This window comes from Giraffa tippelskirchi, chromosome 2 (genome assembly GCF_054371585.1).
Source record: "Giraffa tippelskirchi isolate mGirTip1 chromosome 2, T2T-mGirTip1v1.2.pri, whole genome shotgun sequence".
NCBI lineage: Eukaryota > Metazoa > Chordata > Mammalia > Artiodactyla > Giraffidae > Giraffa > Giraffa tippelskirchi.
Window position 1 is genome coordinate 45,896,910 of NC_137276.1, and position 144,179 is coordinate 46,041,088.

Sequence of the window (144,179 nt, forward strand, 5' to 3'; positions counted from 1 at the left end):
TTATTTTTCAAGTTGTATACAAAAAAAGTACAAATGGCTTTGAATAGGCCATGGTTTGCCTAATTCATAAAAAAAAAAAATGTACAAAATGCCTTTGGTGTTCATTCCATTGCACAGGGGAAGTATCTTGTACTTAGCAGATTTGAAACACTTGTTTCTTTCAAGTTTACTTTTGCTTTTATTTCCTTTGGTTTAGGAGACATATCCAAAAAAATACTGCTATGATTTACATCAGAGAGTGTTCTGCCTATGTTTTCCTCTAGGAGTTTTATGGTCTGGTATGACATTTATATTAATATCTTTAATACATTTGAGTTTATTTTTGTATATGATTTAGAGAACATTTTAACTTCATTCTTTTACATGAAGCTGTCCAGTTTTCCTAGTACCACTTATGGAAGAGACTTTTTGCCATTGTATATTCTTGCCTCCTTTGTTATAGATTAATTGACCTTAAATGCACAGTTTTGCACAGCAAAGGAAGCCATTAGCAAAACAAAAAGACACTTACTGAATGGGAGAAAGTATCTGCAGATGATATGACTAATGACATATATACACAGCTCATATAACTCAACATCAAAACAAAAAACCCCAATAAAAAATGGGCAGGAGAACTGAATAAACATTTTTCCAAAGAGGAAATGCAAATTGCCAAGAATCAAATTAAAATATGCTCAACATCACTAACCATCAGGGAAATGCAAATAAAAATCACAATGAAATATCACCACAGACCTGTCAGAATGGTTATCATCAAAAAGAACACAATAACAAATGTTGGTGGGGATGTGGTGAAAAGAGAATCCTTGTACACTGTTGAAATGTAAATTGGTGATGCCACTGTGGAAAACACTATGGAAATTTTTCAAAAAACTAAAAGTAGAATTATCATATTAGCCAGCAATTTCACTCCTAGGTATACACTCCAAAAAACAACACACTAATTCTAGAAGATGTATGCACCCCAATGTTCACAGTAGCATTATTTACAATTGCAAGATAGGGAAGTGACTTAGGTGTCCACCAACAGGTGACTGGATGAAGAGATGTGGTATGTGTATGCTATGGATCACTATCAATTATAGAAAAGAATGAAATTTTGTCATTTGCAGCAACATGGATGGGCCTGGAGGCAATATGCTAAGTGAAATAAGCCAGACAGGTACAAACAAATACTATCTGCCCTATTTTATTTGCAAGTTTGAGTGTATGTTGACAAATTGTCTGATGAATTCAGTCCAAGCCACTGGGATATAAGGTTTAATAGTTAAAAGGAAAACAAGCTAAGAAACAACTTTTGTATAATTATCATGCAATATGCACTGTAATTTATAGTCATAATATAAATAATATATGTACTTTTTACATATATATAAATAATATATGTACATAATATAAATAATATGTACTTTTTGTACAAAGTGGTGTACAAAATTAGACAAGTTAATAGTACTTACATAAAATATGGTGAGCACCAAGTAGAATGTATGCTCAGAGTGTAGAAGAAACACAGAGGAGCAAATATCAGCTTTTTTCTCTGAGATATGCCAAAGATTGTTGTGATAAATGCATTGCTTTTAAGGTCAGTCAAAGTATTTCAAATATAGTTCATACATTTAAGATAAAAATTATAAAGTTGTAACAGTTTTACTGTCTATGAAACAACTTCTAACTGCTGGTAAATATCTATCCCATTAAATTGTTAATAAAAATAACTAATGGAAATAAGAAAGTACCAATTAAGAACAGATAAAATCAAAACATTTAAAGTTCTTCTTGCATTTGCACATCTAACAGGTATTGCTATGGCAACTCAGTTATCCTGAGATATTCAAAAATTAAATGAAAAAAGCATAATGATGAAAATCAACATTTTCACTATTATGCTTTTAACATAAGGACGACGTTTGAAACTTACCACGCTATCAAATTTTTAAAAAGATAATATTAGATGATGTTTATAGGTAAACATTCTTCAAGCTCAGTTGGTAAAGAATCTGCCTGCAATGCAGGAGCCCCAGGTTCGATCCCTGGGTTGGGAAGATCCTCTCGAGAAGGAAACGGCAGTCCACTCTAGTATTCTTGCCTGGAAAATCCCATGGACAGAAGAACCTCGTGGGCTAACAGTCCAAGGGGTCACAAGAGTTGGACACAAATTAGGAACTAAACCACCATCAATGAATTCAGGGGAAAAAGTTAGGAAAATCCACCATCCCCAAACCTCATCATCTTAAACAGTTCTTATCCTCATGTGTGCATATCTGATGGTAGTGGGGGAAGGTATGGAGAGAGAGAAAGGAGTTAGGGAAAGTAATTATAAAGAAAATATTAAAATGCAAAAAATAAGATGTGACTTCTGAAAATTAGAAAGCAGGTCAAAGGAAATGATTATAGCCTTCTAAAAAAAAGAAAAAAACAACTTGTCATTGAAGCATGAGATCTTTAAGTGTACTTTTATCCAAAATAATAACACTAAATTATGATACTGCATGCAGTCCAAGGGACTCTCAAGGGTCTCCTTGAGAGACTCTCAATATCAATAACCTCAGATATGCAGATATGCCATATTCCCTTATGGCAGAAAGTGAAGAAGAACTAAAGAGCCTCCTAATGAAAGTGAAAGAGGAAAGATTTGGCTTAAAGCTCAACATTCAGAAAACTAAGATCATGGCATCTGGTCCCATCACTTCACGGCAAATAGATGGGGAAACAGTGGCAGGCTTTATTTTTTTGGGCTTGAAAATCACTGCAGATGGTGACTACAGCCATGAAATTAAAAGACGCTTGCTCCTTGCAAGAAAAGCTATGACCAACCTAAACAGCATATTAAAAAGCAGAGATACTACTTTGCCAATACAAGTCCGTCTAGTCAAGTCTATGGTTTTTCCAGTAGTTCTGTATGGATGTGACAGTTGGACTATAAAGAAGGCTGAGCGCCGAAGAATTGATGCTTTTGAACTGTGGTGTTGGAGAAGACTTTTGAGAGTCCCTTGGACTGTAAGGAGATCCAGCCAGTCCATCCCAAAGGAGATCAGTCCTTCACTGGAAGGACTGATTTCGATGCTGAAACTCCAATACTTTGGCCACCTGATGTGAAGAGCTGACTCGTTAGAAAAGATCTTGATGCTGTGAAAGATTGAAGGTGGGAGAAGGGGATGACAGAGGATGAGATGGTTGGATGGCATCACCGATTCAATGGACATGAGTTTGGGTAAACTCCGGGAGTTGGTGATGGACAGGGAGGCCTGACGTGCTGCAGTCAATGGGGTCACAAAGAGTCGGACACGACTGAGCGACTGAACTGAACTGAACTGAATGATACTGCAAGTGCTTCTTAAAAGTAAATTTTGAGAACCATTTATGATGGTGATTAACTCACCTTGTCATGGACTCTTCAGGCTAGAGTGAAGAAACTGACAAGTAAGTAGGAGATAATATATTGCAAGTAATGTGAGAAGTAAAAAGAAGGAGCACAGATATTGGTATAATGCACATAATTAATAGACTCACAGTAGAGAATATGCAGCAAGTGAGTAAACAGAAGAAATTTCCCAAAGAAGCTACGAGAATATAACATTTTATTCTCAGCAGTAACACTTAGCACTTTCTCTGCTTTATAGGCTGTAGCTGAGCATTTGTCTGATGTTTATAGCAGGGACCAGTACAGGGATAATTCATTAATAATTTTAAAATTCATGTTAAGAGGGTTTGTAAACTTCGTACATCATTCTAAATGTGAGGCAAAATGACTCATACTGTTTAGTTTTCCTAAGAACACAGGGATACTTTATGATACCATATATTTTTAGCTCTAGTTCAGCAATCATTTCTTCAAATCAGACACATCTTAGAATGTAAGCACAGAATGAGAGAAAGAAATTGAAGGAATAGTGAGAGGCCGTAGGCAGTAATATATTTTTTCAGCTTTGATGTGGGAAATAGAGCCATTAATGAAACTAGTATCCCTCCCTTTGACCAAAATTCCATTTTCAGCCTATCTATATCTATATCCATATATATATAATATATAAAATTATTATTAAATTGAGATGAAGATCCTTCAAGAAGCGGCTTGCAGGCAAGCAAATGTTTGACTATCATTACCAAAGGTTAAGGGAAATATTACTGAAATATCTGCATAAAGAAACCATAATCGGATCCAGGTTTAAGCTCTCTGATATAAGTACCTTAGTGTTTCAGAGGCTTCATATAGTCAAGTTTTCTTTTTTTAACCTCAGTGACCCAACAGTTGTCCTTACTCAGTTTGTTTTCTTCCAAGTGACGAGGACCCAAACTCCCTCCATTTTATCTCTGTCTTCCTCCCAATTCTCATTGTCCTCTCCATTCAGTCAGGAGATGGAGGAAAAGAATGGGAGGTATGGTGGTATGTAGGATGGTTTCGTGAGCCAGGGTTAGAAATAGTATGCATCATTTCTGTTCACATCTTCTTGGCTATATTCCAATGACATGGCCTCACCTAACTCCAAAGGAGGCTAGAAAATACAGCTTAGCTGTGAGAGTTGGATGAGCAACCAGTAATTTGGGCAATTTATCTCTTCATAGATAAAGATTTTTATTTCCTGAGTTTACTTTCTATGAGAACAAAGGAAAATTATATACTTATCAATTCTATTTGTCAGATATGTGTGTGTGTGTGTCTGTGTACATATGAGTTTCAGTAATTATTCTGTCAAAACCCACTAAAGCAGAAGTTTGCCCACACTCTCTTATTACTCTCCTTTTAGCATGTCTGTTTCAGGTTATACCTCTTCTTTGACTTCAGGCTTCTGACAGAATCTAGTGTTCCCATCATTACATAAAAATATTCAACTCTTCCTTCCGTGTACAGGTAGTCTATATTCTTTTCTGGATCTCTAATCCTTTTCAAAGTGGATATGTTTGTTGCTTCACAATTTTAAGCACTAAAAGCCATAAGAGAATGTAAGCTTAAGTCTTAATGAAAAACTGCATAGTGTTTCTCACAAAATAGTTCCTAAATTCACTGCGTCATAATCTGAGGTACTTGTTAAACATGCAAAATTTAAACCAGAAATTGAGAATTAGAATCTTCCAGAGAGATGACTGAAGCCAACATTAAAAAAAAAAACAAAAAACAAAACCTACACATTATTCTACTGCACATAAATTTTAAGAACTATAGGCTTAGTAGTACTGTTTTCCCACATACTTGGATTCTTATATTAACTTTAGAAAAGTAATTTGTGTGTGTGTCTGTGGCAACTATGACACGTGGAAAGAAATGTTGAGCATGAAAGTGAAAGTGTTAGTTGCTTAGTCATGTCTGACTCTTTGCGATGCCACGGACTGTAGCCCACCAGGCTCCTCTCTGTCCATAGAATTTTTCAGGCAAGAATCCTGGAGTGAGTTGCCATTTCTTCTACAGAGGATCTTCCTGACCCAGGGATTGAACACAGGTCTCCTGCATTGCAGGCAGATTCTTTACCACTTGACCCATGAGGAAAGCCAATTTTGAGCATAAGGGCTGAGAATTTGAATAACATAGCTACTGCTGGTATTTTGTCTTTGGGCAAAGCACCTGATACTCAAGTTGTTTGGTCTATAAGTGGTATCATAATAATGAATCAGTTAATGCCTGATAGCACAGAGGTGCTCAATACCCACGTTTAGTTTAGTTCAGTCGCTCAGTCGTGTCAGACTCTTTGCGACCCTGTGAATCACAGCACGCCAGACTCCCCTGTCCATCACCAACTCCCGGAGTCTACCCAAACCCATGCCCATCGAGTTGGTGATACCATGCAGCCATCTCATCCTCTGTTGTCCCCTTCTCCTCCTGCCCCCAATCCTTCCCAGCATCAGGGTATTTTCCAATGTCAACTCTTCGCATGAGGTGGCCAAAGTATTGGAGTTTCATCTTCAACATCAGTCCTTCCAATACCCAGGACCGATATTCTTTAGGATGGACTGGTTGGATCTTCTTGCAGTCCAAGGGACTCTCAAGAGTCTTCCCCAACACTACAGTTCAAAAGCATCAATTCTTCAGCGCTCAGCTTTCTTTATAGTCCAACTCTCACATCCATACATGGCTACTGGAAAAACCATAGACTCGACTAGACGGCCCTTTGTTGGCAAAGTAATGTCTCTGCTTTTAAATATGCTATCTAGGTTGGTCATAACGTTCCTTAATTGACTGCTAATCTGTCAAAATTGTAAGCTGACAAAAATCTGCTTTTTTCACTGAAAAGGCAATCAGGTAGGCGACAAAATCAATACTAAGGTGAACAGATAAAAATTTAATGTTTCAACAGCTATTTGCTTTTGTTTCTAACATTTAAACTTCTTAGACATTACTTACTGTAACTTGTCCAGCTGTCTCTGCAGTCTAACCACAATTCTGTCCCAGCCATAAATCCACATACATTTTCCCTTATGCCACATTACCACTTCTCTGGTCCTAGACAAATTATATATATATATATATATATATATATATATGTTTTACCCTCAGCTTATTTACCTAGAATATAGTTCACTCTAAAATTTCTTGGCAAAATATACCTCTCACAAGTCTGTTTCACATTCCACTATTTCGAAGACATCCCCTGGATCTATTTCACCTCATGGAGTTAGCTCCCCACTTCACGTATTTCTGTAGTGTACTGATGAGTGAGTGAAAGTGGCTCAGTAGTGTCTGACTATTTGCAACCCCGTGGACTATGGCCCGCCAGGCTCTGTCCATGGAATTCTTCAGATCAGAATACTGGAGTGGGTCACTGTTCCCTTCTCAACCCAGGGTCAAACCCAGGTCTCCCATGTTGCAGGCGGATTCTTTACCGTCTGAGCCCCCAGGGAAGCCCAGTATATTTATGGTATGTTGATTTTCACATATTTTAATAGGCAGAGCAAAAATATTTATCTTATATGCCAGATGTCTAACAATTAGTAGTAACTGAATGGGGTAATATGGGAGTGAAGTGGGGAAGAAATGATCCATCACCTTTATGGACATTACACAAGAGCCAGAATTGACTGATGTCTGTTATATCAGTGGGTGCTGAGAATGACCATTAGTACTAAATGTTTATATAGAATAATTTACACCTATAGGTATCAAAGCCAATTAGAATCTGGCACACCATATTATGGCAGCAAATTTTCATTTAAACTCAAGTTATAAAACTTTTGCCAGATATTCAAAGATGTTTGTGATGAAAGGATACTTGAATTGTTTGTGTTATGATTACACCATAAGTACTGAACTCACTTCTCTGAGGTCTTCAGTCTTTTAATCCAGGTAATTCAAGTGGATTTTTGAAAGATCATTTCATGAAGGGAAAAGTAATGTTCAAACAGACTCTGGTTGCCTTCACAAGCCTATTCTCATATTAGACATATTTAGGATACCATAAGTTATATAAGTAAGCTGTATTCCTAGTAACCTGCATTCTCTTTGCATTCCTAGGTATGGGCTGTTCAGCAAAAACCATCTACAAAGAAGCAAGCAACCACTGCTCGACAAAGTATGAGCAACACAAAGAGTTTGGTGTTTCTTATTCAACAGCACAAGAATAACATCAGAGATAGTCATGCAAAAGGAACAAGGTATATTAATATAAAATGTCTCAAGGCACAGATGTAAAGAACAGACTTTTGGACTCTGTGGGAGAAGGCGAGGGTGGGATTGGAGAGATGGCATTGAAACGTGTGTATTACCATATGTGAAATAGATTGCCAGTCCAGGTTCGATGCATGAGACAGGGCACTCAGGGCTGGTGCACTGGGACGACCCTGAGGGATGGGATGGGGAAGGAGGTGGGAGGGGGGTTCAGGATGGTGGACACATGTACATCCATGGCTGATTCATGTCAATGTATGGCAAAAACCACTACAATACTGTGAAGTAATTAGCCTCGAATTAAAATAAACTAATTTTTTTAAAAAAAGGTCTCAAGGGATTAGAGAAATTGCAATCAAGGGACTGAGAGCTAAAGTATAAAACTTTATGGAAATCTCTGGAGGATTTGTTACAACGATGGAAATTATTTATTTAGATTTCTGCCAAACACACACACCTCTACGAAAACAATGATACCTAGATTTTAGATGTCCTATTTTTCTATATTTTAGATTATGCATAATTCCCATAATTACAAATATGGGAAACATTAGATAAACTTCAATCGAAATTGAGCAAAACAAGTATACTGTTCATCACAAAACTTTTTTTGTCAAAGTAAGACACATCCTGGAAGCAAGCATCTTGTGAATTCTAAGACAGCACTAAGTGAAAACTGCTCCTAATACAAAATTCAAAACTGAACTAGGCTGTCATTTAGCTTCTTTACAAATAAACAGGATACTCAGGTAAAAAATAGCGAACTGTTGATAGTAATCAGTACTACAACAAAATGAGATGGGTTTCCTGTAGCTTCCAGGTGTCTTCATGATTGAAATAAATGACTCTTTACAAAACAACACACAGTCAATTATATTTATAAGGAGAAAATGATGCCTAACTTCACATTTTAGAATATATGTAATGTACATATATTTAAAAAAAAACTACTTTAAGCTCAACATACGTCGCTAGGAAAAACAAAACACAACATCAAACAGCTCTATAATCTAAGTTCCCAAAGTGAAATTAAATACTATAACATGTCTAATAGAAAATATTATTTTATTGAAAAGCCTTTTGATAAACACAGTTTCTTTAAATTATACCCTACTTGTTGGGAACTAAGTTTCTAGAGATATAGAGATGGTAACACACAGGCAAAAATCATTTCATCCATGACTGGGAGTGATGTCAATATCAGCTGTGCAGGCTGAGGCTGGAGGGACCTATTTCTCTCCAGTGGCACCTAGATTTCTAAGGAAGGACCTCTGTGACTGGGAAGTGGGGGAGAAAAGGAAAGGGAGATGACAAGAATATCCAAGTGTCACGTTTCTTGCTGTCTGCTTCTGGATTTCAAAGGAGAACTGCCCATGAACCTCTGGACATTCCCCACTTCCCCCACTCGCCCTGTGGAATCCCCAAAACCCCAGATACTAAGTCCACACAGATACTAAGTCCACACCTCATCTCTGCTGTGGACTCCTTGTGCCCACTCCCTGGTGCACCCTTACGATCCAGTGTCTTTAAACCACAAACACATTATAGTGCCACCTTCTGGGATAAAAAAGGTTTCTAATGGCCAGCTTGTTGAACCATAAGATTCAAAGACAACAGAAAGTCTTAATTTACGAAGATGTCTGCTACTTCAAATGTGAAAGGAAAAATGCATACCCTTAAACACTATGAAACAGCAAAGATGGTAAAACCAACAGAAAATGGTAATTCTCCACCAACTAAATTCAAAGGCACAAACTACTGCAATCTAATAAAGAATTCTAAATAGCTGTCATGAAGAAATTCAATGAGCTACAAGAGAACCTAAAAAGCAATTCTCTGAATTTAGAGTAAAAATAATGAATGTAAGCAATTCTCTACCAAAGACATTGAAATTCTCAAGCTTCACCAAGTTGGGGAAAGAACTGGACATACAAATCCAGGAAAATAACAGAGTCACCTTATTATTTCAGTGCAAAAAGACCTTCTCCTAGACACATAATGAAACTGTCAAAAATCAATGACAAAGAAAGAATCTTAAAGGCAGGCAGGGTAAAAATAAAAGTGACCAAGACAACCACTAAGAAACTCCCAGTAGGCTATCAGCACATACTGATATGATGTTCTTCAAGCTGGAATGAAAAGAAGTTAATCAGTGACAGGAAAACATATGAAAGTATGTAACACACTGGTATCAGTGGGGGAAAATAACAGAATAAGAAAACTGTAACTTCGTATTAGAACAGTGTTTTAACCAGTTAACTACATTATAAGTTTAAAAATAAAGTCTGACACTGTTTCCTCATCTATTTCCCAAGAAGTGATGGGACCAGATGCCATGATCTTAGTTTTCTGAACGTTGAGCTTTAAGCCAACTTTTTCACTCTCCTCTTTCACTTTCATCAAGAGCCTCTTTAGTTCTTCTTCACTTTCTGCTATAAGGGTGGTGTCATCCGCATATCTGAGGTTATTGATATTTCTCCTGGCAATCTTGATTCCAGCTTGTTTCTTCCAGCCCAGCGTTTCTCATGATGTGCTCTGCATATAAGTTAAATAAGCAGGGTGACAATATACAGCCTTGACGTACTCCTTTCCCTATTTGGAACCAGTCTGTTGTTCCATGTCAAGTTCTAACTGTTGCTTCCTGACCTGCATACAGGTTTCTCAAGAAGCAGGTCAGGTGGTCTGGTATTCCCATCCCTTTAAGAATTTTCCACAGTTTATTGTGATCCACACAGTCAAAGGCTTTGGCATAGTCAATAAAGCAGAAGATGTTTTTCTGGAACTTTCCTGCTTTTTCGATGATCCAGCAGATGTTGGCAATTTGTTCCCTGGTTCCCCTGCCTTTTCTAAAACCAGCTTGAACATCTGGAAGTGCCCAGTTCATGTATTGCTGAAGCCTGGATTGGAGAATTTTAAGCATTACTTTACTAGTGAGATGAGTACAATTGTGCGGTAGTTTGCGCATTCTTTGGCATTGCCTTTCTTTGGGATTGGAATGAAAACTGACCTTTTCCAGTCCTGTGGCCACTGCTGAGTTTTCCATATTTGCTGACATATTGAGTGCAGCACTTTCACAGCACCATCTTTTAGGATTTGAAATAGCTCAACTGGAATTCCATCACCTCCACTAACTTTGGTCGTAGTGATGCTTCCTAAGGCCCACTTGACTTCACACTCCAGGATGTCTGGCTTTAGGTGAGTGATCACACCATTGTGATTATCTGGGTTGTGAAGATATTTTTTGTACAGCTTTTCTGTGTAGTCTTGTCACCTCTTAATATCTTCTGCTTCTGTTAGGTCCATACCATTTCTGTCCTTTATTGAGCCCATCTTTGCATGAAATGTTCCCTTGGTATCTGTAATTTTCTTCAAGAGCTCTCTAGTCTTTCCCATTCTATTGTTTTCCTCTATTTCTTTGCACTGATCATTGAGGAAGGCTTTCTTATCTCCCCTTGCTATTCTTTGTAACTCTGCATTCAAATGGGTATATCTTTCCTCTTCTCCTTTGCTTTTCGCTTCTCTTCTTTTCAGAGCTATTTGTAAGGCCTCCTCAGACAGCCATTTTGCTTTTTTGCATTTCTTTTTCTTGGGGGGATGGTCTTGCTCCCTGTCTTCTGCACAATGTCACAGTGTCAATTCAAGCATAAAAAGAGGTAAACTGAGAGAATTCCCTTGCTGTTCGGTGGTTAGCACCTAGTGCTTTCACGGAAGTGGCAGAGGTTCAATCCCTGGTCAGGAAACTAAGATCCTGAAAGCCACTCAATAAAAGCCAAAAAAAAGAAAGAAGATGCAAACTGGAACATTAAAAACAGAAACACAAAATATAGTTAATAATACATTACATATTTTAAAGTTGCTAAGAAAACAGGTCTTACTTAAAAGTCCTTATAGCAAAAGAGAAGAAAAATTTTTGTTAACTATGTTTGGTGACAGAGGTTAACTAGGTTTATTGTAGTGATCAATTTGCAATCTTTATGCTGTACACCTGAGACTATATGTTAGTTATACCTCAACCAAACCCAAAACTTAAAGGTGAGGAGTAAAAGGGTGGAACCTTTATAGGGAAGTGAAGATAGGTTGCTTTTAATATAAATTGGACTGTCTAAAGACAGCACAAACAAAGGAAAGGCACTGTTTATGTAATCAGAGGAATTAATACTGTTAAAATATCCATCTATAAATTCAACGCAATACTACCATCAAAATTCCAAAATGAAATCATATGGTCAAATTAAGAGAAATGTTTTCTCAAATTTTATTACGTATGTAAATTGTTATATAAAATCAAAGTCAAAAAGAAAGAAATTCTAATGGTGTACCTCACTGGGATAGAAGAAAACAATTCTAAAATTTGTATAGAACAATAAAGACTCTAAAGAACCAAAATAATCCTGAGGAAGAAGAAAAAAGCTAGAGCTACCACCTTTCTTGATTTCAAACTATCAGCCACTGGTATAAAACAGACACACAGAGACCAATGGAACAGAATAAAAAGCCCAGAATTAAGTACCAACATAAAAGGTTAATTAATATTTGACAAGAGATACAAAACATCTAGTGGGGAAAAGATAATCTCTTCAACAAAAACAAATGGTGCTGGGAAAACTGGATAAACACATGCAGAACAATATAACTGGACCCCTACATTACAATACTCACAAAAAATAATTCAAAAACTAGAAGAAAATATATGGAAGATGCTTCATACTCAGCTCAGCAATCATTTTTTGGCTATGGCACCACAAGAATCTGCCTGTGAAGCAGGAGACCATGTTTGATCCCTGGGTGAGGAAGATCCCCTGGAGAAGGAAATGGCAACCCACTCCAGTATTCTTGCCTGGAGAATCCCATGGACAAAGGAGACTGGTGGGCTACAGTTCATGTGGTCGCAGCGAGTCGGACATGACTGAAGCAACTTAGCAGACATTTTTACCTGAAGAGGATGGAAGCATTTATACTGCTTTCTAAATGTATATTCTGCTCTAAATTCATAAATGTACTCACCAACGGTGTTACTTTCTGAGAGTTCTATTGCAATAGATTAAAGTACATGAGAAATTTTTATCCAAGAAAGAAAATTTCAACAGGTTTCCTTGGCTTCCAGGTGAAGGTATTGACTTCCTATAGCCAGCAGGGTAAAGGTAAAAGGTTCAGTTAACTCACTACTCCCACTTCCTCCCTTATACTCTACGTTCCAAGCACTGGCTTGGCCATATGTATTCTTGAAATTGACAGTTTCTCACTTTCTGTACTTTACTTATGATGTTCTTTCTGCTTAGTTAGGGCTTCCCTGGTGGCTCAGGTGATAAAGTCTGCCTGCAGTGCAGGAGACCTGGGTTCAGTCCTTGGGTCAGGAAGATCCCCTGGAGAAGGGAATGGCTACCCACTCCAGTATTCTTGCCTGGAAAATCCCATGGACAGAGAAGCCTGGCAGGCTACAGTCCATTGTGTCGTAAAAAGTCAGACACAACTGAGTGATTTCACTTTCTGCTTAGTGTGCATGATTATCCTTGGTGCTGTCAAAATATTTCAATTCTTAGTCCTTAACAATGACAAACATAGTTTTTTTTGTCAGAATTAGATTTTTTCCTTCCTGTCTTTAAATTTAAACTCAGATTCTTTATCATCTTTGTTTTTTTAAATTCTCAGAACTTACATTCAGCACATAGCTGACATTCAATGACAAAATCTACCTCTGGATAGTTTATTTGAAATTGAACTCAAAGGCAGCGCTTTGGAAAATCTTCCCTGAAGATGATCGAATGAACATTTACTAAGTACTTTTAAAATGCGAAGGTATTGATATATGTTTATTTGTGGATACAAAGAATATAAGTTCCTGTAGAGAGAAATTACAGAGAACAAATGGTTAATGACAGGACCTAAAAACAGGTCAAATATCCATCATCCAGTCACTCACTTCCTCCAGCTAATCTACATTACCCTGTTAGCTTTATAGGTGTATGTAAGTACACCCACACCCACACCCACACACACACCAATGTTATATATCTCATGACTAAAATCCTTAACCAAATTTACCATTTCTTTCCTTTCCCCCATCTTTCTCATGTTGAAAATGACACACTGGAACAGTGAGGCAGTTCAGTCCTCATTAAGAGTAGTGTTCAACCAAGAAACCAGTATATCTTGTCCGAGACTGTATTATCACTGTATAACCAAATGAAACAACCACAGATAATGCTGAACTTCAATAAATAAATTATTTTGAACTCCTTTTTTATTTCTAGCATATCTTGCCAGGTTAATCCAAGTCTTACATACATGGAGACTGTGGATAGGCCCATGCCCCTAAAGAGAAGTATTTTCCCTGAAATACTTGTGTAAAGCATAACTTCTTGTCTACTAAGTTTTATAAACAGGATGAAAATTTAATATATCTATTGTTAAAACTGGTATTTTTACTAATAAGATTGCTGTTTATGATTGGTTATTAAGATTAGACCCAAAGTTTCTACAATATAACTTCATAACATGGAGATTCTACAAGATATTTTAAACAAACTTTCATTCTTTCATAAAATAAACCCTATTTTGAGTATTCCAACTCCTGTGTGTTTTTCCTGACTTTTTACAATACATTAAAAATTTGTGCGTTAGATCATATATATATAGTGTATCGTTTATGTTTATTTGTGATAATCTTTTATTTCTAAAAGTTCTGTAATCTTCTGAAAGTACATTTCTCTATTTTCTTCTTTTTCCTATCTCAGAACACAATTTTAGGTACAAAGTAATCAACTCATTGAAATAATTATCATGTAGGTATAATCACTATAAAATGCATGATGAAATGAATTATGCATATCTTGCATAGGTGTGTTTGCTAAAGTTCACTTGACTACTTAAATTTTAGATATTCATTTGAATATGGCATCTGAAATCTAATTTTTGTACACTAGAGAGCTCCATAAAGATTAACAAGTGTTTTTATAACTATGTCAACAGTTACTCAAATTCAATTCAACAACATAAATAGAAGAATTTACACCCTCGTCCCCACAAAAAGACAATTTAAAAAGGCCTCAAGGTATTGATTCCTGAGACTCTAGCTTTCAGACAATGGCAACCCCCTCCAGTACTCTTGCCTGGAGAATCCCATGGACGGAGGAGCCTGGTAGGCTGCAGTCCATGGGTCGTTAAGAGTCGGACACGACTGAGAGACTTCACTTTCACTTTTCACTTTCATGCATTGGAGAAGGAAATGGCAACCCACTCCAGTGTTCTTGCCTGGAGAATCCCAAGGACGGGGGAGCCTGATGGGCTGCCATCTACGGGGTCACACAGAGTCAGACACGACTGAAGTAACTTAGCAGCAGCAGCAGCCTAGTTTATTCGGGCTTTCAAAAGCAAAGTGTATCAAAACTCACTAAATTTCTCAGTCTTTCTGAAAAGTACCAAAAAGTTCATTTAAATACTGTGTTAGCAATAATAATGAAACTAGTTGACTTAATTTCACATTGTTCATATTTCAAAACTTACACATATTTGGCCCAAAGAGACATAAAAATTGTAATACAAGAAGTTGTATAATTTTATAAGACAGGATGGGGCTTATTAAAGACAGAAAGATTCTAAAATGGGAAGATAGTTTTCCTTTCATAACAGGGTAGAATATTTGAAGCGAATTTAGTTTTATGAATTTAAAATTATAAAGATAGAATGATACGGATTAGCTTTGTTGAAATTATCCAGATGTTTATAAGAGAAATAAACAAACCCACTATCATTTGGAAATCTGAACATACCTCTCTCAGAAGATGATATTTGGAAAATAAAAAATTAAATAATAGAAGATACAAACTGAAAAACCTAAGAAGCGTAATCTAATAAACATATAGAAAACATCACACACGACAGTTCTAAAACAGACATTCTTTTAAAAAATCAACATGGAACATTAAAGAAATCACATTCAAGGTTACAACTGCTTCCTTCACTAATTTTCAAAGTTTTTATTATAGTTTGACATTTTCTGACCAAATTAGAATAAACCTAGAAAGATTATCCTCTCACATACAGTAAAAAATTTGAAAATTATTTTTCTAAGAAACTCATGAATCAAAGAAATAATTTTAATAGAAAATTCTATGAATTGAATTATTGTGAAAATACTAATAGGAAGCCAGAAGAAAATGATAACTTTAAATGTTTATTTGAAAAAACAAATAAAGATCCAAATACACAAGTTTATTACCTGATAAAAAGTTTACCAAAAAAAAAAAATCAAAACATATTCTTCACCTAAAAACAGAAGCCAGAAAATGACCAAGATACTACTAAAAATCAATGAATCATAACAAAACACACGGCAGAGAATCACAAAAGCCAGTCTTTCAGTATTCGAATATTTGAAGATGAATGACAATCCGAAAGGATGGGTCAAGGAAAAAGAACAGTAGAACACAAAAAATATATCAAAATATAACATTAGTACATCCTAGAATAGGCTGCAGATTTAGAAAATCAGGGATGTAATCACTTCTTCAAACACAGCAGTCATCCCACTGTTCATACATTCAGTGACAGACACACAGAGGAATGGAGAATGAAAGCAACAAACAAAAATATAGAAACACAAACCTACCAGCACAAATAGAAATACTAACTCACATATCACAGGCCAATATAGAGAGAAGGGCGGGCGTCTCCATACTTTTCACTATTGCTCTTTATTTTATTACTGTTTCAGTTTGCTACCCTGTTGTAACACACCCTGAAATCATCCTATTGACCTTGTCATCACTTGTTCATTCTCATTATGCTTCAAGTGGCCAGTGATTGGTCAGTTAAGTCCACTTCTGCAGCTCCAGTTAGTTCATAGCAAATCAGGGCCTGGCACAAATCAGAGACTCAGTAAACATTAGGATTGGTAATTAAAGTTAGCTTCCCACATCTAATCACCTGCATAAAGCATTCTCCTTCTCCCTGAATTAAGCTCAGCATATTTGTAGCATATCCATTTGGGTAAGCAACCTCTGATGCTCCAGGCCAGGGCCCCTTCCCCATCTATATTCTCTCCATTCACACCTGTCCAAGCATCTATCATGTTGTTGGCCTTTGAGTGTGGCTCTTCCCACCAACATGTGAAGATAAGCCGACAAACAGGCAGCTGAGAGAGCTCCAGGGTTTTTAATAAACAGAATCCAGAGCCTGCCCTGACCGGGTACGTAGTTAAAAATCAAACTGCACTCAAGGAATTTAAGTCCATCCTGCAATGAGCGTGAGGTGAGAGGGCTGGAGAAGAGGAAGAACCAGACTAGTCTAGGGTAGGCTGGGCATGGGGATAAAGTACTAAACTTCAACCATAAAATAAACTCCTTGTTCCTTCCCACATCCCATCCCATGAATAGTGGAGCTTGGAAACAGAGATAGATAGACCAGAGACCCTCCCTCCTGCCATACTGCAGTCCAGGGAAACCACGGCCTGAGTTGGAGTCTGACCTGCTCTAGGATTCTTCTGTATGTTGTTGTCTGCGAGGAAGTCATGGTAAGCCTGCACCTCCAACAGGCTGTGGGTTGTCAGCCTTGGGAAAACAAGGTATGGGCAGTGAGTACGGTCTATCTTTCAGTTTTTTTCTCTGTCTCCCTGCCCAACTAGTCCATCTCTCACTCACGTTGGAGGACACACCCACCTTTCTTCCCATGGTGTTCTGAGTGTGAGTGTTCTGTTCCTGGGGCTGCGTCACCTGCTGGGGCTTATCCTTAGGAAGATCCAGCTCCTGTGGTATCTCTGCCTCTGCCTCACTGAATAGCTGCTTACTCTGCAGGGTGTATAGCAGCTGGAGGAAGGTTTGGTGCCTAGGAGGAGGATGTGGGTATGAAGACAGGGAACTTCTGCTGGACAACCCTAGATCTGCAGCCCATGCTCCCAGCCTCACCTCTGCAGCTTGTCCTGTTCCTGCCCTGCCTGCTGCTTCAGGGTTCCAAGTTCCTGATATAGTCGTTGAAGTTCCTGTTGAGTTCCTGTCTGACGCTCCCTCACTTCTGAAGAAACCTCTGCCAGATTCTGCAAACGCTTCTCCTACCAGGAGTGAGAATGCAGATATGGTTCCTCAGATCCTGAGGTCTTGGAGCCATTTTCCCAACCCTCCAGCTTAGACCTAGTTGGGGTTTCAGATACACAGATGAATAGAGGGACTCCACTCATTTTAGGCAGGACCAGGAGCTTAGAAAAAAGGATCAGAGTGAGTTGTTCCAAGGTGAGGCATTCTGGAGGGAAGGGGCGCAAAGAATGCTAAGACTTACTTAGTCTGCTATGTGCCAGACACTATTTTAAACACTTGCTGTACCAATTACTCAATCGTCCTAACAACTCTATAGGGTAGATGCTATTATTTTCATTTCACAGATGAAGACACAGAAGCAGAGAAAGTAAGGTGACAGTTCAAGATCATGCAGTGGTCAGTGGTGATGCTAGGATCAAAGTCCATGTGGGTACCCATAATATAAGGCCACTCAGGAGGAAATGGGATGAAAATTTTCTAGGCAGAGGACTTGGCCCATGCAATAGCATGGTGGTGGGAAGAGATATTTTCCTAGGGAAATGGACCTACCTGTTGCAGCTGCCACTGCTTCTGGGCTATTCTGAGTTTTTCCATGGCCATTTGCTTCTGCAGGTAAGCGAAGGAAGGGAATGAGGAGAGGAGGAGTACATTTTTATTGTTGCATTTCATTTATTTTATTTTATTTTTTTATAGCAGGTCCTTGTTGGTTATCTATTTTAAATATAGCAATGTGTGCATGTCAAATTCCCAATCTATCCCAAGCTCCCTTCCTCTCTGGTAACCTTAAGTTCTTTCTCTAAGTCTGTGAGTCTATTTCTGTTTTACAGTAAGTTCATCTGTATCTTTTTTTAGATTCCACATATAAATGTTATCATATATTTGCCTTCGTCTGACTTACTTAAGTATGATAATCTCCATCTATGTTACTGCAAATGGCATTATATTAATAGCTGAATAATATTGATGAAAGGATAAAGAAGATGTGGTACATATATATAATGGAAGATTACCTCAGTCATATGGTTGAAATTTAAAAGATAACCAGTGGGTCCAACCTAGCATATTCACCCTTTTCCTCCTTCTCTCTGCTTGCCCTTCCCTCCCCTCGTCATTGTTTCACCTTGGCCTGGAGCTGTTTAAGGGCCTCCTGGAGCTGTGCCTGCTTTGTTTGGGCCTCCTCCACCTTGGGCAGTGCCTGGGTCAGGGAATTTGTGATGACTTCCACATGCTCTTGGTAGGTGGCCTTCAGCTCTTTCCATTGCTCTTTGGCTTCAATTGCCTTCTGCCCTGCGGAGAGCCACCAAAAGTGAGTATATAAGTGAGGTAGGCCCACTTGCCTGCAGCACTGGGGCTTCAGTCATCACATCAGCCAAACAGCTGCCCTGACTGATGTCCCCCTTTCTTCTTCACTCAGGGAAGCCCCTATCCAAACCCTGAGTCTACTCACGGCTTGTGTCTTCAGAAGCCAAGGGATTCTGGTCCTGGGAAGTGCCTTCCTGAACCAAGAAATTCTGCAAGAAGTCTACTACTTGAAGCTGGCTGCAGAGGAGCTTGTCTTTCTTCCGAGAGTCCTGTTCAGAAGGAGGGTATCAGCAGGGAACATTCTTACCTCCTTGTACTACAGGCCAACAAGGTTACCTTCCAGTCTGCTCACCACTAATGCTGCCCAGTATCTCAGCAAGAGGATCCAGGAGCAGCCCCTGGCTGGTGAAAGGCTAGCTCCCATTTTGCACATACCATCACAAACTCAGCCAGTATCTGGTCAGGCACTTCAGCCTCCTCCTGAAGACCTACAGGTTCCAGGATGTCTGCTACCTTGGCCAGGGCCCTGAAGGGGCAAGAAAACAGGAAAAAACTGCTGACTCCTGGGGTGCTAGTTCTAGTGAATTTGTGTGCACATTGCACATATGTGATTATGTGTATTAATGCTGAGTCTTGTCCTGACTAGCAGCTACACACAGGCTTGAAGGGCCACCTGAGACCAGGAATGGTGTGTGCATGGAAGACACATGGAAGTAATAAGTGAAATAATAAGTGAGGAAAAATAAGCAAAGCAAGGGGAATAATAAGCCTGGGGAAAGAGCTGTGATTTTAAATACAGTCTGTTTCACCGAATAGAAACCTTTTGAGGGGACTTTCCTAGTGGTTCAGTGGTCACAGATTCCATCCCTGGTCCAGTAAGATTCCGCATGCCACGGAGCAATTAAGCCTGGGCACCACAGCTCCTGAAGCCCTTGCTCTAGAGCCAGTGCTCTGCAAGGAGAGGCCACTGCAATGAGAAGCCCGGCACCGCAGCTAGACAGTAGACCCACTCATTGAAGCTAGAGAAAGTCAGCGCAAAGCAAGAAAGAAGACATTTGAGTTTCTGAAATCAAAGAAATATACAGGGGAAGGGACAGCGCCCCGCGCAGAAACAGCCTTGTAGCAAGGTCTCAGAATACTGGAGGAGGAGCTAAGGACAGGAGCCTGGATCCCTGGGTCTAGGCTCTCTTGAGTTCTTCCTTGTTAGGGGCTGGAGGAGTCCACTAGAAAGCGGTAACCGGGATAAAGTAACTCACAGGAACAGTGTATGTTGGGACAAGGGTGGCAGAAATTAAACGGCCTTCCCAGGGTATCCTCCTGGGGTGGAAAGTTTCCTGTTAGGATGGTCGACCTGCGAAGAGACGTGGAGGCTTGACAGGGATGTAACCGTCCCCTTTAAGTACACATCTCTGGGGAGTGTGCGTTCTGGTGGGGAACAGTCTCTCATAGGCCTTACTCCTGGAGAGAACCAACCTAAGACAGGGAGTCTGTGGTCACGATCACTTCACGGCAGAGCCGAACCCCAACAGCTATAATGGGTTGAGGGGCATTACTGATTTTACTTGTGGGTGCGCAAGGACCGTCCCAGCCCGCCCCCAGCGGGAGACACTTACTCTCTGGCTGCAGCCTCCACTTCAGACTCCACAGCCCCCATCTTGCCCCCGGCTCCGCTCCAGCTCTACTCTGGGACTACTTTGGATCCACCTCGCTGCGCGCCGGGACAGGCGATTGGATGTCCGGTCAGTGGGCGGGATTCAAGGACCCTTAAGCGCTTTCATTGGCAGGCCCAGATGGACGCATTGGCGCGCCCGGTAGTTTGGCGCAGGCGCAGTTGTTGCTGAGCGGAGCCGGCGCGCAGTTCTACGCCTGCGCAGTAACCGGTAGGCTGAGCCGAGGTGGGGGAGGTGTGGCTTGAGTTCGTTCCGCGGCGCGCGGCCCAGTTCTCAGACTAAGCGGCAGAGGCAAACTTTTCTCTATTTGGATTCTAGGGATACGTTTCAACATTTCCTTTATTTAAAAAGAAAAGAAAAAAAGAATTCTACTGCTGTTGAAGGAGAGCGCTGGGTCAGTTTCCAAGACAGTTGGCGTCAGGAACGAGTAACAGTGACCCTGAAGACTGAGGAAACAAATGCTATCAGTTCAGAAAGCTTACGGTATTTACAAGGTTTTCCAGACTGCAGTGCAGGGAGAGAAAACCTAAGCAGAGCCCAGCGAATTGCCTGCGTTGACAGGAAGGAGCTGCAAGTTTGAGGGAGACCAGGGCAGGTAATGTTCTTTTCAGAGTATAACAGAAAGGCGAGAGTTGTTCAGAGAACTTGGGGTTCTGTAGAATTTTCTCCAGGATTCTACTGAATTTTGAGCATCTTTTGTCTGAGGAAACTACCCAGGAGGGGATTTAAGGATTCACTTAGGCGCAGAAATAGTAATTCGTTTCACCGATCTGGCTGGAAAACTTCCTAATCCATGCTGCTGCTGCTGCTAAGTCTCTTCAGTCGTGGCCGACTCTGTGCGACCCCATAGACGGCAGCCCACCAGGCTCTGCCGTCCCTGGGATTCTCCAGGCAAGAATGCTGGAGTTGGTTGCCATTTCCTTCTCCAGTGCATGAAAGGGAAAAGTGAAAGTGAAGTCGCTCAGTCGTGTCCGACTCTCAGCGACCCCATGGACTGCAGCCTACCAGGCTCCTCCGTCCATGGGGTTTTCCAGGCAAGAGTACTGGAGTGGGGTGCCATTGCCTTCTCCGCCTAATCCATGGGGCATTGGTTATTAGAGTACACAGACAGGTTTTGCCTTAATAGTAGAGCATTCGCCCTAGACACCTCACCCCTCTAGTGCATATGTTCACAGTTGTTTCTCGTTCTTTGGGATCCTATGGACTGTAGCCGGCCAAGCTCCTCTGTATACGGGATTTCCCAGGTAAGAATACTGGAATGGGTTGCTGTTTCCTCTAGGGGATCTTACCTACACAGGGATCGAACTGGCGTATCTGGCTCCTGCGTTGACAGGCTGATTCTTTACTACTGAGCCGCTGGGGAAGTCTTCACTTGTCTAGTGCCACCTAACAAATCTTAAAAGCATGTCCCAAGTGGATCAAATGGTTAACAAATCATATAAGTATATAACAGACCAAAGTTCAATAATATTTATAGAAATACAAAAATGTCTAGCAACCAGTAAGGTATAGTTCACAATGCCTGGCATCAAAAACTACCAAGCTTGCAAAAAATCAGGAAAAGAAAACCCATATTTAGGAGAAAAATCAATCACTGATCAGAATAGAACTAGCCCTTAGAGGAGGATCCCATGGACGGAGGAGCCTGATAGGCTACAGTCCACGGGATCGCAAAGAGTCGGACACGACTGAGCGACTCTCTCTCTTCTCTTCAAAAAGATAGCAAGAGGGAAGGATGTGAAAAAAGTGGACTGCTCATGTTGCTAGTAGGATGTAAAATGATGCATCTGCTTTTGGAAAACAGTTTATTAGTTCCTCAAAATGTTAAACATACCAATTGCTAGTTTAAAAAGAGCACGTATTTGGGCTTGCCAGGTGGCTCTAGAGGTGAAGAACCCGCTTGCCAATGCAGGACACCTAAGAAATGGGCGTTTGATCCCTGGGTCAGGAAGATTCCCTGCAGAAGGGAATGGCAACCTACTCCAGTATTCTTGCTTGGAGAATCCCATGGAAAAAGGAGCCTGGCGGACTACAGTCCATAGGGTCTCAAAGAGTTGGATACGACTGAAGCGACTTAGCATGCATGCATTCACCTGAAACAAACTAGAAAGTACCTGAAAGCCAAGCTCCAAGCTGAAAAAAAAGGGCACATATTGTATGATTTTGTTTATGTGAAATGTCTAGATTAACCATATATAAAGAAACATAAGTGGTTATCTAGGGGCTGGCAGGGGAATAGGGATGAATGTGGGGTTTCTTTTAGTGAGTAAGTAAAAATGTTCTAAAGTTAGATTATAGAGAAGTTTGCATAATTTTATATATTAAAAAATACACTTTAAATGGAGTTCTTAAAAAGTTAGTCAAAAACACGAAACATATAGTAAGACTTAAACATGCAGAAGTGAAAACTGCGATGTGACAGATGAAATTAAATGGAATTAATAAACACTGAGCTGTGGTATAATTTCTAACAACCTTATGCTTTGGTAAGGACACAAAGAAGAATCTGAGGTCTTAGCCATGACAAAAACAAGTTTATTGAAGAAAGAACAGAAAGAACACTTCAAGGGAGAGGTGGAGCAAGCAAAGAGAGGCACTGGTGCAGGAATGATGTGGTACAGGGTTTTTCAAGACAAGAGTTTTTGCATATTCATCTAGGCAGCCCTGGACTGACAGTTTTGATTGACAGGTACAAGCTATGTAACAGCAGGCTCTATTGAGCATGTTTTCCCCATAATCCAGTCTGTTATAAGCAGATTATATATGTAATATGCATATAATGTATGTATGTATAGAATATTTATGAACCCCTAACAGGCTCCCACTTGCTAAAGGTCACTTGAGGACACAGCTGTGCATCCAGACCCATGTGCCAGAACCAATGTCTGCCTAGGGCCAATGCACTAGAGTTGGAAAAGTCTCTGTGGTTATTTTGTAGTAATAGTGTATCTGTGAGCTCTCCTGGGCTGCAATGGGGTGTGTCTGGGATGGGGTTTAGAGAGACCTACTTGAATCTTTTTTGGCTTGGCTGCCCCAGTTGCTCATGCCTAACTGCCTACCTAACACTTTGATCCAAATTCCCATGAAAATACTGCCTTTTGAATAAAATCCTTTTCAAATATATGAAATGACCTCACTTCATATCTATATTTAAATATTTTAGTGTAAACTGAAGACAAAATCATTAAAAGATCAAACAATAAATAGCAAATCAAAATGACATACTGCAAATTGAATTTAAGTGCAAGTTGACTTTGGACTCTACATAGTGCAGATATGCCAGGTCTGGGGCACTCCCTGGGTTTCCTGTGTTTAGGACTCTATGCTTGTACTGCTGAGAGCCCAGATTCAACCTCTGATCTGAAACTAAAATCCTGTAAATAGCATGATGTGGCCCCAAACAAACAAAAAAACCCCCTGAATTTGCAGCTCTGTTTAACCCTCCACTCGGCTCTGATTTCTAGAAGGTGTTAAACTGTTGGTCACTCAGGTGTATCCGACTCTTTGCGACCCCATGGACTGTATGTAGCCTGCCAGGTTCCTCTGTCCATGGGATTTTCCAGGCAAGAATACTGGAATGGGTTGCCATTTCCTTCTCCAGGGGATCTTCCTGACCCAGGGATCAAACCCAGCTCTCCTACATTGCAGGCTGAGTCTTTATCATCTGAGCTGCCAGGGAAGTATAGAGATCTGACCTAATGAAAATTAATATAGATCAATAAAAACATATGATTCTAAGTTTTCTTCTCTTTCTGTGTTGTCTAATAAACTAGCCACAGCCATGTGCACCTATTTACATTTAACTTACAGTTCAGTAAGATTAAAAGTTTATTTTCTAAGTCACATTAGCCACATTTCAGTTTTCGATAGCAATGTATGCCTAATGGCTGCCATAGTGGGTAATGGAAATTATAGAACAATTCCATCAATAGATACATATATCCTGTAAATTATGTACCAAAAGTTTTCATTTACATTAATTGCAACAATTTACATTAATTTCAATTTTGTAATTGATGTACAAAAAGTTTATATTTACATTAATTTTACCAAACAGGATAAAAAAAATTCCATGACTTAAAAAAGTCACATTTTCAGTAAAGAATTTGCAAGTGTATAAACTGTTTATGAATTTAAAGAGTTATTTGCAGCTTATCAAACTCTAATGCCCTCCATAAATTATATATAAAAATTTTATGTTGCTCAACCCATCTCCCCAATTGCAGAAAGTAATAGCACAACCAGCAAGGATGTAAAGCAAATTCCCTTAAGCGTATAAGTGATATAGGCATTATATTTTCATTATTAAGATAGAAACATCTATTTGGTCACTGAACAAGTGGAAAAAAAAATTAAAGCATATGTCCCTAGTAATAAAAAATTTCCTCATTTGCCGTGAAGTTTTTTTGTGTATGTGTAGTGCATATGAAATGGTTCTGAAAATAGCACTGACATTAAACTCAAATGTGAGCTATGAGTCTAAATTCATCTTTCTCTACATGGAAATTCAGTTGTTACTGCACTACTTGTCAAAAAATTAGTCTTTCCTCATTTAATTGTCTTGGCACAAAAAATCAGTTTGCTAAAAATGTATTTGTGTTTCATGGACTCTCAATTCTATTTCACTGATCCATATTCTTACAGCAGCACCGCATTGTTTTGATTATTGCACCCTTTTATAATACCTTTAGAAGTTGAGAAGTGTATGTCTTCCAAATATTTCTTCTTTTACAAATATGACTTGACTATTCTGTTGGTCTGTTTGTTTAGTTTTTTTTTTGGCCACATGTGCGTCTTGTGGGATCTTGGTTCCTCTTGACTATTCTGGATCTTTTTCATTTCCATATGCGTTTTAGGAATAGCTGATCAAAATCTAACAAAAGGCCTGCTGGGATTTCCTAAGATTTACATTGTATTAGGTTGGAAGTTATAGATGGTTGTTTCAATTTCTCTGTTTTTTTTTTTTTTCTTAATTTATTTTTATTTTTACAACTATGTGTTATTACAAAGGTTGGCTGCCAATAATTTTTGGAGAATACTTGATATAATTATTGCATAAGAGCATGAACCAACAATGTCTCCAGGAATTCTCTGGACTGGTGAGACTGAACTAGGTAAACACTTCTCTCTCTAGATAATTAAACACAAACACAGAAGTGGAGTAGTTAGACTTTTTGAAAGAATTTAACATTCAAATTAAAGTATTTAACACCATAACTTCACCTTGTTTAAAAGAAAACAGGCAAGAAGTTTAAATACTTCGTTACTAAGACACAATAATATTTTCTTGACAAGGCTAGATAATTTGCTCCTTCACAGTTCAGTATTTTTTCATTCATAAATGTATAAATGTATAAGAAAACTACTCTTTCTTAACACTGCAGGAGCTAGTCATCTTTGTGTTTTAAAAAAAGCAATCAAAACTTCTAAACTGATGTGTAAATTTTGAAATTTGGAAAAGAAACATGGATTAAGTCCTTCTTAAACCTGGCATCTGTGGGAATTTTGTTTTGAATGGGTGAAATTCACATTTATTAACCCAAGGCACTAAGCTGGACTTAAAACAAAACAAAACAAAACACCTCATTTAATTGCCACACAGAAACTCTGAGCTTTTATTACTCTAGATTAATAGAAAAGAAACTTAATTGAAGTAATTTTACCATGGCCAAACAACTACTGTAGTAAGTTGCAGACCTAAATCTGAAATATATCTGACACTAAAGTTAGCTAGTGAACTAACTGGAGTTAGACCTGAGAGATTTTCAGCGATAAAATGCAGCCTTTGTTGAAGGTTTGTTTTCCTTATGTCATCAGCATCTTATTCTCTACCTGTGTCCTATGTCACTTCACTTGTGTCTGACTCTGCAAACCTGTGAACTGTAGCCGCCCCTCCCAACTCCCGCTTCTCTGTTCATGGAATTCTCCTGGCAAGAATAGCAGAGTCGATTGCCATGCTTTCCTTCAAGGGATCTTCCTGACCCAGGGGTTAAATCCATGTCTGTTAAATCTCCTGCATTGGCAGGTGAGTTCTTTACCACTAGTGCCACCTGGGAAGTATGTTTATTCTCTACCTGATTCTCAGTGAATGTTTTTAAAATTGATTCTAAATTGCTTTGTTACTTTGTTTTTGTCCTGTTCTACTTACATGTGGTAGTAGTGCTTTATCCTCCAAACTGTATGCTCTGCTTATGATTTCTGAAACTTTAAAAACCTTATTAAAAATTTCAATTGAGAGAGGGCATATTTTAGTACAAATAATTTTTCAGATTTGTCAGTTTGGTTTAGTTTTCTCCCTTAGTTCTTGCCTTATTGCAATAAAAATTTAGAAAGACAGACTAAGAACTTTGAAACACAAGTTACAGCTCAGTTCAGCTCAAGCAGACAGATCCTTTATTAGACACACACTCCCAAGGTTTGGGAGGAGGCTAACCCCAAAAGAACTGTCTTTTTTCTCTTGGCTTCCCCCTTTTTATACTTCCAGTCTCCTTTGGTTATGCCCTGTGCAAAATAGGGCTTGTACCCACCACCAGTCAGTGACAGGGAATGCAAAAGCCGCATTGACAATTGCAAGTTATATAAGAGCAGGCTGTGTTGTTATGTATTCCCATAATTCAGTCTTTTATAATCAAGTGTAGAATATGTGGGGACCCTTAATGGGCTCTTAGATGCCTAAGGTTACTTGGAGAATCCCCTGTGGTTACTTTGTATTCATTGTGTGCCTAGGTTGCACCTGCAGAAGTTGGAAAAGTCCTTGAGATTATTTTTGTAGCTTATCTGTGAGCTCTCCTGGGTGTGTCTGGGATGGGTTTTAGAGATCAGCTTGCTTATCTTTCAGCCAAGCCATCCTTCCTTCAGTTCAGTGGCTCAGTTCTGTCTGACTCTTTGCGACCCCATGAACCGCATCAATTCAGTTGTCCCCTGAAGATGCTGAATTGATGCTTTTGAACTGTGGTGTTGGAGAAGATGCTCATTGAAGTAAATGCTCATTTTCCAATAAACTATCTCCTCCAATTGCATAAGTGTTTAACATAATTTACAATTTTTATCTTTTACTATTTCCTATTGTTCGTACTCCTTTTCCTATTTGGAACCAGTCTATTGGTTCCATGTCCAGTTCTAACTGTTGCTTCCTGACTGCATACAGGTTTCTTGTCTTGGTTTGCTAGTTCCAGATGGATAGATTCTTTCTTACACCCTGTTCAGTTACCTATTTCAACCTCATTCTTCTAACAATTTTCAGCAACCATGCAATTTGGATATGGATCATCAGAAGTAAATTGCAACACCCTCGTGGGAAAGGATATCTCCCTAGGAGTAAATGCCCATGAAAGCCTATTGAATCTTTTCTAATCACTGTCTAACCTTCCAGCTTTTTACTCTTTGTTTTCTGACAGTAATGAACCAAAACAACATGATGAAAGCCTGAAAGCTAAAGGGATTATTTTTAATTCTCGAACTCATTTTTATGTATCTGTTGCACTTATAATCATATTTTGATAATTCCCATTGCTTTCCTCTAATTTTGAAGGGAGATAATTTCATCTTATCAATATAAATCTTTCCCTTTCAGTTCAAGAAGTGTTATATGTTTCTCTTCATAGATTAAGCTAAGTGCTAAATATATTTTGTTTTTTTATCACTCCACAGCCAAGGAGATTCATCCAGGGATAGCTAGTATTTCATAGGTGCACACAGTGGAAGTGAAAATGTTAGTGGCTCAGTCATGCCTGACTCTTTGCGATCTTGAGAATTGTAGTCCCTGCCAGGCTCCTCTGTCCATGGAATTCTCCTGAAGTGGGTAGCCATTCCCTTCTCCAGGGGATCTTCCCAACCCAGGAATTCAATTCAGATCCTCCTGTATTGCAAGCAGATTCTTTAAGGTCTGAGCCACCAAGGAAGCCAAAGTGGGTGGCTTGGAAAAGCAAGAGGAACAAAGACAAAATCTAGCGATTCCACTCCCTGCCCCCCTGCCATTTCTTCCTTATACATCTATTCTACAATATTGCTAAAGAAATTATTCATCCCTTTGAAATTTTTTATTCTGTTTAAATATTATTATGAGGCCCACTTGACTTCACACTCCAGAATGTCTGGCTAGAGGTGAGTGATCACACCCATCATGGTTACCTGGGTCATAAAGATCTTTTTTGTATAGTTCTTCTGTGTTTTCTTGCCACCTCTTAATATCATCTGCTTCTGTTATTTCCATACAGTTTCTGTCTTTTATTGAGCCCATCTTTGCATGAAGTGTTCCCTTGGTATCTCTTCTTTTGCTTCTCTTCTTTTCTCAGCTATTTGAAGACCTCCTCAGATGATCATTTTGCCTTTTTGTATTTCTTTTTCTTGGGGATGGTTTAGATCACAGCCTCCTGTACAATGTTGCAAGCCTCTGTCCATAGTTCTTCAGGTATTCTGTCTATGAGATCTAATCCCTTGAATTTATTTGTCACTTCCACTGTATAATTTCAAGGGATTTGATTTAGATCATACCTGAATGGTCAAATGGTTTTTGCTACTTTGGCTGCAAAGAATATAATGAATCTAATTTCGGTATTGACCATCTTGTGATGTCCATGTGTAGAGTTGTCACTTGTGTTGTTGGAAGAGAGTGTTTGCTATGATCAGTGTGTTCTCTTGGCAACACTCTGTTAGCCTTTGCCCTGCTTCATTTTGTACCCCAAGGCCAAACTTGCCTGTTACTTCAGGTATCTCTTGACTACTTTTGCATTCCAGTCCCCTATGATGAAAAGGATGTCTGTTTTTGGTGTTAGTTCTAGCAAGTCTTGTAGGTCTTCATAGAACCATTCAACCTCTTTGGCATTAGTGGTTGCGGCATAGACTTGGATTATGGTGATGTTGAATGGTTTGCCTTGGAAGTAAACCAAGATCATTCTATTGTTTTTGAGATTGTACCCAGGTACTGCAATTTTGGACTCTTTTGTTGACTATGAGTGGAAAAGTCATAAATCCTTAGGTAAATTTATATTTCCACTAAATGAAATGCATTAAAAAATAACACGCAACTGAATCCTGGTAAGCATGTCCCTTTATATCACATAGATACACTAGGTTCAAAACCAGTAATTTACACAGTTACTTTAGTTTCCAAGCAAGTAAAAATTTTTAAAAATTGTATGGCTGTAATATAGGCTTTCATTATTTTGGTGTCACAATGTACAATGCCATTTTAAAAGTAATGATTTACTAGTATTTTTGTCAGTTATTTTGACAGTCTTAAATATCCAAATATAAATATTTTAATTAACATGTACAAAGATATTGATTGCCTGTATTAACATTTTACATCAAATGAAGTTACATCAAAAGACACAGAAACAAACAGAAACAATAATGACAAAATTAAACCCCAACATACATATAATTACTTTATATGTTAAAATAGCTAAATACATAAATTAAAAGAGATTAACAGAATAGCTCCAACTCATGTCTCAACCATACTCTGTATACAAATCATTAATAGAATTATGATGATTAATCTTATAAGATACATTGGGATATATAATTAAAATAATACAACAGTTTGAAAAAATTTTATGAGTGAAAAATTTTTATGAGTGAAGTATAGAACTTTTGCTTCTCTTTAGGTCCCTTTACCTTCTCCGTCTTAATAATATACTTTGTCTATATACATTTATCACATCAGATAATTATTGGGCTTCCCTGGTGGCTCAGATGGTAAAGAATCCATCTGCAACGCAGGAAATCTCTGATCTCTGGAGTATGAAGATCCCCTGGAGAAGGGAATGGTAACCCACTCCAGTATTCTTACCTGGAGAATTCCATGGACAGAGGAGCCTGGCGGGCTACAGCCCACAGGATCACAAAGAGTTGGACACAACTGAGCGACTAACACTTTCACAGTTATAACTTGTACTATAATCAAACTATTTGCTAAAAGAAGTTCATGTGATGAAGAATAGTTTATCATATTTACTATTGTCTATTGTTTTTCTTTCTAAAGATCACTGTCTTTTGTTATCACCTTCTTTTTTACAAGGTTTAGAGAGCTTTCTTTGGTAATTATTTAAGTGTAGATTTGCTGGCACAAATTATTTTAGCATTCTTTTGACTGAGAATATGTTTATGTCTTCTTTATTCCTGATGGATAGTTTCACCAATGGATATAGAATTTCTGGTTCCTTTTAGAATTGACAGCTCTTTTCTTTCAGCACCTTAAAAAAAAAAAAAAAAGCACACAGTTGTGCTTCCTTCTGGCCTGCATGGTTTCAGATAGGAAATCCACTACAACATGAATTGTTATTCTTTTATAGGTAATGTATTCTTTTCCTCTGGCTATTTTTAAAACATTTTTCTTTTTATTTTATACTTAAAATTTTAATTTTGTTATGTCTTGGTGTGGATTTCTTTGGGGTTATTTGAGGTTTTTGCATGTTTAAATATATAGATTTGTGTCTTTTGCCAAACTTGGCAAGTTTTCAGCCATCGTTTCTTCAAATACTTTCCCAGTACCACACTCTTTCTCTTCTGTATTGTGATAAAATGAATTTTTGCTCTTTTTAAATTTTTCTACAGAAACTTCTGTTGATCTGTCTTTATCTTCAGTTGATTTTATCACTTCCATTTACACTCTTGTGTACAACTGAGTTTTTTTTTTTTAATTTCAGTTAAATTTCAGTTAAATTTTTTTAATTGTAGTTTTCAATTCTATAATTCTATAATTTCTCTTCAGTTATTTTATATGATTTATATTTCTGTGCTGAGATTTTCTGTTTTCATATGTTTTGAGACAATTTGTGATTTATTTCTAAAGGATTTTTAAGGCAGTTGCTTTTAAAATGCTTGTCAGATAATTTCAATATTAGATTAATCTCCATATTGGTTATCTTTTCTCATTAAATTCTGATTTTCCAAATTCTTGGTATAATGAAAGTTTTTTTATTGTATGCTGAACATTTATTTTATTAATGAATTCTTGTTCCTATCCAAGTATTCTATTTTAGCAGGCAGTTGTTCTATTTAAGTTATAGGGTATATAAGCGATAGTCTACTTCTCTCAGTTTTAATTCCCTTGAATGTTTAGTTTGTGAGCCCTTGCAGTGATATTTTGTCTTGTTTGATTTCTGGTGCTGGTAGGACTCCTGTGTAAGCCCTATTGGTGCCATCTGTGGGGTACTGAGCAATATTCTGTGTGAAGAATAAAACCCACTGGCCCTAGTTCCCTTATACCACTGGGTGGAAGCCAGGGATTCACAGAGCTTTACTATTGCAGTAGAAATGAGCTGGTGGGACCACTCTCTGGGCCTTGCTTCTGGACAGGGGAATAAGAAAGTTAGGAGTTTGTTTCTTCGCTGCTGGGAGATCACATCAGTCACCCGGCATAAAGTATGGAACAGAGGCTGGGATGGCTCAGACTTTGCTGTTGCCACTGCTGTTGGTAAGTTGGGTAATCAACAGAGGCTCTATTTGTGGAAAACTGCTTGAGGTTCCCTACTAGGTCTCTGTTGGGTTTCTGGTGAGAAAGAATAGATTTTTCTTTCTTTCTTCCTCCCTTTTTTCTTTTTCTTTCTTTCTCTTTTTCCTTCATGCCTGATCATTTCTTGTGGCAGGTCTCTCCATTGACAGTCCAAGGTGTATGGGAGAGAAAGAAAAAAAAAACAGGTAACTCACCATGTTGTTATTTCTCAACTCCCGTACCTGCTAGCTGGTACACATTCTTCTTTCCAGCTTTCAGATTTATCTTACTGTTGTCTATAAAGTACTTTCCAGGGTATATAATTATTCTTAGAAGAAACAGGGAAAAGTGAGTCTATACTTTCTCATATTCCTGAAGTCTTAGCTAATATTTTTAGCTGTGATTATAACTTACAGTTTTATATGCTTAGCAATTAGCATTGATCTTGAAAAACACTAGTTGCTTGGCAAAAAAAAAAAAAATGTGATTAAGTGAATTAGCAAGTGAGTGCTAAGCTGCTGGTTGTGTCTGACTCTCTGTGACCCTATGGACTGTAGCCCACCAGGCTTCTCAGTCCATGGGATTCTCCAGGCAAGAATACTGGAGTAGGTTGCAATGCCCTTCTCCAGGGGATCTTCCCAACCCAGGGATTAAACCAGAATCTCTTGTGTCACCTGCATTGGCAGGCAGGTTCTTTATCTCTAATGCCATCTGGGAAGCCCAAGTGAGTGGTTGCCTAAATAAAATGAAGGAAGGAAGGAGGGAGGGACGGATAAAGGAGAAAGAAAAGAAAGAAAAAAATAATGAAGAATGCTGTTGTCGATGGACTACTTTAATAACAGCATTGTATATTAGAAAAAACACTAGCCTCAACTGTGTAAGTAGAAAATGTAGCATTATTGACTATCAATTTAAATTCTATAAAATTATGTTTTCTTATTTATAAAATTAAAGGCTTTGCTTAAAATTTGTCATCCCTTTCAGTTATGTATGCTGTGACTCTCAAAAATTTTTTTTTCTGAAAGTCATAATTGATGCTATACCTAAAAGTTGTCTGCTATAGAGCTTATAGTTGTGACCCCTGAGGCAGCACACAAACCCTTTGATACAGCTGTGCAATAGTGGGGAACAGCAGCAAGTCGACTGAATTGGTGTAAAACAATAGGTGATTCTGTATATTTTCCCAATCAATGGCATTTGTAGGGCATTAGTCAAAGGAGTTGAGCTGCCAAAAATGAAGGGCTCAATAGTGCTTTCACCTGTGAGCAGCTGGTCACATACTTGTGGTTTTCCAAATATGTTCACATATTGAGAGAAAACCATCCACTGGCTATTATCTTTGAATATGAAGGACAAACATATCATGGATAATGCCCATCCAACTGTTAATACAGTCTGTGCCTTTGTTGGAACTTCTGTTCCCAATCTAATGGATATTTAATTTAACTGATAACTGTGCCTTGTTGATATACAATTAGCACCTAAACTTTTAATGCAAGAAGTAACTAGGAATGTGCTGAGGGTGCATATGTTTACTCTCTTGGCCCTAACTCACTAATGGTCTTATACAAATTTTGGAAGTGAGAATAAAACTGTCAACCAAGGAGAAATATATAAATGCATCATTAAAATATTATTCTCACATCATAAACAAATTTATACACACATATGCAGGCATTTAGCTCTAATTATATATCAATAAATTAGCCTTAATGAGTAAATGTTTCATAATATATATGGAATTATGATTGTTCTTTTCAGATGCAAGTACAGAGACTGCTCATAATGACTATTACAGTAGCCTTTTACAATCACTTCTCTGAAATGTAAGTAGAACTTCCTAAAATGCAAATCCAAGCATGTATTGACATTATTAAGTCTTTTGGTGCATACTGAATGAATATTTAATACATTCAACACACTGTATATAATGTGGAGAGTATTGTTCAAAGTGTGAATAAAACAAATATGAAAAGTACAGTCTATTGGATGAACACTTGGGAGACCATACTCTTTAAATATTTTACTAGTCCCTATATGATACGGTCCCTGATTATAACTTCTTATTGTTTTTTCTCTTTATTCTCTCCTTATCACTTCACCATTCCCCCCACCCTTTACCTCCCCACTGCAAATTAAAACATGCTTTCTATTGCTCTTAACCTTTCTTCCATGCTCTTCCTTTTGACTGAAATAAATACTAGGTCATCTTCTAAACTTGCATGTTTGTGTAGAAAGTGTCACTAGTTTCTCATCCTTAGCTTTGATACCAGTTCTTCTGGAAGGCCTTTCTTGATGATCCTGTCATCCTTAGACATTAACTAAGTGCCTCTCTTCTCCCTTATCACCCTAGACTGTCCTATAATAGCTCTTATCACATTGTTTTGGACAGTAATGCATAGTCTTGTTTAACTGTTCAAAGCCTGGATAGATTCTGATAAGCTTTTTTTACATCCCTTTTTTATTGTGGTAAAAAGTGTATAATATGAAATCTAACTTTAGATATCTTATATGAAACCAATGAAGTAATCAATCTCTTAGAAGCAAAAAGCAGAATGTTGTTTGCTGGTAGGTGGGAAGAGGGGGAAACTGGGAGATGATCAATGGTATAAAGATTTATTTTAGAAAGATAAATAAGTTCTAGAGATGTGCTTTACAACAATGGTGAATATAGTTAACAATACTGTGCTACTTTCTTTAAGGTCAGTTTCTGGAGATGTTTTTTTATTCCTCTGATTGGGTCATATTTCCCTGTTTCTTCATTTGCCTTATAACGCTGTGTTGGAATCCACACACTTGAACAAAAAAAGACACCTCTTCCAATCTTATCTACTGGCTTCATACAGGGAAAGACTTTCACCAATCAATCTAGCTATAGATTTTTGGGTCTCTCCAGCTTTTTCTAAGGATGTACCTTCTCTGGGCTTGTGTATGTCATTTTTCAGTTTGAAAGGTTTATTGTTTTTTTCTGGCTCTGCCTGAAGCCACCAGGCTCTCTGTATCCCCCAGGTGTCAAGGTGTAACTATTCTGTCAGCACTTTACATCAAATGAAACAGAAACCAGTCTCAGACTGCACCTACCTGCAAAAGCGGGAACATTGGACCCATGCTCTACTCTTTTCTTTCTCTCACTAGGGAGAAGACACAAACTGGGTGCTTACTCCTGATCATGGTGAACTGAGGCTATTTCTGTCTGCAGTTTTACAACTCTCTAGGACTGCCACAGTCTGCTGGATTCTCTTTTAATCTCTGCAGCCTCTGGCACCCAAAGTATGCCAGTTACCTGTCAGTGCCTTGAGTCAGGTTAAATAGAAAGCAGTCCCTCTGAAATCTGGAACTTTAAATGCACATTCTACCATTCTCTTTCCTTCCCAAAGGAAAAGCCACAGCTGGGCTTTTCTTTCCAATTACAAACTGTGCTAGCTTTGGGTAGCATGGCTGGAATTAAATAGCTTTTCTTATCTGTTTCATTGTGACTCTTCTTGGATTTGAACTTGCCTTAGTGCTACATCTTCCTAACTGATTTCTGAATTTCTCATAGAAGTTTTTGGGGCTGTATGTTGTTAAGTTGATGCTTCTGTGGTGCACCAGGTTCTGAGGCTTCCTGTACCATCATTTTGCTGATGGATATTGAGCATCTTGAGTGACATTGTTTTCTCAATATCCAGCAAACTGCCTGGCACATGATTGGTGCTTAATAAATATCTGTAGAATAGGAATGAAGTAGTTCCAGTTCAGGGCTAGAATATCAAACTTGTTTCTAAATAATATGAAAATATTTGGTTTTCTAACGGCATTGATATCTTGGCAGGTTTGTACATTTCTCCTCAAGACAATGGGTATGAAAGTAAAAATGTTAGTTGCTTAGTCATGTCTGACTCTTTGTGACCCCATGGGCTGTAGCTTGCCAGGCTTCCCTGTCCATAGAATTCTCCAGGCCAGAATACTGGAGTGGATAGCCATTTACTTCTCCAGGGGATCTTTGCGACCCAGGGGTTGAACCCAGGTCCCCTGAATTGCAGGCAGATTCTTTACCATCTGAGCCACCATGTGATAGACTTAGTACAAATTCAGCATGTAAACAGCAAGACCTAGAGCAGTGCTTTCCAATAGAAATTTATGCAGTCATGAAAATGTTTATTTCTGCTATCCAAAAGATTGCCATAAGCCAGATGTGGCTTTTTAGCATATGAACTGTGGCTACTGTGAGGGCTAGAACTTAAAATCTTATTTACACCTAATTTTAAATAACCATGTGTAGCTAATGGTTACCATATTGGACAGTGAAGCTCTGGAGGACTTAACAGCTGGCCTGGGTCTCTAAAAATGCATTTTGAAAATATTTATACTACAACATTTCCTGTTTTTTCCTTATAAAAAAGAGATGCAATGTCATTGTCTTCATCTTGAACATAAGTTTCTATCTACTACCAGAACCAGTCATCTTTTAATTACTTTTTGTTTCCTTCCTTCTTTCATTTTCTTGGCTAAATCAATCATTAGAATAACAGACAAAATTTTGATATTTCTGTTGCTATTATTCCATGGTATTTAATTTTATATCAAAGCAAAAATATATATGCATATATACTTGGGTCAAATAATACTACAAAACTTAACATTTTCCTAGTAAGTATTTTGCCCCACCCTTGACTTAAATTCCTTTGAAAAAAGTACTTTGAACTCTTCAGCTATTTTTTCTGATATTTCCTTTCATATATATATAACAATCATGGAGCTAGTGGTTTTCAGAGAAGAGCTTTATGAGGGCAGTAGTGTTATCTGACTCTGTTATTCCATGGACTGTAGCCCACCAGACTCCTCTGTCCGTGGAATTCTGCAGGCAAGAATACTGGAGTGGGTTGCCATTTCCTTCTCCGGGAAATCTTCCCAATCCAAGGATTGAACCTGGACCTCCTGCATTGCAGGCAGATTTTTTACCATCTGAGCCACCGAGGAAGCCCTTCAGATATATAAAATATGCTTAAAATTAAGTTTTCTCTTTTCTGTGTCATCCTATATCCATTTACAGCAGATGAGGATGCAACTCTCTTCTATGATTTGATCTGAAAACAAACAAATACACACACAGGACATATCCCTTTCCCATTTCTCTAATGCAATTTCTTCATAATTCTGGTTAAATAAAATTTTGGCATTTATATAAATATGTCTCTGTAAATTATATTTACTACTGAGGCAGAATTTTGAAGAGTAAATGCCCTGATGCTCCCTTTCATGTGAACACTACTGTTTTTCTTTATGTTTCTCACATATTTCATTCTAGAGGAGAAAAGAGTAATATCTGATGGTGAATTTGGAGGGAAGAACAGAGAAGATTTGGCCCTGCCCCTCCCTCTCACTTCACAATAAGAATGAACTTGCTCATGGAATGACCTCCATGCCATTTGGTTTATGATTCCAAGGCCCTATCCCTACAAAATAGGGGAGATGTCCTGGTGGCTCAGCTGGTAAAGAATCCACCTGCAATGCGGGAGACATGAGTTCGATCCCTGGGTTGGGAAGATCCCTTGGAGAAGGAAATAGCTACCCACTCCAGTATTCTGGCCTGGAGAATTCCATGGACTGTATAGTCCATGGGGTTGCAAAGATTCGGACACGACTGAGCGACTTTCATAGTTTTAGGGGATAAAAAATTCACATTTGGGAAAGAAAGCATATAGAATTGAGGAGTCCTTTTGTCCAGGGTCTGTGGCTTGGGTTTTGAATTTTAGTAAGTGGGGAGGGCACTATTAATGCTTGTGGAGAAATATGTCACACCATGTGTATTTGATTTTTAATGGTTGAATCTGGGCAAGATAATTTAAACTGTAAAGCTTAGATTTAACTTATGATGGCTTTAGTGACAAATAAGTAGCTAATCTTATAGAAACTGACCTTTACATTTTGGGTCTTCATCAGTTAAATAGGGGTTGAGGGCTTTAGCAAAGTGTTAGGGTCTGGGCAAACTGTAACAGGTAGAGTTAGGCCTTAGGGAGGCAGAGGTACTACTTTTGACAAAGGACTTAATTTCTCTAAGCATTAAGTTTTTTTATGTAAATTACTTAAAATAATTCTCCTTCATAGAATTCATAGACTTGTTAGGAAGATTAAATAAGATAATAAATAAGAATAAATTAGTAGAGAGCCTCGCATAAAGTGAGTTCTTAATTTTTTTCATATTTATGTATTTATTACTTTATGGCTACACTTAATCTTCACTACTGTGCCCAGTCTTTCTCTAGCTGTGGTACACAGGCTTCTCATTGCAGTGGCTTCTCTTGTTGCAGAGCATGGGATCTAGGATGGGTACATGGGTCCACTTGTAACATATGTGATGTTCTTTGACCTGGGATCAATCTCACATCCCCTTCATTAGCAGGTGGATTCTTAACCACTGGACCACCAGGGAAGTCCCTTAATCCTTAATTTTAGATACCAATGTTATTATCTGTATATCAATTATACAATAAGAACAGTCCAGATTGCTTCACATTATACTCTGTATATACCTAGGATGCCATGGCAATTCTGAACAAAAATATAGCCATTAAAACAGGTGGGAGGATGGACAATAACAGTAACATGGCATATGGATAGTCTAAGATTACTGGCTCCAAATGCAAATTGTAATCACTGCTACTGATTCATGGGATCCATTATTATACTTTATAATGGTTTTTTTAAATCTATTCTGTTATGGACTCCATTGTATCTCCCCCAGATTTTATATGTTAAGACCTAACCTGTCAATGTGATTATTTGGAGATATAGCAATTAAGGTTAAATGAGATCATAAAGTTAGGCCCTGATCCGATAGGACTGTTGTCCTTACCCTTTTCTCTGAGTGTCACGTATAGAGAAAAGGACATGTGAGGATACAGCAGGAAGGTGGCTTTCTGCAAGTCCAGAAAAGAGGCCTCACAAAAGAATGGTCTTGCTGGTACCTTAATCTTAGATTTCCAGGTTCCAGAACTATGAGAATAAATTTCTTTTATTTAAGCCACCCAAGTCTTTGGTACTTTATTATGGCAGCCCAAATGGAACAACACATTACTTTATCAATTTTAAATGGAATGTGTTTCCATAGCTTTTAACCATCTACAGTTATCTAACCATGGCTCTGAAAGCCACATTTCTTTAACTATTTAGTAATTGATGAGGTCAGTTTTATTCTTCCTACAGCCTTTTAAGTATCATGCTTTATTTGTTCTTTGGGAATGAAATTGCATTTTCTATTATAGATAATTGGGATGCTTTTATCTTACTGCCTTGTCCAGAGAAATAGATCATGGAAGGACATTAAAAGTGAACAGTGAGATAGACAAAGAATAGTTTGTGTTTTAAGACTGTGGATTTAACTTGAATTTAAAACTTTCCTCTACTTAATCACTACTTTTTTTTAGTAAATGCATACACATTCAGCTCCTCAATAATGAAGAAGGAAGGACAATTGGATGTATGTTTTTACATGTAAGGGATTTATTTAAAAAGAAAAAGCAAATATCAGAACATATTTTAATTTAAATTTTAAGAAATATGTAATGATACATTTAATACATATGAAACTTCACTATGTTTCTCATGAAAATAAATGTGGCTGTGCAAAAATGAATGCAATTATCCCTAAATTAATGAAGAAATAGGACAAAGAGTGTTTGTGTGCATTTCTCTCACTTGAACAATTTTCAACCTGAACTTCAGTATGTAATTCTTTACTTTCCACTAATGAAGTTATATCCCTGCCATACCTGTCTTGTATCTCTTTTTTTTGAGAATGGGTTACATTCTAACCTGTCATAATTGTAGGTTCTGAGGTTAATGGAAACACATGAAAATATAAGCAGAGTAAAGAAAAAAAACAAAACAGGTAATATGTGTTAGAATTCAAATAACAGGAGAAGAAAGTCTTTTGCTTCAGGACAAATAACACTTTGCAGTAAGGAATGAAAAGCAGGAGTGTAATACCTCTACTGATATTTTTTATAACCTTTATGATTTTTAAAATTATATACACCTTTTCCTTAACAAGAAGGAGAACTGGATGCTTAGGTAAGAGACTGGTATCTCAGCTTAGATCCACCTTAACCCAGCTTCATGATTTTGAATGAACTGTACCTCCACAGACTGAAACCCCTTAAAGTATCAAAGGAAGGAAACGGGCTCTATGACCTTTAAAGAACTTCAGACTCTTAACAACCAATAATGTTATTACTCTTCATTTATCTTCTGATAGTGTTTCCTCTTTAAAATTTCACAGTGGTACCTAGTGAGTGCAATGAGAACACATCCTGAAACTTTAGTGGAGTTGCTATAGAACTTGAATAGGACAATACAGAATTGTCTGCTGAAAAGTATGTCTACCAGAAAAACAATGTCAAGTAAAATTTATAGTGCTTCTTATTTTCGCCTTTGTGCTAAAGAAATTTTATTTGTGCTCAAAATAAATTAGTCCCATTATATCAATGAAAAACTCAGGGAAATCTAATGATTTGTCCAACTAACACTATAATTACAAGTCATCTGTAAAAAATAAAGCCATCAACACAAAAGAAAATGGATAATGAGTTAACTATGCTGAAGGTACCATAAATAAACTTAGAACATTTTCAAAAATACGAACACTGTGTATGTTATTTTGTCGTTTATCTTTTTCTCTCCATTCCATTGTCTCCTACTCGTCCTGAGACAAAGAACAGAGACAAAGAGCAAAAAAGCTTTTTAGTCCTTATTTCATCTTCATCTTTTTTTTTTTTCTGGTTTTCACCCTACAAGCAATTTATGCCAGTGGTAACCTCCCTCACAGATATGTAATAAAGATTAAGGAAGTGTATTTATTTTCCCACTTGTTGGGTTGCTAGACTTGTCTCTGGAGATGCTATAAGCTTTGTCAAATAGAAATAATGTTGTATGGAAAAGGAAGGATCTTGTTCATTAGGAAATTTCTTACTCATTAATAACTCACCATTATTCTCTTTTAGAAAGAATAGAACATGCACTTCAAAAATGATGATTAATACAACTTTCCTAAGTGTCTTTTTAGTACATGATTGTCCCCCAAAATTCCCAAATAGGATTAACACATCAGAATAAAAAAAAAAGTGGAAAATAAAGCTCACTGAATAAGCAATAACATGGAAAAAAAACAAGCAAGTATTCTAGATCTATTCTAGATCTCAAGTGATGATTTATTAACTGTATTTCCATATCTGAGTCATTTAATATCTTTGGGTCTTACCTCTAAAATGAGAATCGTAATTGTTTATTAGACTAAAGGTAAAGGGTTATACTAGATATTCTTTTGAGGCCTCTCACAGTTCTGAGAGCCAGGATTCTCATACTAAAGATGATTCAGTGTATCAGGATGAATTGCCAATCTCTGTTTTTTCGCAGATTTGTATCACATTGAACTGCACTTACTTTCAACAGGATATTGAGAATTATCTCTTTGATTGCTAATTCAGTTATTCAACAAATATTTATTCAGGGCCTAAATTCTGCAGTTGCTGTTTCTTATCAGGCTGCTCGCTCTTTATTTCTTGAAGTCATCCATCCTTCATGGTCCATATTATAAGATTTATACTTTAACTTTTAAAGTAGATTCATACATTATAGTTTTGAGTTCTTGACCAGATTTGAATAGCTCTATAACAGTATTGAATTTACTTCTTTGAATTCTCTCAATGGTATGGCAGAAACAACTCGATTCTTCTAGGTATCTTATCTCTACTTTTAACTTAACAAATACTAGAGACACCGCCACCACAATAAAAGGATATATTTCATAGCGTCTCTTGCAGTGGTTGGCTGTTGAGGTGTAAATAGAAATTTTTAAGAGTTCCATAAAGTTTCCTTAAAAGGGAAGAGGAACCATCCCTTTTACCTATTGCTTAGAATGTTGATGTGATGGCTAAAGCTCTAATAGCCATCTTTGATTATGTGGAGACTTTTCCAGGGAACAAGAGAAAATAAGCCTGCTAACCTGACAAACTGAAAGTGTCAGTCGTGTCAGGCTCTTTGCAACTCCATAGACTGGAGCCTGCCCGGCTCCTCTGTCTATGGAATTCTCCTGTCAAAATACTGGAGTGGGTTGCCATTTCCTTCTCCAGAGGAACTTACCAACCCAGGGATCAAACTCATATCTCTTGCATTGCTGACAGATTCTTTACTGTTTGAGCCACCAGACAATACTCACTCTAAACTATCAAATTCTTAGTTCCTTTTCTTTTATAAAAGAATGAATGTCTATTTTGGCTAAAACACTACTTTTCAAATCTTGGCTACTCACAACCAAACATAATCCTAACCAGTAGGACCTTGTAAAGTGTCAGGTTCATAATAAAAATGTTAATAAATCCATATTGAGTAGTTGGCCCCTATTTTGTGGGTTATAAATGTATCCAAGTAGTGTGTCTATGTGCATATGTGTATATATAGCCTATCATATCCTGACATATATGGGAAGTAATTTCTATAGGAATAAATGTCAGAGATAGCATTTTACAAGTTTTATTTAATTGCAAATTTAAATTAACATAAACATAGTCATTTGAAAATGTTACAGAAATATGAAGAAAAAATATTAAAAAATAATATAAAAATTGCCTTAATATGATGATAAAAGTGTTAGTTCCAATACAGTACTATACTAATGCTACTGATAATAATGTAAGAGTGAAGGAGAGATGATGCCCCAGTCCATCCCATTTACTTTCCCATGTTTACAAAGAGCTGATTAGTATTTTTTTTGTTGTTAGTGTGTCTCCATGCTACAAAATTATGGAGGCAAGGAAGTACAAAATCTGCAGGGTGGGCTGAGAAGCTCCAGATTCAGGAGAGTCGATGGTGCATTTCTAGTCTGAAGGCCAGCAGGTGAAGACCCAGGTTAGTCAAGTTCAGGATCAATTCACAAACAATCTAGTAGGCCAGTCTTTTTGTTCTATTCAGTCATTCTGCTGATTACATGGAGAAGGCAATGGCACCCCACTCCAGTACTCTTGCCTGGAAAATCCCATGGACAGAGGAGCCTGGTAGGCTGCAGTCCATGGGGTCGCTAAGAGTCGGACACGACTGAGCAACTTCACTTTCACTTTTCCCTTTCATGCACTGGAGAAGGAAATGGCAACCCACTCCAGTATTCTTGCCTGGAGAATCCCAGGGACGGCGGAGCCTGGTGGGCTGCCGTCTATGGGGTCGCACAGAGTCGGACACGACTGAAGCAACTTAGCAGCAGCAGCAGCTGATTAGATAAGGCCCACCCAAATTATGGAGGGTCATCTGATTACTCAAATATCACTGATTTAAATGATTCTCATCCCAAAACATTTTCCAACTTAACACATAATTAACCATCACCAGTCCTTTGTTCAAATAATTGCAAGAAATATTTTAGTGTCAAAATATGGGTTATGCTAAAACTGATTCTTGAAAGATGAGTAAATATTTGTTACATAGACAAGGCATCTCACGAGAATACCTAGACTAAGAGGCAATAATTTCTAGGCAGAGGGAAAAGCACAGATCCTTCCAACTTCTAGATTTGTGTTACAAACTGCTTATTCATGACTATAACACTTTCCTATTTAACATTTTTCTATTCTAGGAATGTTCAACATAATCATTGTAAGGCTAGACTCTGGAATTAGCCAAATTCATTTTCAGTCACTAGATTTGAGGGTCTGTATGCAAAGCTGTTTATATGCAATAAATAAGAGATACTTGTCCCATCTATTATTGCCTTAAGTCATTTCCCCTAGGTTTGCCACACTGGAGTTTCAAATCTCAAACTCAGTCTCAGTAATATATCAAGTACTGCTGTGCTTATAATTCCGACAAGTTACATTTAGCTTCAGTTGAGGCTTATGGAGGCTTATGAAGATGAGGCTTATTGGAAACACATAGACATTTTAGTAAATTTCCTTTAGATATAAATTCCTTTGAAATATAACACTTGTGGAAATATTGTTTGAGTGCCATGAGAAGGAAGCAGCGTTTTTTGAGCAGCTGCTCTCTTCATTTTTCCATTTCTCCCACTTTCATACAAAATGCCTTAAATATCTTTCCTGTGACAGGGGTGGAAGAAACTGTTATATAGAAAAAGAAATCTCAAAGAACTTATACAGGTTTCCAGTGAGTTTTATGAAAAATCTAATTGGTGTCATTGATGCCAAATATCAGGAAACCTCACAGAAGTTTGTTGCCATAATTAAAAGAACTTACTGAGTGCCACATTTTGCAAGATGGAGTTGAGCCACCTTATGTGGAAAATGTGATTGATGTGGCCTCTGTCCCTTCAGTGTAGGCAGTTTGGTCCAGCAAATCCATGTGCAAGTGGAAGTTTCCTGGAGCTTAGATTTCCTGACCATGTATGCAAAAGTATTAGACATGGCCATTTTCACCTTTCTCCTTTTCAGTGTTTCCCACACTATAGTCTCATGCAAAATTTCATAGTAAACTTAACTAAAAGGCTACAGTCCAAGAAAATGAGACCTACGATAGAGAGGGGGTTGACTCCCCAACCGACGTTGTGCCCCATAAACACACACACGCAGTGCCACTAATAGTGCTGGGTTAGACTAGAAAACAGGAGATGAGAGTTTTTTTTTTTTTTTTTTTCAGCAACAGAATCATCAATAGTTTAGTGGATAGGAGGATCTTACACATCTGAAACAAGGTACTGGAGCAATACCCCACCAAATGTGGCAGACAGTTAGGTCGGACATGGTTAGGAAGTGAGAGGCTTTGAAACATGATGTTCTTCCTGCCTAGAGCACTCTTCTTCTTCACTGGATTGGCTCTTCTTTATCTCTTGTCTCGAAAGAAGACCTTTACAAAAGCTTTCATAAGCTATTCATATAGCATGAATGCGTGCTAAGTTGCTTCAGTCGTGTCTGACACCCTGCGACCCCATGGACTGTAGCCCACCAGGCTCTTCTGTCTATCGGTATTCTTCAGGCAAGAATACTGGAGTGGGTTGCATTTTCTTCGCTAATTCATATAGCACTTATTTTTTTATTTGAAAAGAATTTATGTTTGCAAGTAATAATTTTTATTTATTTATCTGTTTACATTTGTCCTCTCCATGTCTCCCTGTATAAAATCCTATGAAAGTAGAAAACATTTTTTGCTCGCTACCTTATATATAATATCTAGTATACTTCCTGGGATATGAAAAATACTAAATAAATTTGCACAAATTAAATAAATGAATGCATAAATGAATTAAATGAAACAATGTGAACTATAGTTTTGTGAGTATTGGACTAATTACTTAACATTTGAGTTTTAGTTTCCTCATCTATAAAAAAGAAGGAAAAGTGACTTTATTTTTTTATTTAATGGACTTTGTGATGATCAGCTGGGGAAATAAATGAGAAAGTATCTTTAAACTTCTAAACTCTATGGAAATATTTGGTTGCATCTAGTAGGTTATTAAATCTAAACTCTAAGCAGTGCAGTTTTAATAACTAAACATCACTTTCCTTCTAATTTTTGATCTGTGATTTTCTCTAATTTAGTTAACAGAATTTCACACTCTCAGTTCAGTTCAGTTCAGTTGTTTACACATGTCCAACTCTTAGAGACTCCCTGGACCACAGCACGCCAGGCTTCCCTGTCTATCGCCAGCTCCCGGTGCTTACTCAAATTCATGTCCATTGAGTCAGTGATGCCATCCAACCATCTCATCCTTTGTTGTCCCCTTCTCCTCCTGCCCTCAATCATTCCCAGCATCAGGGTCTTTTCCAATGAGTCAGTTCTTAGCATCAGGTGGGCAAGGTATTGGAGTTTCAGCTTCAGCATCAGTCCTTCTTGTAAATATTCAGGACTGATTTCCTTTAGGATGGACTGGTTGGAATTCCTCACTGTCCAAGGGACTCTCAAGCATCTTCTCCAACACCACAGTTCAAAAGCATCAATTTTTCGGTGCTCAGCTTTCTTTATACTCCAATTCTCACATCCGTACTGGAAAAACCAAAGACGGACCTTTGATGGCAAAGTAATGTCTCTGTTTTTTAATATGCTGTCTAGGTTGGTCATAACTTTTCTTCCAAGGAGAAAGCATCTTTTAATTTCATGGCTGCAGTCACCATCTGCAGTGATTTTTGAGCCCCCAAAATAAAGTCGGTCACTGTTTCCATTGTTTCCCCATCTGTTTGCCTTGAAGTGATGGGATCAGATGCCATGATCTTAGTTTTCTGAATGTTGAGTTTTAAGCCAACTTTTTCACTCTCCTCTTTCACTTTCATCAAGAGGCTCTTTAGTTCTTTGCTTTCTGCTATAAGTGTGATGTCATCTGCATATCTGAGGTTATTGATATTTCTCCCGGCAATCTTGATTTAAGCTTGTGCTTCATCGAGTCCAGCATTTCTCCTGATATATTCTGCATAGAAGTTAAATAAGCAGGGTGACAATATACAGCCTTGATGTACTTCTTTCCCTATTTGGGACCAGTCTATTGTTCCATGTCCAGTTCTAACTGTTGCTTCCTGACCTGCATACAGGTTTCTCAAGAGGCAGATCAGATGGTCTGGTATTCCCATCTCTTTAAGAATTTTCCACAGTTTGTTGTGATCCACACAGTCAAAGGCCTTGGCATAGTCAATAAAGCAGAAGTAGATGTTTTTCTGTAACTCTTTTGCTTTTTCAATGATCCATCAGATGTTGGCAATTTGATCTCTGGTTCCTCTGCCTTTTTGAAATCCAGCTTGAACATCTGGAAGTTCATGGTTCATGTATTGCTGAAGCCTGGCTTGGAGAATTTTGAGCATTACTTTACTAGCATGTGAGGTGAGTGCAATTGTGCGGTAGTTTGAGCATTCTTTGACACTGCCTTTCTTTGGGATTGGAATGAAAACTGACCTTTTCCAGTCCTGTGCCCACTTTTGAATTTTCCAAATTTGCTGACATATTGAGTGCAGCACTTTCACAGCGTCATCTTTTAGGATTTGAAATAGCTCAACTGGAATTCCATCACTTCCACTAGCTTTGCTCGTAGTGATTCTTCCTAGGGCCCACTTAACTTCGCATTCCAGGATGTCTGGCTCTAGGTGAGTGATCACCCATTGTGGTTATCTGGGTTGTGAAGATCTTTTTTGAGTAGTTCTTCTGTGTATTCTTGCCACCTCTTCTTAATATCTTCTATTTCTGTTAGGTCCATACCATTTTTGTCCTTTATTGAGCCCATCTTTGCATGAAACTTTCCCTTGGTATCTCTAATTTTCTTGAAGAGATCTGTAGTCTTTCTCATTCTATTATTGTCCTCTGTTTCTTTGTATTGATCACAGAGGAAGTGTGGTCACTCTCTACTCATATTTTCACTCTCTACTCATATTTTTCTCCTCTAATTTTCCTGTCATTTCATAATAATACAAGGAATGGCTAAGGGTTCAGTTACTTTCTTAGAGGAAATTGTGCTTTGTAGAAGTTGCAACCTGCTCAAAATTTTCTGTTTTTAATAAATGACAGGGAGAAACTCTTCCCACATGCCATGACTCTAAGTCCTTCTGATAAATCATAGTGGAAGACACAGCAAACAGGAATCACATTCCTTGAAAATGCTTTACATTGTCTCCTGTATTTCTGAGGAAGAAAGTTAGAATAAACAGGTCCACTTTTTTTGGCAAGAATATTTCTTAGGTGGCAGACGTGTCTAACAAGAGGTATATGGTGTCTGATTGTCTTTATGTGGCATTGACAGTCATTGATGAACTTTTCTAGGAGTCTAGAAGTTGGATAATAATGATGTTCAATTACTATCATTTCTTAATTAAAAAGTAATTAGCATAAATTTATAAAAATAAGTTTTCTATCAACTATTTATTTGCAATGAGGAACAGTTTTTATACTAAGGAAAGGTAAACTCTTGATTCTTTTCCTTTATTACTCAGTTTTAAACAAAATAAGTTAGTTAACTATCATTCTAATAGTGACCAATGAACTTTTCATTTCATTTTGGTTTGTTTCTTTAATTTGTTGGTTTTGGCTATGTTTTGATATCATTATGTACACCTAGATTTAAATACATTAGATAAATTTCAGTTATTGCAGTTATCATGCTAATTATGTCTAATTGTCTCAGCTGTATCCAAGGGCAGGCTCTTCAAATTGGTCTCTGAAACTTTTCTGATATGACCCTTCTGCTGAGAAATGGTTTTCAAGTTTCCATTTTCAAATAGTTCTCATCAAATAATAGTGTTCTCACAGAACGCTAAAGGTATTTTTCTTTGTAAGTTACCATCTGCTAAAAATAAATTAGTTAAAATTATGTTTCTTATTGTTTGCTCACAAAATAAGCTATATTTTAAAATATAAATGAATAAGCAAATAAGTAACCACTGGCTCCAATGAATTTGGCAAAACTTTTACTTATTCCTTCTAGGTATAAAATCCTATCATCTGAAGGTCAAAAAGCCCATTTGGAAAGTACAATACCAAGTACAAGGGTGGACAGTTGAAAATTAAAACCATATGCAATGCCGAGTAGGGTATTTTAGATGTTAAATATAATACAGTACATTTCAAATTGGATGACCAATGTCAATCTAGAACACTGTTTAATCTGCAATTTATATTGAGATGAAGCAGAGAGAATTTTTCTGCCTCAGCTTCTTGGCTTTTAACACAGTATTTCACAGATGTCTGACCTTTGGATTTTAATGTGATATGTGGCTTCCCCTGAACAAAAGCCTAAAAGTTGATTGTCAGAAATTGTTTTTCAACGAAGAATGATCCCAAATTGCATACAAAAATGACACCATATATTTTCTAAATGCCTATACATAACAATTATAGTTGTTCCCACGTATATTTTAAGAATAGTAGGTAAGTATATTAAGGAAGTAATTAATTTTTTTGAAGTCTAGTCACTTGAGAAAATGTTTAATTCTTGGGAAGTACATTCATTATCACAGTTGTCACTTTGCTTGAAGTTTTATTGTATATATTATCACATGAGCTCAGGGCTGTTTTCTTGTCATTGTTATTTCTATTCAGCATCATTTAATCTGCACATTAAAATGTTACTAGTTGTTGTTTTCACAGTTTTATCTGTACCCCCTAACTCTCTACTAGAGGTTACATGCTGAGATTCAGTATTTTTCTTAGCATTTTCCTATTGATGACAATAGGAAGATAGACAAAAGCCAATTTGTAATATTCAAGATTTTTTTTAATTAATTAATTGATATCCTCATATACAAGTGAAAGATTTTGTTTTTTAAAACTTTGCATAATTTTCTACTGTTGGTGATGATATATTACTTTTTGAGTAATATTTATTATCTGTTCTTTCTTCTGCATAGTTACTGATGGTATTGAAAAGTTACATCTTCAAACTAGTTCCAGCCCTGTATAATCATCATTTGACACAAGTAGAAGTTATACCCTGCCATTTGGGAGGCTTGTGCTTATTTTATGGGGAGTTTCTTCTAACCACATTGTTGGTTACTCTTTTAATCCCTTTCTTACTTACTCAGATGCATTCTGCCTTGAAAGTAATAAATTTTTCTTTTCCCATAGAGGCTCTTTGTTTTTCTTTATACTCAGTAGCAATTATAAAATTCAAAAGCCAACCATCAACCAAGAGTGAGCAGATGATACAATTTTTCATTCTCCCTGCAGCCAAATGCTCCCTATTGAAACCGCCTAGAAGCCCATTACCTGCCTCAGTTCTGCAAGTCACTTGACTTAGCTACCATTTCCCAGCTTCTTTCCTTGACCTTGGACTGACTGCCTCCTGTGTGCATGCCTTCTGTCTTCTGTCTCTCACTGGCTTCAGGGCTCTTTCCTTGTATCTGACATCTTAATGCTACACATCCCTGCTTCTGCATACTACCTGAATAGCTTTGATCCACAAGATGCTCTAACACTTCTGCCTGCATAAAATCCACTCCTTGTTTATGCTGATCTTTATGCTGCTCCACTCTAGCTTTACTCTTAATAACTTTCAATCCCTTCAGAACTCAAATGGTGTGTAGTCACCAGCCATTCTGTTTCCTCATCACAGATCTTTTTGATTAGCTTTTGTCCATAATTTACTTAATTTAATTGAAAAATCCATTTTTATTTTCAATATCATTGTCTTCTGTATCCTCAGTCAAATTCAAGTCTCCATATTTTCATGTAGTCATTTCTTAGCCTTAATTTTCTATATTAAATTTTCATTATTTTTCTCTCACTGACTGATCATACACTTTTTCTCATCAGCATTCTTCCATTCTATAACACTTCAATTCTATACTTCAATTTGGTCCATGTGATAATTAGATTCTTAGTGTAGTTTGTATTCCAATTATTTTATCTCTGTTCCTTAATGTTATCTATGTGTCATGTTATTTCTCTCTGATCTTACTCTGTGTGTGTGTGTAGATCCTTAGTATAGTTTCTCTTCTCCAGTATAACTTATGCTTTCATTCTTCTCTAAGATTTTTCAAATTTTATATTTAATTTTAGTTTTTAATGTGAAATCCTAACTATGACCTATTGTTTTATAATCTATACTTTTAATGCAGGCTGAAATTATTATATTATATATTATGTGTAATTCATATAGATAATATAGTATATACCTTCAAAACATGATATAAGCACTTCTAAATTCAACAGACTTTATAAAACCAAGTCATAAGCTGGGAATGAAGATACAAATAACATTTATGCTACCATCAAGGAACTCATGGTCTATTGGGATTATACAAAATTAAATAGGGTATTTCTCTATATTTTGATGTGACTTAAGGTAGAGACATACTTATAATGCTGTGGGAACCCAGAAGAGAGGCATTAATTCAGTGTGGGGAAAAGTACCTGGTTGATTACCTAGTTTCTTAAGGACAAAGATTGTGACTACCTTATTCATTTTTCTTTACCCTGTCCCACCATTTCTCTGTACACACTGAATATAACTAAGAAATATTCAGTGAATGAAGGAATAAACCAAATGACATGTAAGTGGATTTCTAGAGTGTGCTCGTGTTTAGAATATACCCAATACTAACAAACTGGATATAAAAGGCACTGAACATTAGGGGGAATGGCAGGAATTTTGACCTAGCAGGGTTTTTAGATGCAGCAGTTCATCATAATGAGTTCAAAATCATAGATGATCAGGATCCACTAAATGACTTTAAATAGGAAGTGCCATGGTCAGATATATGTTCTAGGAAAAAATTTTAACCTGTAATATGAAAAATGGATTTGGTTAAAAATTGCCGAGAAAGGTGTAAGGAAGATCCTTAGTTATGGTGATCAGATAGATTGGACTCAATAGTAGCAAGTATCACCCTGATTCTGAGTGACACAATGAATTAATGGGGGGAGGGAAAGGAGTATTTAGATTTGTAGTTACTCTAAATAATGTTTTTCTGAATCAAAAGAGATTTGGCATAGTCTCTGGGGACTATGCCAGATGGAAATTATATTTCCTCATCCATGTACAAAGTACTCAGACTCTTCGTATTTCCTTTCCATAACACACCTGTACAAGAAACAGTAGTTTGTGTTAAATCTATATCTCCCTGAGGTTTTTTTCTTTTTTTCAACTTGGGTAAAAGCTGATATTTCTTCCTTTTTTTCAGAGGGAACCATGTCCAAATCCTCTCTCATTGTCTATTGTGTCTCTTCCCCCTTTCTATACGTCTATTTGATCTCATTTCTATAAAGAGTTTCTATGCAGATTTCTATGAAGAGTTTTTATTATATTCATATCTCTGCTAATGAACAAACTGATAATTCAAAATGAGACATATTTTTGGAAGTAATTACTCCCATTAAATTCATATTTCATATAATTCTTTTATGTATATTTATTTACAGCTACAAATTAAATGTATGTGTTTAACTGGCCTCTAGTTTTTCCAAATCTTTCATTGCTTAATTTGGAGAGGGGTTAGAATATTGTAATATTCACTTACAAGGGACTCTCAAGAGTATCCTCCAACACTACAGTTCAAATGCATCAGTTCTTTGGTGCTCAGCTTTCTTTATGGTCCAACTCTCATGTCATACATGGCCACTGGAAAAACCATAGCTTGACTAGATGGACCTTTGTTGGCAAAGTAATTCTCTGCTTTTTAATATGCTGCCTAGGTTGGTCATAATTTTTCTTCCAAAGAGCAAGCGTCTTTTAATTTCATGGCTGCAGTTACCATCTGCAGTGATTTTGGAGCCCAAACAAATAAAAGTCTGTCACTGTTTCCATTGTTTCCCCATCTACTTGCCATGAAGTGATGGGACTGGATGCCACAATCTTCATTTTTTGAGTGTTGAGTTTTAAGCCAGATTTTTCACTTTCCTCTATCACTTTCATCAAGAGCCTGTTTAGTTCTTTTTATTCTTCTTAAAACTTTTAAAATTTCCTTCTTAAAACTACAGCAAACATAGTGGAGTACTCATCAAAAGGAAATACACAAATAAGTATATTTGTTATTAACAAATTATTATTTTAACAATTATATTCAAGCAGACTAAAGGAAGTCACCATTAACATGTCAAGTAATTTCATTTACTGAATAATACATTTGTAGAGGAAAGAGAAATCAATTTTATCATTTGGAGTACGTTTGGATGAGAGATCAGTGTAAATTTTTGAATGAGTTATTTCTCTCTTTGGCGAAGCTGAGACTAAATTTTTATATTATTGACTTTTAAGGGCAAAAAGACATTCTTGAGAATTGCTTCTAGGAGAATGGTGACCAAATTTCAGATATGTAGAAATAGAAATATTTACTTTTATCTTCTTATAGAAATTCCAGTAATGTTCTGTTTCTTCTTCTGCTGCTGCTAAGTCACTTCAGTCGTGTCCGACCCTGTCCAACCCCATAGGTGGCTCCCCACCAGGCTCCTCTGTTCCTGGGATTCTCCAGGCAAGAACACTGGACTGGGTTGCCATTTCCTTCTCCAGTTCTATTTCTAGCCCTTTGCAAGTGAAAGAATAAGCAAGCAAGCATTTCTCAGTGTCTTTTCTTTTCCAGTAAGTGAAAACAAACAAGCTTAGTCTGATAGAAATTACATCTGTTTTCTAATCAAAGATGGAGAGAAAGTTGAAAGTGCTTGTGAATGGTTATTATGATTCTATTATACGCTTACCTGAGGGGAAAAACACAGATAATAAGGAGAGAAGCTACTGAGTTACAAATAGATTTCAGATTGAGATGCCATTTAAAATGACATGCCGTAAGCATTAGGACAGAAAAATAAATACACAAAGAGGAAGCAATTGCTTCTGTATAGGGTACCCTTATGTTTGATTTACCGTGGGCTGTTTTTATTTACCTGTGTTGTCTGGATGTCAGATGTCCTGACTCTGGCTCAGCATGTATTCCTCACCCTTTCACTTTTAAAGAATCCCAGTTTAGGCAAGCACTTATATTGTCACTCTAATTATATATAGGGGCTTGATTTAAAAAAATGACTTAATAACTAACTTTACACCAGTAGCTATAATTTTTTTTTAGCCCTAAAATTTGATACTCTGGCTTTAAGTACGCCCAAATATAGAAACTAAAATTGGCCTTTTTTGAATATTGCTCCCAAATCAGGGATACTTTGAAAATAACAAATTGGACAGCAACGTGTGTTATTTAATTTCAAAAGATAGAATGAAGGATAACTAAATTGCACTTTAGAGATTGCTTCCTTGGTCAACTCAAAATAGAAAATAATATGGATTTTTCCTCTTTTGGACACAGATGCTGTTTGCTAAAATGACAGTTCATAGACTCATTAGTCAACCCCATTCTCTCCTAAAATTTTCTCTAGTCATATTACTGCTTTAAAAAAAAAAATGTCCCAGGCTCCCAACCAGCAGAAATAGCTTTTACTTCATGGTTCACACTTTCAGATTTCTATATGTTGACTCCAGTTACAACCTTTGTAAACAGTACCCAAAAGGAACTTTGAGCTAGTCAAAGTTTCCTGTCCTTCCTTGAATGTCTGATTTTACTTTTGCAGTGTACCATGAATGACATCCTCCTCCTAGATTATCAAAACATTTTTAAAAGCCTAATATTTTCTGCTTCTTTTTTTCTTGATCTTCTGGAATTTTAAGTTTTTATTCCAGAAAGTGATAACTACATAAACTTCAACCTTGATATATTCAAATATTTCTAAACTTTTGTTTCTTTCTAAATTCCAATATCTACAAGCTTGTCTTCTGCTTCAACTCCCAGTAAGTCCAAATCTACATTAATAACTTGTTTTGCACTCCTCCTGCTATATTATTGATAATTGATCTGGGACTTGGTAAATGGTTTTTATATTTTCTAATTGGATTGATTCATCTGCTGCCCAATTCATCTGAAAATATATAGGCAACCTTAAAAATATTTATGCTAGCGAGAGTTCCATAAATAATTTAGCAATTATATTTTCAACAGCATGTTAATTTTTATGGACTTAGTAAGTATAGCTAATGGCTTTTCTTTGGTAGGGGAGGGTATCTAGCTTTAATAGGGACGTTTATAGTTATATGAATGAATCAAAATAGAATTTAAACATTATAAAATCCATGAAGAACCATCTGCTTACCCTTAATAACCCACATATTTAATGAGATTTTTTAATATTCATGTGTGCAGGTATTTGCATGTGTCTGGGTGCAGAAATAAGAGAAAGCTAACACTGACTAAGCAGAAGCAAATATTTGGAAAGAAATAATGAGAAAAAATGTAAATCCATACTATTATTTCCTTTCAGACACCTGTGAAAATCTTCCCATCACAACTATGTGGTTCTCTGTTCTCTCTTTCAAATGGCAAACAATATTATTTTTAGTTTGAGTCTTTGTTTGTGAGTATGATCATTATGTTGTCTAGTGGAGGCAAGAGAGTAGTAAAATCTAAGATGAGGAAAGGTGTATATATGTATATCTTCTTAAGTTTGAACATAGAAGGTCAGTCTTTTCTCTGGGGAAGATACTTCTAGTGCACATATGTTTACAAATCATCACAAAAGAAAAGTTAAAACAGCCATTCTAGAAATTATCATTATGGCAGTTCTACTTTCTGTTTTTCAGTCTTTGCCTTGTCAAATCTATATAGATTCTATGTTGTTAGAAGATAAAATTTTGGAAAATGACAGAACTAGAAAAGAATACTGTATAATGACAGTTGAGTTGCAACAATATATAAACAAACTCATATGCTTTGAGATTCAGTGAAACAAAGGAAAATATATTAAGATAAACTAAAATTAAATGATTTTATAGCAGAGATGAATACTTGGGAAATCAAAGTTGCTATTAACTTAAAATTGCAAATTTTATTAAATTATCAGTTGAATATCCTCTTGGGTGAAAGACTTAGTTTTTTTTTTTTAATTTTTAACCCTACATCAAAACCACATCTACACAGGAAAACTACATAGTAACCTTTTTCTTTTTGCAGATGTGCCAGTCTCCTTCCTACCTTAGTGTTTTTGGACATACTTTTATTTTTTTGAAACATTATAAACCATTACAAGACTGCCTTCTCTTCATCATTTAGTTCAAAGGTACCTCTTCAAAAATAGGCCTTTCCTAATTACTCTGTCATAATATCCATTCCCTGACTATCCTAGCTGAAATAATGAATACTACTTATTACTATCTTATTGCTCTGATTCAATACTTTTTTTGTACTTGCTAAAATTTTCAAAAAATGTATTTTTTTGCTTATTTTCTGTCTACATCCAATAAAATGTGACCACTATGAGAGTAAATACTTTGCTTTTTTTTTCCTCATCAGAGAGCAGATGGTATTAACAAAGCTGTGCTCAAGAATTAGCTTTGAAAAAGTTTTGGCTAAGATATTCAGTAGACTCAAAAGGTTTATCAGTTGTGCCAGCTTACACACACATAAAAATAAAATAAATTAAAAAAAATAATGGACTCCATGAAAGAATAATGGACTCCATGGCTTTGAAAATTCTGAATCTCTTGCATTGCAGTTAGATTTTTTTCCATCTGAGCCACCAAGGAGGCCCTTAAATGAAGTGATCGTTTTATTCACTCAGTCGTGTCTGACTCTTTTTGACACCATAGACTGTAGTTCTCCTGGCTCCTCTGTTCATGGAATTCTCCAGACAAGAATACTGGAGTGGGTAGCTATGCCCTTCTCCAGAGGATCTTCCCAACCCAGGGATTAAAATTGGGTCTCCTACATTACAGGAAGTTTCTTTACCATCTGAGCCACTGGGAAAGCCCCTCTGTCTCTATAGATGGCAAATTATGCTAAAATTCAGAAATGGCTTTTGACTATGATCAAGTCCAAGGCACTGCCAGGAAATTATGGCCCAAAGGTGAAGCCAAAGATGTAACCGTAAAATTATTTGATTAGATTTCAGAAAGTTCAAAGGTGATGCTTTGAAGTGCTATTCAGGTAAATAAAAGTTCCTCTAAAATATATAGTTATTTTATACTTGATCCAGCCAACCAAACAATACAGCCTGTGCTGGATACTGTGCCTTCTCAACAGATGCACAAGGTAAAGTAGAGCTTATTTTGAAGCAGTTAAAGGGTTATGTTTGTTTAATAGAGTGAATCCCAATAAGGAAAGGGAAAGGGAAGTCGCTCAGTCGTGTCTGACTCTTTGCGACCCCGTGGACTCTAAGCCTACCAGGCTCCTCCGTCCATGGGATTCTCCAGGCAAGAATACTGGAGTGGTTTGCCATTTCCTTCTCCAGGGGATCTTCCCGACCCAGGGATTGAACCCAGGTCTCCCGCAATGGAGGCAGACGCTTTAACCTCTGAGCCACCAGGGAAGTCGAATCCCAATAAGAGACACAATAACTCATAAAGTTTTAAAGAAAATTACATATGTACAAATACTGACAGTTTGGACTGGAAGAGACAGAGACATTTCAAAATGGATCTCCAAATTCTTTAAACAGGGAGTAAGCTTAGTAGACTACTCAGACTCAAACATGTGACAATCTTTATAAAGAAAGAGGGATGACTCAAAGAACAAAAAATTTTCCAGAGAGTGGAACCAAGAACTGTGGAGTGTCATCTCTGAGAACATATATAATTAAATCCTAATTAGGGAAATTCCTAATTCAAGGAAATATTTCCCTGACTTGATTTCAGAACTCTCATGAGCTAATGACTTCTACTAGCCTCTCATTGTCCCTTATTGAATAGGAGTGCCTATGAAGATTATTCTATGCTATTTTATCATTTATTATGGGTATGGGAGAGGCAGATAACTCATTTCTTTACTTTCACCAGTTTTCAGATTGAGGAAACTATATTCAAGTAGCTGCACTTAAGGAATGCAGCTCAAAGCATATATGCAGCTACCCCTAATTTAAATGACAAGATTCTGAACTTAAAGCTGATGCTATAATGGGATGAGTTTTTAGGAATTTGTGATACAATTAGTGAACAATTGTTGTCTAGAGAGCAGACAGAGGTAGCTGGCTCCTAAAATGGCTCCCAGGGATCATTATTCATGTACTTGTATAATCCCCTTCTACCATGTATCAAGTCAATCTGTGTGATCAATAACACATGCCAGAAATGATGGTATGCTGCTTTTAAGATGAGATTATAGGGAACTCAAGGGTTAGTCTTTGGGGATGCATGGTGTTTTGGATTTGAAAATTAGTTCTGACTGGGTTTTTAAAAATAGTTTCTTATTCTCTCCATACCTCTTTTTAAATATTCTATTAAAAAAATACTTTGAACTACTATAGAAGTTGATTATCTATCTATCTACCTAGTCTATCCACTCATATCCCCACACACTCAAACACATACAGAACACACACCTTCAGTTGTAAATGGGCACTTATAATTTCATATATTAATAACAAAGTTTACAAATATGTAGATTAGATTATTTAAAAGTTAAATAATTCAATTTGGACCATTTAACCTCTATTTTCTTTTGAAAAGATCCAAAATTCTATATTAATATCCATATTAATTTATGCTCACACACAATTTTTAGTAATCCTTGGCTTGTATAGATTTGTTGTATTGTCCTTTTGGTTTTATGATTTCAAACTACTTAAGTATTAAGTTATTTAGTTGTGGTCCCCTTCAGAATTTCCATATAAATACACTGGACTCAATGAGTATATGATAATGAATTCTTACCACCTTCCAACTGACACAGGTGCATTTAAATTTTTTATATCTGCTAACGATAGATTTTCTCAGTGAAGCTTTATATAAAATAAAGATCTAAAATTTATTTGACATTTTTATGTCAGATCCTAACTCTACATTGGATTTAGGAGAGAAGACCACCATAATCTCTTAGTGAGAGATGATCACTTTTTGATTCTTAGAATTCCTGGGAGGAGATTAGTCTTTGATGTTAGTCTTTGCTAACATGCAGACCATATTATGTCAGTTTTCTTTACAGTTTCTTTAGGTTTGCACATTCAACAAATATTTAATGAATTAAATAAAATCTGTATTTTCACAGAAAAGCAACTTTCTAATTCTTAATTCTTCCAAAACAGTAGAAAAGTTAGCTAACATAACAAAGTAAGAAAATGCAAGAATCGATTTCTTATTATTCAGCATATGACTTATTCTGATACAACACCCTTTGTCATAATTCTTGCCCTTACAATGTTCAGTCCTTGTGATTGTTACATCAGGACTTGTAGCTCAGGAAATTGAGGGACTGGAGGAGAAAATTACTTAGGTAAGACAATGCCAGAAGGATATAAAAATTTTTCTTAAAACCTTTTTTTTACACCTTTTCCATTCCACAAAAATGTTGGCAGGGCTGCCCTTTAATTTAATGGGTATGTCTGTCAGAGTATCCTTTGAAGGCCTTGTTAATCCAATTAAGACTGTTTTTTCTTGTTTTAAACTTGCTCTCTCTTTGATAATAATGGAAGGAGAGAGAAAGACATGCAACATGATTTATCATATGCATAAATGCTTGGGATAGTCATAAGCCTTTTTCCCTAAATAACATCCTGATTAGAAATAACTGCTCTATAGAACTTTTCTAAATTTACAAACTTGCTGCTTTCTCTCTTTGGAATAATAATCTATTTAGGGAGAACAACATCAAAGGAAAATCATCACAGTGATCAGTGGAAACCTATTCTTGTTTAAGAATTTATATTCCCAGGGAAGGATAACTCTTTAGCCTAAGTGTGAGTGCTAGTCACTCAGTCATGTCCAACTCTTTGAAACCCCATGGACTTCAGCCTAACCACAGTTAAAGTTATTGTAGTCATCCAGATAAGATGTACATTAGGATTGTAGAGAATTTCTCAATGTCTTTTTTGCTCTTAGTGCTTTTGAAGTGTCAACGACAAATTGGCACTTACCAAGAGCATTGCCAAGGACTGAACAACAAAGTCATTTGCCATCAGCCTCTACAGAGATTGAACCCCATACTGCTATAGCTGTTGACCTTCAACAACCCCTGAGGGAGTTTAGGGTGGAGTGAGGTACTCTGTGCTCTAGGGAATCTCGTGGGACAGGTCTTTAGATAGTTGGATGTTTTTAGGAACAGATTTTATGATCTCAATCCTTGCATCTCCTCATATCTAGAGAAGCACTAAATCCCTTCAAGGTGACATCAGATCCTCATGACTAACAAAAACCTTTTGTGAAATGAGTGCTTTATGGCATTGAACTCCCCCTTCACCAAAACCTTATATTTTGACTTTCCCCCCACTGCCACTATGGAGCAGTCTCTCAGAGCTATCTGAGATGCTGCCTCCCGGGCGGCATTCCTCATTTTGCCCCAAATAAAACTTAACTCACAACTCTCAAGTTGTACATCTTTTTTCAGTCAACAGTTATGATGACCACAAAGGGACCCAGCATAGACTTCCTTCCTTCAACTGGACTCCATGAGGAACTGGAGCTTTGGTACCAGCAGTGGCCCCTTGCACCCATCTGCCTCCTTGGGGAGTGCAGACAAATTTGGGTAAGTCTCTCCTGGCTTTTGAATCTCTCATATTGCTTGAGATTCTGAGTTTTATTTGGTGGTGGAGCAGGTTACCTGACCCCTCCCAGTAGGAAGGATACTGGTGGTGGTGGGGGGTGGGGGTGGGTCAGGTTAAACATCCTGGGCATACCCACTCATGATCTAGATAATGAGTGGGGCTCGGTTGAAAGATACGGAGAAATTCCCACCCTGTCAAAAGATATAGGGTGAGGGGCTGGCTGAAAGATGCCAGGAGAATTGCCCACCAGTGGAAAGGTACTGGGTAGGAGAGCTCAACTGGGAAAAAATAAAGGAAAACCCGGGGCTTGGCTGAAAGATGCTGAGGTCTCTCTGTTGTAGGGGACTGAATGGTCTTGGCTGAGTGGTTAAGTAAGAGGCTGATCTGACAGTTTTCCTCAATTTGACTGCCATTATAGAATTTGTCAGGATAAAAGAGGAAAATAAATGAGAACTTTGCTCTGAAGAAAAGGGACAAAACTCCTCTCGGCTGGTTTAGATCTTCTCAGGTGACTGAGAAATTTATGAGAGTGGTGGAGGTCTAGTTCCTTATACCGTGCAGTGGTCCCATAGGGAAACGCACTCATTAATTAAAATACTTGCTTGTTTGGGGGTCACACGTAAGAACTGGCCATTCAGCGACCTGAGCAGCCACGATGGTCTTAGATTGCCAGAGGCAGAACCCAAGACACATAAGAGGAGCTGAAATGACTCTGGGGTGACTCCTGGAAGAGTTAAGCTCACAAGCAGCACGTGGGCCCACTACACAAGTTCATTAGTGATTTTTATCCCTGACAAATTCAGCTTAAAATGGGAAACAGAATCTCTCAAAAACAGAAACAAAGGGGTATCAGAATGCCAGCCTCTGACTAACACTCTGGCCCAATTCGTGTACAATAAGTATGGAGCTCATACTTGCAAGTACCTAGTTAATTGGAGAAATTATACTAAAAGAGATCTCAACCTAAAATGGCCAAATTAGGGTTCTTTTGATATTCTAAAATTGATATTTTTGCACACACAATTAGAAAAGGCCAGCCGTGCTTTGACTGGTATCTAGAAGCTTCTAAAACAGGAAATGATAGAGTAACTTCTTCACAGAAAGTCAACAAGAAATTGCTTGAAACTATATCAAAACTAAAAAAAGGCTGCTAGCACTGACTTTGCCAGGTTGCAGGTCTAGCCGAACTGGGAAGTCACATTTGGCATTTATGCCATGTAGTTTTTGATTTCTGGGCATCACTTTACCATCTTTGGGGGGCTCTTGTCACTTGGCTTTTGATTTCTGAGTGTCTTTTGTTTCATTTGGAGTGTGACTCCTGGCTGGTGAAGTACTAGTTCAGTTTGGTTTTGTTGGATTGGTTTGAGTGCACAGACATCTGGTAAAAACTGCTGGAGCTGATATGGGAATTGCTCACTGTAAGGTTACACACTTCACCTTGAGGGGAGTGGATTTTTTTTTTTTTTTTTTTGGACTGGTGAATCTATAGCTATGATCCAATGACAAGAAAAATGGCCTAAAAATATTATATCTTTATTGACATAGGATAGGAAAATGGACTGAAGTTCCCTTTCGTCCAGGACTTCCTCCTGTAATCAACAGTCTGGAACTGATCAAACTAAGACCCCTACTTCCCCAGAGGGAAAAATCTCTGCTGAGACCAATCTGCCCTTGTTATCAGGGCCAAGTTGAGCACTATCTGGTCTAAATTTTGGCTATAAAACTATGGTCACAAAAAAAATATGATTTTTGACAATGTGGTCACAATATTCTTTAGACTCCAGAGGAAGCTTGAAGAAAATAACTGTTTTGGAATCCTTGCCCTGAGGAAATAACTCCTCTTATACCTTTAGACCAGAGCTTTCCTTGTAGCTAAGTCAGTAAAGAATCTGCCTACAGTATAGGTGACCCGGGTTCGATCCCTGGGTTGGAAGGATCCCCTGGAGAAGGAAATGGCAACCCACTCCAGTATCTTTGCCTGGAAAATCTCATGAACACAGGAGCCTGGTAGGCTGCAGTCCATGGGATTGCAAAGAGTCGGGCACAATTGAGTGACTAACACTTATTACTTCTCTGGATCACTTATCTAGACCATCTCTAATTCCTGAAACCAAAAGGGGGAAAAAAGAGGAACAAAGCCTTTTAAAACCTTATTCCAACCATTTTTTATTCATAACCAAGTTTGGAAAGCAAAGCTATAGAATCTCTTCTATTTGGATATATGTATGTCTCAGTGTGTGTCTTTGTTTATTTTTGATAATATTGCTGATTGCTGAGATCAGTTTGTAAATGAGCTGTAATCTAATTGGCCTTAAAAAAAAAAAAAGTAAGCCCTTACAAATCAAATAATTCTAAATACAAGAGAAAGTGAAGTCGCTCAGTCGTGTCCGACTCTTTGCAACCCCATGGACTGCAGCCTACCAGGCTTGTCTGTCCATGGGATTTTCCAGGCAAGAGTACTGGAGTGGGTTGCCATTTCCTTCTCCAGGGGACCGGGACCTTCCCGACACAGGTATCGAACCCTGGTCTTCTGCATTGTAGGCAGACGCTTTTACCGTCTGAGCCACCAGGGAAGTCCCAAATACAAGAGAAATTAATGTAAATAAATTTCACGTTCATGTGAACTGGGAAATACTCAGTATTGAATACCTGATATTAATGTTTGTTTGTTGATCTAAATAATGTAGACATGTCTAAGATTAATTAACATTAAACAGAATATTTTCATTCTACCTAGGTTTAATATTAGTTAAATATTACTGTATCTGTTACAAGTTTGTCAGCAAGGAAATTACCTTGAGTGAAGAAACTTCTAAAAATATTAATGAAATATGAGTCTTTAGATAGACTCTATTAAAAATAATTATGCTCTTTAGCAATATGTGTCTAAAATAATCACTCCAGATTGGGGTAACTTGAACTTCTAAGGGTTCTGCTAAACTAAGTGTTGGAAGTCTATTGAATACCTATGTCATTTCCAAATAAAATAAGATTTTGAAATATTTACTACTAAACACTAATTTCCTCTTACAGAGAAACTAAAGAGATCTGGGATTAAAAATAAATGATGTTTGGTGCTATCCTAAAATGTTCTCTCTAAGAAAAAAAGGTTTTAGAAATTATCACTGGTATTTATGCTGACCAGTCTATAAAATGCTAATATAACATTCATTTATTGGTTGCTTAAAGGAAGTAGGAAGTGTATTTTCAGTAAAGAAGGTATGAGGAATGGAATTGCATTTTGCGAAGGGAAAAGAAAGTAAGCCTGAATTACAAGTGGCTTTTTAGTATGGAAAACACAGTAATGGGTACAGAAAGTGATAAGGTTTGTGAAAAGTGAACCATGAAGAAAGAGTTTTGTATTTGATTAGGACTAAGTTTAAAATAAAGTTAATTAAGTTTTTATTTTAAGTAAAGTAAGCTGGTGCAAAAACTTGAATTTATCTTTTCTCTCTAAGAGGACACCTTTTCTTCAGATATTTAACTGCCTTTGATAATAGATTTAAGTTTCTTTTAAATGAGATGTTCTGAAATCATTTATTGTTACTTTGGCTAACTGAATAGCTATTGTTTCACAATGACCTGTAATCCTATCTGACTGAGTATTCTAAACCTTTTTGATATTTGTTGACAAAGCTTCCTAAATCATTCTAATGAAGATTTCTAGCTAACTTTGGGATGCTTCAGAGGAAGCATCCCAAAGAGAGATATTACACTAATTAGGTTCATTTTGTTTACAGAATTACATGGGGAGTATTGTCACATGAGTAATAAGTCTCGGGTTATATTGTATGGTAAATGTTACTAATATAGATATCCTCGAAACTGTATGGAGTTCCTAAAATTGATATGTTTGGGTAAAATGTTATCAGGCATAATTCTAGTTTGAGATATTCTATCTCAAAATATTGTCATAGCCCTAACTAAGTTTTGCAAAAATGCTTCCTCTTCAAGAAGATTTATAAAAAGGACTTTTGGAAATACCAGTTTCTGAACTGAGTAAGGATTCTAATGGAAAACCTGAAAACTTCACAAAGGTTAAAAAAAGACTGAATGAACTGGTGAATATGCTTATAACTTTTATCGTTTCTATCCAAAAAAATTACTGATCTGAATCTGTGTTTTCCAGGTGTAAGAAAAAAAAAACAAAAAACCTTCCCCTCAAACTAATTATGACAGTAATTTGGTAAAATTATAGTTTATAAATACATTGAGATATTTATTTTTTATCTCTATCTGAACCCTCCAGAGATGGGAAGCTCTTAGTTTCCAACAACTTTATCAGATAAGTTAGAAGGTTATCTCAATAACAGATACCGAAAATTCAAGGAATTTTGGAGACCTTGAGAAGAGATTAGTTTTCTGAATGTAGAGTTTCAACCCAACTTTTTCACCCTCCTCTTTCACTTTCATCAAGAGGCTCTTTAGTTCTTCACTTTCTGCCATAACGGTGGTGTCATCTGTATGTCTGAGGTTATTGATATTTCCCCCTGGCAATCTTGATTCCAGCTTGTGCTTCATCCAGCCCAACGTTTCTCATGATATATTCTGCATATAAGTTAAATAAGCAGGGTGACAATATACAGCCTTGACGTACTGCTTTTCCTATTTGCAACCAGTCTGTTGTTCCATGTCCAGTTCTAACTGTTGCTTCCTGACCTTCATATAGATTTCTCAAGAGGCAGGTCAGGTGGTCTGGTATTCCCATCTCTTTCAGAATTTTCCAGTTTATTGTGATCCACACAGTCAAAGGCTTTGGCATAGTCAATAAAGCAGAAATAGATGTTTTTCTGGAACACTCTTGCTTTTTCGATGATCCAGCGGATATTGGCAATTTGATCTCTGGTTCCTCTGCCTTTTCTAAAACCAGCTTGAACATCTGGAAGTTCACGGTTCACGTGTTGCTGAAGCCTGGCTTGGAGAATTTTGAGCATTACTTTACTAGCGTGTGAGATGAGTGCAATTGTGCGGTAGTTTGAGCCTTCTTTGGCATGGCCTTTCTTTGGGATTGGAATGAAAACTGACCTTTTCCAGTCCTGTGGACACTGCTGAGTTTTCCAAATTTGCTGGCATATCGAGTGCAGCACTTTCACAGCATCATCTTTCAGGATTTGAAATAGCTCAACTGGAATTCCATCACCTCCACTAACTTTGTTCGTAATGATGCTTCCTAAGGCCCACTTGACTTTACATTCCAGGGTGTCTGTCTTTAAGTGAGTGATCACACCATCGTGATTATCTGGGTCATAAAGATCTTTTTTTGTACAGTTCTTCTGTGTATTCTTTCCACGTCTTCTTAAGATCTTCTGCTTCTGTTAGGTCCATACCATTTCTGTCCTTTATCGAGCCCATCTTTGTATGAAATGTTCCCTTGGTATCTCTAATTTTCTGGAAGAGATCTCTAGTCTTGCCCATTCTATTGTTTTCCTCTATTTCTTTGCATTGGTCACTGAGGAAGGCTTTCTCATCTGTCCTTGCTCTTCTTTGAAACTCTGCATTCAAATGGGTATATCTATCCTTTTCTCCTTTGCTTTTCGCTTCCCATCTTTTCACAGCTATTTGAGGGGCCTCCTCAGACAGCCATTTTTCTTTTTTGCCTTTCTTTTTCTTGCGGATGGTCTTGATTCCTGTCTCTTGTACAATGTCATGAACCTCCATCCATAGTTCATCAGGCATTCTGTCTATCAGATCTAGCCCTTTAAATCTATTTCTCACTTCCACTGTATAGTCATAAGGGATTTGATTTAGATCATACCTGAATTGTCTAGTGATTTTACATACTTTCTTCAATTTAAGTCTGAATTTGGCAATAAGGAGTTCATGATCTGAGCCACAGTCTGCTCCCAGTCTTGTTTTTGCTGACTACGTAGAGCTTCTCCCTCTTTGGCTGCAAAGAATATAATCAGTCTGATTTCGGTGTCGACCATCTGGCGATGTCCATGTGTAGAGTCTTCTCTTGTGTTGTTGGAAGAGGGTGTTTGCTATGACCAGTGTGTTCTCTTGGCAGAACTCTATTAGCCTTTGTCCTGCTTCATTCTGTACTCCAAGGCCAAATTTGCCTGTTACTCCAGATATTTCTTGACTTCCTACTTTTGCATTCCAGTCCCCTATAATGAAAAGGACATCTTTTTTTGGCGTTAGTTCTAGAAGGTCTTGCAGGTCTTCATAGAACTGTTCAACTTCAGCTTCTTCGGCAATACTGATTGGGGCTTAGATTTGAATTACCGTGATATTGAGTGATTTGCTTTGGAAACGAACAGAGATCATTCTGTCATTTTTGAGATTGCATCCAAGTACTGAATTTCGGACTCTTTTGTTGACTATGATGGCTCATCCATTTCTTCTAAGGGATTCCTACCCACAGTAGTAGATATAATGGTCATCTGAGTTAAATTCACCCATTCCAGTCCATCTTAGTTCACTGATTCCTAAAATGTCGATGTTCACTCTTGTTTTCTCCTGTTTGACCACTTCTAATTTACCTTGATTCATGGACCTAACATTCCAGGTTCCTATGCAATATTGTTCTTTACAGCATCGAATCTTGGTTCTATCACCAGTCCCATTCACAACTGGTTGTTGTTTTTGCTTTGGCTACATCCCTTTATTCTTTCTGGAGCTATTTCTCCACTGATCTCCAGTAGCATAATGGGCACCTACTGACCCGGGTAGTTCATCTTTCAGTGTCCTATCTTTTTGCCTTTTCACACTGTTCATGGGGTTCTCAAGGCAAGAATACTGAAGTGGTGTGCCATTCCCTTCTCTAGTGGACCACATTCTGTCAGACCTCTCCACCATGACCCTTCTGTCTTTGGTGGCCCCATACGGCATGGCTTAGTTTCATTGAGTTAGAGAAGGCTGTGGTCCATGTGATCATATTGGCTAGTTGTCCATGACTGTAGTTTCAGCCTGTCTGCTTCCTGATCCCCTCTCTCAGTGCCTACCATCTTACCTGGATTTCTCTTACCTCGGAGGCGGGGTAGCTCCTCTCCGCCACCGCCCCTGACCTCCGGCCTGGGGTAGCTCTTCTCAGCCACGCTCGTGTGCCGTTGCAGCCACAGACTCACTTATAATTATGATCACACTAATAGTCATGTCCACTTACTTTATAGGTATATTTATTAATGTGAAATTTAGTGCATTTGAGGCTTCCCAGGTGGCACTAGTGGTAAAGAACCCACTTGCCAATGCAGGAAACATAAGAGATGAGGGTTCCATACCTGGATTGAGAAGATGCCCTGGAGTAGGGCATGGCAAACCACTCTCGTATTCTTGCCTGGAGAATCCCTAGGACAAAGGAAGCTGACAGGATCCTGACAGGCTACAGTCATACAGTCCAAAAGAGTTGGACTGAACTGACTTAACATGCTTGTACGTAGTGCATTTTATCCCAAACCAAAAAGGTTTATAACCTCGGTATGTTATAGAAGAAAAATCACTGACTTTGTAACCAGGGAGATCTTGTTTGCATTCTGACTCCACTACTTACTAATTTTGTGATATAGGCAATTTATATCCTTTCTGAGTCTGTTTTTCATCTATAATATGGGGTAATAATTTCTACTTTGCAGGGTTGTTATGAGGGTTAAATATAAATTACTTTCTGGTTCATAATGTTGGTACATAGTATTCAATGAATGACAGTTAAAATTATGAATATGATTTTAACAAAAAGCCGTAGGAATAAATAATATAATACAGATTCTCAGAATCCATCAAAACAGACTGTAAAAATGACTTAAACATCCACTATGGCAATGACTAACACTTGAAAACCTTTATTTTTCCATTGAGAACAATAGCCGAACAGTGTCTGTGCTTCTGTGTTCCTCTTGCCAGGAAGGATAATATTTGTGATACACTGACTAACTCTATTGAAAATTTTTATTCTTAAGACACAAAATATATCCTCACACAGCACATAAGGTCTTTGTGCTCATGTCAGCACTGGAGACAAATTTTCAGGAAAGAAGTAGAGACTGCTCATTTTTACAAAACCAAAAGACTTAAGTAAAAATGAAAAAAAAAAAAGTACATGGCAATTTTTCTTTAATCTCTGAACTGAAAAAAATATACCTATCAAGAAACATCTAGCCCATGAATTACAAATTTTCAAAAACAGTGTGTTTTTACATAATGACAGATTCATGCAGTTTTTCTGATGTTCTCCTGTGTTTACTTTGTGGGGCTTAGTGCCATCCTTAGAGATATAGACAAGAAAACTATTTCCTCTTCTGAACTAATAAGAAGAAAACAAATGGACCATTTCTCACAAACACCTTGGAGGATTTCCCTCAATGGGCTTTCTGATCAACCAAAGTGTGTGTGCATGCTTAGTCACTCAGTTGTGTCTGACGCTTTGTGATGCCATGGACTGTAGCCTGCCAGGCTCCTCTGTCCATGGAATTTTCCAGGGAAGAATATAGTGGAGTGGGTTGCCATTTCCTACTCCAGGGGATCTTCCTGATCCAGGGATTGTATTCATGTCTCCTGTGTCTCTTGCATTGGGAGGAGCCACTAGGAAACCCTCTGATCAACAAATCTTGTTGTTATCTTTGACTTAATACTATTCCTAGTGGTATTCAAAAACTCCTAGAAACTCAGCTTTAGAGTAAATTCAACACATTTTTTTATTTTTAGGAAAACAAAACAAAACAAAACAAGCTGCAGCACCATCAATTGTTGCCACTTATGGTATTTAATATACTTCTGTTAGGATGATGATTGTACCAAATGCTGAATTGTTTTGTTTCTGGATGTAAATAATTACTTTACTTAATGTAATATTTTTCCTTCTCTCAGACTGACTTTAAAAGCAAAGTTTTATCATTTTCATTGTATTTGAACTTATTACAGAGTGTTTTAGGTTTTGTGTTCTATTTTCACTCAGTTTTTACATGAGTCTTATCAATAACATCTGTATAAGTGATTTTTTAAAATTAATTATGTTTGTGTCCATGACAAAGCTGAGCAATAGCATGAGTGCTATTTGTACTGTCACAGCAAAGACAGACAAAAACAATAAAGTTATTTATACACAGTTATTAAGGCTATGTTTTACAGTTATTAAGGTTATTTTATACATATATGTCAATATAGTTGTCATTTCCCTCAGTTTAGTTCAATTCAGTTCAGTTGCTCAGTCGTGTCCAAATCTTTGCAACCCCATGGACTGCAACACTCCAGGCTTCCCTGTCCATCACACATAGTATTCATTAAAAGTGCCTTATTTATATTTACTGTGTGTACCAAATAAGCAGATTATCCATCAGATGAGCCAAATTTGAGATGACAAGCTGAAATTAAAAATTGAAAAAAATCTGAAATAAAATGTTAAGTAATGAGGGGAAAAAGGCTAGTTTAAAATTACATTATAAAAAAGGGGAATATCACTATTTTGGTTATTTTAAAAAATTAATAGCTCCAAAATTTTAACTAGTAGGTTAAAATTTAATTAGGAATAATTTTATCTATGCATAGCCCAAGGCCAAGTTTCTTCTCAATTTCTAGAAGGTTTTTGCAGTATGGTACATATTAATATTTACTTTAATCTGAACCTCTAAAAGCTCAACTGCAGATATGGCTATGTTATCATTATCATGTTTGTAAATCTCCTGATTATAACCTGCCAGGTGGTCTATCTTCATGGGTTTTCTCTGGGAAGAAACTTACTTTTTGCAGAACCAACCTTTTTCATTTTCAGATAGTTCTAAGTATTTGAACATTCTTGCTAATTCAAGTCAAAATATACCTTACTATAAAAATTCATAATCTCTGGCTTTACATTTTAAGTTATATAAGATTGAAACAAATCATTTATCTACCAGTCTATCATTTGGTGATAGACTCCACCAAATTTGATACAATTTATTTGCCAAAATTATCCTACTTAACCATTCTGCCCACTACTCTGTAGGAGAAAAAAAAAAAAAAACACCTCAAGCTTTTTTAGCTACACTTGGAAATATTATTTTGAACCTCTTTATCATTCTGTTATCTTGTATTTGGATACCTTCTGGTATCTTCCTGTTAAAATATGCATGAAAGCTATGCTTCTAGTGTGATTTCACTAGAGAAAAGTGGGGCTCTTACTACCTATCCAGACACTAAATTTATAAGAGAAAATCACCATTTTCCTTGCAACCAAATCACTCTGCTAACTTGGTTTCAGCTCAGTTCAGTCATTCATCAGTCATTCAGTCCTGTCCAACTCTTTGCAAAACTATGGACTGCAGCATGGCAGGCTTCCCTGTCCATCATCAACTTCTGGAGCTTGCTCAAACTCATGTCCATTGAGTCAGTGATGCCATCCAACTATCTCATCCTCTGTTGTCCCCTTCTCCTCCCACCTTCAATCTTTCCCAGCATCAGGGTCTTTTCCACTGACTCAGTTCTTCCCATCATGTGGCCAAAGTATTGGAGTTTCAGCTTCAGCATCAGTCCTTCCAACGAATATTCAGGACTGATTTCCTTTAGAATGGACTGGTTGGATCTCCCTGCAGTCCAAGGGACTCTCAAGAGTCTTCTCCAACACCATAGTTTAAAAGCATCAATTCTTTGATGCTCAGCTTTCTTTATAGTCCAATTCTCACATCAGATCTAATCCCTTATGATTATACCGTGGAAGCAAAAAATAGATTCAAGGGATTAGATCTGATAGAAAAAGGTCCTGAAGAACTATGGATGGAGGTTCATGACATCATACAGGAGACAGTGATCAAGACCATACCCAAGAAAAAGAAATGCAAAAAGGCAAAATTGTTGTCTGAGGAGGCCTTAGAAATAGCTGAGCAAAGAAGAGAAGTGAAAGGCAAAGGAGAAATGGCAAGATATACCCATTTGAATGCAGAGTTCTGAGGAATAGCAAGGAGAGATCATAAAGCCTTCCTCAGTGATCAATGCAAAGAAATAGAGGAAAACAATAGAATGGGCAAGACTAGAGATCTCTTCCAGAAAATTAGAGATACCAAGGGAACATTTCATGCAAAGATGGGCTCAATAAAGTACAGAAATGGTATGGACCTAACAGAAGCAGAAGATATTAAGAAGAGGTGGCAGGAATACACAGAAGAACTACTCAAAAACAGTCTTCACAACTCAGGTAATCACGATGGTCTGATCACTCACCTAGAGCCAGACATCCTGGAAAGGGAAGTCAAGTGGGCGTTAGGAAGCATCACTATGAACAAAGCTAGTGGAGGTGATAGAATTCCAGTTGAGCTATTTCAAATCTTAAAAGATGATGCTGTGAAAGTGCTGCACTCAATATGCCAGCAAATTTGGAAAACTCAGCAGTGGCCACAGAACTGGAAAAGGTCAGTTTTCATTCCAATCCCTAAGAAAGACAATGCCAAAGAATGCTCAAACTACTGCACAATTGCACTCATCTCACACGCTAGTAAAGTAATGCTCAAAATTCTCCAAGACAAGCTTCAACATTATGTGAACTGTGAACTTCCTTATGTTCAAGCTGGATTTAGAAAAGGCAGAGGAGCTAGAGATCAAATTGCCAACATCTGCTGGATCATCAGAAAAGCAAGAAAGTTCCAGAAAAAAAATCCATTTCTGCTTTATTGACTATGCCAAAGCCTTTGAGTGTGTGGATCACCACAAACTGTGGAAAATTCTTAAAGATATGGAAATACCAAGCGACGCTACCTGCCTCCTGAGAAATCTATATGCAGGTCAGGAAGCAACAGTTAGAAGTGAATATGGAACATCAGACTGGTTCCAAATAGGGAAATAAGTACGTCACGTTTGTATATTGTCACCCTGCTTATTTAACTTATATGCAAAGTACATCATGAGAAACACTGGGCTGAAGGAAGCACAAGCTGGAATCAAGATTGCTGGGAGAAACATAAATAACCTCAGATATGCAGATGACACCACTCTTGTGGCAGAAAGAAAAGAAGAATTAAAAAGCATCTTGATGAAAGTGAAAGAGGAGAATGAAAAAGTTGGGTCAAAACTCAACATCCAAAAAACTAAGATCATGGCATCTGGTCCCATCAGTTCATGGCAGATAGATGGGCAAACAAGTGACAGACTTTATTTTGGGGGCTCCAAAATCACTACAGATGGTGATTGCAACCATGAAATTAAAAGATGCTTGCTCTATGGAAGAAAAACTATGACCAACGTAGACAGCATATTAAAAAGCAGAGACATTACTTTGCTAACAATGATCCATCTAGTCAAAGCTATGGTTTTTACAGTAATCCTGTATGGATGTGAGAGTTGGAGTATAAAGAAAGCTGAGCGCCAAAGAATTGATGCTTTTGAACTGTGGTGTTGGAGAAGACTCTTGAGAGTCTCTTAGACTGCAAGGAGATCCAACCACTACACCCTAAAGGAAATCAGTCCTGAATATTCATTGGAAGGACTGATGCTGAAGCTGAATATCCAGTACTTTGGCCACCTGATGTGAAGAACTGACTCATTGGCAAAGACTCTGTGCTGGGAAAGATGTAGGCAGGAGCAGAAGGGGGTGACAGAGGATGAGATAGTTGGATGGCATCACTGACTCAATGGACATGAGTTTGAGTTTACTCCGAGAGTTGGTGCCAGACAGGGAAGCCTGGTGTGTCCATGTGGTCACAAAGAGTCGGACACAAAGAGTCGGACACAACTGAGCAACTGAACTCGACTAAACTGTACAATCATAAGGGATTTGATTTAGGTCATACCTGAATGGTCTAATGGTTTTCCCTACTTTCTTCAATTTAAGTTTGAATTTGGCATTAATGAATTCATGATCTGAGCCACAGTCAGCTCCCATTCTTGTTTTTGCTGACTGTGTAGAGCTTTTCCATCTTTGGCTGCAAAAATATAATCAATCTGAAATTGGTATTGACCGTCTGGTGATGTCCACGTGTAGAGTGTTCTCTTGTGTTGGTGGAAGACTTATGTATTATTTTTAATAATAATATATAAGACATTCATATAGCAAATACAATGTTCTGGGTGTGCTTCATAAGACTCATAATACATATAGTGCATATAATACAAGGACTCTATGAAGAAATTAAAATTAATATACAATTTTATATTAGACAGTATGAAATAAAGAGTAGTTAGTTGACTTACCCAAAGTAACAGAGCTAATATATAACCTAATTCAGGAATATATGCTCTTATCTACATCATGATGTAGTCTGATGTGCTTCAATTTTAAGAATCAATGCTTTCCATTTTAACTTATGAACATTTGAATTTTTATTTGTTTTTTTATGGTCTGAAACTAAAATGTCCTGATTAATAGTTTCCCTCAGCAAAAGCAATCCTTTCTTTCTCTGAAATCAACATTTTATATGTATTCATTTATTTTATGTTGGGCTGGTAAAGAATTTTCCCACAATGCAGGAGACTTGGGTTTGATCCCCGGGTTGGGAAGATTCCCTGGAGAAGGGAAAGGCTACCTACTCCAGTATTCTGGCCTAGAGAATTCCATGGACTATATAGTCCATGGGGTCGCAAAGAGTCAGACACAACTGAGCAACTTTCACTTAAGGAAAAAAAAAAAACTATTTTATGTTGGTCCTCTGATTTCTTGAAATTTTAATTTTGTATGTATAAGTATTCTTGCTGTTACTAGAATTTGTAGAAACTTCAGGGTATATTGTAAACTGTGTTATTGCCACATCACATTGTAGGAATCAATGATACATTCAGAATTAAACTCAAGTGTCAGGAAAGCCATGTAGTTTAAATATTCAGTGATGTGAAATTGTATTGATTTGGTCCCAAGAGCTTATGTGAAGAAAATATATTTATTTTATTTATGATAAGTTCTAAGAGTATTTAGTAAATCAAAATATTTCATCTATATCAGTTGAGAAAATGGTTTTGTATATTTTGCTATTCCTAGCACATCATTTGCTTCCTCACATCAAGATAAGAAAGGTTGCAGCATGTATTTATTTTGTTTTTGAGCATAATGGTTAATGGCTTTTTCTGTTCTCAGAATTTTTTAAGCCATTAATTTTACCTCAGTATTTTCTTTCATTCCACACCACCCTACATACTAATTAAGTGTGTAAATTTTTCTTACAACCACATCTTCTTACTAGCCCAAATCAATTAATTCCTCCCCATCACACTTATTCAGGCTCAGTGCCCTCTTCTATTACCTCAGTGACAAGTTGACAAAATACAGTGCTTTACATCTATCATTTATTTCTGGTGGTAAAGATATGATACAATGGATTTAGATCCTCATTTTAGCCATCAGTTAATCATGGGTGTATAGGCTGTAACAGCTTTCAGAGGTGTTTATTGTCCAGTTTCTGATGCATGTATGAATTCCATTAACGGTATGAATTCACAAATATTTATGTAAGATATGTCCAATACAGGGCTTCCCTTGTAGCTCAGATGGTAAAGAATTTGCCTACAATGCAGGAGACCCGGGTTCAATTCCTGGGTCGGGAAGATCCCCTGGAGGAGAAAATGGCAACCCACTCCAGTATTCTTGCCTGGAGAATCCCATGGACAGAGAAGCCTAGTGGGCTACAGTGCATGGGGTCGCAAAGAGTCGGACACAACTGAGTAACTAAACTACCACCACATCCAGTACAAACTTAATTCTTTTCTGTTAAATTGCATTGTATGTCAGCTATAAATGGTGATTAGGATTAGGTCAATACTTTTATAACAAAACTGCCTCTATAAAGAGATGTGATATTACTAGGGATGAAATTATTTTAGTAGAAAAGAAGCTATAGCACTCTGCACTGTTCTCAGAATTTTATACATACCATTCCTAATTCAACATGTAACTCATGTACTTTCTAACCTCTATTGTCCATATTTTTTGGACAGCATAAAGCGGCAACTAGAGACTGTCCTTTTTCCAGTTTTTCCCAGCGGATCTTGGGTCCTCAATCAAAAAATACTTTGAAGTTCCTAGCATAGAGTGAAGACTGAATAAATAAATATTCCTGTCTACCAAGATTCCACTAAAGGGAGAATAAAGACATAAAATTGTATAAATCTTCAATTAAGAAAAGAACAAATAGAACACAAGCATCTATTAGAGCAAGCACAAATAGAGCAAGATTTCAATAAATTTCCCATACTCATAAAGAATGATGGTAACCAGTATAGTAGATCAGAGAAAAGCTTAGCCTAGACTATGTGGGGAATAGAATATAATCAAGGAAGAGCAAGTTGCTTTGGCAAAAACTCAGTGTCCTGATGGCTCAGACTAGCCAGATACTAAGTAGCCTAAGAATGAAACTTGGGGCTGAAAATATTGAGATTAACTTAATGATCATATACCATAGATATGAAAGAATTTATACAGTCAGCCTCTAGAATTTCTACATGCCTATAGGGAACGGTCGGAGAAGGCAATGGCACCCCACTCCAGTACTCTTGCCTGGAAACTCCCATGGACGGAGAAGCCTGGTAGGCTGCAGTCCATGGGGTCGCTAAGAGTCGGACACGACTGAGCGACTTCACTTTCACTTTTCCCTTTCATGCACTGGAGAAGGAAATGGCAACCCACTCCAGTATTCTTGCCTGGAGAATCCCAGGGACGGCGGAGCCTGGTGCGCTGCCGTCTCTGGGGTCGCACAGAGTCGGACACGACTGAAGCGACTTAGAAGCAGCAGCATAGGGAATGGTAAGAAGTATGAAGGCTTCTAATTTTGGCATTTCGTATTCTTCATCAGTAGCAAAGCTCACTCAGTGAAAAGTACCATGCTGAACTGAGAACTGTCAGATGCTTTTTTTAACCCCATGAAAAGAAGAAAAAAAATTGTAGAATTGTATGTTCAGTTGAACTATATGTTCAATTTGTAAAGTAAGAACTGGGTATTATGAAAAAAAATAATGGAAAACATTGAATAAATCCTTCAGAATTAAAAATAAATGGTGAAAAAAATTTATTATATTTTTTGAAAAATGATTTTGACAAACCTTTAAAAATCATGAGATAGAAATATTAGTGAAATATCCAGTATAATCTTAAGAAATATTTTGTTTAAAAATCAGAGCAAATAGAAGGAAACAAAACAAAAATACATGAGAATTATAAAAACTAAAGTGCATGAGTGTTCAGAATAAATGTGCTCATCAAATTTCCATGACAAAAAATTCATGAAATTGCAAACTATTAAATATAAAAAAAGAAGACCCTAAATTCTTCCAAAGAACAAAGCAAGGACTCTTGCCTTGAATAATGATTGACTAAATTTATGTGGCACAAACTTCTTATAAAAAATGATCAAAGTAGTCTGAAGAAATAAATTAAAATATGTACATATTGTAAGAGGTAAGTGGATAGCAGGGAGTTAGACTAAATTATAAAATAAATAAATCAGTAACAAAATGGCAGATGATCAAAAATATGTGAGACGTGAATAGACGTTTTACAAAAGAAGAAATACAAATTGTAGGGCTCATATGAAAAGTACTTTACTGCATAAATAATCAGAAAATTTAATTTTACATATCTGATAGTTTTAAATTATGCCTGAAAATTCTTTTACATCCCTGCCTCTCAGTGGTAGGGATTTATATCCTTGCTCTTCAATCTGGCCTGTTTTGTGACTGCCATGATAGAGTATGGCAAAAGTGATGCCGTATTTTCCAAGGATAGATAACAAAATGCCAGAGACTTTCCACCTTGTTTACTGGAACACTTGTTGTCAGAGCTTTTAACATTCAAAAACAAGTTGCACTGCCCTGATACCACCACACTGTGTAGAATTCCAAGACACACAGATGAGAGACTACTTGTATAAGTGATTAAGCCAAGTACCAATTGAGTCCAACATGTGTGTCATTTCAGCACAGATGTCTTACATATAAGTGAAGAAGCTTGCATATAATTCTAGCCTTAAGCTGGTCAACTTGCTCTGTACTGGTTGAGTCCTTTCAGCTAAGTTTCCAGACATCAAGGAGCAGAGATGAGACATCCCCTCTGCTCTGTCTAAATTCCTGAGCCACAAAAGCCTTGAACATAATAAAAAACTTATTGATTTATGATACTGAACTTTGGGGAGATTTTTTTATACTAATAAGTAGAACAGATCTTGGGGTCTGGAAACAGCTTGCTGCCAAAAAAAACTAAAACATGTAGTGTTGATTGCTTGACCAGGTATTTCTGGAAGAATATTGGACCTTATGGAGGCTATTGGTAAGGGTTTGAGAAAAGTGGGAAATTACTGAATTTAGGAGAAATGAGAATTCTAATTAACTAGTGGAGGGCATTGTCACTTGTGATGTAGAAAAGTACCTCATAAATTTGCTCACTGAGCTATTTTGAACACAATGTTGATGATACCATATGGTTTATTCTGCTTTTCCTATAACAGCATGAGAGAAGAGAGAAATTAATGAACAGAAGTTCATATTTTAAGTAGAATTTAGAGAAAATATATGAAGCACTCAGAACAGTCAAACATTAAAGAATTCTTAAAGTAAGAAAAGGCATTGCTGTTGCTGTTGCTGCTGCTGCTGCTGCTGCTGCTGCTGCTGCTAAGTCACTTCAGTCATGTCCGACTCTGTGCGACCCCATAGTCGGCAGCCCACCAGGCTCCCTGGTCCCTGGGATTGTCCAGGCAAGAACACTGGAGTGGGTTGCCATTTCCTTCTCCAATGCACGAAAGTGAAAAGTGAAAGTGAAGTTGCTCAGTCATGTTCAACTCTCAGCGACCCCATGGACTGCAGCCTACCAGGCTCCTCCGTCCGTGGGATTTTCCAGGCAAGAGTACTGGAGTGGGTTGCCATTTCCTTCTCCGAAGAAAAGGCATTAGGATTTTTAATTGGCATTCTAGTGAAAGTCACTCAGACGTGCCCAGATCTTTGAGACTCCATGGACTATAGTCCCTGGAATTCTTCAGGCCAGAATACTGGAATGGGTAGCTGTTCCCTTCTCCAGGGGATCTTCCCAACCCAGGGATCGAACCCAGGTCTCTCCCATTGCAGGCAAATTCTTTTACCAGCTGCACCCCAGTTCAGTTCAGTTCAGTCGCTCAGTTGTGTCCGACTCTTTGTGACCCCGAGAATCTCAGCACGCCAGGCCTCCCTGTCCATCACCAACTCCCGGAGTCTACCCAAACCCATGTCCATCGAGTCGGTGATGCCATCCAACCATCTCGTCCTCTGTCCTCCCCTTCTCTTCCTGTCCCCAATCCTTCCCAGCATTAGGTTCTTTTCAAATGAGTCAACTCTTCGCATGAGGTGGCCAAAGTATTGGAGTTTCAGCTTCAACATCAGTCCTTCCAATGAACACCCAGGACTGATCTCCTTTAGGATGGACTGGTTGGATCTCTTTGCAGTCCAAGGGACTTTCAAGAGTCTTCTCCAACACCACAGTTCAAAAGCATCAATTCTTCGGTGCTCAGCTTTCTTCACCGTCCAACTCTCACATCCCTACATGACCACTGGAAAAACCATAGCCTTGACTAGACGGACCTTTGTTGGCAAAGTAACCGTGAACTTCCAGATGTTCAAGCTGGTTTTAGAAAAGGCAGAGAAACCAGAGATCAAATTGCCAACATCCGGTGGATCATTGAAAAAGCAAGAGAGTTCCAGAAAAACATCTATTTCTGCTTTATTGACTATGCCAAAGCCTTTGACTGTGTGGATCACAATAAACTGGGGAAAATTCTGAAACAGATGGGAATACCAGACCATCTGACTTGTCTCTTGAGAAACCTGTATGCAGGTCAGAAAGCAACAGTTAGAACTGGACATGGAACAACAGACTGGTTCCAAATAGGAAAAGGAGTACATCAAGGGTGTATATTGTCACCCTGCTTATTTAACTTATATGCAGAGTACATCATGAGAAACGCTGGGTGGAAGAAGCACAAGCTGGAATCAAGATTGCCGGGAGAAATATCAGTAACCTCAGATATGCAGATGACACTATCCTTATGGCAGAAAGTGAAGAAGAACTAAAGAGCCTCTTGATGAAAGTGAAAGAGGAGAGTGAAAAAGTTGGCTTAAAGCTCAACGTTCAGAAAACTAAGATCATGGCATCTGGTCCCATCACTTCATGAGAAGTAGATGGGGAAACAGTGGAAACAGTGTCAGACTTTATTTTTTTAGGCTCCAAAATCACTGCTGATGATAATTGCAGCCATGAAATTAAAAGACGCTTACTCCTTGGAAGGAAGGTTATGACCAATCTAGATAGCTGCACTCCAAGGGGAGCCTAAATCATAGTCCTATTTGTACTCCTAGGGAAAGTTGCTCAGTTGTATCCAGCATTAATTGGCATTAATGAGAGGATTAAAGACTACATTGAGCTCACTTTGACTATAATTAATTTATTGAATGGTCATCTCTAATGTTAATACTCTCACATAATATCTGGTTTTACCTACTGGTTTTTGAAAAAATTCTTATGCTGCTTTTATACTGACACTTAGAAAATTATTTCCCATGTAGAAAGCTGTAAAGTATTATGCTTGTTTTTTTTTTTTTTTTATTTTAAGGTATTCCAGCATTCATTTGTTATTCCATGTAGAATTAATTTTGGATTGAACTCTGATTTGGAATTTATTTTCTTCTAGTCAGAATAATGTATTTTCTTGTATTTTTGATTATTGCTCTTATCCCACTTTCATATATAGAAGAACTTATCTGTAGATGAAGTCTTTTTTTGTTGTTTTTTTGGTCTGTATCCATGATTTTTCAGTCTCCTCACTTGTATATCTTTATAATTTCCTATTAAACATTATAGAGCTTCTTTAAATTATCCTCTACTCTTTTGGATTTATTTTCTGTATGATCATTATCATATTTTCTTCCTAATGAAACTGGCTCATTCATTTATGTTAATGGATTTATATTCCTTTATTTTCTTACTCAGTTCCTTATCATCCCTTCTCTTCAACCTGTTTTGAAATCACAAATAAGGTGCTTTCTAAAATTTGTTTCTGCTTCCTGCGTGTGCATGCTAAGTTACTTCTGTAGTGTCCGGCTTTTTGCAACCTCATGAACTGTATTATGGACTTCTCTGTCCATAGGATTTTCCAGGCAAGAATACCAGAGTGGGTTGCAGTGCCCTCCTCTCCTCTAGGGGATCTTCCTGACCCAGGGATCGAACCCGCGTCTCATATCTCCTTCATTTTCAGGCAGTTCTTTACCACTAGCACCACCTGGGATGCCTTTCTGTTTCCTATGCTATTTGTAAACTATGAATTCTCTTTATTTCAAATGCTATTCTAGTCAAATAAACAGGAGCTGTAACCTAGCTGCCTTAAAAGAACCAAACAAGTGGGAGCCAGGAGCATCAGTATTAGTTGCTGTGGGATTATTCCCAGAAGTCCAGCAATGACACAAATGGATAAAATACCTTTTTTACACTTTGATATGTTGATCATAAAGCAAACCAGACAGTGAAGTGTGCAAACTTTGGATAATTTTGGTATCAAATTGGAAATTGTTTTGTGGTTAAAAGTTGAACTATAAAGAGGGCTGAGCACAGAAGAATTGATGCTTTTGAACTGTGGTATTGCAGAAGACTCTTGAGAGTCCCTTGGACTGCAAGGAGATCCAACCAGTCCATCCTAAGAAAAATTGATCCTGAGTGTTCATTGGAAGGGCTGATGTTAAAGCTGAAACTCCAGGATTTTGGCCACCTGATGTGAAGAGCTGACTCATTTGAAAAGACCCTGTTGTTGGGAAAGATTGAAGGCAGGAGAAGAAGGGGATAACAGAGGATGAGATGGTTAGATGGCATCACCGACTCAATGGACATGAGTTTGGGTAAACTCCGGGAGTTGGTGATGGACAGGGAGGCCTGGCGTGCTGAGTTTCATGGGGTCACAAAGATTCGGACACGATTGAGTGACTGAACTGAACTGAAAAAATTTTCCAGTGAATCAACATCAATTTGAAAAGAGGAAAATAGGAATAATAAGTGACTATGTTGATAGCCTTTGTGCCAGCTAGACAAAGGAGATAGAATTGTGAACAAGATGTGTTCCTTGACTTCAAGAATCATACTCCATATATGAGGAAAATAGTCAACTAGACAACAAATACAATGCAGAATAATAAGTAATGCTAAATTGATAATAACAGGATACTTGGGGACCATATGTGACAGACATTTAGTGTCGTTTAAGTAGTATTGGGAAGGGTGTTAGCTATGAGAGGTATAGCATTCTGATAATAGTGCTAGAATAGTCAACACCTTTATGACTGACTTTGATGAAAACACAACAGATATGCATATCAAATCTGAGTCACTCAAAAGTGGAAAATACACATTTTGCTCAATTTAATTACCACTTCAATATGACATCACTAATTTAAACACAAAATGAATTCAAGCACAAAATGAGAAGACAAATATCAACTATATTCATGTTTAAGAAAAATAAAATAATTTAAAATTGGACACTGAAAATTTTAAGTAGAAACAAAAGAAGATGATGAAGAAGAGAGGAAGAGGAGAAAAGGAGAAGGAGAAAGAGGAGGATATATCATGACAAACAAAAACATGCAGATTACTGCTATATATTGAATACTTAGCTTCAATCAAGGTGCTCTTTTAGACATTTTTACTCAGGCAATCTTTAATCTTCATGTTAACACAGATGGTGCATGTTCTTAATCAACATTTTATAGAGTTAATTTCTCCATGGCCATCATACTTATAGCAGTGAAACCATCTGGTTTCACTAATATTAAACTGGTAATACTGGTTTAGAGGAAATTTATTTTAATAAAGAAAACATGTATTTTATTGTATTTATAGTATAAATATTTATTTATTTTACAATTTGGTTGCATTTTAAATGTATAAATTGTATAAAGTGAAAGATATTGTAAGGAAATGCTTATGTATATTAATGCAGTATGTTTAGTTAATATAAAATATTATGACATATATTAAGTAATATTTGTCACAATCCAAACAGTATTGAGAAAAGCTGTCAAAATACAGAGAGCAAGGCTGCCTATTACCAACACATGAGTGAGCCAATATGTTTCAATTCAAAACAGCTCAAAGAAAGGGCTAGGAGATGATTAAGAGCCTTTTGTGCACTGGAGAAAGAAGGGATCAAAAGGGAAAGGTCTATAAGGAATTGTGGAGTACTTTCCTGTGGGTTAACTTCTAGGCACATTTCAAAAATGTTTCTCATTTAAGAACACTGTCAATAAATCACATACTCAATAAGCCCATATCCTACTGATTGGAATCACCACATAAAAATAACCTTTGCCTAGAAATAGAGGTGATCATTCTCTTAATGGCTTTTTGAGTTTGCTTTGATGCTATCAATTTGGCAGCCTGGAAGCTTGATTGTTTTTCCTGCCCTTTGCTGGGACAAAGTCAGTGGGACCCACTGACAGGGAATGAGACAACTATTTGAAAAAACTTAAAGGAGTAAATCCTGAGAAAAAGAGCTTTAGGGGTGAAAATAGTTTTTGAACATGTAAGATTGAGTCATATGCATTTTACTTCCTCCAGAGGGTCAAGCCAAATACAATGTTCAGGTTTCAATTAAGATGATAAATAATTTTTGAATAATTGTAGGAGTTCAGTGATAGAAATGCTGCATTGAGAATTATGTTTATCTGTTATTGACAGAATTAAATTAAATTAAATGGTGCTTGGTAAAGGAGTGCTTTGTAGAAAATTTTCCCGCAGAGAATAGCATATGGCAAACCATGTTAAAGTCCCTCTCAGCATTAAAGTCTTTGATACTAACCATTATGAAAAAAGCAATAAACAAACAAATAATAATTAGATATTGAATCATGTGGATAGATACAAAGAATGCCATTTATTTAAACATGCTCTTTCTAACGAAATCCCTTTTTTATACAAATGCATTGCCAAGGAACCTTGTAAAACTGTTTGTAACAAAGATACAAATCTTTCTTTAGTTATGAATCAGTAGAGAATTATTAAGTAGAATTGAAGAGTGCATATTGTGTCTGTACCTATAGGGATAATTGGAGAAAAGAAAACATAAACATACAAGATGAATTAAATTACCAAACACCTCAGGAAAATATGTGCACAGGCAACAAAATTAATGGTTGTTTATTAATAATTGCACTAAACAATTATTCTAGATGTGTATTCCACTTTAATGTATAAAGTCAATTTAATATGGGTCCAACTCTCACTTCACAAAGTATCATTAAATTCTCTATATGAATCATATGTTTTCTATTAAATTGATGTCTATTGTCGTTTATCATTCCCATAAACTAGGGCTTGTGAGGGGATGTGAGTAGATGGGAAATTCAGAATTAACTTGAGACAATTTAAGTCATCAATGATGTTAACCAAGTTCAAAAATGAAAATACATGATTTGCTCAAAACAAACTCAAATAATAAGCTGTCTCTCTCTGGGAGCACTAAAACAGTGGTTGAAATCACTATTTCAAATTTATTTAACACCTTTTCTTTAATTTTAGGATAGGCTACCCACTCTAGTATTCCTGGGTTTCCTTGGTAACTCAGACAGTAAAGAATCCACCTGCAGTGTGGGAGACTTGGGTTTGATCCTTGGGTCGGGAAGATCCCCTGGAGGAGGGCATGGTGACTCACTCCAGTATTCTTGCCTAGAGAATCCCATAGACAGAGGAGCCTGGTGGGCTCCAGTCCATGGGATCACAAACAGTTGGACATGCCTGAGTGATAAAGCACACACATCATGCATTCATGTGTAAAAGAGTGTATAGCAAAAAGATACTCCTTCAGTGTTATTGGATAGTTGTGAAAAATGTTTTATGGATAAACATAGAAATATAGAAAATAAATTTGATTTTTTTCAATTAAAATATTTCTGTGGTGAGGGGAATTTTAAAATGATCTAGATGTGACTTAGTTTCCTATATATTACACTCCCCTTGATGGTGGGAAGAATATGTGAATATGACTGAATATCTTTTTTATGATCATTTTATATTATAGGGAAGGTTTATAAAGTTTGCAGATGTAATTAAGATGCCCGATCAGTTTGACTTTGAGTTAACTAAAACAGAGTATATCTTTGGTTAAGTTCAGTTCAGTCACTCAGTCATGTCCAACTCTTTGTGACCCCCATGGACTGCAGCACACCAGGCTTCCCTGTCCATCACCAACTCCTGGAGTTTACTCAAACTCATGTCCATTGAGTCAGTGATGCCATCCAACCATCTCATCCTCTGTCATTCCCTTTTCCTCCTGCCTTCAATCTTTCCCAGCATCAGTGTCTTTTCCAATGAGTCAGTTCTTTACATCACGTCGCCAAATTATTGGAGCTTCAGCTTCATCATCAGTCCTTCCAATGAATATCCAGGGTTGATTTCCTTTAGGATTGACTGGTTGGATCTCCTTGAAGTCCAAGGGACTCTCAAGAATCTTCTCCAACACCACAGTTAAAAAGCATCAATTCTTCTGTGCTCAGCTTTCCTTATGGTCCAACTCTCACATCCATACCTGACTACCAGAAAAACCATAGCTTTGACTAGATGGACTTTTGTAGGCAAAGTAATGTCTCTGCTTTATAATATGCTGTCTAGGTTGGTCATAGCTTTTCTTCCAAGGAGCAAGCGTCTTTTAATTTCATGGCTGCAGCCATCGTCTGCAGTGATTTTGGCACCCATGAAAATAAAGTCTGTCCCTTTTTCTATTGTTTCCCTATCTATTTGCCATGAAGTAATGGGACCAGATGCCATGATCTTAGTTTCTGAACGCTGAGTTTTAAGCCAGCTTTTCACTCTCCTCTTTCCATTTCATCAAGATAAAACTGTAGCCCCAGCCAATACTTGTTTTTCAGCTTGCAAGACCCTGAGAAGTTTATAGCTATAATTTTGAAATTTTTATCATCTTAATACTCTATTTTTCAAACAGTAATTCTCTATATTTACTACTCAACTACTTGCTTATCAAATATAGATGACATCTTTTAATTTGGGGCCATTAAAGATGAGAAAATCAGCCTTGCCACACAATCTTCCAATTTCCCTTTGTTGTTTAAAAATAGACGGACAGTATCTTTTCTATGGTAGGAGTTAATTTTTTTACATGGTTCTCACATTTGTTTTGGTCTGAGTTCTAGCATCAAATGTATTCATGACTCACTTCTATTCCTTTAACTATGCTATTTCTAGTAGTCTTTCAGTTGGGTATATCTCTTCCAGAAGATTACTTAAGGACATATGGTAATAATAATTAGAAATTATTGACTTATTATTTGAAAAAACAGTTTGGCTGTGTATCAACTTGTTAGCCTCAGATCCTTTCCTTTATGATTTCATAAGTATCATTTTGATGGTTTTCTGGTGTTTAATGTTGCCTTGTATGAAACTAAGACCCTATGTAAATAACTTGTTTTTTATATGTGCAAAAACAATTCATCTTTTGAAGTTTAGTAACCTTATTAGCTTATATACTGCTTTAATAATTCCTGATGTATATTGTTCTCTTGCAGCATGTACATTTAAGTTTTTTTTTTCTTAATTCAGAGGTATATTTCTTGGCTTACATCTTTATTTAAGTTTTCTTTCATATTTTAGCTTTTGAAGGACTCTACCATTTATATTTTGAATTTTATTTGTCTCATTTGCATCATTTTTCTCTATCATAATTGTAATGTTTGTTAAATTTTATTTCCTTTTGCTCACTTTTATCTAAATTATATGTTCTCCTATATTCTCACCAAACTAGGTACAGTCTTTCTCTGTGATCATTCTATATACAGGTGGCCCTCTGTATCTGCAGATTCCACAACAACCACAGATGTAAAACTTTGAAAAAACTTTCCAGAATTTCCAGAAAGGAAAACTTGAGTTTGCCACACATTGGCAACTATTTTTATAACATTTACATTGTATCTACAGCTATTTGCATAGCATTTGGGGCTTCCCAGGTGACTCTAGTGGTAAAGAACCCACCTGCCAATGCAAGAAACCTGGGTTCGATCCCTGGGTTGGGAAATCCCCTGGAGTAGGAAACAGCATGCCACTCCAGTATTCTTGCCTGGAGAATCCCATGAACAGAGAAGCCTGACAGGCTACGTTCATCAGGTCACATAGAGTTGGACATGACTAAAGCAATTTAGCATGCGTGGCACATAGCAGTTACATTGTAGTAGGTATTGCAGGTAATCTAGAGGTGATTTAAAACATATAGGGAGATGTAGGTAAGTTACATGCAAATACTATGCCATTTTATATAAGGGACTTGAGCATATGAAATTTTGGTATCCAAGGGGGTCCTAGAACCAATGCCCCCCATAGTTCTTCAATTTCATGATTTTTCTGTTGTCACCTTTTTTCCCTGTCAACTACTATTTTACCTTCTGTTTCTTCTTTGAGTCATTAAATATCTAATTTGCAGGTAGGATAGATTAGTATACACTTAAAAGAGTGGAATCTATCATTATGTGCTGTGTGAACAATGGAAATTTGAGAAAAAATATTTTCATTGAAACAATATTTTGTCTTGTGTTCTTTGTCTCATATTTTTTCCTGATAATCTATCATCCTTCAGTATTTATATATAGATCTTCTGTTGATTACTTCAAAAATTTTCAAATTAGAAAGGGCTGACTGTTTTTGTAAGCCAGTTATTTGGATTATCTTTTATTATTAATATAATTTTAAACTTTTAAAGTGTCAAAAAGTTTCTGTGCAATTTTCAACAGAGAAAAACATTTATAATATTTTATAATTGAGTACCCATTTAGGGACTTTTGAAAAATAAAATCAGTGCAAAATTGATATTAGAAAATTTCAGCCCTTTGACAGCTAAGAATGTCTTTCACTGATTTTACATATGAACAGGAAATAAGATGCATACAAAATTTTCAATTAACTTTCCCCAAATTATAATAGGTTATTCTCCACTCTTTCTTGACATTCAGTCTTGACATTCACTGTTGTCAGTCTGAGCTTTTGATGTTAATAAAAATTCTCTTTTTACTTATTGTCATTGTTGTTTGGTGTGAACTTGTTTTACTTGCATGAGAAATTACTAAACAGTTGCTCTTTAGTTGCCCATTGTGATTAATTTATTTAATGAATACATTTCACTGATTCAACATATTTAAAGATTTTATTTCATTTCATTTAAGTAATTCTTCTTCAAAATAGTTGACAGTAAAATAATTTAAGATTTATTGTGGCAAATTTCTCTCAATGATACTAATTTAAAATCACCATGAACAATTAGGGTAGCTGTCCTATAACTCCTTTATCAGCATTATGTGTTACTGGTAGTATTTATGTTAAGGTGCCTTAATTCAAATTTTTCCAGTTGTTAATGAGCCACTTTTTCTTAGAGTTTGGTGAGAAAATATCAGCAAAGTAGCATCAGCTCTGGAGTCTGACAGAAGTCAGGCAGAGTCTGACAGTGGGGTTGAAGTTTGACTTGATCATATATTATTGACTGCAGTCTTGGATATGTCACTCTAATCTTGAACTTCAGTATTACATATGTGGAAAATAATCACATATACTTCATAGGGTTATTAGGATTATAACATAATACTTACAAATAATGTGCATAATAAAGTTTAGGTATATATTTTGATCTCAAAATGTGATTGTTATTCTAGTAATTTTTATTGTTTTTATATTGTTACAGTACTGTTATTATTCCTGCCATCCCTTATTTGTCTTCCTTCTCTTGAAAATAGTATATTCCTTATGCTATGTATCTACTGGGCTCTCCTGTTTGGATTCTTTTTACTGATATATACAGCAATTATTATCAGAATGTTAACATTTTCATATTTGCAACATGTTTTATTCTTATTTTTTTCCTTTTATTCCTTTTGGCCAAGTACGCTGTGCTACATTTTAAGTTTGTACAAGCTGATGACATTGGGCTGATGTTTACCTTTTTCTCTTTTTTATTACTTTAAGATCATATGCAAACTGACAAAAATCTCACTACTCAAATCTCCTATAGAAACCTCAAATTCAATATATACATGATCTTATAGTTTATCCCAAATTCCTCACATTTTGTATTAACATTTTAAGCCCTAAATATGTATGTATATATACATTATATATTTTCCTTATATTAGATTATTGTCTTAGTTTCTATATTAAAGAATACCCAAACAGAAGTGGCTTTAACAAGATAGGTACTTATCTTTTCATATGTAAAATTTAGGGGAAGACAGCTCTATTGTCATCAGAGACTTGGACGCCTATCTCCTTGCTCTTATATTATCAATGTATGACTTTTATTTTGTGTTTCAATGAGACTGTTTCAGCTTCTACCTTCAAATCTGCCTTTCAGTCAAAAGGAGAACATACATGGAAAGAAGAACATGGTTCTTTTCTTTAGAGGACATAAACTAAATATGGCACACATAACTTCTGAACATATTCCACTGGTTACAACTTAGTTTCAGGGTCACCTATCTGCAAAGGAGGCTGAGAAAGTCCTTCTCTAAGAGCCTGCAGGCCCACTAAGATTTTTATTTTAAGTAAATATATGTAAAAAGGAGGCTCCTCATTGATCACCAACTGCACACAAGCACTTTCTTTCACTCCAGACCACTCACTCTATCCCTAATGGACAGTCATAAATTCCATCAATGATTATATACCACTCAAAGCCTAGGATTTGGGGACAATGTGTCATTTGCTTCATTAGGTCAGGATATAGCCCTTCATGAATTAACCATATAGAAATAAAAAGACTGTAGCTCAAACGGTAAAAAATCTGCCTGTGATGCAGGAGACCAGGGTTCAATCCCTGGGTTGGGAAGTTCCTCTGGAGAAGGGAATGGCAAGCCACTCAAGTATTCTTGCCTGAAGAATTTCATGGACCGAGAAGCCTGGCAGGCTACAGTCCACGGGGTCTCAAAGAGTCGGACACGACTGAGCAACTAACATACATACATACAAAGCCTAGGATTTGGGGCAATGTGTCATTTGCTTCATTAGGTCAGGATATGGCCCTTCATGAATTAACCACATAGAAATAAGAAGACTTGTTGCATCCTTCATTCTCATGCTTAGGAAATAATAATTAAGTCATAACATGAATACTGAGAAAAACTCACATTCCTGAAAGGAAAGAAGGCAATGATATAGGAGTATTTGTATATAGAAATGATTAAATATTCCTTGGCAGGAAATAATTATATTTTTTGCTTTGGCAATAGACCTTGATTTATATATCTGGCAGCTGCTAACTTTCTGTCTGAGATAAACTCCCTTTCCCCATTGACCTCTGTGGTCTAGATGCCAGATAAAATACAGGATGCTCAGTTGAATTTGAATTTCAAATTGGATGATCTGAATTTTTATTTGTTAAATTTGGCAATAGTGCTGTGTGGATCTGGCTTTAGCTTTTGTGCAGGCAATTATCATTTTTCTGTTTTTCATAGTCACATGTGATATAATTTGAGAAGAGACCTTTATTGTAGACTGCAAAACTTCTGTATATGGTTTTTCTGCTAGCATAAGTTGAGGCCTTGTGAGTTGAAACTGAGAAATCATAGAATTGTTGGGGGAGGGTGTCAAAGATTTGTTTTATTTATAAAGACAAGTTCCTTGAATCTAAGTTGACATAGTGGTCATTTTGCTTTAATCATTTCCGTGTTCAAAGATTCAAGTCAAAGATCTCCCTTAGACATAGTTTAGACATTGTAAGGTCATTTTCTTTTATTGGTTGCCAATTTTTTTTTCTCAATTTAGTGCAGGTTCACTTGAGGCCACCTCAAAAAAAAACATGTTGCTATGGGAAAGCAAATTTGTTTTCTGTATAATTGGACAGTCTCCTGACTACTATCAAAGCTACACTTCCTGTAAGTCTCCTCTCTAACTCTGTTGTTCCCTAGGCATTTATAAATTATGGTATATGCATAGAAATTTTGAATGTTACATCTCTGCATTTCCTTTCTCTTTACCTAGAAGTCCTTCTGTAATCGTCAGATTGTCACTTCATAATTAGCTAAAATGTCACCTCCTCTGTAAAGCCTGAACTGAGTCCTCCAAAAAACATTCTGTTCAGTTCATTTGCTCAGTTGTGTCTGACTCTTTGTGACCCAATGGACTGAAGCACGCCAGGCCTCCCTGTCCATCACCAACTCCTGAAGCTTACTGAAACTCAAGTCCATCGAGTCGGTAATGTCATCCAACCATCTCATTTTCTGTCATCCTCTTCTCCTCCTGCCTTCAATCTTTCTCAGCATCAGTGTCTTTTCAAATGAGTCAGTTCTTCGCATGAGGTAGCCAAAGTATTGGAGTTTCAGCTTCAGTATCAGTCCTTCCAATCAATATTCAGGGTTGGTTTCCTTGAGTATTGACTGGTTTGATTTCCTTGCAGTCCAAGGGACTCTCAAAAGTCTTCTCGAACACCACTGTTCAAAAGCATCAATTCTTTGGCGCTCAGGTTTCTTTATAGTCCAACTCACATCCGTACATGACTACCAGAAAAACCATAGCTTTGACTAGATGAAGTAATGTCTCTATTTTTAATATGCTGTCTAGGTTGGTCATAGCTTTTCTTCCAAGGAGCAAGTGTCTTTTAATTTCATGGCTGGAATTTCAGTTGAGCTATTTCAAATCCTAAAAGATGATGCTGTGAAAGTGTTCTATTCAATATGCCAGCAAATTAGGAAAACTCAGCAGTGGCCACAAGACTGGAAAAGGCTAGTTTTCATTCCAATCCCAAAGAAAGGCAATGCCAAAGAATGCTCAAACTACCACATGATTGCACTCATCTCACATGCTAGCAAAGTAATGCTCAAAATTCTCCAAGCCAGGCTTCAACAGTACATGAACTGTGAAGTTCCAGATGTTCAAGCTGGATTTAGAAAAGGCAGAGGAACCAGAGATAAAATTGCCAACATCCGTTGGATCATGGGAAAAACAAGAGAGTTCCAGAAAAAACACTGACTTCTGCTTTATTGACTATGCCAAGGCCTTTGACTGTGTGGATCACAGCAAACTGTGGAAAATTCTTATGGAGGTGGGAACACCAGACGACCTTACCTGCCTCCTGAGAAATCTGTATGCAGGACAAGAAGCAACAGTTAGAACCAGACATGGAACAACAGACTGGTTCCAAATTGAGAAAGGAGTATGTCAAGGCAATATATTGTCACCCTGCTTATTTAACTTATATGCAGAATACATCATGTGAAATGCCAGGCTGGATGAAGCACAAGCTGGAATCAAGATTGCCCAGAGAAATATCAATAACCTCAGATATTCAGATGACACCACCCTTATGGCAGAAAGTGAAGAAGAACTAAAGAGCCTCTTGATGAAACTGAAAGTGGAGAGTGAAAAAGTTGGCTTAAAACTCAACATTCAGAAAAGATGCCCATCAGCAGATGGATGGATAAGGAAGCTGTGGTACATATACACAATGGAATATTACTCAGCCATTAAAAAGAATACATTCCAATCAGTTCTAATGAGGTGGATGAAACTGGAGCCTATTATACAGAGTGAAGTAAGCCAGAAAGAAAAACACCAATACAGTATACTAACACATATATATGGTATTTAGTTAATCAGTGACAATAACCCTGTATGCGAGACATCAAAAGAGACACAGATAAATAGAACAGTATTATGAACTCTATAGGAGAGGGTGAGGGTGGGATGCTATGGGAGAATGACAATGAAGTATGTAAATTATCATATGAGAATCGAATCGCCAGTCCAGGTTCGAAGCATGATACAGGGTGCTCGGGGCTGGTGCACCGGGATGACCCGGAGGGATAGGGTGGGGAAGGAGGTGGGAGGGGGGTTCGGGAAGGGGAAAACATATACACCCATGGTGGATTCATGTCAATGTATGGCAAAACAAATACAATATTGTAAAGTTAAAAAAGAAAAAAAAAGAAAATGAAGATCATGGCATTCGGTCCCTTCACTTCATGGCAAATAGATGGGGAAACAATGGCAAAAGTGACAGACTTTATTTTTTTGGTCTCCAAAATCACTGCAGATAGTGAGTACAGCCATGAAATTAAAAGACGCTTGCTCTTTGAAAGAGAAGCTATGACCAACCTAGACAGCATATTAAAAAGCAGAGACATTACTTTGCCAAGAAAGGTCCGTCTAGTCAAAGCTATATTTTTTTTCCAGTAGTCATGTATGGATATGAGAGTTGGACTATAGAGAAAAGTGAAGTCACTCAGTCATGTCCACCTCTTTTTGATCCCATGGACTGTAGCCTGCTAGGTTCCACACTCCATGGGATTTTCCAGGCAAGAATGCTGGAGTGGGTTGCCATTTCCTTCTCCAAGCTGAGTGCCAAAGATTTGATGCTTTTGAACAGTGGTGTTCGAGAAGACTTTTGAGAGTCCCTTGGACTGCAAGGAGATCAAACCAGTCAATCCCAAATGAAATCAACCCTGAATATTCATTGGAAGGACTGATGCTGAAGCTGAAACTCTAATACTTTGGCCACCTGATGCGAGGAACTGATGCATTGGAAGAGACCTTGATGCTGGTAAAGATTGAATGCAGTAGGAAAAGGGGGCAACAGAGGATGAAATCATTGGGTGGCATCACCAACTTGATGAACATGAGTTTGAACAAGCTCCAGCAGTTGGTGATGGACAGGGACGCCTTGTGTGCTGCAGTCCATGGGGCTGCAAAGATTTGGACACAACTGAGCAACTCAACTGAACTGAATATTTTATTTCCTTTTCCCTTTTGAATTTTGTGAGAAATCACTGTAAGCCAACAGCTCTTCTTTGTAAACTGCTCATTAGATGATTATGTAGAAAGATGAATTCCTACTCTTCTCTTTGGCAATTTTCATAGCAAACAAAATGCAATAAATATATACATATATACATATAAAAAGGGCTTCCCTTGTGGGTCAGCTGATAAAGAATCCACCTGCAATGTGAGAGACCTGGTTTTGACCCCTGGTTTGGGAAAATCCCCTGGAGAAGAGAATGGCTACCCACTCCAGTATTCAGGCCTTGAGAATTCCATGGACTATAGTCCATGGGGTCGCACAGAGTTGGACATGACTGAGCAACTTCCACTTTCACTTTTACGTATAAAATAAGGATAAAAAATCTTTAAAATATGTTACCAAAGAATGAATTAGATGTGTTTTTTCCTTTGTAGAATGGAAAGTCACTATTTGTTCATATTTTGTCAAATAATTCAAATCTAGTTTTCTCTTTGCAGGGTTTGGAGACATAGTATCTGACTAAGATCTCTGGAAAGGAATCACCTTTCATAGGTTTCAATATCATTACTGGGCTTCATGTTTCTCTCACACTTCACTTTAATGCAAACTCTTTCAAGGCTAGTATTCTTAATACACTCTTTCGATAATGTAATTCCTTAAGCCAAAATAGACGGTGGTTCCACATTCAAGAACTTAAATATTATGATCTCAACTTATCTTTGTGTTGTCAACTACTTGCTTAAAGTTCTCTATACCCCAAACAAGCGTGTTTCACCTGCTTCCTTGCCTTCACTCATCCTTGCACTCAACTTGCAGCAATCTTCCCCATCTCATATTCATCTGTGCGATGTTAGCACTACCTGTCTTTGTAAGCTCAATACCATTGTTCTCTAAGAGCCCTCTCCTGAGTCTAATGAAAGTGAAAGTGTTAGTCAATCAGTCATGTCTGACTCTTTGTGATCCCATGGACTGTATCCTGCCAGGCTCCTATGTCCATAGAATTCTCCAGGCAAGAATACTGGAGTGGATTGTCATTCTCTTCTCCAGGGCACTTCTCAACCCAGATATCAAACCCGGGTCTCCAGCATTGAGGGCAGATTCTTTACCATCTGAGCCACCAGGGAAGTCAGTATAAATACAAGTGAACATATGTATATATCTAAGGTTGTAAGTGTGATGTGGGCACGCAATTACTAATGATACCACTTAATTAGAGGTTTATTTTCTAATTTTGATATCAAGCCCAGGTTCAGGCACTTCAAAATTGTCAGTGTGTTTGAAAAGACTTTGAGAGGTGAGTAGCAGGTAAATGACTTAACAAATCTAATCCATTTTATTAAATATACAATATCCTATTTATCTCTATACAACCATGATTCCTATCAAGAGGAAATAAAATTTACTAGATTATGAACATGATAACTGCAGGAAACTTTTCAGTATCTATTACCAATTTGCCCTGTGTCTTAGTCAAAAAGTATTTTTTAAAAAGCAAATCAACCATGGTTCAGTAAATATAAGATATCTACCAGTACTGTTGTAGCTTAAAAAGTCTAATAGGACTGACAAATGTACAACAAAGAATCCTAAAGTAAGTAATGGTGAAATGTGTGCAGTGAAGGAAAAGTACTATTCATTATAACAAATTTTAAAAGATTGACCAAACTTAGATTGAGAGTTAAAGAATTTTCTTAAATGTTGAGTAGAAGTTGCTTTTTAAAATGTCATAAAAGGTGTGTGTGTGTTTCAGGAAGGAGGAAAATCTGAATATTTTATCCAGAGGAATTGCACTGCTTAAAAATCCTGATGGCAGAATTCAACCATTTGGAGAAGCCAAAAAATTAAGTAAGATAAAATGTGAAGCTGAAACACAGCAAAAATAGCAATATAGGCTGCCGGAGTCCAGCTCCAGCAGGTCCAGGGGTTCCCTCAGGATGGACGGCATCGGCGATGCGAATGAGAAGACACAGCGAGTCTCAGTGTTTCCAAGTGTCTTCTGACTTTATTGTTTTTAAGACAGCTTTTATGTTTTTAGTGGTACATAGAAACAAATGTAAAGTATAGAGTCATACCAAATCAGTTTAATGGGTCAACAGTGTTGACTCTTACCGACATCGTTTGCATATCTTAGTTCATTTTGTTTACATCATCTTCTGGCCTGGGGGCCAGCTAACATCTTGTGACTCTCCATTGATAAGGGTTGATCAGTCAGAACAATTTTGTATCAGGCACAGAAAGAATTCATCAATAGAAAGTTTCAAGGTAAAACCTGTGTTCGGTAATCTATCCTATGCCTTGAGCTTAACAGAAAAGAATGTGGTTCCATAAAGTCATAGAACAGCAAGCTGAAGGTCAGCTCTAAGTAAGAATCATCAGTTAAATCAACAATTGTCCTATTATTTGTATTAAAGCTAAACTTCTATTTATATAAATCTCTAACTATTATGCTTTCATTATATAGGCTAAATACGTTAAGAGTAAAAACATAGTGAGTAAATATAGACTAAGTAACAGTTTCATAAAGCAATATTTCTTATATTTCCTAACAAGCCCATTTTCCTGCAAAGGGTTTTGTGCCCATAGGGGCTTTCTGTGCAGAGGCTCTCAATGCTATTTTATTATTAAGGAACAGTCATGCACATTAGCTCCAAAGGCACAGGTACATTTATTAAATAAACCAATATGTTAGCAAAAGGAATTTAGATCAGCATACTCTATTTCCCAGATAATTTTATTTAGGGTGCTACCGTTCAGGGGCCTTGTTGATTGAGTTTTCAGATTGATCTATTTTACAAGAGAATCAGGAATTTTTCTAAGTCACAGAAAATAAGAAGAAGTTTATTGTAGCAAACATCAGAAAGACAGATACCATCTTTAAGGTGAGTGCTGAGGCAGCCTTCTGAGAATCCCTGAGGCCTGAGAAGCTGTGCTCAATCAGTCCTCTTTCTCATGACTCTGTCATGGGTGGGATCTTGTGAGCTGGCTCCCGGCAATAGGCGGCCATTATATTGTGTAGAATCTTATGGATTTTTAAATATGTAAAGTTGAATGTGATGAGGTCATTGACAATGTTTGCATAAGTATGGTTTAATTTATGTCGGTTAATTATGCTGTTACATAGAATTCATTAAATAATAAATTATTTAGTGAATCATCCAAATCAATAGAAATCTAATAAACTGTATCAAAACTTCAAAAATACTACTCATTGTGGTCAGAGGTACAGAGCCTAACCTGGACATCAAGGTTTCAATAATAGCTGCGTTAATTGGTCCCGTCTTGGCTCAGAAAGCTTTCTGGCTTTGACTTACCAACTACATCTGTAAATTGTATTGCTGTTTGGCTCTCTCTCACTGATCTCTTGCCCTAGGGAGATTTTGCAAAAAAGCATACTATTAGTAAACATGTATAACCAACCTTTGCAATAAACCTTTTCATAATAACTATCAGTCACAACAGTCTACTTAGTTGTTTCCTTCACTGTATTCTCTCCTGTTAATGCAGGGGAGACCATGGAATCATCCCTCTTGGAAAATACTAACACTCTTGAACATATCAGAAAAATAAAAAAAATCTTTGCAAACAAGAAGGTAAATGGTATGGTTCAGTGTCAGATGACATGGTCCTAGTGTATTTTGTCAGTGGAAAAAAATTACACTTCATTTTCTTAAGCCTTTGCAAAATAAACATTCTGAATAGCTGCTCCCTCCCACCTCATTCAAAGTCCACAATTCAATACCTGTAATACCTAGTTTGTATATGTTTGCAGCTGAATAGTTTTATCAGCTTGCTTTGAGCCAGTAATATTTTGAAGGTCCAACAGGGTTCTACCCAGTTGTACTCTCTGTCAATTTCAATTCCTTATAGTAGTGCCTCTGCTCAGACAGTTTTCTTAAGAACTTTGGGGGTCTGCAGTGTATTTCAGTTTTCACTTTGTTGTACAAAGACCACACTCATGTTTTTTCTTTTCTTTTCTTTCTTTTTTTTCATTATAATCCCTTCTCTATCTTTGGCTCCTTTTGAAATGATTCAGGGGCAATGCCCTTAAGATTCCCAAAGACCTTATGGTTTGAGAGTATATGTGAGGCACAAGCTTAATCTCCTAAAAGGGCCTCAGAGTGACTGTATACAGTGAACTTTAGGTCTTTCTATGGTTTTAGTAAAAGGATTTATGGGTACCCCGTTTTTTCTCTTGTCCATATTTTTAGAAGCAATTTCTTAATTTTAATGGCTTTTGCCTGGTTGAGAGACTGAGGATTTTCTAAACCATCAAGCCCTGGTTTCATTTTATTTACTAGTTCTTCCTTCAAATAATCTCTCTTTATTGTAAGCAACAATAAGTAATCAGGGTGACATTTTTAATATTTTTCTCAGAAATTTCCTTAGCTAAATATAACAAGTTCAGTATTTAAGTTCTTCTTCTCATATGACTGCAGGAGACAATTTTACCACATTTTCTGTCACTGTGTAACAAGGACTTTCCTTCCTCCAATTTCTGAAGATGTGTTTTTTCCTTTCCTTTTGAGCCCTCGCCAGCAATATATTTCAAGTCCATATTTCTAATAACAGTTGTTTAAGGTAATTTAGGCTTTCTCTAACATGCTCCTCAAAATTATTTCAACCTCTACCTATTGAGTGATTTCAGAGCTGCTCTCACATTTTTAGGTATTTGACAAGAACACCCACTTCCAGACATCAAAAATTTTGCTTCATTTTATGTTTTACACAATTACTGTAAATTTAACAGCTAAAAAAAAACAAAAAACAAAAAAAACCCCACTTATTATCTCACAATTTCTGTGGGTTTAGAGTCTGAACACAGATCAATTGTGTCTTCTCCTTCAGCATCTAACAAGTCTGCAATATGACTCTAATATAATATAGAAGAGACAAATACTATAAAATGGTGCAGTTAAAATGCTAGTGGAGCTCAGAGAAAGACGATGTTACTCTGGCTAAAGAAATTTCACTAAAAAGATAGTATTTATGCTGTTTATTGTAAGAAATAGGTAAATTATGGCATGTGATGATGTTGAAGGGGATTGCAAATAGAGAAGGCCTATAAGTCATTTCTCAGAGATGGGAGAGGATAGTTTTGTGTAGGGACACAAATAAATAGTTCAGTTCGATTAGAATTTAGGTGGCAAAAGTAAGAGTTAGAAGATATAAGATTTTTAAAAGGCATGAATTGCCAGGTCAGAGTACTCAGTTATTAAAGTATAGGAAAGGTGGATTTAATTGAGCTTTGTTGTTTGTTTGTTTTTAATATGTCTAATGGAATTAAATGTCTGCAAAAGGAAGACAAATATGGTTAATGGAGTTCAGAATGGATTGGAGCACATGAATGGTGACAGAAAAACATTATCAACAACAACAAAAAAAAACTTTAATAATCAATGTGAGAGTTAAAGAGGACATAAAATAAGAAAATGGCAATGAAAAGGCAAATAAATAGTGATTATAAAAATATCAAAGAAATAGATATAAATTTAAGAACGATTTCAACCATGCACACCTGTGTGATTGGTACATGGGTGATGATCTTATCAGAGATAGTGAAGTCATGACAATTAACAGAGTTAAGTTTTAATTTTTTTTTTTCAGAGGAATGAGGATGTGTGTTCTGTATTGCAAATGTACAGATTGAAGTGCATATCATATTGAGCACTGAGGACATCCCTGGGCCATAGCGCGTGGTAAGACTAGAATTCTCAGGAGAGGTCTTATTGAAAATGTGAATATTATTCATATGAAAGGAAGCTCTGAAGTCATGAGTATGATACTGAGTGAGATTGAAAGTGATCTTCGTTGAAGCAATGTTAAGAAAGATAAAAAAAAAAGACAAAGGAAGATACGTAGAGAATCCCTGTGTATAGGAAGAGACTGAGTATAAGCAGACCAGAAATAAAATAAGAGATGGAAAAAAATATGAAATAGAAGAAAAATAGACGTAAGAGTGTCTATCAGTTCAGTTCAGTCGCTCAGTCGTGTCCGACTCTGTGCGACCCCATAGATGGCAGCCCACCAGGCTCCCCCGTCCCTGGGATTCTCCAGGCAAGAACACTGAAGTGGGTTGCCATTGCCTTCTCTGCCATATGAGTATAGTTATATGCAGATATATTCAAGCTATCAACTAACTTGGAATGGTCTCTAGGGAAGTATGATTCTCTTAAATCCTAAATACATATATAATAAATGTTTTTTAAGCATATATGTCTATACAAATATCTTTATTGTCTTATCAAATTTTTGTGTGTTCCTCACAGTCATATCATCTACAACTAAAAATATATTTGATTCTTTTTTCCCCAGTTTATATTGGAGAAGGCAATGGCAACCCACTCCAGTACTCTTGGCTGGAAAATCCCATTGACGGAGGAGCCTGGTGCGCTGCAGTCCATGGGTTCGCTAAGAGTCGGACACGACTGAGCGGCTTCACTTTCACTTTTCACTTTCATGCATTGGAGAGGGAAATGGCACCCCACTCCAGTTTTCTTGCCTAGAGAATCCCAGCAACGGGGGCGCCTGGTGGGTGGCCGTCTATGTGGTCGCACAAAGTCGGACATGACTGAAGTGACTTAGCAGCCCCAATTTATATATTCTTGCTATTGCATTAGCTAGAGCCTTCTATTGCTTCTTGGCCTTTTGGCTAAGATCAAGTGTAGCTAGAGCCTTCTAAACAATTTTATAAATTTTATTGAAGTATAGTTGATTTACACGTTGTTTAATTTCTGCTTACAGCAAAGTGACTCAATTAACAAAAATACCTTGTTTTTCATTTTCTCTTCCATTATTGTTCATCACAGGATATTGAATATAGTTCCCTATACTATACAGTAGGACCTTGTTTTTTATCCATCATATATATAATAGCTTTCATCTTCTAGTGCTGAATTCACTCCCTCACCCCGACTTGGCAACTATAAGACTTTTCTCTATATCTGTGAGTGTGTTTTATGTTCATTTGTGTTGTATTTTATATTGCACATAGAAGTGACATCATATGGTACTTGTCTTTTTTTTAATAACTTACTTCACTTAGTATGATGATAATCTCCATCCATGTTGCTGCATAGGGCATTATTTCATTATTTTTAATGGCTGAATAATATTCCATTGTTTATATATACCACATCTTCTTTATCTACTCATCTGTTGATGGACATTTAGGTTGTTTACATGCATTGATTTTTGAAATTAGTGCTGCTGTGTAAACAATTTTACCATCTAAGTCTTCTTTCTACTTTAAAGGGGAATGGTCTAGTAAGTCATAATTAAATGGAACTTGTTTAGAATTTTCTATGAAAAGTCTTATCATATTTTAAAAAAACATATGTTTATTCTTTTGAAAGTTGTTTTTTAGATTCTTTTAATTTTAACAATTGTTATTTGGAATCACTTAGTATTATTTTATAAAATTATATGATGAGATGCAAAGTTGATGCATTTTGATATGCTAATTTCCCCCTCACTCTTTACATTACTCCATGACACTTACTTTATTTAAGCAATATCTTGATTGTTCTATGCTTACCTTCTCAAAAAAAGGAGGACACAGCAAAATATGGAAATCAACAAAGTCAATGCTATGCTGTTGAGTTGCTAAAGCTCCAGCCTTGAAGGATTCAGGACATAAACAATAGATTTAGAAATAAAGTGGATGAAGAGGCAAGAGGTCTCATTTCCAGGTCAAATAAAAATTCTTTGGAAAAAAGGAAATCATAAACGTGGGTGGAAAACACAAAACTGTGTCTCTATATTCTGACTTGACCCCAGCCTTGGGTCAGTTTGTATATGATGAAGTTAAAGGGCAGCAGGACATTCCAGAGCAGAGGAGATCTATGCCTTCCCTGGGAAAGCAACGCTCTGCCTTTTTTGAGGGAAACTAATTGCACAGGGGCAGAAGCGAGGCGGCTGCGACAGTATGAAAAGGCAAAAGGATAGGACACTGAAAGATGAACTCCCCAGGTCAGTAGGTGCCCAATATGCTAATGGAGATCAGTGGAGAAATAACTCCAGAAAGAATGATGGGATGGAGCCAAAGCAAAAACGATACCCAACTGTGGATGTGACTGGTGATAGACGCAAAGTCTGATGCTGTAAAGAGCAATATTGCATAGGAACCTGGAATGTTAGGTCCATGAATCAAGGCAAACTGGAAGTGGTCAAACAGGAGATGGCAAGAGTGAATGTCGACATTCTAGGAATCAGCGAACTAAGATGGACTGGAATGGGTGAATTTAACTCAGATGACCATTATATCTACTACTGTGGGCAAGAATCCCTTAGAAGAAATGGAGTAGCCATCATGGGCAACAAACGAGTCCAAAAAGCAGTACTTGGATGCAATCTCAAAAACGACAGAATGATCTCTGTTCGTTTCCAAGGAAAACCATTCAATATCATGGTAATCCAAGTCTATGCCCTGACCAGTAACGCCGAAGAAGCTGAAGTTGAATGGTTCTATGAAGACCTACAAGACCTTCTAGAACTAACACCCAAAAAAAGATGACCTTTTCATTATAGGGGACTGGAATGCAAAACTAGGAAGTCAAGAAACACCTGGCATAACAGGCAAGTTTGGCCTTGGAGTACAGAATGAAGCAGGGCAAAGGCTAATAGAATTTTGCCATGAGAATGCACTGGTAATAGCAAACACCCTATTCCAACAACACAAGAGAAGACTCTACACATGGACATCACCAGATGGTCAACACCGAAATCAGATTGATTATATTCTTTGCCGCCAAAGATGGAGAAGCTCTATACAGTCAGCAAAAACAGGACCGGGAGCAGACTGTGGCTCAGATCACGAACTGCTTATTGCCAAATTCAGACTTAAATCGAAGAAAGTAGGGAAAACCGCTAGACCATTCAGGTATGACCTAGATCAAATCCCTTATGAGTATACAGTGGAAGTGACAAATAGATTTAAGGGACTAAACCTGATAGACAGAGTGCCTGATGAACTATGGACAGAGGTTCGTGACATTGTACAGGAGACAGGGATCAAGAAAATCCCCAAGGAAAAGAAATGCAAAAAAGCAAAATGGCTGTCTGAGGAGGCCTTACAGATAGCTGGGAAGAGAAGAGAAGCGAAAAGCAAAGGAGAAAAGGAAAGATATTCCCATCTCAATGCAGAGTTCCAAAGAATAGCAAGGAGAGATAAGAAAGCCTTCCTCAGCGATCAGTGCAAAGAAATAGAGGAAAACGACAGATTGGGAAAGACAAGAGATCTCTTCAAGAAAATTAGAGATACTAAAGGAACATTTCATGCAAAGATAGGCTCGATAAAGGACAGAAATGGTATGGACCTAACAGAGGCAGAAGATATTAAGAAGAGGTGGCAAGAATACACAGAAGAACTGTACAAAAAAGATCTTCACGACCCAGATAATCACGATGGTGTGATCACTCACCTAGAGCCGGACATCCTGGAATGTGAAGTCAAGTGGGCCTTAGAAAGCATCACTACGAACAAAGCTAGTGGAATTCCAGTTGAGCTATTTCAAATCCTCAAGGGTGATGCTGTGAAAGTGCTGCACTCGATATGCCAGCAAATTTGGAAAACTCAGCAGTGGCCACAGGACTTGAAAAGGTCAGTTTTCGTTCCAATCCCAAAGAAAGGCAATGCCAAAGAATGCTCAAACTACCGCACAATTGCACTCATCTCACATGCTAGTAAATTAAAGCTCAAAATTCTTCAAACCAGGTTTGAGCAATACGTGAACCATGAACTTCCAGATGTTGAAGCTGGTTTTAGAAAAGGCAGAGAAACCAGAGATCAAATTGCCAATATCCGCTGGATCATCGAAAAAGCAAGAGAGTTCCAGAAAAACAACTATTTCTGCTTTATTGACTATGCCAAAGCCTTTGACTGTGTGGATCACAATAAACTGGGGAAAATTCTGAAAGAGATGGGAATACCAGACCATCTGACCTGTCTCTTGAGAAACCTGTATGCAGGTCAGGAAGCAAGAGTTAGAACTGGACATGGAAAAACAGACTGGTTCCAAATAGGAAAAGGAGTACGTCAAGGCTGTATATTGTCACCCTGCTTGTTTAACTTATATGCAGAGTACATCATGAGAAACACTCGGCTGGAAGAAACACAAGCTGGAATCAAGATTGCCGGGAGAAATACCAATAACCTCAGCTATGCGGATGACACCACCCTTATGGCAGAGAGTGAAGAAGAACTAAAGAGCCTCTTGATGAAGGTGAAGGAGGAGAGTGAAAAAGTTGGCTTAAAGCTCAACGTTCAGAAAACTAAGATCATGGCATCTGGTCCCATCACTCCATGGGAAATAGATGGGGAAACAGTGGAAACAGTGTCAGACTTTATTTTTGGGGGCTCCAGAATCACTGCTGATGGTGACTGCAGCCATGAAATTAAAAGACGCTTACTCCTTGGAAGGAAGGTTATGGCCAACCTACATAGCATATTTAAAAGCAGAGACATTACTTTGCCAACAAAAGTCCGTCTAGTCAAGGCTATGGTTTTTCCAGTGGTCATGTATGGATGTGTGAGTTGGACGGTGAAGAAAGCTGAGCGCCACAGAATTGATGCTTTTGAACTGTGGTGTTGGAGAAGACTCTTGAGAGTCCCTTGGACTGCAAGGAGATCCAATCAATCCATCCTAATGGAGATCAATCCTGGGTGTTCATTGGAAGGTCTGATGTTGAAGCTGAAGCTCCAATACTTTGGCCACCTGATGCGAAGAGTTGACTCATTGGAAAAGACCCTGATGCTGGGTAGGATTGGGGGCAAGAGGAGAAGGGGACGACAGAGGATGAGATGGTTGGATGGCATCACCGACTCGATGAACATGGGTTTGGCTAGACTCCGGGAGTTGGTGATGGACAGGGAGGCCTGGCGTGCTGCAGTTCATGGGGTCGCAAAGAGTCGGACACCACTGAGCGACTGAACTGAACTGAACTGAATTGCACAGGCTATGGGCAGTAGTTTAGTGTAGTAGGCAGCCTCTGAGATGGTTGCCAGATATCTGAAGCATTGAGTGTCAGGCCCTGTGCTCTCCTAACACCTTAAGTGTGGGCTAGACCTAGAAATTTTCTTCTATTAAATAAAATATGGCATTCCTGAGACTATGGCTTTCATCTTTTCAGCTTTTTTTCTTTTTGGTGAACTCACTTTAGAGGAAAAAAGTTGCCATGTTATGAATGGTCCTATGGAGGAACCCAGAAGAAAAGAAACTGGTCTTTGGTCAACAGTAAGTGAGGACTTGAGTACTGCACAGTCATGTGAGATGGTTTAAGATATCTACAGCCTTGGACGTTATCTTGCTTGCAGCCTTGTGAGAGGCTCTGAAACAGAGAAAGAGCTAAGCCTAGATTCCTGATACAGTGGTGATATGATAAATATATGTCTGTGGTTTAATCCACTAAATTTCAATAAGATTTTTTTTCACAAATCAATAGAAAATTCATATAGATACCATTATGTGAAGCATTTCTACAGATAGATTTCAAATTGGTTGTTCACCTCAATGCAGATATATTAAAATGCTATCTTTTTTACCTGTGACTAGTACAGAGTCTTTAAAAGCTGTGTAAAGTTTAATTTAGACCTAGAAGGATAGAAGAGCAATGGAAGCAACCAAATATTTCTGTACCTTTGACAGTGGTATGATATTTACTGTCATACCAGTAAGAGAAAGCTGACACTTTAGAGGTCTTGCAGAAGGTAGAAAGGGATGAGTTACCTGTCAGTTAATTTGATAAAAGACTGAGTACAAAGTGTTAAAATGCGTATCTCAAAGGATCCAGTGTGTTCAGATAGCAAAGACGAGCTAGTACTCCTACCCCACAGACACTTTAGACACATAAAGTTCTCAAATATCCCACCCTTCGTCTCTAGGAAATTGTTGAGAATTAAGGTGACTCAGATTAAATTCCTACAGTGAGAGAGAACTCGATCTCAAAATATAATTCAAGATAATTTCAAAGAAACAAAGGAATAAACAAGTGTTGGTAGGCAAGTTCCATTTCACATGCGTACTAGAATTTTTCAGCTGAAATTCAAACTACAGTGATAAAATAATGCTTTTTTTCTCCCATAATTTGGAAATAGAATAAACTATTGATATATTGATAATTCAGTGATTTGAATTACCTTTACTTCTTTCAAATAAAGACCATTTTGTCTTTGTCTACCTTTGATTAATTATCTGTCAAAATAAATGGGGAAAATTCTGACAATAAAAAGTAACACAAATTATAAAGTAGACTTTAGTTAATTTTAACAGAGAAGATGTAAGGCCCTTATCTAAAAGAATATTTTCATAAACATTTTATTAAATTTTAAATTCACATGCTATTAAATAACATAGGGAAGATCCTTTGTGCCCTTTTCTTCCAAATGTAATTTCTTGTAGGACTATAGTATAATACCCAAATCAAGATATTGACCTTTATATAATCTATCAAAATATTCAGATTTCCCCAGTTTTCTTGAGTGTATGTTTGTGTATTTAACTCTATAAACTTCTATCACATGTGAAGACAGGTTCGCATATCTATTATCACACAGCCAAAATATAGGACAGCCCCATAATCACAAGTAGGTGGTAAAGACCAAGGATGCTGGAACTCCCAGATCAAGGAGTTTTCAGGTTTGACTTTATCTGAGGCTTCTCTCCTTGGCTCACTCTGCCCTCATATGATCTTGTCTTTTAGTATGGTGTCTCTTTGTATGACCTCATTTTTTCTTACAAGGATACCAGTTAAGATTTGATTAGGGCCTTCCCTAGTGACTTTCTGTTAACTTAATACTTCTTTAAGAACTTATCTACAAATACAGTCACATTCTGTGATAATCGGGGTTAGGGCTTCAAATATGAATTTGAGGGAACACAATTTAGCCCATAATAGGGACATTTCAAAAAATGTTATGTAAATAGAATTATGCATGAAGTAATCTATTGGGATTGCCTCTTTTTTTTTTCTGTTCAGCATAATTCCCTGGAGTTTCATTCAAGTTGTTGCATGTATCAGTGGTTTGTTTCTTTTATTGCCGAGAAGTATTTAGATTAATTAACCATTTATTCTTTGAAGACTATCTGGGTTGTTTCTATGTTTTAAGTTATTTTGAGTAAAGTTGCTGGGGACATTTGTGTGCAAGATTTATGTGAACATACATTTTTATTCCTCTGGAATAAATATCCAAGAGAGCAAGCTTCATATTGTAGTTGCAAATGTAAGTCCCCTAACACATTTCCTGGGTGACTGTACCATTTTTACATTCCCACCAGTAATGTATAAGTAATTCAGTTTCTCTGCATTCTTACTAGAGTTTGGTGTTCCCACAATTTTTTTATTTTTGTTATTCTGGTAAGTGCACAGTGACATCCCTGTGGTTGCATTTTCTCAATGGATAATGATGCTGAAAATCTTTTTAACATGCTTCTTTGCCATCTGTATATCCTTCTAAGTAAAAGTTATGTTCATTACTTTCACTCATTTGCTAATTGAAAAATTTTAAAACTGCTGAGTCTTGAGGGTTATTTATATATTCTAGGTACTAATCCTATGTGGATATATTGTTCTCACATATTTCCCAAGTCTGAAGTTTGTCTTTTCATCTTCTTCCCATGGTCTTTCCTAGTGTTGTCAAGGAACTTTCTTTGAGGCATTGGAATTCTATATTGGACTAAAAATTCTAAAATGCTATGTTCTGAAGTATGACAAATTATCAGGATCTACGAAGACCCAGTCAAAAACAATGCAGCAGTTACACCATAGATTTAAGTATTATAGATTACAGAAATAATCTTTCTGTTTTCTGAAGATTTTCAGAGAATAGCATACTTTGTTCATTTATACTAATAACAACTAATATTTATAGTGAATTTCAGTTCAGTTGCTCAGTCGTGTCCGACTCTTTGCGACCCCATGAATCGCAGCACGCCAGGCCTCCCTGTCCATCACCAACTCCCGGAGTTCACCCAAACCCATGTCCATCGAGTTGGTGATGCCATCCAACCATCTCATCCTCTGTCGTCTCCTTCTCCTCCCACCCCCAATCCTACCCAGCATTAGGGTCTTTTCCAATGAGTCAACTCTTCGCATGAGGTGGCCAAAGTATTGGAGTTTCAGCTTCAACATCAGACCTTCCAATGAACACCCAGGATTGATCTCTTTTAGGATGGATTGATTGGATCTCCTTGCAGTCCAAGGGACTCTCAAGAGTCTTCAACACCACAGTTCAAAGGCATCAATTCTGCGGCGCTCAGCTTTCTTCACCGTCCAACTCTCACATCCATACATGACCACTGGAAAAACCATAGCTTTGACTAGACGGACTTTCGTTGGCAAACTAATGTTTCTGCTTTTCAATATGCTATCTAGGTTGGCCATAACCTTCCTTCCAAGGAGTAAGCGTCTTTTAATTTCATGGCTGCAGTCACCATCAGCAGTGATTTTGGACCCCCCAAAAATAAAGTCTGACACTGTTTCCACTGTTTCCCCATCTATTTGCCATGAAGTGATGGGACCAGATGCCATGATCTTATTTTTCTGAACGTTGAGCTTTAAGCCAACTTTTTCACTCTCCTCTTTCACTTTCATCAAGAGGCTCTTTTTTTTTAAAATAAATTTATTTATTTTAGTTGGGGGCTAATTACTTTACAATATTGTAGTGGTTTTTGCTATCACTTTCATCAAGAGGCTCTTTAGTTCTTTTTCACTTTCTGCCATAAGGGTGGTGTCACCCGCATATCTGAGGTTATTGATATTTCTCCCGGCAATCTTGATTCCAGCTTGTGTTTCTTCCAGCCCAGCATTTCTCATGATGTACTCTGCATATAAGGTAAATAAGCAGGGTGACAATATACAGCCTTGACGTACTCCTTTTCCTATTTGGAGCCAGTCTGTTGTTCCATGTCCAGTTCTATCTGTTGCTTCCTGACCTGCATACAGGTTTCTAAAGAGACAGGTCAGATGTTCTGGTATTCCCATCTGTTTCAGAATTTTCCCCAGTTTATTGTGATCCACACAGTCAAAGGCTTTGGCACAGTCAATAAAGCAGAAATAGTTGTTTTTCTGGAACTCTCTTGCTTTTTCGATGATCCAGCAGATATTGGCAATTTGATCTCTGGTTTCTCTGCCTTTTCTAAAACCAGCTTGAACACCTGGAAGTTCACGGTTCACGTATTGCTGAAGCCTGGCTTGGAGAATTTTGAGCATTACTTTACTAGCATGTGAGATGAAGGCAATTGTGCAGTAGTTTGAGCATTCTTTGGCATTGCCTTTCTTCGGGATTGAAATGAAAAGTGAATTAAGCAGGTTCTAAATACCTATTTACATACATTTATTTGGCTGCATGATTGCAGCCATGAAATTAAAAGACACTTACACCTTGGAAGGAAGGTTCTGACCAACCTAGATAGTATATTGAAAAGCAGAGACATCAGATACATTACTCTGCCAACAAAGGTCCGTCTAGTCAAGGCTATGGTTTTTCCAGGAGTCATGTATGGATGTGAGAGTTGGATGGTGAAGAAAGTTGAGCGCCGAAGAATTGACGCTTTTGAACTGTGTGTTGGAGAAGACTCTAGGACTGCAAGAAGATCCAACCAGTCCATCCTAAAGGAGATCAGTCCTGGTTGTTCATTGGAAGGACTGATGTTGAAGCTGAAACTCCAATACTTTGGCCACCTGATGCAAAGAGTTGACTCATTGAAAAAGACCCTGATGCTGGGAAGGATTGGGGGTAGGAGGAGAAGGGGATGGCAGAGGATGAGATGGTTGGATGGCATCACCGACTCGATGACATGGGTTTGGGTGAACTCCGGGAGTTGGTGATGGAGAAAGAGGCCTGGCGTGCTGCGATTCATGGGGTCGCAAAGAGTCAGAAACAACTGAGCGACTGAACTGAACTGATTCATGTAATCCTTCTAACTGTATTATATAGCTATTTATTATTTATTTTTTCCTTTTAACAGAAATGTAAAATGAGACTTAGAATGACTGACTTTCCTAAACCTTGAGATATTATAACCAGAATATAAAGGGATTTCAGGAAATCAAGAAAGTACAGGATTCTTTTTCAGCTATTGGAACTAAAAGTACACTTTTTACTGATCTGGTGAAAATTTAGTGTCTGTTAGTTGGAGTTTTAAAAGTCAGTGGGATATATAACAGATGCTGGATATTTGTTTGTATACTTGTAAGCACATGAATTTCTTTTATAATGTACATAAACTGTATTTTGGTTTCATTATACGACTTACATATATTTTCAGAGTAACTATTTCTGTGTATATTTTTTTTCTATTTTACTGGATACACAGAATTACCAGAATGATTCTTAAGCATTCCTTAGTAACAGACCCCTTTAACATATTCCTAAAACTATGGATGTCCTCAGTTATACTTCACATGCAAATATAATCACAGTCTTACATATGCTGATACAATTTCAAATGATCTCCTGGTCCCCTACTGCTACCTCTAGGTTAAATAAGTCCACTTTCTTTCCTATTTTGTAGTTTAATTTTGTCAAGTTAAAGTTGAAGTCACCAACCTTGTACATTGTCTAGTAAACTCCCTGATGTGGATAAAGATATGAAAATTCTAAATTCCTTATTTGGTTATCTTATGTTCTACAATGACCTTTGCAGTCAAGCATTAGGAGTAAATGTTCATAAATGAAACTTTTATTTTATACACTTTAGTAAATGCACAGTCTACAGTATTGACTTGAATGGATAAATTATGGTATTTCTGACCCAACCCTGTCAATGTTGTCTTCAAGCAAAAGGGACTTTTTTCACCAAAAGTTTCATGGCTCCAATGTGTGGAGGATGCTGAGATCAAGACAGACAAATCCATATGCCAACAGAACAGAGAGATGGCTCATGGACAAAGAATTAAGCTTCATGCAAGCATTCTTGAGATCAGTATGGAAGCAGGCTACCAATATTTTGAAATATCTATTGAAAGGAAAAACATTATTCCTCGGAAATCAGTTTTAAAAGGCTCTGTATTAAAATTCTTATATTTGTCCTCTGAATTATGACAAATCCTCAATGTCTGCATGTACTCAGCTATATTCTGCAGTGCAACAGCTACAGTCTGCCTCTAAGTAGATCCTTGAAAAAAGAATCTGATGTCTAAGATAAGATGGTATTGAATACAGCAATGAGAAAATACAGTCCATGAGAGAAAGATAACCAACCCAGTTCAGATCAGAACTATTTTCTCAGTCATACAGGTTAAAGTTGATCATGAAATCATTGTTGTGTTAACTGAAGATTGATGCCAGAATTTACTACATCTCCTTGATGAGTCAGTATAAAAAAAGGTCATGTTTTAAATAATGTATTATCACCGTGCTCTCCATAAGTTATTTTCACATATTCTCAAATGCACATTAAGGAACTATTTCAAGTACTATCCTGCATAGATGACAGGATCATGACACTGAAAGATTGTTTGCTGAATCACGAAAAGATGCCGGGATTCTTGGCCTCTGGAGGAGAAGAATTCAATCTGGGGCCAGAGACGAGGCTTAATTGCTCAGAGCTTTTGTGTAATAAAGTTTATTAAAGTATAAAAGGGATAGAGAAAGCTTCTGACATAAGCATCAGAAGGGAGCAGAAAGAGTACCCGCTTGCTAGTGTTAGCAGTGGAGTTATATACTCTAAGATAACAGGATTAGCCAGAACGTTTAATCCAGAGACTGTTCTTGAGGCAGGATACATTATTGTTATAATCCTTGTAAAGACAGACCTACTCCCATAATTTACATTTTAAGATAACAGAATTAGAATCCAGAGTTTAATCCAGAGACTGTCCTCAGGCAGGATACATTATTGTTATATAATCCTTGTAAAGAGAGACCTACTCCCATAATTTACATTTTAAGATAACAGAATTAGCCAGAAAGTTTAATCTAGAGACTGTCCTCAGGTGGGATACATTATTGTTATATAATCCTAAGGAATGTAGAGAGAAAAGAAAAAATTTGTCCTTTCTTCCTCTTTCAGGATTCCAGAACCCTCTCTCCTTGGGGACCCCTAGACTTCTTATCAACCTGCCTAGGAAATGACTCTCTCAACACCATGGAGTCTAGTGTCCAAATATGGCAAAATTGATAAGCAGTACTCTTTGTGGAATCATCTCTCAGCAAAATTTGATTCTCCCTACTTCTGCTGCTGCTAAGTCACTTCAGTCGTGTCCGACTCTGTGCGACCCCATAGACAGCCCATCAGTCTCCCCCGTCCCTGGGATTCTCCGGGCAAGAACACTGGAGTGGGTTGCCATTTCCTTCTTCAATGCATGAAAGTGAAAAGTGAAAGTGAAGTCGCTCAGTCGTGTCCGACTCTTAGCGACCCCATGGACTGCAGCCTATCAGGCTCCTCCATCCATGGGATTTTCCAGGCAAGAGTACTGGAGTGGGGTGCCATTGCCTTCTCCCTACTTCACTATACTTTAAAACCTACCAGTGCTGTTTGTTCCGTGTTATATATGATGGATGTTTCTCTTTGTTCATCCTAAACTTATGTCATACACACTGCTAGATATTAAGACATACACAAGTATTTTCAATTTTTCTGTGAGTGTATATTTTGGATAAACACCTACATGAAGACATACATAATTATAATGTAGTTTTTCAGTCCTTGACTTACAGAAATATGCACTAGTTTTCTCCTGCCAATGAAAATTGTGGTATTATTTACTATAATTTTGATAACCATACTTCAAACATTTTTGTAATTAGAATCTTGCATTGAGTATAGCAGAAAAAAATCAACATTTAACAATGACAAAAGCAAACCTTAAAAATATTCCACAGAATGAATAGATGTCTCTAAAGGATCAATACATAAATGTTTTCACTTTCTAAGAGAAATAATCATATTAATATGTCAAGTCAAAGTGATCTTAGTGGTCTTAGATTTAAAATAATTTCCCTCAGACTTACTGTTATCTTTCAAATAATTACTCTTCTTCTCAAAAAAAATTACTGTATTTGCATCATTTTGCATTACTACTAGATTCACTTTTTAGTAACTACATGACTTCAAATTGTTATATCAAGTAGGTCTCAACAGTGGAAAATCCAATCAACTTTCAGTGAATAATCAAGTTCTGTTACTGTTGTGGTTTTAGCACATTCCAAACTCACTTTAATATGCAGGAGAAAGACCTCACATTTTGTATCAATACACTGGTGGTGAACTATCCCAGTGGTTATTAAAACAGGTGTCATTTTGTAGACCTCTTAAAAATTCTATGTACAATTATTTCCATGTTAAGGTTCTTACTGCTGAAGATAGTATAATAACATCAGTTAGCAAATGTCATTTTTTGTAATATCAGACTGAGGTACTTTTGAGTTGTATTATTTTAAATTTAAAATAAAATGTGTACCCTTTTATACAATGCTTGATCATATTCACTCTAGGCTACATATTTTGCAACAAAATGGGTTAAATAGTCCATCTAAATCTTTCTGAAATTGAGAATCTGTTTCTTCTATAGTTATATAAATGGGTTCTATGCACACTGAAAATATTTATCATAAATAAGAATTTTAACAACAGCCTAGCAATAATGACAATGATGATCATTACAATAAAAACAAAACATATAATACTTTTTACACATCAGGCAGTATTCTAAGCACTTGTTGTTCAGTGGCTCAGTCATGTCCTACTCTTTGTGACTCCATGGATTTCATCATGCCAGGTTTCCCTGTCCTTCACTATCTCCTGGACTTTGCTCAAATTTATGTCCATTGAGTTGGTGATGCCTTCCAACCATCTCATCTTCTGTCTCTTCCTTCTTCTCCTGCCCTAAATGCACTAATGCAATTCATTAATAATTTAATTCTCACAAAAATTCTGAAACATAATTAATTATAGTATTAATATTATTATTTTTCATGTGAGAAACCTAAAGTAACGAGTCAAAATAATTTGCCCCAAAGAAGACAGTTCATGAGAAGCAGAACGAGAAATTAAATCTGGGCAATCTTTCCCTATTTTCAAAATGATGTATTTTTACAGTTCCTTTTATCCAGTGCATGTTAATTTCATATTACTCTGATAATACACTGCTGTCAGTTATAATTTGAGTCATTATAGTTAAAGAAGTTTTCAACAGAAACTAATAAAAGAAATAGGCTAGCAAAACTTGGTTGATATCAACTGTGAAGCTCATTCTGATTTCAGAAATTCTAAAATATTTTAAAATTAATCAATATAAAGTTACAAATTATTTTTATATGTTATGTTCCTAAGTGGGAAAATATGACAGAAATCATGTTCTACTTACTATTTGAGAAAGATTAAATTTCTTTATATGTATAGAATTGGACATATTTTTAAATATAAAAGAGGAAGAGAAGAAAGAAGTGAAAAATTAAGAAAAGGAAACTTCATTGAGATCATTTTATTATGTATGGAAATACCAAATCACTACATTGTGCACTAGGAACTAACAGTGTTGTAGGTCAATTACACTTCAAAAACAAACAAGCAAACTCATAGAAAAAAGATCAGATTTGTTGTCACCAGAGGTGGGAGGTGGTAAGGGGGCAGGAGCTGAGGTGGAGGATTGGATAAAGGTGGTCAAAAGGTACAAACTTCCAGTTGTAAGATAAATTAGTACTAGGGATGTAAAAGATAACATGATTCATATAATTAATGCTGCTACAAGTTATATATGAAAGTTGTTAAGAGTAGATCCTGAGTTCTCATCACAGGAAAAAAAAATTTTTTTCTCTTTTTCCTATCTATATGAGATGATGGATGTTCACTAAAATTTCATGAAGTATGTAAGTCATATTATCATAGTACACCTTAAACTTATACAGTGCTGCTTGTCAATTATATCTCAGTGAAACCTGAAGGGAAAAAAGAGAGAAGGAAAAGGAAGCTTCACATGGCTAGGGGTTTTCCATTCAGGTAATTGTTGTAACAACTAGGCAGCATGATAAGGACGTTATACCATATATTTCAGATCAAAAACAAGCAACAATAACATTAACATCATTTGGGGCTATGTTGGTAAGAAATGGAAAACTGAAATAAAAACAAACCCCTTGGAGAGTTTCTTAACACAACTAAATGAAATGAAATGTTAGATTTCTGTATTTTATTTTATTGTCCATAAGATATTTTCTTAAAAGTAGTATTAAACCAATATTTTCCTGTGAATTCAGTAGGCTTTAATATACCACCCCAGAGAACAAAAGTTTTTGCTGAGAAATCCTAAATTCTGGGTCCAAGTTTAGAGCAAAAACATCTTTTTTTTTTGGACACAAAGTACTGAAAGTAAATGCAGTAGGCATCTGTGGATTTCCTGTAGTCAACATCTATTTCTCCTTTCTTCTATCTTAGCAACTCCAGTATCAACTCTTCCCCAACACACACGCGCGTGCGCGCGCGCACACACACACACACAACCACATGCACACACATAAACTTCTTTAGAAGAACTGCTTCTCCTCATTATGTTCCATGACATCCTGGTAGATCTTCTAATCTTAGTATTATAGGAATTGACCATTCTGAATGGTCGCAGTGACTGAGCTTATGACACAAACTAGCCTGATCAGATCCCCATTCTCAGGTTTCAGTTCAGTTCAGTTCAGTCACTCAGTCGTGTCCGACTCTTTGCGACCCCATGAATCGCAGCACCCCAGGCCTCCCTGTCCATCACCAACTCCCAGAGTCTACCCAAACCCATGTCCATCGAGTCGGTGATGCCATCCAGCCATCTCATCCTCTGTCGACCCTTCTCCTCCTGCCCCCAATCCATCCCAGCATTAGGGTCTTTTCCAATGAGTCAACTCTTCGCATGAGGTGGCCAAAGTATTGGAGTTTCAGCTTCAACATCAGTCCTTCCAATGAACACTCAGGACTGATCTCCCCTAGGATGGATTGGTTGGATCTACTTACAGTCCAAGGGACTCTCAAGAGTCTTCTCCAAAACCACAGTTCAAAAGCATCAATTCTGCGGTGCTCAGCTTTCTTCACTGTCCAACTCTCACATCCATACATGACCACTGGAAAAACCATAGCCTTGACTAGACAGACCTTTGTTGGCAGAGTAATGTCTTTACTTTTCAATATACTATCTAGGTTGGTCATAATCTTCCTTCCAAGAAAGCGTCTTTTAATTTCATGGCTGCAATAACCATCAGCAGTGATTTTGGAGCCCAAAAATATAAAGTTGGACAGTGTTTCCACTGTTTCCCCATCTATTTGCCATGAAGTGATGGGACCAGATACCATGATCTTAGTTTTCTGAATGTTGAGCTTTAAGCCAACTTTTTCACTCTCTTCTTTCACTGTCATCAAGAGGATCTTTAGTTCTTCTTCGCTTTCTGCCATAAGGGTGTCATCTGCATATCTGAGGTTATTGATATTTCTCCTGGCAATCTTGATTCCAGCTTGTGTTTCTTCCAGCCCAGCGTTTCTCATGATGTGCTCTGCATATAAGTTAAATAAGCAGGGTGACAATATACAGCCTTGACGTACTCCTTTTCCTATTTGGAACCAGTCTGTTTTTCCATGTCCAGTTCTAACTCTTGCTTCCTGACCTGCATACAGGTTTCTCAGGAGACAGGTCAGATGGTCTGGTATTCCCATCTCTTTCAGAATTTTCCCCAGTTTATTGTGATCCACACAGTCAAAGGCTTTGGCATAATCAATAAAGCAGAAGTAGATGTTCTTCTGGAACTCTCTTGCTTTTTCGATGATCCAGCGGATGTTGGCAATTTGATCTCTGGTTCCTCTGCCTTTTCTAAAACAGTTTGAACATCTGGCAGTTCACGGTTCACGTATTGCTGAAGCCTGGCTTGGAGAATTTTGAGCAATACTTTACTAGCATGTAAGATGAGTGCAATTGTGCAGTAGTTTGAGCATTCTTTGGCATTGCCTTTCTTTGGGATTGGAATGAAAACTGACCTTTTCCAGTCCTGTGGCCACAGCTGCATTTTCCATATTTGCTGGCATATTGAGTGCAGCACTTTCACAGCATCATCTTTCAAGACTTGAAATAGCTCAACTGGAATTCCATAACCTCCACTAGCTTCGTTCATAGTGATCCTTTCCAAGGCCCACTTGACTTCACATTCCAGGATGTCTGGCTCTAGGTGAATGATCACACCATCATGATTATCTGGGTCATGAAGATCTTTTTTGTACAGGTCTTCTGTGTATTTTTGCCACCTCTTCTTAATATCTGCTGCTTCTGTTCGGTCATACCATTTCTGTCCTTTATTGAGCCCATCTTTCTATGAAATGTTCCCTTTGTTTATGTATCCTAAATTGGCAAAAGAAGAGTTTCTCTTCTCTGAGATTGCTAAATTGTAATAATAAAAACATGGAGTTTACTGTGGCCCTTTTATCCTCCTCCCATTCCATATAGTGTTAAAGAACAGAGCTGTGGAAATAGAAAGAATATTATTTGTTTCCCTTAATCCCAGTTGTTCTGAGTTACATGAATTAATAAATTCCCACTTTGTCTCAAGTGGACTTCTTCACCTTTTAAATAATAAGGAGAAAAAGGATAAGGAGGAGATCTTAATTCCAATTACAGATGCTTGTAACTTCCTTGGACAATAGTGATATTTTAATGACTTTTCACAATAGCTTCTTGCCTAACATCCAATAGGCTGTAACAATAATAACACTTGGGAAATAGATTCAAATTTAAAACTGCAACAAAAATGAACTCCACGAATTAGCTCTCAATGTAACAAAATAGAAGAATTAATTACCACTCTTATTTATCTGCCCAAGTTTGCGTATTTATTCCCACAAAGCCAATATTCTATAAATCCTGGAGAATCTCTGACAATTTCTACCACCCTGTCGACAATGGATATGAAATGGAATGGAATGTTTACTGATATATTTTAACCTCTGTTTGCAACATTACTCAAGGAATGTATGTTTTAAGTAGAATATGCCACTGCTGCTGCTAAGTCGCTTCAGTTGTGTCCGACTCTGTGCGACCCCATAGACGACAGCCCATCAGGCTCCCCCATCCCTGGGATTCTCCAGGCAAGAACACTGGAGTGGGTTGCCATTTCCTTCTTCAATGCGTGAAAGTGAAGTCGCTCAGTCGTGTACTTACTCAAAATTATGAGATTGGAAAAGGCACAGGGAATCTTGGACCCAATCTATCTGAAACACTTTTGAATATAATATCCAGATTTAATCAGGCATGCCTTCCAAAAATCACATGGGACAACTTAACGGTCTGTACTACTCAATTCTCATTCCAGGACTTCTCAACCTTGGGAGAGCATACACAGGCATGTGCATTGGATAAAGTTGCCTAATTCTGATATTCATCCCTGCTTAAAAACATTTGCTGTGCATAAATTAGTTTTACCTGTCGGTGTGCCTTAGCAAAAAGACTGTGCTCTAAGACTAGGGCCTCTGCAATTAACTCTAGAGAATATGGGTCTGGTACAATGGAGGAACTCAGTAAGTTTTTGTATCATAAACAAATCATAAATCAACCTGATATGAGATTTTTTGTTGTTGTTCTTCATTAACTTGAGAAACAGGAAAAAAATCTGAATTCCTTGTGCTATGATTTATTTCTTCTGTAAAATGCAACACTGTAACTAAGATGATGCATCTTCTTTTCAATCACTTGTTTTATGAAAAGAACATGCTAAAATCGAAGAATAGATATGTACTGTTCAACAAGCTTGTAATATTCACTATTTTCCTACAATTGGTGATACACTGTTCAGTAAGCTGATAGAACAAGGTTCAGGGCCAGACAAGGAGAAAAGGCCCAGATTTTAGTAAATATGCAATCTTGAATTTGCCATCATTATTAGTGCCCTATATAAGCAGATAGGGCCTCATCTAGATATATCCTGTAAACAAAGCATAAAAGTAATATTTCTTAACCATAGCTTCAGTGCTTACAGGCAGAGATGATGATATAATTAGTCCAAAAAATAATATCAAGCATGTCCAAAGATATTTAACACCTTTCATGTGGGACAGGTAAAGTATAGCTATTACTCTGAAGAAGCACAGGTTTTTCTCTAAAATATAACTATGCATGTGTGCATGCCAAATCGCGTCAGTCGTGTTTGACTCTTTGTGACCCATGGACTGTAGCTCACTAGGCTGCTCTGTCCATGGGATTCTTCAGGCAAGAATACTGGAGTGGGTTGCCATTTCCTCCTCCAGGGGATCTTTCCGATCCAGGAATCAAACCTGCATCTCCTGTGGCTACTGCATTACAGGTGAATTCTTTACCACTGAGCCACTGAGGAAGCCCTAAATATAACTATACTGAAATTAATTTGTTTCATTTGTAGAAAAATAACATTTTTCTAATTACAAAAATTCCACCCCCACTTAAAGCATGCAAAATATAATTTATAACTTGAACAGAAAAGCAAAATAGTACACAGCTGGGTGTTTAATTTTCCAGCACTCATTTCCCCTTAATCATCCTTATTTCCTTCAGGGAGCACCATCCTCCAGCTCACTATCTATCTTTGGCTTAGCAATATCACTTTGTAAATCTAAGGATGAACAATTGACTGTGAAGCCAGCAAACTAGAATTTTCTCTATTCCTGACCATAGCAATTGGTAAATGAGTATGTGACCCAAATTATCAATAAGAATCAGCCTTCCACCTTTTGCTAGTACTACTGGCAAAGAGAGGTTCACTAATATAATGTAAGCCTAGAGTTGCTTGTGAAATGAGACTACTTGAGAAAAATGAAAGTCATACAGAGAAAAGAGCAGGCAACTAAGAGAGAAAGAGGGAGTTGCAGGGGCAAGTGGAGAGAATTCATGCTAGAATACATGCTAACGACTTTGTTGAGGCTCTGGATCCAAAGGTGGTGATCTCAATTATGTGATTAGTTAAATTACTTTGTTGCTTTAAGTGAAGTTGAGTCAAGATTTTGTGACTTGAAATGATACAAATTTTACCTAAAACAGATGGACCTGGTGCTTTAAGATTAAAATCAACACAGTGTGAAGAGGGTTTAGGGGTTAGACTGGGTCTAGGAGGTGCTCAAAATGTCTGTCTCTACCTCTTGTGTACTGAGATCATGGAAATATTCGCAAACCCTTAAAAAAGGAAAATATGCATGTATATGTACTAACAAAGTACCTGAATTTCCTTTATAGAAAGAGAAATGTTCCACTAATGCAGAGAATTTCAAATTAATACATCATGGGGAATGTGGCAGAGAGACTTGATGGTTTATACTTGGTTTACCAGAGCCTCCAAGTAAGATGACTTGATCATTCAAACTGAGACACTTGATAGCTTACGGACCCACTAACAATAAGAACAACAGGACAACAATGTATAAACCAGGGCTATCCCAGGGAAATCAAGACATATTTATTTTACACAAAAGGAGTGAAAACAATAATTTATTTTTAGTTCAAGGGTCTCAAGTTTAAAACTTTCCTCTATCATTAATGGATTAATCATTGCAAATAACTGTTTCAAAACTCATGTGTTATAATGAATGTATATACAGTTAAGCTTTATTGAAGTGCAATTTTCATAGAACAACTAGAAAGGCATTATAAGAGCTGTAATGAGACAAAAAAGAAAAAGAAGAGCAAAGAGTGAAAGTGGTCAAGAGTGTACCTAGCATTGAATTTTTATTTAATGGCAGGGGTGGTGAGTCAGCTGACTTTTTGAAGGCTGAGGGCACCACCTGGAGGTAACCAGGATGCATTAGCACAAATTGGCATAGATTCTATGAGTCTGTAATAAGAGCAATTTTGTAAGTATTTCCATCAAGAGAATTGATCATTGAGAATCTGGCAGTCTGCCCAGCACATTATCCAGAGTAAACTCTGGCCCCACTGATCTGTTTAAAATATTATATTACCTTCCAAAAATTCCTTGCAAGTAAACTGTCAGTGTTTCTTGAGTCTGCTTTACTCATTAGAAAAAGTTTGGTGTGGATTGTGATTCAAGAATCTTAGATACTAGTCTCAGGCCAATAGGCATGGAGCTGTTCTTAAATTTTTCCTTAAAATAAGGGATCAGGAGTATAATCAATCTGATTTCAGTGTTGACCATCTGGTGATGTCCATGTGTAGAGTCTTCTCCTGTGTTGTTGGAAGAGGGTGTTTGCTATGACCAGTGTGTTCTCTTGGTAGATTGAGAATATTCTTTGAGCTTCTTTGTCTTTGGAATTTTCCAGGCAAGGATACTGAGCTGGTTGACATTTCCTACTCCAGAAGATCTTCCTGACCCAGGAATTGAACTGAGGTACCTTGTCTCTAGTCTATTAACTCAGGAAAATGAAAATATGGTGGTCACAGTAGAAAAACCAAAATAATCAATAAAATGGAGGAAGCATTCTCTAAGGAGAGGCCACGGAGAGTTAGGGCTTTGAACAAAAAGAAAGAATTCTGAGAAATAGTTTCACTCCAAGGCTTGAAGTCATCAAATATAAGTTAAATTCTGTCAGTTTTGTGGCTCTGTGAGCCAAAGATGGAGAAGCTCTATACAATCAGCAAAAACAAGACTGGGAGCTGACTGTGGCTCAGATCATGAACTCCTTATTACCAAATTCAGACTGAAATTGAAGAAAGTGGAGAAAAGCACTAGACTATTCAGGTATGACCTAAATCAAATCCCTTATGACTATACAGTATAAGTGAGAAGTATATTTAAGGGACTAGATCTGACAGACAGAGTGCCTGATGAACTATGGACAGAGGTTCGTGACATTGTACAGAAGACAGGAATCAAGACCATCTCCAAGAAAAAGATCTCTTCAAGAAAATTAGAGATACCAAGGGAACATTTCATGCAAAGATAGGCTCAATAAAGGACAGAAATGGTATGACCTAACAGAAGCAGAAGATATTAAGAAGAGGTGGCAAGAATACACAGAAGAACTGTACAAAAAAGATCTTCATGACCCAGATAATCACAATGGTGTGATCACTCACCTAGAGCCAGACATTCTGGAATGTAAAGTCAAGTGGGCCTTAGGAAGCATCACTACGAACAAAGCTAGTGGAGGTGATGGAATTCCAGTTGAGCTATTTCAAATCCTGGAAGATGATGCTGTGAATGTGCTGCACTCAATATGCCAGCAAATATGGAAAACTCAGCAGTGGCCACAGGACTGGACTGGAAAAGGTCAGTGTTCATTCCAATCCCAAAGAAAGGCAATGCCAAAGAATGCTCGAACTATCGCACAATTGCACTCATCTCACATGCTAGTAAAGTAATGCTCAAAATTCTCCAAGCCAGGCTTCAGCAATACGTGAACTGTGAACTTCCAGATGTTCAAGCTGGTTTTAGAAAAGGCAGAGGAATCAGAGATCAAATTGCTAACATTTGCTGGATCATCAAAAAAGCAAGAGAGTTCCAGAAGAACATCTATTTCTGCTTTATTGACTATGCCAAAGCCTTTGACTGTGTGGATCACAATAAACAGTGGAAAATTCTTAAAGTGCCATGTGACATGCCTCTTGAGAAACCTGTTTGCAGGTCAGAAAGCAACAGTCAGAACTGGACATGGAACAACAGACTGGTTCCAAATAGGAAAAGGAGTACCTCAAGGCTGTATATTGTCATCCTGTTTATTTAACTTTTATGCAGAGTACATCATGAGAACCGCTGGGCTCGAGGAAGCACAAGCTGGAATCAAGATTGCTGGGAGAAATATCAATAACCTCAGATATGCAGATGACACCACTCTTATGGCAGAAAATGAGGACTTTAAAGTAAGAAAGTTGGTATTTAAACTTATTGTTGATGGTGGTGGTATTAGAAAGTACACGTTTTAGGGATTAGGAGCCAGACTCTGAGCCTTCATTCTGAGACTTATTAAAAGTCCAATATAAAAATTTATTCGATTTTGTCCCGTCCTGTGATCCATTTCAATTCAAGGGGAGTGTATTAAAAAATCTTTTCCTGTGGTAAAAGTTGATGTGGTAGGAAAGATCTAAATGTCCTAATATTGATTGGATGTGTAGTTTGTGGGGAAGGAAGTCTATAACTTGATTATGTTCTCAGGAGATCTGTTATTATCTCAATTTTAAGAACAAGGCATGATCTCTTTCAGAATAATCATTGGGCATGTCAAATCTATCAGGTAATTTTAGGCTACAGAAATAGAGAGTATTTACACTTTCAGCTAAATTATGCCATTAAATTCATTGATGTGCATAGAGCAAGTCATAAAGAAAAATCAGAGATACTGAAGCTTATTGATAACTTTGTGACTTATGTAAATGAAAGGCAATATTGCAATCCAACCTTGGTATTATAGCAATAGAATGTTTTGGTCTAAGCATTTGTACACTCTAACTGTAAAGATAATGACTCCTGTAGGCATGGATGAGAATAATTTGAAACAGACAAATAGTTGGCACTCTGTAATGATCTCACTAGATGTTTAGTGAAATTTTAATCAAAAAGTTCACAATCTGTGTTCTACAGAATTTGTTGAGTCACTGTGGCTGGCTCTGTTTTCATTCTGAAAGGCTAATCCTTGTGTGCCTATTGCGATACACATTCTCTTTGAAAGCCTTTCTGATTCTTTGGATGAGGTCCTAATTTCTGGTATGGCTCTAATCTGCTACCCAGTAATCCGTCTTAAAGGTAAGAAATGCTGTGCAATTATTGCTAAGCCACTCTCTGATATAAAACTCAAATTTTCCAATTTTCTGATTTACAAAAAATGTATGTTGCAGTATTTCAATGTATTTTTTAAGATATCTGATGTTGTCAAAGGCAAAGAAGACTATACAGGTTTCTTACAAATAAAGGAGAAAGACAAGAACTCATTTTGAATTCAACTTTGTTGAAACAAAGGGCAAGGATCCTTTAAAAGCCGAAGCTGGGGAGGATCACAAGTCGTTTGTATTTGCTAATTGGCCTTCCTAGAGAAAAAACAAAATGGGCTTCCCAGGTGGCTCAGTGGTAGAGTCTGCCTGCCAATGCAGGAGACCACAAGGGACCTCAGTTCAATCTCTGGGTCAGGAAGATCTTCTGGAGTAAGAAATGTCAACCAGCTCAGTATTCTTGCCTGGAAAATTCCAAGGACAGAGAAGCCTGGTGGACAACAGTCGATGGAGTTGCAAAGAGCTGGACACAACTGAGCGACCAAGCATGCACACAAAGAAAAAATAAACTTCCTTCTGTCTTCAAAAGAGCAGATAGTTTCACAACTTGGTGCAAGTTAACCTCCAGTTAGGCTTCTGCCCATCCACAGAGACTGAGAAATAGGAGCTCTATCTTCCTTGATGATTGCAATTCAAAAGGATGACTCCCAGCTCCTTGCATAAGACATTCCTCAGTTGTAAAACTGGCAAGAGGCTTTTAAGAAGATTTACATCTCAAAGGGGCAGAGAAAGAATTGACAATGAAAAGTTTTCTAATTAAATGCTCTAAGAAAAGGAAGGCCAGATCCTAGAGTCAGAAAGAAGCCTAACTAAAATTATAGTCAAGCTGGGGGAAATGCTAAGATTGCCTTGGTCCCTGTCAAGCTTTCAAAATGCACCTTACTCCGTTCATATGTCACATAATTACATAATCAATTACAGAATCACTGACTGCCCTAAGATGGTAATAAGAAGTTACTATTCAGCTTAAGCTGTTCAAAAAGTGATGAACAATAAGAATATTATTTTTTCACAGAAGGCAATATGAAATTTATATTCTGCCATTTATAATAGATTTTCTTTTTGCCCAGAAGTTTATGTTAAAATATTATACAAGTATGTATATGAACTTATAGTTGCTGTGCATTTTTTATTATTTCTAAAGCACATTTGAAACAAGTACATTAATTCAACCTGTTTATTTTAGTATATTTGATTCATAACAAAAAGTGTAGTCATTTCTCTTGACATCGTATACAGAGCATCTGTATACTTAAACATATTTTGTTTTAATCATAGTGTATGGCCTGCTTATTCAACAAAATGCTCGGAATTGACCATACCACATTTTGGAGACCATTTTCTTCTTGCATGTATTGTATGTATTGTTTCTGGGGCTTCCTGATTATTCAGTTATCCACATTACTCACATTGTGCCAATTACAAACCATGTTCTCTAGCCAAGGACCTTGGTGCAGAAGTAACCCCTTGACAGTGAATCTCTACATTAGTGACAATAAGAAGGTGACTTACCCAATTTCGACTATTAAAGGACTGTGTAACAGGTCACATTTTCTCCTAGATGTACTGAACAAGGGCACTGGAAGATAAAATTTCGTTAAATAAAACATGAAATATGAAGCTTCATCCACAAAGAGGATAATGTGCCAGTCCACTTCTTTATAGCTCTGTACTTCATGTTGTACTCCTAAGCAAAGAAAGAGACTCTCACTGTTCAAATAACCTTCAGAGATGCCCTGGGGATCTCTGGGCATCTCTGGACCCAGGCGTTGTACTTCTACATTAATCATCATTGGTTGTTGACTATCGTGGGTGGGGTACCCTTGAACAAGGTAACTCCTGCATCCTCAGGGAAATTTGTGAGAGGGACTAAGCTGTAAACCACAGCACCTAACACTCCCAGCTGCTGTGGGAATATATGCTTCCACACTGCAAGAGAATCTGAATGATACAATACAGCATCCACTATAGTTCACTGTTTGTGTAGCTTTGACTGACTTGTTTTATATAAGGGAAAAGTTTTGCTAGAATTCGGATTAACTTTTATCCTGGGACAAATTGTAAGTAGAAGGTAAGTAGGGCAAATAAAGTCTCAGAAGTTGCAACTGATATTTATCATCCCCTTCTTCTAGTACCCATTCTAGTTCCTTCATCCTCAGTTAGTACCTGCACTTACATAGTGTTTTACTCTATAATACCTAAGGGTTCTGAATTGCTGAGCTCCATGAACTTTTTCTCTTCAAAGTTAGTGAGGGTATTCCCAAAAGATTCTGTATATGGCCAAATGTACATTCCCTGCCTCCACTATCTATTGACGGCCTTAACTCTTCTGCTTTTTCTGTCTCTCTCAAGATTTTCATCCCAGTTATAACATGGTGGTCTTGAATTCGTGTTCCAAGGGGATAACACATAAATTGTAAGGCTTCTTGAGGTGTGGAACTTGGAAGGGCCATATGTGTAGTCAAAACCTGTCACAAAGTCCTCTCTTATTCAGTGGGACATAAAATAGATGCCACCTCTTGGTGATGAGAGAAGTAGCAAAGTCACATTGTAAGGGAACATGAAAGCAATTGTAGCCATCTTTTGAACAATGTGTCACACATTTTTTCACATGATGTCATTGAATTGGAGCAAGTATCTTTGTACTGTATCATCCAGTCATTAGGTATGAGCTGCTGCCAGCATTGGGATATAACCTTGGTAGAAGTAACTTCTTCTGGCTAAAAGGAATTTCCACAGAGAGATTCAGCTTTGAGCTATCAGAAGCTAAAAGTTCCAGCAATCTGAGTAAGGAGAGTCTCAGCCCTAAGGTAGAGATTTGGGAATCAAAATTCACTATACAGAAAACACTACATATCCTGATTTGTACACTCTATACATATTTTACAGGCTCTCCAGGTGGCTCAGTGGATAAAGAATCCACCTGCAATGCAGGAGACACAGTCAGACATGAGTTCGATTTCCAGGTAGAGAAGATCCCCTGGAGGAGGGCATGGCAACCCACTCCAGTATTGTTGCCTGGAGAATTGCACGAACAGAGGAACCTGGAGGGTAGAGTCCATAGGATCTCAAAGAGTTGGACACGACTGAAGTGACCAACACGCACACACACATATTTTACATGTTCAAGTATAATCACTACACTAATGAAAGAAGGATCAAACTCTTCTTTGTTCTGACACACATGATATGCCATCTTACATATTTTGGAGTTTCTTGATCCACTACTTAAATCTACTTGCTGTCTGTCTATAGGCAAGACTTCAAGATCCAGGACAGCTATCCCCTTTTCTAAGAACCCTATTCACTTCTCTTTCTGGGTAGAATGAAATCACTTATTCATAGCCCATCTATCATGGTACCAGTGATCCTTACAAACCTGTATGTGTGCTTCCTTAGGTCTCCCATTATATTATAAACACTTGGAAAGCTGTATCGTTTTACTTAACATTTCTCGATCCTAAGGTTAGCACTGTGTTTGTTGTGATGTGCATACCCTAAGGAGGCTCCCATGATTCTTGCCACTCAGTATTTATGTCTGTGTGTAATTTTTTTCCCTAGAGTGTAGGCAGGACCTGTTATCTGCATCTAACAAAATATGGCAAGATTGATGGTGTATCAACCCTGGGGTTTTGTTATATGGCGAAAGTGAAGTGATTTTGCACATATGATTAAGGTTGACTTTTTAACCAGTTGACTTTGAGTTAGTCAAAAGAGAGAATTTCTTGGGTGGGCCAGGTGTAATTAGGTGAGATTATAAAAGAGAGTCTAGGCCTTTCCTGAAGTTAGTTACTTGAAGAAGCAGAAATGTTGCTTGCCATTGCTGACTGAAGAAGCAAGCTGTCATGAATTGTATATCCATAAGGAAATGCATTTTGCCAGCAACCTGAGGGAGTTTAGGAATGGACCCTTCCCTGGTTGAGTGTCCAGATAAGGACACATTGATTTCAGCTTTGTAAGACCCTAAGCAGAGACCCCCCCCACCCCACCCCAAGTCAGGTCCAGATTCTTGATCCATGGGAGCTATGAGATAATAAATATGCTTTGTTTTATGCCATTAAGTTTATGGTCATTTGTTATGCAGTAGGAGCTTCCCTGGTGGCTCAGAGGGTAAAAGCGCCTGCCCGCAATGCGGGAGACCCGGGTTCGATCCCTGGGTTGGGAAGATCCCCTGGAGAAGGAAATGGCAACCCCCTCCAGTACTCTTGCCTGGAAAATCCCATGGACGGAGAAGCCTGATAGGCTATAGTCCATGGGGTCACAAAGAGTCGGACACGACTGAGCTGCTTCACTATGCGGTAGTTTATGTGTCAGATAAATATATATAATACATATATGCAATGAATTAATTGCAATGGACAGTACATTTTTCGATATAAAGATATTGATAGATCAATGAAACATGAAAGATGGTGCAATTTATCTATCAGCATCTTCAACCCCCAGCCCTGTCCCCACATAAAGCAATTGTGCCAAGAAAATTTGAGTGAACTCACTATGGACAAATTAGTGATAAAATTAGGATTTAAGCACAGTTTTATTAATGATTAATTAAGCTCAGCCTATAATATCAGATTCCCTCTCCATTTGAGAATACATGGAATTATTTTTAAAATAATAAAACCATGAAAAGTATTGTATTATCTCTTTTTTCAGAAGTTTCCATTGATTTGTTATTCATTAAGCAATCCATTTGAGTGATACTGAGAGCAAGGCAGGGAGTGAATTACACTAAAATAAAAAAATATGTTAAGTCATAGTATCTTCAGAGAAGCTGTAATTTAACTTCTGTAGGTAAGAATTCTTCCTTATGACTTGTATTCTATTTCCCTTTTATAGCCATCACTAAAGGGATTGTGAAAGATAATTTGGTTATCTCTTCTACTAAAGGAATAGGTCATGAGTGCTCTAGGTCACTCTCCTTAAAAGTGCTTATAAGAAATGGCACATTGTGTATTATTATATCTTATGCTGATTTCTACTGGTAGAAATGTAGTTTCCTTCCTTAAAAAAAAAAATACTTGGCAAAGAATACTTTTTTATTTTCTAAGTTTTTTCTGCATTTCCTTTTTTTTCTTCCTTGTCCTTATAGCTTTCTCATTCCTCCTACCTTTTTTTTTTCTGATAGAATTAATAGGTAAATTTGTCATTCTAAATACCATTAAAATTACTAACATTTACCCTCTAATTTTGAAAATTTGATATAGAAATATATATATAATTGTAATTATGATAAGACTGTAATGTAATTGATTTACATGCGTATTTCTAAAATAATTTTCTTGCCTTCTTTTGTTTTATTAGCTCAAATAATCAGATAGCATTTTCTGATTATTTAAACTACCCACTCTGTATTCTTGGGATTCCCTGGTGGCTCAGCTGGTAAGGAATCGGCCTGCAATGCAGGAGACCTGGGTTTGATCTCTGGGTTGGGAAGATACCCTGGGGAAGTGAAGTGTTGTGGCCTGAAGAATTCCATGGACTATATAGTCCATGTGGTTGTAAAGAGTCAGACATGATTGAGTGACTTTCACTTTCACTTTTAATCAGATATTGCTATTAATCATAGTTCTTTTAAAAGAAATATTTTATTCATGCCAATGAAGTATATCAAAGATATAAATTTGATTTTCATAATAACAAGCACAAGGAGAAAGGGGCTATCAAACTGATTTAAAAGAACATGGTGGATAAGAAAAATAATTGAAACATTCAGAGCTTTTACATAATCAACTCAGTAAAGTGCATGAAGCACACACAAACTTTTTTTTTTTCAATTTACTGTAAAATATAATTGAATATGAAAGGAAATTCTACACTAATTCAAATGAAATTTGAAACATTAATTACATACTTACCAGGCCTATCCTGTAATTAATCCTTGTATTAATTACATACCTACCAGGCCTATCCAGAAAAACATCTATTTCTGCTTTATTAACTATGCCAAAGCCTTTGACTGTGTAAATCACAACAAACTGTGGAAAATTCTTCAAGAGGTGAGAATACTAGACCACCTTACCTGCCTCCTGAGAAATCTGTATGCAGGTCAAGAAGCAACAGTTAGAACTGAACATGGAACAACAGACTGGTTCCAAATCAGGAAAGGAGTACATCAAGGTTGTATATTGTCACCCTGCTTACCTAACTTAAGCGAAATGCAGGGCTGGATGAAGCACAAGCTGGAATCAAGATTGCTGGGAGAAATATCAATAACCTCAGGTACACAGATGATACCATCCTTATGCCAGAAAGTGAAGAAGAACTAGAAGCCTCTTGATGAAAATGAAAGAGGAGAGTGAAAAATTTGGCTTAAAACTCAACATTCAGAAAACTAAGATCATGGCAGCATCTGGTCTCATCCCTTTATGGCAAATAGATGGGGAAACAATGAAAACAGTGACAGACTTTAGTTTTTTTGTCTCCAAAATCCCTGCATACAGTGACTGCAGCCATGAAATTAAAAGACACTTGCTGCTTGGAAGAAAAGCTATGACCAACCTTGGCAGCATATTAAAAAGCAGAGACATTACTTTGCCAACAAAGGTCCATCTAGTCAAAGCTTTGGTTTTTCCATTTGTCATGTATGGATATGAGACTTGGACTAGAAAGAAAGCTGAGCACTGAAGAATTGATGCTTTTGAACTGTGGTGTTGAAGGAGACTCTTGAAAGTCCCTTAGACTGCAGTGAGATCAAATCAGCCAATCCTAAAGAAAGTCAGTCCTGAATATTCATTGGAAGGACTGATGCTGAAACTGAAACTCCAATACTTTCATCACCTGATGCGAAGAACGGACTCATTCCGAAAAGACCCTGATGCTGGGAAAGATTGAAGGCAGGAGGAGAAGGGGATGACAGAGGATGAGATGGTTGGATGGCATCACTGACTAGATGGACATGAGTTTGAGCAAGCTTCAGGGGTTGGTGATGGACAGGGAAGCCTGATATGACACAATCCATGGGGTTGCAAAGAGTCAGACATGACTGAGTGACTGAACTGAACTGAACTGAGGCCTATCCTTTCTATATATAATGAAATATGTTGCCTTTTATTGGAAAAATATGAAATATTTCACTTTTTTAAAGAAACTATACTTAAAGTGAGATTCAACATCCTTTAGTCCTATAGCAGGCATTTAAAATATCACCTTCAAGATTATATTCTTGAATACTAGACAAGGTAAATAAATATACTGAAAATTATTAGTGTAATTGAATTCTAAACAAATTCCAATTGAGAAGCTTATTCCAATAACTAATTTTAATATGAGATGTATATAATGATAGCATTATGAACAGGATAAAAAAATAAGTATTAACTTTATTAAAGTGAGGAAAGGGAGCCAGGACAAACTTCACAGAAATAATGAGAAGGAAAATGTAAACAGATACTGTAGGTTTCAACCCAGCACTGTCTCCTATCTTCAGAAAACCCCCACTCCATCCATCCCACCCAGGAACAGACCAGAACAGATGTGGGAGCAATCTCACAGTGTTGACTGACACTTTTTCTGGTGGTTAGGCTTGGGTGAGGACAGTTCCCTAAAGGCAGATCAAGAGAAATGATAGAATAAGCTTTTCTGTATCCATGACAGATATCCTTTTTCAGGCATAAAGAACCTTTCTTTGAGGCAGGGAACTTGGAAACAGAATTGAATTATGTCAATAAGTATAAACAACGTAACTACAATAAAATATTTTTTGCCAGAGCTTGTTACCTTGTAAGCACAGCAGTGTGACTGGACACTGCTTTACCTTTTATTATGAAATGACTTTCAAGGTGAAATATGATGTAAAAATTAACAAACAAGATTAGATATTTTCCTATCAGAATTGTTTATAATATATGAGGACTGTACATTTTATCTTTTATTTTTTAAAGTTTCTTAACAAAATCTGATTGGGAAAACAGTCTTCATTAAAGAATTAACTGAGTAACATTTTTATTCTGTTGACTAGGAAATGGCAAATTACAACAGTATTATTTACCTTGTATTATTAGTTTCCATTCCATTAAGCAATACTATTTGTCATATTGGATTGAATTATATTCCTCAGTGAGTAGTGTTTTCAAATATATTCTTCATCCTATTTGAACCAGTGACAGAAGCAGCAAGCTTCTCTTAAATTATGGCAATTAGTGTGAAAAAATATACCAGTCCAAAACTGTTTCCTTATCTATAATATGAACATTTGGATGAGAAATTATTAATATTTTGTCCTTTTTTTGTGAAAAATTATATGAATCTACTTGTTATAATGCTCCATTTTAATATTTATCAAAATTATACATTTTACCAAAAATTATACTCCTTAGACACTTGATTGGTCTTTGAGTTGAATAGATGGGGTTAGTCGGGCTTCTGTAGTGGTAAAGAACCCACCTGCCAGTGCAGAAGATATAAGAGACATGGCTTCGATCACTGAGTGCTCAGGGAAGATCCTCTGGAGGAGAGCATGGCAACCCACTCTAGTATTCTTGCCTGGAGAATCCCATGGACAGAGGAGGCTGGAGGGCCAGAGTTCATAGGGTCACAAAGAGTTGGACATGACCAGAGCGACTTAGCACAAACACATGTTTGACATGCGTGTGTGTGTGTGTGCAAGCATGCGTGTTAAGTGGCCTCAGCCTTGTCTGAGTGCCATGCCCTCCTCCAGAGGATCTTGCCTACCCAGGGATCAAACCTGTGTCTCATTTCTCCTGCATTGGCAGGCATTTTCTCTACCAGTACTGCCACCTTGTGTAATTTCATGTGTACAACATATTGATTTGAAACACCTCTGTATTGTAATATGATTGCCATTGCAGTGATAATTAGGACCAGTATCACATAACATAATTATAATTTCTTTTTAGTAGTTGGAAAAACTAAGATCTAGTCTTTTAGCAAGTTGATGATTATTATACAATATCATCTGTCTTTAATATACTGTGCATTAGCTCTCAAGGACTTATTTACTACTTGTTTGCTTATTGCAAGTTTGTACCCTTAAATAACATCTGGTTGGTCTTAAAAAATATGGTAGAGTGTAGGGTCTCCTCTTTAAAATTACAACCAGTTGATTTAAAATTTTTAAGTGTTAATATTATATAGACAATGTAATCAAAAGTTGTCAGTTTGAGGCCACAATGTTCTTCAAAGAAATTAAAGAGATCTCCTAAATATATTCCAAATAGGTCAACCATAGAAGTATCTGTAAATATATGATACAGGACTGCTGATGTTTCCGTATGTTGAAAAATTTATTGATCAATAATCATTGGGAAAAATAATTTCTCGAGGATTATGAAATATGTGAGATTTCTTATATACTTGAAACTAATTAGTAAACTAAAATGTTAACTTGTACTTGCCTCCTCACTCATTCAGTGATCTTAAAGAAGTCTTTCAGTAATTAATTTGCTCCACTTCTACGATGTTTCTGATATTGCTAGGGAAGCCAACTGGGCAATTGTGCAGTGTTAGTGAGTAAGGCAGGACAATGTAACATTTTCTCTTGCATTGAGAGAAAATGTTCTAAAAAAAAATTATATATAGCCATTAATACAACTTAATTATTAACTCTTTGGAAACCATTGGTGCTTACATTGGAAGAAGGAATTTCCTTTTCCTCTATTTCCATCATCCATGGGAAAAGCAAGCTATTTCTTTAAGTAGATAAAATAACTTTTCCAATTCCAGAATATGCACACAGTGTGACTGTTTCCTATTCTGCTACCCATCATGTAACCCATCCCTCCCATCTCAAGTGTCTTGTCTTTTGTTGTCTTTTTACTCTCCCAAATGTGTTGATCCCCCCATTGTAGCACGATATGGAAGTATCATTATATAAACATTTCCCCTCATTAGTTTTAATTTTTGGACTTCCCTGGTGGCTCAGAGGGTAAAGCATCTGCCTGCAGTTCAGAAGAGCTGGATTAGATCCCTGGGTCAGAAAGATACCCTGGAAAAGGAAATGGCAACCCATTCCAGTACTCTTGCCTGGAAAATCCCACAGACGGAGGAGCCTGAAGTCCATGGGATCGTAAAGAGCTTTATCAAGGCAGAATTCATATATTTTAAAACTATGTAAGCAAGCTTAGTGATGAGAATTTAATGAGGTATATGTCAGTATTATTGATTTTATTGAGACAACAGTAACTTCTTTCTATGGTGCATTTTACCTGATGTAATAACCTTATAATAAGTGTATGAAGATTTTGCCAGTAGAATAGCAGAAAATGCAACAAGTATTGATCTAACGATAAAAATATTTCCACTAGGGATGTAAGGGTAGAGTTATACCAAATGATTCTCATTGATATTGTATTTCAGCAAATATTAGCACCTTGTTGATGCAAAACCATTGACCTTTCTCAGTAGATATAAGATAATTATTATAAGGTACATAATATTTGGGTTATATTTTGCTTTTGAAAGAGTAGTGATGTCATTGCTTCATAGGAAGGCTCATTACTGACATGAATCACATAGTAGAAAGTTTTCTTAAGATAGGTAAAGTTTCAATTATAGTTTTATAAGTTTTCCATCTTTTAAACAGAATTATAATACAAAACCCCTAGGTGATTTTTCTCATAGTACAACTTGCTTTATAATCTGTTTATAAAATTCTACAAAATTTATAAAAAAATATTTGGGACACATACTGATACCTTATTAACTTTCTCTTGCTAGAATTTACTTTTATATTTTCTTCTGAGCAGTGATTTTTTATTTAAGAACTATAAATTGTACACATATCTCTTTTAACATGAGTAAAGCATGTTGAGTATTTATTATTTACTAGCTGTATTCTAGGTTCTTAATGTAGGTGAATAAGAAACTCTTGTATTTTTCTCAGACTTCTTTTAGTATTTGTCTTAATATCATATTAAGAACAAATTACAGAGTATTGGTTCTATTGCAAGAAACATAAATACAACAAAAAATATTTGCCTGTGCAATTGTATCTTAATGGCTCTAGGGTATCTATGCACTTAGCTACTGTGATTAACTAAAATAAGAGCACTCAGCTGAATAATTTTCAAAACTACTATCCATGAATATAAGAAAGAGCATATTCCTTAGGGAATTCTTACTGATTCACCAATATTTCATTAGTATCCAAATCATATCAGTTCAGTTCAGTCACTCAGTCGTGTCCGACTCTTTGCAACCTCATGAACAGCAGCCCGCCAGGCCTCCCTGTTCACCATCAACTCCCGGAATCCACCCAAACCCATGTCCATCGAGTCGATGATGCCATCCAGCCATCTCATCCTCTGTCGTCCCCTTCTCCTCCTGCCCTCAATCTTTCCCAGCATCAGGGTCTTTTCAAATGAGTCAGCTCTTCGCATCAGGTGGCCAAAGTACTGGAGTTTCAGCTTCAACATCAGTCTTTCCAATGAACACTCAGGACTGATCTCCTTTAGGATGGACTGGTTGGATCTCCTTGCAGTCCAAGGGACTCTCAACAGTCTTCTCCAACACCACAGTTTAAAAGCATCAATTCTTCGGCGCTCAGCTTTCTTTATAAACCATCTCTCACATCCATACATGACCACTAGAAAAACTATAGCCTTGACTAGACAGACATTTGTTGGCAAAGTAATTTCTCTGATTTTTAATATGCTGTCTAGGTTAGTCATAACTTTCCTTCCAAGGAGTAAGCGTCTTTTAATTTTATGGCTGCAGTCACCATCTGCAGTGATTTTGGAGCCCAGAAAAATAAAGTCAGCCACTGTTTACACTGTTTGCCCATCTATGTGCCATGAAGTGATGGGACCGAATGCCATGATCTTAGTTTTCTGAATGTTGAGCTTTAAGCCAACTTTTTTCACTCTCCTCTTTCACTTTCATCAAGAGGCTCTTTAGTTCTTCGCTTTCTGCCATAAGGGTGGTGTCATCTGCATAGCTGAGGTTATTGATACTTCTTCCGGCAATCTTGATCCCAGCTTGTGCTTCCTCCAGCCCAGCGTTTCTCATGATGTACTCTGCATATAAGTTAAATAAGCAGAGTAACAATATACATCCTTGACGGACTCCTTTTCCTATTTGGAACCAGTCAGTTGTTCCATGTCCACTTCTAACTGCTGCTTCCTGATCTGCATACAGGTTTCTCAAGAGGCAGGTCAGGTGGTCTGGCATTCCCATCTCTTTCAGAATTTTCCACAGTTTTATTGTGATCCACACAGTCAAATTCTTCTGGCATAGTCAATAAAGCAGAGGTAGATGTGTTTCTGGTACTCTCTTGCTTTTTTGATGATCCACCGGATGTTGGCAATTTGATCTCTGGTTCCTCTACCTTTTCTAAAACCAGCTTGAACATCTGGAAGTTCACGGTTCACATATTGCTGAAGCCTGGCTTGGAGAATTTTGAGCATTACTTTACTAGCATGTGAGATGAGTGCAATTGTGTGGTAGTTCGAGCATTCTTTGGCATTGCCTTCTTTGGAATTGGAATGAAAACTGACCTTTTCCAGTCCTGTGCCCACTGCTGAGTTTTCCAGATTTGCTGGCATATTGAGTGCAGCACTTTCACAGCGTCATCTTTCAGGATTTGATATAGCTCTACTGGAATTCCATCACCTCCACTAACTTTGTTTGTAGTGATGCTTCCTGTGGCCTACTTGACTTCACATTCCAGGATGTCTGGCTCTAGATAAGTGATCACACCATCGTGATTATCGGGGTCGTGAAGATCTTTTTTGTGCAGTTCTTCTGTGTACTCTTGCCACCTCTTCTTAATATCTTCTGCTTCTGTTAGGTCCCTACCATTTCTGTCCTTTATTTAGCCCATCTTTGCATGAAATGTTCCCTTGTTATCTCTAATTTTCTTGAAGAGATCTCTAGTCTTTCCCATTCTATGGTTTTCCTCTATTTTTTTGCACTGATCACTGAGAAAGGCTTTCTTATCTCTCCTTGCTAGTCTTTGGAGCTCTGCATTCAAATGGATATCTTTCCTTTTCTCCTTTGTTTTTTGCTTCCCGTCTTTTCACAGCTATTTGTAAGGCCTCCTAATACAGCCATTTTGCTTTTTTGCATTTCTTTTTCTTGGGGATGGTCTTGATTCCTGTCTTCTGTACAATGTCACGAACCTCCATCTATAGTTCATCATACACTCTGTCTGTCAGATCTAGTCCCTTAAATCTATTTCTCACTTACACTGTGTAGTCATAGGGATTTGATTTAGGTCATACCTGAATAGTGTAGTGGTTTTCTCCACTTTCTTCAATTTCAGTCTGAATTTGGCAATAAGGAGTTCATGATCTGAGCCACATTCAGCTCCCGGTTTTGTTTTTGCTGACTGTATAGAGCTTCTCCATCTTTGGCTGCAAAGAATATAATCATTGACGGCACACCAGTGTGGCTGATAGGAGCTACTCTGGGCCGGAGGTCAGGGGCAGTGGCCGAGAGGAGCTACCCTGCATCTGAGTTAAGGAGCCGAGGCTGCGCTTTGCTGGAGCAGCTGTGAAGAGAGACCCTGCATCCAAGGTGAGAGAAACCCAGGTAAAATGGTAGGCACTGAGAGAGGGAATCAGAGGGCAGACAGACTGAAACTACAGTCATGGATAGCTAGCCAATCTGATCACATGGACCACAGCCTTGTCTAACTCAATGAAACTAAGCCATGCCGTATGGGGCCAGGTCTTGGCCAAGATGGCCAGGTCTTGGTGGAGAGGTCTGACAGAATGCGGTCCACTGGAGAAGGGAATGGCAAACCACTTCAGTGTTCTTGCCTTGAGAACCCCATGACCAGTAGGAAAAGGCAAAAGGATAGGACACTGAAAGATGAACTCCCCAGGTCAGTAGGTGCCCAATATGCTCCTGGAGATCAGTGGAGAAATAACTCCAAACCATATATATATATATATATATATATACATACATATACACACACACACACACACACATATATATATATATATATATATATATATAGTCTCCATACATAACAGGTTCAACCAGCCCCTATTTTATGTTGTGATTGCACTCCTTTTCCAAATGTGTAGACTATGTGAAAATCGTGGTGTCTTAGTAAAGTTGTAGTGGTTACTGTGATAAAAATTACATTCTCTGTGTATGTATGTATATCTCTCTGCCTATATATCTACATTTAAAAAATGGATGTGTGGATCACAGTAAACTGTGGAAAATTGTGAAAGAGATGGGGATACCAGACCATCTGACTTGTTTCTTGAGAAACCTGTATGCAGGTCATGAAGGAAGAGTTAGAACTGGACATGGAACAACAGACTGGTTCCAAATAGGAAAAGGAGTACGTCAAGGCTGTATATTGTCACCCTGCTTATTTAACTTATATGCAGAGTACATCATGAGAAATGCTGGGCTGGAAGAAACACAAGCTGGAATCAAGATTGCTGGAAGAAATATCAATAACCTCAGATATGTGGATGACACCACCCTTATGGCAGAAAGTGAAGAAGAACTAAAGAGCCTCTTGATGAAGGTGAAAGAGAAGAGTGAAAAAGTTGGCTTAAAGCTCAACATTCAGAAAACTAAGATCATGGTATCTGGTCCCATCACTTTATGGCAGATAGATGGGCAAACAGTGGAAACAGTGGCTGACTTTATTTTTCTGGGCTCCAAAATCACTGCAGATGGTGACTGCAGCCATGAAATTAAAAGATGCTTACTCCTTGGAAGGAAAGTTATGACTAACCTAGATATCATATTAAAAAGCAGAGACATTACTTTGCCATCAAAGGTCTATCTAGTCAAGGCTATGGTTTTCCCAGTGGTCATGTATGGATATGAGAGTTGGGCTATAAAGAAAGCTGGGTGCCGAAGAATTGATGCTTTTGAACTGTGGGTGTTGGAGAAGACTGTTGAGAGTCCCTTGGACTGCAAGGAGATCCATCCAGTCCATCCTAAAGGAGATGAGTCCTGGGTGTTCATCGGAAGGACTGATGTTGAAGCTGAAACTCCAATACTTTGGCCACCTGATGTGAAGAGCTGAATCATTTGAAAAGACCGTGATGCTGGGAAAGATTGAGGGCAGGAGGAGAAGGGGATGACAGAGGATGAGATGGCTGGATGGCATCATCTACTCAGACATGGGTTTGGGTGGACTCCAGGAGTTGGTAATGGACAGTGAGGCCTGGCATGCTGCGGTTCATGGGGTCGCAAAGAGTCGGACACGACTGAGCGACTCAACTGAACTGAAATGAGAAATCATTATACATGCATCCGTTTGCCTGCTAATCATGAGACTTATGAACATACCATTCATGCAGATTTTGTTTCTAACTTTGATTGCAATTCCTGTCTCTACTACCCCACCTCTTCCTTTCTCTGCATTTCTTTTAGCTCAGTTATCATTTTAACAATAATTCTGACATATGGTCTGGAACCTCAATATAAAGATGGTCCGAAGGGGTTCTGGATAAACAATGTCAAGAAAGGAAATTTGTTTCTTAATAGGCCAAATCTTTAGAACATGTTTTTTTTAAAATAGGTGAAAAAAGTCCCCTTAGAAATTCCTAAATCAACTAATGTTTGTTGATAAGTTGCAAGAACTAAATATTAAATAGGGAGTCAATGTAATGTGGTAATAAAAAATATATACTTTGGAATCAGATATGTTTTGGGGATCTGTTTTTTTGTTTTTTGATTTTTGCTAATAACAATTTAACATCAGTCCTGCTACTTTACCTCCCAAAACCTCAGTTCTGTTTCTATAAAATGGAAAGCCATTCCCTTGTTCAACAAACAATTATAAATATTAAACAGTCAAAGCATTGTAGAATCTATGTTAACCAATTTATACTTCATCCAAGAGATTGCACAATACAGTCAATATTTGCTCATTGTTAGTGCCTTAGCCAATAGGCTTGTCTCTAGTAATTGCTTATAAATCTGCTCCCATCAGTCATTCTCATCTCTTCTCAAATATGTTTAGACTAATTGTACTAATTTTACTTTTGTTTATAATTATACTTTAAATAAATCTGTTATCTATCATCATGATAATCTTGCATAATCAATAAATCAAAATATTAGTAGCATAAAATAATAAATCTTATTTGATTCATGAATTTTGGGGATTCATCTGTAAGCTGGGGTGAGTTTTCTGGCTTACCATTTGCCTTTCAACCCACCTACGAATGCATTTGCTCAGATTTTTTAGTTGATTTTCATTTATTCTTGCATGTTTTTATTGCCAAGAATATGTTCTTTATTCTTTTTGTATAGCAGCCCATTCTTATTTAACGTATTCTTTTTCTCTGAAAATATTATTGAAATATATTTTTAGAATTTTCTTCTCTTTCCTCCTAATTTAAAATGAAAATCTGATTAGTCTCTTAATGTTGATGTAGTGGCTTAAACTACTGTGTAGTGATTTTTATCTGCCTACTCTAGTTTAAGGGAGGAGCAGTTAAAAGCTAATTGGATGTTCACTATTCATGTTTGGGTTTGTTGACTATGGGATTCACTGGAATGTTTGTGCATTAGGGAAATCTTATCTTAGTATATTTAAGTCTTTTTTTTTCCTTTTGCATGGTGGTACTCCACCTGCACCCTCAATTCACAATACAATATTCTCTTATGTGATGTGGGTTCTATGTCTGGCTGTCATCATTCCAAAAACCATCATTCCCAAGATAAGAAGATGGGGATTCAATATTCAGAAAGCACATTTCAATCAGAGCCCCCGTTTTCATTTTAGTACTTCTGCTTCAGCAGTGCCTTCTGTTCCCCGGGTTGCTTTATGATTTCTTGAAAACAGACTTTCAATATCCTATCAAATTGAGATATAAAAACCAATCAGATTCTCAAAGTAAAGAAGATATATGAGGTTTTACCTAGATGTCCATCAGCAGACGAATGGATAAGGAAGCTGTGGTACATATACACAATGGAATATTACTCAGCCATTAAAAAAAATACATTTGAATTGGTTCTATTGAGATGGATGAAACTGGAGCCCATTATACAGGTGAAGTAAGCCAGAAAGAAAAACACCAATACAGTATACTAATGCATATATATGGAATTTGAAAGATGGTAACGATAACCCTATATGTGAGACAGAATAAGAGACACAGGTGCATAGAACAGTCTTATGGACTCTGAGGGAGAAGGTGAGGGTGGGACGTCCTGGGACAATAACATTGAAACATGCATATTATCATATGTGAAACAGAACACCATTCCATGTTCGATGAATGAGACAAATGCTCAGGGCTGGGGCAATGGGATGACCCAGAGGGATGGGATGGGGAGGGAAGTGGGAGGGGGGTTCAGGATGGGGAACACATGTAAACCCATGGCTGATTCATGTCAATGTATGGCAAAAACTACTACAATATTGTAAAGTAATTAGCCCCCAACTAAAATAAATAAATTTATTAAAAAAAAAAAAAGAAGAAGAAGATATATGGGGTTTTAGCTTCTTAAAAAGAAATTAAACATTCAATTTTAACCCCACTTTTGCCCATTAGTTTGTCCTAAATACAACAAATTTCTGAACCTATTAGGGATGCAATAGAGTAAATCATTTATTTCATTTGCTGCTAACTTTGGATTCAGAACTGCTGGGTTAATCACCATTAGTTTTCTGTTTCCAATCTCTAAAGTAATTTTGTCTCTTCTGTTATATTTGTTTTTCAAAGAACGTATTTTTGAAAAGTCACTTCCTGTCACTGGTAGGATTTGATAGAAACAGAGATTAAAAATGTGTATTCAATCCACCACATTATTCAGAAAGCTGACCCTTGCAAGGACAAGACACATGGCATTAAAAAAGAAATTCAAGAGCTTAAACTCTTGATATTATAACAATGTGCCTCAGAAAGACATTTGAACTGCACCCATAGACACTACAGAGCTAAGTTACAAAGTAAAATGAGATAATTTGATCAATGCAAGAGATATACCTTCCACTGAAGCTCTAATAATCAGATATATCTGGTAATCTGTAAGATTTTCAAGAATCCTTGGTGAATGCAAATACTATGTAGGTCTTTTCATACTAAAATGAGTATGTTCAATGGAGAGATAATCTTCAGGATCAAAGGTTTAGTTCTATAGCATTTACATCACTGTCTTGAAAATGGAACTTATGAGGCACCAACTGTTGACTCTAATCTTATTTTTCTGAAATGGAAGCGTGTATATTAATATCCTTGCCATAGAAAATGCTCCCAAAAGTAGAGCAGAACCATTCCTGAATAAATTTACATGAATTTTGGATTTTTTTTTATTCATTGTATTCAAACATTCTGTGAATTAGGTTTTGCATACATTTTTGAAATAACTTGATGTCTTGGTCAATACAAGTGCTTTGAAGGTTTGCATTCGAGGTTCTAAAATATTGTACAGGTAAATTTTCTAACCACAAAAGATAAAATGTGAATCTGGCTTTTAGTTGTTTGGCATTTAAACAAAAACTATTTTGTTTTGTTTATTTTCCTTATAGTTGCTTTCTCTGATTTTAAGACAGCATAACTCACTTGTCTAATCCCTACATTACATGTGTCAGATATTCAAATTACACTTTTCCCTTCTATCTGTTATATTAACCAAAAATATTCCAAGTAGAGATAGCGTGCCACTTTTCTTACTTTAATGTGTGATAGGTTCTACACTGTTATAAATAACTATTTGTGAAAATAAAAGAGAAAAAAATGTTGCCGAACAAAACTATTTCTACTTAATAAGTTAGACACAGTTGCAAATGCAGAAAGTCTTCATAAATGGAAACCACATACCTTGTCATCAGCATTAATAACTTTGACATTAAGTTCTATTTAAATGGAATTGCAATCCAAGGATCCTAAGTGTGACCGTAGAAGCTAATAATGAAATAGTTTCTCTAGGATGCCTCTTTCTTTCTCTTAAAACAAAAATGTAACATAAATGTATTTTTATTTTACTTAACAGGTAAATGAATCAAATAATTACAGGTTTATGAGCAATACATATTCTAAAACATGCTCTGTAAAAGTCATATAATCCATTACAACTGCAAAAATGAGCAGATTTTTCAAAAATTTTAGAGTATCATTTCCACTGAATTTGTCCTTAATCAACATATAAACCATTATGCATTTTACTTCTAATTGTTTTCTTTACTTTGTTATCCCCAAATATTGCTAGGCATTACTCTAATGTTTCTTACACAAATACATACACCAAGATAGCACTTGTCCCCTAGAAAATTGCATATGATATACCTAGTTTCTAGTAACAATATCATTTTTAATAGTAAAAAGACTAAGGAGTATGTGCTTGTAGGAAAATCAGACCACAAAAAAGTATGTGCTAAAAGGGCTAATATTGCTAAAAAGAGCTTCATAAAATTTTAACAGCTGTTTAACTATAATTATTTAGGGTCAGCTAATCCTTTTCTTTCATGTAAATATAAAGCTGGCATAATTTTTCTTTGTCATATTTAAATTATTTCTAATTTTGTTATATCTCTGCTGTTTTATGAAACTATGTCCCTTCTATAACTGATTAAAATTTGAAGGATTCTTCTTGCATCAATTCATTTTCTTTTTCAAATTTCTACATATCAAAAAACCATATTTCCTAACCTTCATAAAATTGAATTTACATTTAAATGCAGTTCATTCTGCTGAAAAAAAACAAAAAACTTAAATAAAGAATAGTTTTATCCTAGCTATAAATATGGAGCTACAGGATTATGCCCACTTCATAAATTGAAGGGTTTAAATGAAAAGAAATATAATTCTGCATAATACTAGCCACGTTCTCATTAGAGAAAGATTACTTTCTATATATGATTTACCAAAGTAAGCCCAATTAGTGTTGTTAACTGTCTCAGTGCCAACAATTGGGGGGGGGGGGCTATGAGAAGAATATAGTCTTCCTGAATAGACTATATTTTATTGATGTCCAGAAAATGCTGAATATGTATTTTATAGAGAATGATAAATCTTGCACTCTTAATGCAAATTCCTTATATCAACTTTGGTTTTCTGTGTAAATGATTTAAAACAACATATTGCCCTGAGGTAAATTTAATTGACCTAATTCTACTTCCTTGCAACTAATTATATGAATTACGAATGATAATATTTATTTAATTTGGCATGGAAATTAAGTCACAGACAATGAATCTCAAACCAAGGATTAGCATGTTTCATGCATCATACATCTATTATGTTAATTTGATAATAAAAATGTTTGCAAGCAACTGACAATACAAATAAGCAGAAAAATTCAAGAATAATAAACAATCCTGAAATTATTTTTGACAAAGTTTCTTATTTTTCCTTAAATAGTATTTGTCTTGCAAAAACTAAGTTTCCTTAGGGGCAAGAAAAGGATGAAAGTGAAAGTCGCTCAGTCATGTCTAACTCTTTACCACCCCATGGACTATACAGCCCATGGAATTCTCTAGACCAGAATACTGGAGTGGGTAGCCATTCCCTTCTCCAGGGGATCTTCCTGACCCAGGGATTAAACCCAAGTCTCCTGCATTGCAGAATTCTTTACCAGCTGAGCCACCAGGGAAGCCCAAGAATACTTGAGTGGGTAGCCTATCCCTTCTTCCTGACCCAGGAATCAAGCCAGTGTCTCCTGCATTGCAGATGGACTCTTCACCAGCTGAGCTACCAGGTAAACTATATTCATACAAATATTTTTATACATGGAATGTGTGATGTGGATCCTTTGAGACATTAGTGGGCAAGAAACTATCTTAGCAACTACACAGTTAAGTTTGTAGAATAATAGAAATGCCGTTTAGGATCAATAATATTCAGTCTGACATTAGCTCTGGTTATTCAACAGTTTTAGTATTTCCTTTAGCAGGAAGGGAATCCATTGCTCACTAAACTTTTGACCCACCATCCTGGTGATTAGGTTACTTCTGCTTTGATTTATGTACATGTTAGGGCTTCCCTGATAGCTCAGTTGGTAAAGAATCCATCTGCAATGCAGGAGACCCCAGTTCGATTCCTGGGTCAGGAAGATCTGCTGGAGAAGGGATGGACTACCCACTCCAGTATTCTTGGGCTTCCCTTGTGGCTCACCTGGTAAAGAATCTGCCTGCAATGAGGGAGACCTGGGTTTGATCCCTGAGTTGGGAAGATCCCCTGGAGAACAGAAAGGCTACCCACTCCAGTATTCTGGTCTGGAGAATTTCATGGACCATATAGTCTGTCAGATTGATTGAAGCCTATTGAAATACTGCATTCCAGTTCATCATCTCAATGCACATAGTTATATTTCTTTATCACAGGTGTTAATTCAATACAAAGATCTCCACCTTAGAGTCTGTTTCCAAAGGAATTCAAATAAGACCATCAATAGTAGGTATGCTCTAAGGAGGCAGGCTTTAAGGTAAGACACTGGACATGGATCATACCAGAAGGCTGATAATGAGGACATCATTACCACTTGTGGGTGGAACGATGATAGTCCTTATAATGTTGTACTTATTTATGTAAAATTAAGGTGAGATAGTTGAGACAGGAAATATATTGGTAGTTGTAATGTCCTAACTGAGAAATATAAATAGTAATGATTAAGAAATTAAATGATATTTTTAGGACAATCAATATCAATCAAAAATAGTGAAAAGTTGAAGATAATCATAAATTTAAGGTGAAGTGTGAAAACCACAGGGACTATATTATGAAAGAGTTGCAAAAATGTGGTTACTATGATAAAAGCAATGATAAATATGTATGGAAATTGGTACTGAGAGTGCTGAACCAAAGGGAATAGAACTTGAAAGTTAGGATTAAATCTTGCCCTCGATTATACAGTAATTTACCATTGAATCTGACAAATGTGCTACTTTCCATTCTTATGAAGGAGGGCCAGATGCATTTCACAGTCTCATGGGACAGAAAACAATGCATATGTATGCTATTGATTCAGAGCTGTTTAACTCTCTTGCCTTCTATAATACTGTTGTCTTAACGGATCTGGGAAATCTATAGATTCTACCATACATTACATTAGTCATTCTGTCAATGATAACTTGTCGATTGAATCAGATTACTAAGAATGAAC

The 144,179-nt window shown here is 37.1% G+C and overlaps 1 protein-coding gene, 1 long non-coding RNA gene and 1 pseudogene across 5 annotated transcripts; 2 read left to right on the forward strand and 1 right to left on the reverse strand.

Moving 5' to 3' along the window:
• Positions 1-14,923: 14,923 nt before the first annotated feature.
• ZWINT (ZW10 interacting kinetochore protein) lies at positions 14,924-20,634 on the reverse strand. Of its 2 annotated transcripts, none has more exons than XM_081559871.1 (9): positions 20,541-20,634; positions 19,363-19,453; positions 19,073-19,196; positions 18,746-18,912; positions 18,175-18,231; positions 17,500-17,642; positions 17,254-17,419; positions 17,063-17,145; positions 14,924-16,453 (listed from the first exon to the last, which is right to left on the reverse strand). In XM_081559871.1, exons 1-8 carry the CDS (start codon positions 20,579-20,581, stop codon positions 17,104-17,106), a joined length of 831 nt encoding a protein of 276 aa, XP_081415997.1. In that variant the 5' UTR covers positions 20,582-20,634; the 3' UTR covers positions 14,924-16,453; positions 17,063-17,103. The 2 variants fall into 2 exon arrangements, with proteins under 2 accessions (XP_081415997.1, XP_081416009.1); XM_081559883.1 differs by lacking the exon at positions 20,541-20,634 and adding an exon at positions 20,184-20,280.
• Positions 19,040-95,992, forward strand: LOC145533140 (uncharacterized). Of its 3 annotated transcripts, none has more exons than XR_014073889.1 (4): positions 19,040-20,807; positions 20,916-21,192; positions 33,799-33,863; positions 59,781-60,780. It is a non-coding gene; the product is annotated as an uncharacterized LOC145533140 (long non-coding RNA). The 3 variants fall into 3 exon arrangements; XR_014073887.1 differs by lacking the exons at positions 19,040-20,807; positions 33,799-33,863 and adding exons at positions 89,573-89,682; positions 94,294-95,992 and having other exon boundaries at positions 20,831-21,192; positions 59,781-59,918; XR_014073888.1 differs by lacking the exon at positions 19,040-20,807 and having other exon boundaries at positions 20,836-21,192.
• Positions 95,993-99,172: 3,180 nt separating this feature from the next.
• On the forward strand, positions 99,173-99,298 carry LOC145540088 (U2 spliceosomal RNA; annotated as a pseudogene).
• The last annotated feature ends 44,881 nt before the right edge of the window (positions 99,299-144,179 follow it).

Coding starts and splice junctions, on each gene's coding strand:
- ZWINT (XM_081559871.1), bottom strand. CDS start 20,581: ATGGGGGCTGTGGAGTCTGAAGTGGAGGCTGCAGCCAGAGA. Junction 17,643..18,174: donor AGCAGTGGCAGCTGCAACAG/GTAGGTCCATTT, acceptor CACTCCTGGTAG/GAGAAGCGTTTGCAGAATCT. Junction 17,146..17,253: donor AGAACACCATGGGAAGAAAG/GTGGGTGTGTCC, acceptor TGTTTTCCCAAG/GCTGACAACCCACAGCCTGT.